The sequence below is a fragment of the Sylvia atricapilla genome, chromosome 2, assembly GCF_009819655.1.
Source record: "Sylvia atricapilla isolate bSylAtr1 chromosome 2, bSylAtr1.pri, whole genome shotgun sequence".
In the NCBI taxonomy this organism is placed as follows: domain Eukaryota; kingdom Metazoa; phylum Chordata; class Aves; order Passeriformes; family Sylviidae; genus Sylvia; species Sylvia atricapilla.
Window position 1 is genome coordinate 35,777,128 of NC_089141.1, and position 144,179 is coordinate 35,921,306.

At 38.5% G+C, this 144,179-nt stretch overlaps 1 protein-coding gene across 1 annotated transcript; it reads right to left on the reverse strand.

Annotated features, from left to right (window-relative positions):
- Positions 1–28,673: 28,673 nt before the first annotated feature.
- Positions 28,674–114,644, reverse strand: SLC36A4 (solute carrier family 36 member 4). The gene is made up of 11 exons (XM_066341307.1): positions 114,565–114,644; positions 106,363–106,486; positions 105,528–105,618; positions 104,440–104,528; positions 103,096–103,191; positions 101,833–101,917; positions 92,998–93,231; positions 92,208–92,306; positions 80,220–80,389; positions 74,788–74,957; positions 28,674–31,667 (listed from the first exon to the last, which is right to left on the reverse strand). Exons 1-11 carry the CDS (start codon positions 114,590–114,592, stop codon positions 31,360–31,362), a joined length of 1,494 nt encoding a protein of 497 aa, XP_066197404.1. The 5' UTR covers positions 114,593–114,644; the 3' UTR covers positions 28,674–31,359.
- Between the last annotated feature and the right edge of the window lie 29,535 nt (positions 114,645–144,179).

Below are 144,179 nucleotides of genomic sequence, written 5' to 3' on the forward strand. Positions count from 1 at the left end.
GTGACATACGTTGTACCCTTCTGTGTGGTTGGAGATTTTGGTTTATTCGTTTGTCCTGAAATCCCCCTTAAAATACTTCTCCTATTTATTCAGCAGTATACTATAGTTCAGGTTTACGTGGCAAATTGATTCGATAAGGTGTAAATAAATCATTATGTATATCATCATGTATAATTATGTGCATGCTATGTAAGGCAACAAGAATTTACCGGAGACTCTTGAGCTTTCATGGCTTGAGTGTCTCTTGGTAACTTCTGCAGTGGTAGCTGAACATAAGCTCTGCTGGAAAAAAAAAAAAAAAAAAAAAGAGAGAGAGAGAGGAAAAGGGGACAGAGCAGAAAAGGAAGCAGCAAAGTGGAGCAAATGCATAGCGAAAGCAGAATGCTGGTGACAGAATGGAGCAGTCAGCATTACATGCACTGGCACCAAAAGGCACAGCAGTGTGTCCCACCCACTGAAACCAGTGGGTTTCAGCACCTCCGGATGCCACTGCAAGCTGGGCTGGCAGCTACAGCCCTGGCTCTTCCACGGGCAAAACCTACAGTCTCAGTGTCCTACAAAAAGGACTCTGAGGCTCCAAGAGTGGGAAGAAACTCACCCAAACCACTTCTTGCAATTCCTAATTCACAGTACAGAACAATATCTCATGTCCACCTGTGCTTGTCCTCTGCAAGTGAGCTTGGTCCCTGCCCCAAGGACAGTCTGAGGATGCTCGAGATGGTGGAGATTCTCCAGGACACCATCTCAGCTAATCACAATGGAAAGACAGAGGAGCAGCTCATTTGTACAAACTTCCATAAAGACAGTAGTAGCATCTTCCCACTGGCAATTGCCCCAGTTATTTACTTCAAAAGAGAAAAATCTCTGAGAATGCACAAGTGAGATCTGAGATGTTTCAAGAAAGAGTGAAGATCATACATGACCAATGAGATATAAAACCAATACAGTTAAATGGAGATCTGCTGCTTTTTAAAAAATTATTATTATTCCACTTTTATTATTCCCTTTTGTTCAATTTTAGGTGCAGCTAAATTAATTTTTATTGTGCATTAATTTATTTGAAATTTAAGAATAATTTATCAGATGAATGTTTATTAGACTTAACATAAGATTATCATAACGGCATAAGATTTCATATCCAATGACAACTAAAAATACTGTGATTATCACTTTGCTATGAGTATAGAACCATTTAATTTGAAAGCTGGAATTGCCTAGAAGAAATGACTGCCACTTGAAGACATCAGTAAATTCCCAGAAATAAAACATAAGATTATAGAGGCAAATGAAATAATGATGTTCAAACTTTGCTTATTACTGACGGGGATGATGATGATGAAGGCTGTGCTGGCCATTGCAGGATGCCTTCATCAGAAAGAAAGTTGTCCACAAGGACATCTAAATTTTACATACCATGAGTTTGAATTAGCACACTCAGTTCAGTCAATCCTGTCGACCTACATAATTTAAAAATCCCAGTTCATGTTTGGCTGATGTCTTCAGATGAAATCATAATACATTTTGGCAGCAGTGGTAATATGAGACTGAGAATAAAAAAAGGGCTAAAGTCCAAAGGTGCAGAGAGGTTGTTTTGGAGCATGTACAATGCCTAACCTGGGATGGGAGCATGTGCAATATTTTGTTTTAAGGTTATAGGAGGCTGGGCAAGATTAGAAAAGTCTTGACTGCAAGCATTGGGTAATAAGAATGTTCCCCACACCAGAAAAAGATGTTTTAGAAGTTCATTACAAATTGTCAAGAAACTGTTTTGTCTACCGTGTGCTCAGCATATTTTCAAAATGTTGGATGCTTTTGGTGAAAGAAGGTGAAGGTCCTTCTTGTCTTCCTGCTTTGCCTTTAAGGAAAGTTCTTTTTCATTCTAATCTTCATGACAAAGGTATCCTATATTTATTTTTTATTCAGTTTTTTCTCTTTGTCATTTTCTTCTCTCAGCAAAATATGATATTTTGAAGTTTTCTGGGCTGCAGAAGTGAAACTGCTTTTTGCCAGTGAATCAAGTTTATTCTTTATCTAAAGAAATTTCTCAGTTTTTTGACAAACAACAAAACTATTGTGCACTATCCAGAACAAACCATATTCCCCAACGGAGGTAAACTAAAGCTGTAAGTTTAAGTAGTTTGGCATCTTGCTTTTGTTGAGGATATCACCTGTGTGCTTTCTGTGGCTTCCTGATGGATGCACAGAAACTCAAGCAAGGACACAGAAAACAACTTTAAAGTTCACATTGTGTTAATATGAATGGAAGTGGTTCACCACAACAGTGCTCTCATTGTGAGGGATTTTGCACTCTAAGGCACAGGATGACTTCCAATAATGATTATTTTTGAATCTTGTATACATTATACCTGAGATATTTGTGATGTATTTTGTGAGATATGGGGGAAACTGAGAATGGAAACTTTCCAATTGAAGATAATAAAAATTTTGACTGGGGCTTAGATTCAGCCCAGAGGATTTATAGGTTGGTATTTATCAGGAGTCAGAAAATCTTGATTCAGCGCCTCTATTGATTTCTGGATAGATGTTACTATGTTGCTTAACACTTAATTTTTAAGGTAGTTGGTTCTCAATAATTTTTAACAGCCCTGCCACTTCCTTCAGGTCCCAAAGAGAGAATTTACAGAGAATCTTAGCCATTAATCTCTGCCCTCCACCACTGTGTCTTTCTCAACTCTTCTGATTCTCACATTTTAAGTGGCCCATCTCTTCAAATTATAGTGGCTTTTTCGGTCTTGGACTTTTATTAGCATGCAAGAATAGTATTAAACATTTTTCTAGTGCCTGACTGTATCAGACCCAGGCTTGGTGTTATTAGGTCTAAAAGCAACACAGATAGAAAATAATGACGTAGCTTGTATTGAATTTTATTGAGGCCAGGGAACACAGCAGCTGTCACATACTTAAAGTAAGTGTAGAAGTGAGTGAACGTAAGTACTAAAAATGAAGATTCAATACCCAAAAGAGAGTCTTGGAGCAAATACAGAGGTGAGAACAAAGACAGTCCAAGGAACTTTCGCAGACACTAATCAAACAGACATGCGCATATGTGTATGTGTGTGGGTGTACTGGGTTTGCATGGCAAGCTTTTGGTAGCAGAGGATCTAGAGAGGTGGGATCTGTGAGAATCTGCCAGAAGCTTCCCCCATGTCCAACAGAGCCAATGCCAGCTGGCTTCAAGAGTGATCTGCCACTGAGCAAGCTGAGCAATGGTGGAGATAAAATGCCAGAGAAAAATGAATAAATGCTGGACAGGAGCCAGAGGAGAGGAGTGAGAATATGGGACAGGACCAGTCCTGCAGACCCAAGGTCAGTGCAGAAGGAGGGGCAGGAGGTGTTCCAGGCACCAGAACAGAGATTCCCCTGCAGCCCCTGGTGCAGCCCATGGTGAGGCAGCTGTGCCCCTGCAGCCCATGGAAGTCCATGGGGGAGCAGAGATCCACCTACAGCCCATGGAGCATCCCAGTCAGAGCAGTGGAATGCCTGAAGGAGGCTGTGACTCCATGTGAAGCCCACACTGAAACAGGGACCCGCACTGGAGAAGTTAATAAAGAACCATGTCCCCTGGGAAAGATTCAAGTTAGAGAAGGTCATGGATGACTGCCTCCCATGAGAAGTACCCCACACTGGAGCAGGGGAAGGGTGTGAGGAATCCTGTCCCTGAAGAGAAAGGAGTGGCAGAGACATGATGATAAAGAACAATGTGATGAACTGGCTGCAGCCCCCATTCCCCATCTCACTGTGCCACTCTGGAAGACAAGGTAAAAAAATCAGGAGTGAAGTTGAGCCTGGGAAGAAGGGAGAGATAGAGGGAAGGTTTTTAAAGTTCTTTTTTCTCATTATCCTTCTCTTTTACTAACTAGCAATTAATTAAACTTATTTTCCCATGTCCAGTCTATTTTGGAAACAATGCTAATTGAGGAGTCATCTCTCTGTCCATATTTTTAACAGTGACTCTATGAATGGACAGGATTTTAGAAGATGAGATCGAAGCATAGGACAGGGATTGTAACCAGTGGTAATCAGTCAAGTACTTAACCAGCTACTAAGACTGCCACTGCTTTGGCAGTGCTGATGCTTTGTTCCACAATGTGAACCTATGTTCTGATCATGGGAGGGTCAAGGCTGGGTGGGTTATGACCAGATAGTTCAGCTGATAGTAATTGTCCTTTTTACTCCAGGTGCACCTCTCTGCACTCTTCTATCAGCCCTTGTCAGCCATCCAGCTTTTCACACACTCCCAAGGCTGGTCTAAAGTGCCCTTTCCTTTGACTGAATCCTTTAAATGCTATTGCTGTATAAATGTCACCAGTTCCAGTGCTGCCCACAATACTACCCACTGCAGAGCCTCATGCTGCTTTTTCACTCTGGCTCTTTTCCTTTTTTCTGCTCTCCTTCTGGCTCTAGACCAATTCCTTCTTTAAAATTCCTTTTGAAAGGTTCAGCTTGAGAACACTGTTCATTTAAGTACTGACAGTAGGTTCATACTTTCAAAAGTATTGCTGCAGAGCACAGGAACTCACCAACTTCCCTTGATGAAATGCCTCATCGTTTTTTTTAATGACTCAAGGAAAAAAGAAAACTGTCTTGGCTCCTTTCCTCTCTCCTCAATGATTCAGCCAAACAAATATGTATCAAGATGTGTGAAAAGCCATTCTGTAAACGAAATTATTTAAGCAAAATTAATCCTATTGCACTGGTTTTGTACAAGTCCTGTGTCAATCCTATAGGACAGGTTGAATTTAACCCTGGCTTAATTTGCATAAATGAAGGCAACTCTTATTTGCTATCTGAGGTGCTGACACGAATTCTTCTTCCAATAAATGAACTTCCATTCTTCCAGAATGCTACCCCTGAATGTGCAATGTGGTCTGGCACACAGCATGTATCACCAGCAGAAAATCTTTCAGAGGAAGATGGACAGGAGCTGGAGGGAGGCAAGCATCTGTTCAAACTATCCAAGGATTAAATTGATTGCCTCAAAATTAATTGGGCCAGAGAAAGGAGATAACAGGTTGGCAACTGAACACTGCTCAGAGGGATGTAAATTTCATAAAAACGTTGGAGTGCAGTGCAAGATAATTTATAACAGTGAGGTACCCTATTCCACTGGGGTACAGAATTGAAAGAACTGAAGAAAAAAGTCTGCAAACCTAATGCAGGGAACTCTTGGTAGCTCAGAAAGTTTGATAATAAAAGAAAGGATCCAGCACCTGGTTTTGGTAAAGAAAACACATAGACTCTTATAACCTTCCCTCTAAAAAAAATCTTTATTTGCAAATATTACCAGCATGGGTCTAAGGAAGAGCTGTATGAGGAAGGGTGGGAAGGATTTTGGATGTGTTTTTTGACCTCTCTTTTCAGGGGATGATTGATTCATGTCTGGTCTCGTACCCAGTATTACTCAGCTGAAATGAGAAAAAAAACATTCTGTGATCATTTTCTTCAAGTTTTTCCTTCTCTTAACCCTTTAAGAAGCAGCATAAAGCAACTATATCTAAAATCAAAGCAAAGGTAGCACCTCCATTTTGCCGAGTATTTGTATTATATATGTTGTATTTAGGCTGGCAATTCTTGTTCCACTCTAACAGCAGGATCTCTCCTGTTTCACATCCCCATGTATAAAATTTAAAACTGGCCCCAGCATCTGGCTGACAGACTGCAATGTCATTTCCTCTGGGAGAAGGAGTTTTTCCTGGTGAAGAGGGGTATGGTGGGTTGACCTTGACTGGACACCATGTGCCCACCAAAGCCACTCTGTCACTGCCCTCCTCAGCTGGACAGGGGAGAGAAAATAAAGTGAAAGGTTCATAGGCTGAGATAAGGACAGACAAAAACAAATCTTGAAAACACCTTTCCCCCATCCCTTCCCCCTTCCCGTGCTTGACTTTAATCCCTATTCTCTACCTCTCCCCTGACAGCGGTGCAGGGGGACTGTAAATGGGGGCTCTAGTCAGGTTCATCACACATTGTTTCTGCCACTGCTTCCTCCTCAGGGGGAGAAGTCCTTCCCCTGCTCCATTGTGGGGCCCTCCCATGGGCAACAGTCCTCCACAAATTTCCCCAACATGAGTCTTTCCCAGGGGCTGCAGTTCTTCACAAACTGCTCCAGCGTGGGTCCCTTCATGGGCTGCAGTCCTTCAGGAGCAGGCTGCTCCAGTGTGGGCTCCCCATGGGATCACCAGTCCTGTCAGCAAACCTCATCCACTGTGAGCTCCTCTCTCCCAAGTCCCACAGGTCCTGCCAGGAGCCTGCTCCAGTGTGGGCTTCCCACAGGGCAGAGGCTTCCTTTGGGCATCCCCTGCTCTGGAATGGGATCCTCCAGGGGCTGCAGGCAGATCTGTGCTCCAGTCTTTGGCCCCTATGGGCTGCAGGGGCACAGCTGCCTCACCATGGGCTGCAGGGGAATCTCTGCTCCAGTGTCTGAAGCACCTCCTGCCCCTCCTTCTGCACTGAGCTGGGGTCTGTGGGGCTGTTCCTGTGACATGTTCTCACTCCTCTCCTTTGGATGTTTTTGCCTCTTCCCGCCTCTGACCACAATTACTTCTGCATGACATATTTTTTCCCCTGTTCTTGAATGCCATATTCCAGAGGCACTACTACTGTTGCTTCTGGGCTTGCCCTTGGCCAGCAGTGGGCCTCTCCTGGAGCCCGCTGACATTTGCTCTGTTGCACGTGGGGGAAGCTTCCAGCAGCCTCTCACAGAAGCCACCTCTGTAGATCCCTAGCTACCAAAAGCTTACCAAGCAAACCCACTGCATGGGAGTAATGTGAGAAAACTGATTTGGAATAATTCAGAGTTTCAGGAATGGAGACAGTGGCTGTTTCTGGAGGCTGTTCCTCTCTCAACAGGTAGGTAAGAGTACCAGAATACTTGGCATGAGTCAATGGCCTCTACACTGGATGGCTAGAGAAGCTCACACTGCTGACTGTTCATTAACAGTAAAGGAGAGCTCTTTCATCAGTGATTTCAGACTTTTTGCTAGAGGGAGAAGCAATTAAAGTTCTTTAAAATTGCCTATTCCTGAAGTATTTCTCATTATAAAGGACTGCAGAGGGAATTACAAATCTGTTCTTTTTTCACCATGCGAGCACAAAATGAAACTGTTCCTCAATGCATTAATGTGATACTTGCAAATAAATGTGAGATAAGTTTTGGGACAAAACCAATGTTGTTTGAAAATCTGTGGCACTCTAATGAGGAAATTGGGCAGATTAATAATAAAAAAGTAATTTGGTTCAAATACCAGGGCTAAGCCAACAAGATTTTCATTCCTATTTCTTTTTCCTTCTTCCACCCTCCAGGGAATAGTTTATGCATTATAAAATGGGGGTTTGCCAGGACCAGGTGTTATTAAGTAAAAATCCCTCATGTCTGGTTATGTTTTACACACTAAGATATTACATAAAAAGGTCGGTAGTGCAAATAATGCTCTCACCTCCCTGAAAGGAAGGAAATGGTGTACTATCCATAATTAAAATGTTGGTAGTTATTTAGACCTAGAGACATTACACAATATATTCAGTCTCCCTGAAATATATTGATATATTCAAGAAATCTAATGTTCAGGGTGTAAGTGGGATTGCAAACACATTTTTCTTCTCAGCATTGTACCTCCCTCAGCTCTGCAAATTCACCCCTGGGCTAGAAATTCTTAGTGGTTAGGACACACTGCAGATCAGACTCTGCAGGTCATAGAGATTTCAAAGCTACTTTTCTACCAGGGTAGGGAGCTGTTCAATGTAGGAGAGCATAGGCTAAACTACTTTCATTTTAGGGTAGTACAGATTGATTTTGCTTTAAATCTTCTCTGTTCTCTAGGTTAGAACACTGCTTCCCACCTGTGCTTGGGCACAGCCTGCTCTCAGAATGATCCAGGTTTGTCAGTTCCTCTTGAATTTAGCAATGGCTACTGGGGCACAGCTCTGGCTTCAGTCACATCTTAAATTCGGTCTTAGGAGGAAACTGCAAATAGCAGCAGCGTGCCTTCAGCTGGCTGTTCAAAAATCAGTGACCATTAACACTTCTGATTGCATGAGGTGTTTTTAAAAGGTTTGCTAATTGTCCCCTCCTCCTAAAACTCTGATCACTGCAGGTCCCCTCACTGATGCCACTTTGCCAGCAGCAGCAGCTGTTGACAGACATGAACTGCTAAAGAAGAGCTGAAAATACCTCATGCTTTTTCACAGTATTCCTTTCCCAGATATTTTTATTTATGTCCTCAGCAGTCTTCACTACCTGTCTGTGGTTTCTTTGTTTGAAGTCGGGTAATAAATTATTAATGCAACTTCAGATGCAAAATGCAGAGCCCACCCAACACAGTTTGACAGAGACTGAACACAGTTTGATGGTTGCCTCAAGTTATGCCTAAGGGTTTTGTCTGCCCTCTGAAAAGCAAAGTGATATGGATAGCTAACCTAGGAAAGCTGCAAGTCAGCAGGCACACAAGGCCATGAAAACACACAGCAAAGCAGAGCTAGCTAGCCCTGGGCTGTGCTAGAGTTAGCAACCCCTTGTTCTCTTCCACACATCCATTTATCATCCTTGTAAGTCAGAGTTTCAGTAACGCAGGCTTAACCACAACACCAGCATCATAGTCAGCATGGACCAACTGCGGGACTCTGCTTGCAGCCTCTGGCTTGCTGACACTTTGGAAGTGACCAAGGAGCTTTTGAACTTAACTGTTTTCAGAGGTCCATCTGCCTCCAGCAGATCTATCTCCAGATTTACAAGAAAGAACAAAGAAAAGAAGCCAACAACTTGATCTCACTAAAGAATTACAGAAAAGCAGAAATGGAAGAAAGAAACTCCCTCTTCCTCAACATTTGCCAATGCAGAATGTGCTTCTCCTAAGTGTTACCCAAAGTCTCCTATGAAGTGCCAGTGGTCATCTTAACTCGAGTCAGTGAAACAGAGCTTTGCACTTACGGGAAAGCCATTTTGACTGAACAAGTGCATTTCCATTAAAAAAAGACCTATTACAGAAATTGATTGCAATACTTGGGCATATGAGAAGAAAAGAGACAGAGAATGTCAGCCATTCATCATTTGTTTACAGATGTATGTTCCCCAAAGGCTTAATTGGGGTTTGATTATATGCAGCAGTAGCTCATTTACACTAGCCATAGCAGAAGGCAGTGGTGACTAACAATGTTTTAACAAAATGTCACACGTATTTAAACCATGCCAGGGCCTGCTGAAGTCAGGGTGGTGAAGTTAACCTTATCTATGTTTAGATTTCCTGCCAGATGTCTTTCATATCATGATTCCTTGAGCCTATTTTGGTCACCTGCTCTAGTTCAAGATGCATGGCTCCAACAGGCAGGACCCATTCCTGCCAAAGGCATATAGAGGCAGTGTCCTGTGACCAGCCAGATGTGGTCCAATATGTTCCACTCTTGGTCTTTGCATTGGCTCAGTGGGTCCTGGATGAAAGATCAGCAATGCATTCTGGTGAGGTTAACCAGTTTTGGAGACTTCAATCCTGAAAGTACACATTGCCTCACAGTATGTCATCCTTGAAATAAGCAGTGTCCTGTAGTCAAGCCACAAGCCATTCTGCTGGAAGACATTTCCTCCTTGTTATACTCCCTACAATAGTATAAAATACACTGCTATTTTCTACATGTTATATTTTTCCTGAACTTTCACTTTGCTTTTGTTTTTTCTCACTTCACCTCCTCATCATTTTTCTGTTTTCCTCTACATTTGTCAGTCTTATCTTCATTGCTATCCTGTATTATATTTCTCCTTTTTACTACTTTTATATAAAGTCATTATTTATTAGTTTTTATCAACAATCCGTCTCTTCAATACACTTCTCCACACTTACACTTTCCAAAAACTTTGGAATAGAAAATAAGTTCCATTCTGCTTCTTCTGCAAAACATCTATTAATTGTGTTAATACATGTTGTATTTCGAAACAGTGTAATACATGAATGCAAAAAGAAAATTTAAAAAATTATATTCAGAATATTTTCACCTAAATGTAAATTTTTTCTAAAGACTACACACATTTAAGGGATAATAAATTATTATTCTGCATCACTTTCATCACTTAACTTTTATTTCCTTAGTCATGTTCACACTTTCCTCAATTATTTTTGTAATACAGCTCAGCTCAGTCACTCAAAGCTCTTAGAAATCACGCCCACCTTGTTTAGTCTCTATCCTGCATCAGGAACAGGAATTTAACTGAAGAAGCAACCTGAGAAATTGCTCTTCAATCTTCAGAATCATTCATATCAGCCCTAAACACACCTAATACGAGTCCATCTGGCATGTTAATTGTTGCTTACCTCTTATCTATGTTTGCAAATGAGCTGCAAGACCATAATATAAAATTTGGAAATATGTTTCATTTCCAGCAGGGTTAAAAGCAATGCTTAGGTTTCTGTGTGCAGTATAGTGAGTTAAAAAATTAGAGAGTTAAGATTTTACCTAAGGGATAGAAGCAATTTATATTGATTAGGACTTAAGAGATGAAGTAGAAGAGTTAATAATTATTAGAGGCTTAAACTAGGGCGTAGGTAATTATGTAAACTTTGGTTTACTTGCTCATTTCTGTTGCGTTTGTAGAAGGAAATAAGATAGATGGACCATTGTGATAATAGGAGAAACCATGACTGCACCTGGACACAGAAGCTGATTGGAACCAAGCAGGAGAGCTTGCACTATGCCCAAGAGGTCACACTGCCTGCCAGCAAGATGAAGGCAGAAAGGTCACTGCAAAGAAGATGTCTCTGACTTCATCCTTCAAGACCACTAACCCATTTCAAAGACCACTGACCCAATCTGAGAGAAGAATTGCACAGGCATAGACTTTGGGCTCATTTTTAATACAAAGCAGGGATGGGCAGTGCTAGGATTATGCACATGTATGAGCACTTTTGAGCATGTCAGGCTTCTGTAAACAAAGCCAGAGCTTTGTGATGTGCACGCACGCCTTTAGGAGGCTACTGCCCTGCCACCCGACGTTGAAATAAAACATACAACTTTCAAACTTTAGTTACAGAGTCTTTTGTCCGTGATCCTATCGATTTGATGCAAATCAATAGGATGCAGGACAAGATTGCTCCTGGCTAATTAAAGCTAGGAACTGAGATATAAGGATGCTGGGGAGCTCTCCACATCCTATACTGTAGAACATCCCAAAGCTAATTTCAGGAAGGTGCATGAACAAGTCAGCAGAGCTCTTCTGCTTCTGGGAGAAATGCATCCACTGGGTTTTTCCATGAAGATACAGGAGCTCACTCAATGCCAGCTCAGCTCTCTCCAACCAGCCCTTTAGCTCTTTTCTTTGCACTAATGTGAAGACAGACTGAGAGAATTGGAGCTGTTAAACATGGAGATGAGAGAGCTCTGGGGAGGCATTCCAGGAGCCTTCCAGGCAGTACCTAAAGGGTCCTACAACCAAGCTGGAGAGGGACATTTTACAAGGGTGTGTAGTGATAGCACAATGGGGAATGGCTGTTAACTGAAAGAGGGCAGGGCTAGATTAGATTAGATTAGATTAGATTAGATTAGATGTGAGGAAGAAATTCTTTACCTGGAGGGCAGTGAGGCATAGGAACAGGTTTCCCAGAGAAGCTGTGAATGCTCCATCTCTGGAATTGTTCAAGGTCAAGTTGGACAGGGCTTGGAGCAACCTGCAGAAGGTGTCCCTGTCCATGGCAGGGGGTTGGAACTACATGATCTTTAAGGTCCTTTCCAATTCTAACAATTCTATGACTTTATATGTAGCAGAAGTAGCATAGTGGCACAGGGATGATTTCATACATCCCTTATTCAGTCTGGCAGCCACAACCTGGCTTCTTCTGAAAACTTTACAGAGCAATAAATAAAAGGATTTCTGGTTGCAAACTCTGCTGCTGCACTTTGGAAGGAGTATCTGAAACTTCCAGCAGCAGATGGCCCTTCCACATCTTCAGAGTTACTTGGTCAACCTTTGATCTTTCTGAAGTTATTTCAATAAACCAGCTGAGTCTGAATCAGAAAAAATCATGAAGAAGTTTAATCCATCCTAATAACCAATCTTATGACATTTTGAATCCTTCTGTTGTTTCTATATTCAATAGCAAGGTAGAAATCTTTTGCCATCCAAGTTCATTATTGCTTTCAAGGCTTTTCTAGAAGCAGCATAACCATTTTTCACGTGCTGCAAAGGACCTGAATTAGAAGTGTGCTGGAGCTGTTCTTCTCTCCCATGCCTGCAATGTGTGTTCTTGAGTGCTGGTGTGACTGGTGCAGTTCCACAATGGCATTGCTGACTTTTCTCAAAGACTGCTGCATCCAACTGTTCCAGAGAGGAAACATTGAGCTGTTTTTGTAGATGGTCAGTGAAAACAGCCTATAACATGCATGCAGTGCCTGTTTACCTCCCTTGCTTGCCAAATAAACAAGTGGTGGAAGACTTCTGGAGGGTATGCAGGAATGGCTTAGTACAAGGGCACAGCAATAACAGAGAATGGCAACTGTTGACTTACTCTTCTAATGTGACTGTCCTTCAACATTGTTATCTCAGTAGAAAAGTACTGGAATCACAAATTTAAATGCACTTAATTATTCATGTTTTATATAGAGTAATTAAATGTTCCCTTCCAACTCATCATGGAGGCCTTCAGTCCAAGGCATGTACATATGTATCACTATAAGCATTTGGCTATTGCATAAAAAGCTTTGCAATGTGAGTTACATATACTTCTCAGCTTTCCCTGTCTCACATTAGCGTTGGTTAAAGGGGAAACTTCAGGGGGATAGTGCTCACCTCAGAGCTGCTGAAGCACACAAATTCACCCAGTTAGTCAAGCAAAGTTTACATAAACTGTTTTACACAAACAGTTTACATTAACTGTCTACTTTCTGTCTGCACTGAGAGTCTAGATATTTACACAGATGTTTCTCACTTTAGTACAGTCCAAAGTAGAACTCCTTTTGTCTGACTTTGTGCATATTCCCACAGTTGTCCACCCTGAAGGGAGAGAAATGGTCACCTCCACAGGTGGTCTTACCCATGGGTTTCATGGTTTGCTTTGACAGCAAAGGGAGACCAATGATTTATTTTTGTATGTCTGCTATTAAATTAACTGAAAATACCCCATGAGTGGCTTCCATTTCTATCGCCACTGCTACCACGTTGCCAGCTTTCCTTGTGATCATCCCAGTCTGCTGCACCTCCTTGTTCCATGGAACATCTTCTACATGTACAGAACTGTGGAGAAAGCTGACAACATACATGCTGTGTCACCTGGTAGGTTTTCTCACACTGTTTATACTACATGGGCAACAATATCACTTAAGAGCAGGAATGATGTTTACCTTGAAAAGGGTGGGCACATGAAGTCTACCTTTACTAATGATGGACTAAAGGAAAGGGCCCATCTGAGATCCTGCTCAAGTTATGAGAAACTATTAATGTCTGATCTGTATATTTTTCCTTTATTTTACAAATCGAATGTTACATTTCCCAAGGAAAAAATCAGGATGCATTGATCAGAGAACTGTTAACACCAGAGACTTATTAATAGTAACTACAGTACAAAAGCAGCTGTTTCCAGCTTTTATACAGCATTACATTTGCTTGATGCAGATAAAGAAAAATTACTCATGAGGCAATGGAAGGAAAGGTGTAGGAGGGTGAATCATGTTGGAAGAATAGGAAAAAATGAAAGTGGGGGCAAAATTTTTTAAGCATGCTGTGTCATCCCCAGTAAAAAGTAATTTGCTATATCAGTGGAATGCTATTAACTCCTGCTTGGTTGGGCATAATGCATGGTGGAGGAGGGAATATTTCAGTCAAATTGAATGATGGTAATTTTGGGGAAAAGAGAATGACTCTCATTACTTTTTTTTTCTAGAAGGGAACTCATTGGCATCTTCACATTTAATTCTGATTTGAAGGCAATTAGTGCACAGTTGCACAACTGGAGCCAAACTCTTGCTATTAGCAGAGGACAGCACAATTGTCTAAGGCTGAAAATAAGTGAACCCAAGAAGACTGCATGCTTTCTTGAGAACAGGATGACAAACTTTTAGTGAAAACATCGTTTATCTGTTAAAATTGTAGTTATTTTAGGTGTGTTTCTTTTTTGTTCCCATGACTGCCATCATATTATCGAGATTACTCTTTGAAACAGGACTAAGGAATGCTCTGGAAGAATCTCTACTTGAGGGATAACAGGCTATGTCAAATTAGAACAAAGTAATCTACTATAATCTGCATATTACACAGGATTGACTGTCATGGCAGATTTTTATGCAAGTTTATAACAAGAAATATTGCATGTGTCACTCTGTCTGCTTTATTTCAGGATGACATCTTCCATTTCCACTGCCTAGGGAGACCTTTTATTCCATAAGAATAAACTTATTCTATGGGGGGGTGGGTTTGCTTTGTTTTGGTTTTAATAACTAGAAAATATTCCAAGATCAATCTATAACTATTTATTAAAGAGCTGTATTTAGGTCCAGTAGGATGGGAGGATCCAAATCTGTGTTATTTTTGAAATACTTTAAGGGGCACTTCAGTACATAAAGGCAGTGTAAACAGGTATCCAGCTGAATCAGAAAGTGATATAAGAATCAGGTCCACATAAAGCTAGGAAATTAGGAGCCCTTTCAAAAACATCTCTCTAAAAAATTGCCTTTTTCTTGAAGAATTTGAGCCTTGAAACTAAGAGAGAAAATTCTGACAGTGATAAACTTCAAATTTTAAGAGTCTAGAAAAATAAGAAGGAAAAAAAAAAAAAAGAGATAGGAAAAAGAAAGAAGGGATGCTCATAAAAGACTTTATGGGTTTTTAGGAGAACTCTGTTTTGCAAAATGGTAGGGCAGGCTGGGTAACATGTGCATGTGTACCAGGGCACTGCCCTGACTGCATGCCAGGTACCCACCTAAGATGCTCTTGTCCTTAGCTGGCCAGAGGAGACAAGATATAACAAAAGGTTCATGGGATGAGATAAGGTCAAGGAGAGATCACTCATGAGTTATCATCGTGGGCAAAACAGGCTTGCCTTGGGAAAAATAGTTTCATTTATTACAAATCAAATCATAATGGGATAAAGAGAAATAAGAAGAAAACTAAAAACACATGTTCCACTCACCCCTCCCTTCTCGGGCTCTACTTCACTGTTGATTTCTCTGCCTCATCTCCCACGGTGGCACAGGAGGACGGAGAATGGTGGCTGCAGTCAGTTCATCACAGTCTTTGCTGCTCCTTCTTCCTCACAGGCAGGACTCCTCACACCCTCCCCTACTCCAGCCTGAGGTCCCTCCCATGGGACTACATGAGCTGTTGCAGCGTGGGTTCATTCCACAGGGCACAGTCCTTCAGGGATGGCTGCTCCAGTCTGGGTCCCCTGTGGGATCACAAGTCCAGCCAAGAAACATTGCTCGAGTATGGGCTCCTCTCTTCCCGAGGCCATAGGTCCTGCCAGGAGCCTGCTTCAGTGTGGGCTTCCCATGGAGTCACAGCCTCCTTCAGATATCCCTCTGCTCTGGCTGGGATCCTCCAGGGGCTGCAGGTGGATCTCTGCTCCCTCATGGACTTCCATGGGCTGCAGGGGAAATCTCTGCTCTGGTGCCTGGAGCACCTCCTGCCCCTCCTTCTGCACTAAACTTGGGTCTGCAGGGCTGTTTAAGTCACATATTCTCAGTCGTCTCTTTTGGCTGCTGTTCCCCAGCAGTTTTCTTCCTATCTCTGTTATCCCAGAGTCACTACCATGTCACTTTTAGGCTTGGCTTTGACCAATGGCACATGTGTCTTGGAAGCTGCTGGCATTGGCTCTGTCAGACATGGGAGAAGCTTCTGGCAGCTTCTCAGAGATGCTACCTTTGTACCCCCACTATCAAAACCTTGCAATGCAAATACAATACACCATTACATCCAAAAGACAGAGAAAAAAACTGAACTTGAGACCAGCCTCACTGGTCATCTGTTGCCCCCCCAAATGTTCCCCATCTTCTAATGGGTGTAGTATTCTTCTAGCCCTAACACTGATTCTAGATTCAACAGCAGAATAAATACTCCTCCTGTGCTGTTCTGTTCACATACAGAAGAGTGGAGCTTAGGCAACCGTGCTGGGTTATGTCTTACTTGTATTTCAGTCTCTTCTTTTTTCAAATTATTCATGACAAGATTGAAAAAGGATCAAATGTATTTACTCTTCCAGACTGTGCACTCATTTCCAGTAAAATATTTCATGCCTCCAGAAGTTTTGGGAGTGGATATTTTATATTCCTTCTTAGGAACTTGGAGTGATTGGTACACATCATGGCACCGTTTCTTTTTCCATGTATTCAGATCACAGATCACTAGCACAATCAGAGATGACAGGTCAGAATTCATGCAGATAAGAGCTCATATTTAAAATTCCCTTATGTAAACATTAATTTTATTAAGATCTGTCAAAAAAAAAAAAAAAACCTCCCAACATTGAGATCAAATGGGAAAGATTCACAATTTACTAGATAATTCAGTTATAATTTGATTTGAGACTATATTTTTAAAAAAAAAATGTTCCTACTGTAAAATTGTCTGTGGATTATGAACAGCCTTTTAAAATTTTTATGTCATATCATTACACATCTTCACTAGAGTTCTCCTTTTGAGATACCTCCTGTTAATCCCTGGATTTTTACTGGATACTTCTCACCTATAAATTCCAGAGCAACTCCAGTATTCCTAAGTCCTTATTTTCCCAATGGATTTTCCCCAAACACCAAAACTTGCTACTTTGTGCCTCAAGGATAATCAAGAGCTTCTCCAGACTGGCAGATGGCCTTTGTAGCTAGCAAATTTAAGCCAAGTATTTGCTCTTTTAGTCTCTCTAGTTCCATTTTTTATGGAACAGTAGATTCAGCTGTTAGATTTGGATGTCAGGGACCCAAAACACTTCACACAGGATCTTTAACATTCAGTAGTTTTTATTTCCAGAGTTACTTTTTCTCCCTTTTCTCCTCCTCCAAAATATGTCCCTAGTTTTCCTTCTGCTCTACTCCCACCCCAATATTTCTGTCTTTGCCTGACTCCTCTCAGTGTAGGGCATTCAGCTGCATTAACACAAAATCTTCTTTTTCTTCTGCATCATTACTGAAGAAACTACTTGACATCAATAATTACAAAGATCCATGGTATGCCACCTCACTCTGCCAAAAATATTACCCTTAGTGCTAGCCTTATATGTTCTTAATTTCATTTTTAGTCCCAGGAGAGCTTGTATTTAGGCTCATCTGAATTCTTTCTGCATGTGAGTTTTTCAACCACTGCAGTTCCTGCTCACTGCTTAAGAAAATTATGTGATTTAATCCAAAAATGTGATAAACTAGATTAACTGCTTTCTTTTCAATGACTGTCTTAGCCATCCTATGAAAAAATACGGCAAGATTTTTTCTTTATAGACATAGTAATTTCTTTTCCTCATGCTTCTGAGGACCAAGTCTTTTTCACCAGTAGGTTGGTTATCTATTTCTCTGCTAAGCTGGAAAGTCTCCATAAAAGTAAATAACATTATACCAGCTTTGCATTAGGCATTTTATCGAAGTTTGTTCTTTAGAGGCAATAAGTTCTGGATACTGACATTAACTATTATTTTCAAAAAGATCATGTAGACTTTTTCTTGGTTTGGAGATGCCTGTTCATTTTGAGATCTCCTGGATCTCATTTGAAAGCATAGAGATACCCAGAAGTTTGTTTGTTAGACACTCAGAAATGCTAGCAAATTTAAAGTCACTAACATTCCTCCATTCCCACTGTCCATGAAATGCAAATACAGCTTTTCTATCTTGCAGGCATATTATGAGGAAAAATATGTCACTGTAACTTAAGATCTCAGATACTGTGCTAATGAAGGTAAACAGCTCCATAGACATGAACTAATTTTTTCTTCCTTCTCCTTACATTATTGAAAACCTCTACACTTCAGCTGTGGTTATATTACTTGTGCTAACACATAAAATAGCATTTTTTATCCTTCTGTACTTTGTCCTTCATAGACTCAGGATGAGTTGTTGTCCCAAGGGAAATCACTGAAATGAGGAACATGAGCAAGATCAGGTTTCTGCAATACAAACCTGACTCAAAACATGATCTACACTTTGGTGCCATGTAGGTAATGTAGGAGGGCAAATTGTACCCAGTAATAGCTGTGATTGTTAGTTTATACTCAATGGGATCAGAAGTTGATATCATATATTTTCTTCCATTTTTCTTCCACTTTTTCTTCCATTTTAACCAGACATCACAGGTCTTCTGAATCCTCCTCCTCCACAAATTGTGAATTGCTCTTACACTTCAAAACTACAAAGTCTTCCAAACTCAAAACAAAAAAAATATAGAGTGTCCACTGTGTAAACAGGTTCCTCCATGAAGAAGAAATCTAATGAAACCTGGTATCACACAGATCTGTGACCTGTGATATCTTCTCATCCATCTCCTTGGAACTGAAGGGGTAAATGCTGGTGCAAGCTGTGGTTGCTTGCCAGGTTGGGAGTGTTCCATGGGCAAGTGTGATAATCAGAGCAACTGACAGCCCTATAGGGTTCATTTAAATGCATTTCCTCAAGTCACAGTTTTGAGAACACTTTAAAGAATATCTTGGACAACATTTTCAAGGTGATAGCTATGCCCTCTGCCAGACTAGTGAATTGCCCTGAATGTGTCAAGGTCATTAAAGGGTGATATGACTGGCAAAGATCCTAATATGCAACTATGTAATTCATTGCCTTGGCATTTAAGGCTAGAAATCTCAAATTTCCCAGAATAAAATGTCACCAAGGAGAAAATAGTGAGATCCGTGCAATCTGCTTTGCAGGGAGAAAACAGAAACTTGACGTGCTTTTCTCCAAAGAGAAAACAAAGTGATAATTCAGTTGAGATTGTTTCACACCTCCCTGAGGAGTGGCTGAAAAGGATTCCCTCTGTAACAGATAAATGCCATAATAAGGCACAAAAATTGTAGACTAAATCTAGGTCTATAAGACTGGAAATAAAATGCAGTTTTTAATAAGCGAGAAGCAGCTTAAAACCAGCAACTGATGCAGCAATCAGAGTAGATGAAGGGCTAAGAAGGTGAAGTCCCTATATAAGCTTTTAAACAGTAGTAAGTACTGTTACAAAGATACTTTTCTGGTAGCAGTATTGCCAAGTAACACTGCCCCAGGTTGCCTCCCATCAGCATGTTCACATGCACCCCAAAAGTCTCCTGGCCTGAACTTTCAACCAAATCATTCAGAGCTCACTGCCTTGTCAGCTTAAAAATGTTTTAGCTGTTGGAGCTGAGATCAATGAGATCAGTGCAAGACCTGACACTGTCCAAAATCTTCATCAACAAACCTGGAGTAACTATAAAATCACTGCAGGTAAGTTTTGTAGAGCTGGTGATGTAAAAAAGGAGCAGAGAAAAAAACAGTAACAAAGATAGAACATTATTAGGAGCAAGCTGTTGTTGAGGAAATTATTTCATTAAAATAAGTGAAAATTCATATTCCTGGGAAAAAGAAATTCAATATTTATGCGCCAAGGGATTTTACCAACAGTAAAATAAGGGTTATATTGGGCAGTGAGCACACACTGCAGAGTCAGGGAAGATTAGAAAAAGATGACTAAAGATTATTTTTCAATGACAAAATTGAGTTAAATTAGTTTTCAAAGACAATAAATTATGTCATTCAAATGCTAGAATACTTTTATGGGAGAAAACACATTGTCCTATGTCTTGAATGGAGCTCTAATCTGGTGGAGAATAAAGCCAAAAAAATTTAAAAGACGTCTGGAGGCAAAAAGGAAATCTAAACTAGAAACTACAAACAAAATTTTGAGGGAGACCAAACTCCTGAGAACAAAACAGCAGAGAAATTGTTGGATTTTCAGCCTCTTGATGTTGTTACATAATGACCTGATGCCTTTTTGTTTCAGGGCTGAGATTCTGGATGCAAAGTAACCATCTGAAATGCATTTGGCTCAGGTCTGATCTCCTGATGCCCTTTTTCATTTTTAAGCTCTATGAATATATATGAATATTGTCTTTACACTTTCACAGCTGTTCCTTTTCTTGTTTCAGTTTCTAGCCTAATTGAGAAAGAATATAAAATCTTTTGCCTAGCCTAACTAGAATCAGTCCATGTTTTATTAATACATATTAATTTCTGTTCAAATATAGCTGGATGAGGAGAAGAAGTTGAAGAAGGTCTTAGTCCCTTACTTATATTCCTGGGCTATATATGTTTTCATATTTTTTCCAAATGCCAGTTTAGCAACTGAGAAGTATGAAATGAAACGAGCAATGTAGGGGGTTTTAATGTATTTATACAGCATTTTGCAAAATATATTCTGCTATTTTCTTCTTCTGTTGCCTGTGAGGCTTTTCATTATCCCAAATAATGAAACGTCATTATCCCAAACTGCATGATTTCTTGTAGATATTTATTATAGGTCCAATAAAAATCAATTTAATAGGAGAAAAAATTAAAAATTCTCAGATTTGTGAGCTGTAGTCAATGCAGTTATTACAGGAAAGTTTGCACTCCTTTACCTTCATCAGGCTCCAATTAAAAATACCATTTAAAAGGCATATGATAACTGGAGTGTTCAGCAAGATGAGTGGGGGCAAAGAAAGTTCAGCTCAAAAGAGAAATACATTCCCAATGAACAATTAACCAGCCTTAATGAGGATCTGCTGACAGAAAGAGGTTATTGAACTGGGTAACAACTTCAATGCCTGGAGAAGGCTCCAGGGAGACCTCATAGCACCTTCCAGTATTTAAAGGGGACTTATAGGATGGGGACAAACTTTTTAGCAGAGTGTCTACTGATAGAGCAAGGGGGAGTGGCTTTAAACAGAAACAGGGCACTGTTCAACACAAGGGTGGTGAGGCACTGGTGGCACAGGCTGCCCAGAGAGGCTGTGGGCCCAGTCTCTCAGGAGCAGAGCTGTGCAGATCTTCTTGGAGGCACTTGATGATGTAGGGAAAATATAAAGGTGTTTGTTGCTTGCCAGAAGCAACCTCATGGAAAGCCAGCCTTTGAGAACCTGGTGAGTGCATTTACACAGATATTACTCATAGATAACTGCAAAATAAATGAAAATTAAACTCACCCCGAGGTAATAAATTTACCTTTCTCAAAATTAATAGCTAAGAAGGCCATAAATATTTATGAGAAAGGAGAAAAAAATAGAGAAAATCAGGTAGAAGTCATTATTTGTTCCTTTGAGTGTTGAATAGATACTACAGCTGTCTATGAAATTTAGTCTTTTCTATCAATAGATCCCACCTTTCAGTTCCAGAGTCTCCTCTCCATGTCTCTCCAGAACAGAAAGACCAAGAAATGAGACATTACAAATTCTACATTTTTAAGTGTTTCAGCATTTGGCCAATACTTCAGAATCTGGAGTGTCCTGCAATGTGTGAACAGAGAAAATCTTTAAATTAAAATGTTTTGAAACACGTGTCATATAAAGTTGGTATTCGTATGTATTCCTGTATCCATAGCTAGAAACAAGTAAACACTTTCTTCTATAATCTCCATTCAGTGCAATAAAACAAGAATGAAAATTCTGAGACTCATAGCTGGGTTATAAAAAGCAAGAGAGCCATTGGAATGGGATGTTTGAGACAAATAAACATGAGGAGATGGCTCCTTGAGATGATCTGTCAGCAAGATCAGCTTCCTAATGCATATATGTGTGTGCCTGCCATGTCATTTTGGCAAGAAAGAAAGAGGAAATGACAGGACAAGAGCTGTAGGTGTTTGTCCAATACAGCTGAGGGGTATGCATGGAGCCCTTTTTGTTGCATGCCACTGGTTTTGCTGCATAAGTTGAAGCATTCATAGAAGTTTCAAATCAGCTAATCCCAGAGCTCCTCACATGGCGGCAGGGAGTAGGGATTCGTCATGAATTAAGCAAATGAAGAGTGAAGCTCTATTTGTAGATAGTATAGACAAAGAGACATGGAGGTTGAGATGCACACTGTTCTTTGCTAGTTGTAAGTCCTCCAGACTCCTAATGGCAGAATGACCCCATATCAGTAACAAAGTTTAGGAAAAAATTAAGAGAGTCTTACTAAAAGTTTCTATGATGTCATAATTTTCTATTAAAAGAACCCAACCAAACCAAACAAACAATTAAAAAAAAATTTAAAAAAAAATTCCGAACAGCTAAAGAGGAAGATAAGAATAAATGCTAGGGAGGTGTTTCATAAAGCAGAGAAATGACATTTGCTCATTACCTGGATCAATCAAACAGAAAATCCTGTTTTGTGCCAAACTTTGATGGAGGTAATTGAACATGAGATGACAATGCCCTCAAAACTTCTTGTACACCATTCTACAGAGGAGGATGTGTTGCATGGGTAAAGCAGCAGCTAATAAATACCTGAAACTTTCAGCAAACACTGCCCAAAGTGAGCCATATCCACATCTATGTGTGCAGAGCACTGAACATCTGCCATGACTCCCTGATGGATGCTCTCCCATGAAGTATGAATGTGCTGATATGAGCCAAGATTCTCCAAAGTAGCTATCAGACCTGGGGATCCCACTTGCATGCTTGAGATATTCCAAAAAAAAGAACTTATACTGCAGACAGTTTGGGGTAACTGCCCCTCCAGTTTTGTTCTTTTGATAGGAATACAATTGCATTATTGCTCTTGAAGTGACATCCTTCAGCAGCTAAGAAGGGAAAGAAGAAAGAAAACAGGAAAACAGGTATCAGTTATTCTCACCTGCTTAACTATAATGGTGAGCTGAACCTTTGCTGATGCTGATACAAATCTGAACCATCTTCTTGAAGCATAGCACACTGAAGATTATTTTACAGAGATGCTTCTGAGGCAATTCAGTGAGCTAGAGCTGTCTGTAAGTGAGAACACTGCAGACTTTATGGCAGGTACATTCTTAAGAGAAATGTAATTATTTGCTATGTTTGCTTGTCAAGCCCAGCACCTTGTCTTCTGTGCTAGTGAGAACTTTACTTTCTGTTTGATTTCAAAATACTGTGATTGCTTTATACATTTTTCTCTTTTGATTCATACTTTTTTATTGAACATCACTACTACTCTTGCCATATCACTTCAGCTAACTCTAAAATAACATGGAAAGGGAGAGATAAACCATACAGTCCCCCCCCAAAAAATTTAAAACCCCCTGTTTCTCTCACAAATACAGACATGTGAGAGAAAGGGCTGAAATAAGGCAATCAACAATGACTGCAAAGCCAGAAATTACAGTTTAAAGTCTCCAGGCAAGCCAGGGACTTGTTTGTAGCCACCGGGTAGTTGACCTCACTGCAGGACAAACTGCACATTTCTTCCCCTAAGTCCCAAAAGAAACAAACCACACTGGGAAAATACTGATGTTGCAGCAAATTTTGCTGGCATTGCAGGGTCTGTAAGGGATCATTTGTCATCAAATTGAACATGACTCTTGTAGGAGAATTGTGATGCCAGCCTCGCCTCTGGCAGTCACAAGATCCATAGCCCTGTTCTATAGAAAAAGCATGGTAATTTAGGACATTGAGAAGGGTCATTCTGATCCATTTTAATTAAGAACTGTAGCACTTACTATTTAACAAAGGAAAAAGTTCTGTAATAAAATGTTTGACAAGCTTCTTACAAACTATAGTTTGCCTCTAGAAGAACATGCCAGCATTCAAAAACAGGACAAAACCATAGAAACTATGTTAACAACTGGCACTGCATGTGACAGTGCCAGGCGAAGCATGTTACTGAAATAAAATATATCATGGCAGAAATGCAAATGCAAAGAAGAAAGATAATTAGCTGAGCTGGCTGAATCTGATGGAAATAGGAACTGTCTGCTGAATAGAGGGGGAACAAAATAGCTGGAAGAACAAGAGCTTGACTGGTGTGGATCTTTGTGCACAAAGCACACCTTTAGTGTGTAGTCTGAGGCTGTAGAAAATAGGTAGGACAGATAGGGAGTCCCAAGGAATCTGATAAAGGCCTCAGGAAAGAGCTGAGGCCACTGCTTGTTGCTGGTGATTTTCTCAACAGCAGATCAGGTCTTGTTAGCTACAATCTCCTCGGGTTGTCCCCATGCACTTGGACTATATCCAGAAGGATGTTCCACCTTCCGGCCTGGCTCTTCATCTCAGGTTTTTCAGCTGCATTTCTGTTCAGACATGGTCTACACCAGTGCTGCTCTCATCCCACCACCCCAGCCCAAATAGTGCATTTTCCAGAAGAGAGACATGGTCCACCTGGCCAGGTCTTTGAACTGAGTGACTGCAGACCAGAGGGCACCTCTAGATATTTGAGATACAGCCCGAGTACCCCCGTGAACAACCTTTGGAGCTTACCTGAGGGTCTGTGCTGCAGTCACAAGACCATGGCTATTTTAAGGAGATTTTATCTCCTGAGAGGCTTCTTTCATGGAGTTGAATTGAATTGCATATACCTCATTTTGTTTCTTGGATAACTCCACTGGACACAGGCACATTTGCTTATTAGAATCACTGTCAACAGAACCCTTGAACTTCCCCATATTCTCATCTTTTAAAATGAGCTGTGGCACCTGGCACCAATAAATACAATTCAGATACACATTTATTATACACAGGTGTTTTGAATGAACAGGCAGAGCATAAACAATAGCTCACAGCACGATGATGAGTACTAAAATTGAGAGCCAGGGTCAGATCTAGCCTTGCATTCTGAGCCAGGAAAGATCATTGGATGCAAGGCATAGCAGTGACTTCCAAGAAAATAGCTGAGGTAGGAAAAGAATGGGTAATTTTAATAAACATGTATATGAAATGTATTTATTTTTATATATAAAAAGATCCTTTCAACCAAGCTGACATGAGCTCAGCAATTAAAATAGAAATACAGAACTTTAAATGGCAGAGAATTCACTAAAAATAGAAAAGTAAGGAATCCCCCAGTGACAGATAGGGTGAAACATTAAGTTGGGAAGACACAAAATTATCCATGGACTGATCAGACTCAGGAGACAGAGGATTCAGATGCAATAATCCTGCAGAGGTATCACAGGCAGATGGGTTCTAACAGAAACTTGAAACAACAAAGAGTTGTCAAGTGAGGGGAAGGCAAGGACATGAATCTGAGCCAACTATCCATGCAAATAGTCTCAGCAAAGTTTTGGAGATTAAAGTAAAGTAGCACTTGTGTTGTAAAAGCTGTGTACTCTTTGAAGGGTGGCTTGCAAGGCTGAAGGGGTGAAAGAGGCTAAGTTCCCATTGACAGACTTATTTCTGTACATAGCTGGGTCGTATTTAGTAATAATAAGTTTGCTGAGCCTTAGGCTGACACTGTCTGGAGCCTACCCAGAAGCAGGAACAAATGGATTCTCTGTCTTGTGGGCCAGAATTGCTCCAATAATTTATTATTCAATATGAATCCATTAACAGTAACAATGTCATAGGCTTTGGAGGAGATGGTGTAGCACAAATGATGATGAAAGACTAACATATCCTCACAATTACTTTATTAACCCTGGGGAAGTATGAAAAAAGAGCACTGGGCTTGGTTTCCCAGGACTTTGGTCTCTCAGGGCTGGCAATAAACCAAGGAAAAAAAAAAAAAAAAAAAAAAAAAAAAAAAAAAAAAAAAAAAAAAAAAAAAAAAAAGAAGCTGTTCTGCAAAGAGATTATATTTGATATGAAGATGGTCCAAAAAAATCAATTAACTCTGAAATTTCCAACAGCATTTATATGTCAACATTTAGAGGGCTGGATACCTTAAAGATTATTTGAATTTTGGAAAGTTGCTGAAAACTAAAATAGAGAACAATCAATTCTCCCCCAGTATCTAAGATACAAATGGGAATGTTCCCAAAATAAAACTTGTTTCTGAGTGCATACATTAGAACAAAACTGAAAGAACTTCACTGGCTTCAGTAGTTTGAGCTCACTCATTCAAAGTCAAATAAATCCATCAGGTCAAGAGACAAATATTGTACAGCATAAATTATCCAGAGACATCATGAAAAACACCTCACAAAACGCCACATACACAAATTTTAAGAAACAATTGAGCTGTTTAAAAATCGCTAAAGAAACTATTACGTAAGGAAAAGGAGTGCTGGGGAGCACATGCACCTTTTACCTGCAAAATGACAAAAAGGCCAAAGCTCAGTAGTACAAGGCAGTGATGCTGAGCCCCAGAAAAACTAGTTTTCTCAGGAAATATGAGGGGGGTCTGCTAGGAGCTGCCAAAGCTGGTAGCAGGAATGAAATGAGGTTGCCACAGCTCCATGTCCAGCACACAGTGAGGCTGAGCACATACACATGACCCTGTGGGTGTACACATTCCAAGCTGGGGTTTGAGCCAGGAAAGGGAAGAGACCAATAAGAAATGGATCCTGCAAGGTGGGATGCTTTTTGTCATGCCAGTGTTCTTCCTTACACAACTGGCTCAGGTGTGGAAACTCCTCTCCAGGGGAGGTATTGGGACATTGTTGTGGGTGGGAGTGGAACCTTCGGACAAAGTTTACTAAAGAAGCCTTCCCACTGAGTCACAAGGTGAGAAAGGACCCCCTTGCTTTCTAAACCCCTTCTCAGAGAGAGGAGCCTAGGCACAGCTGGATTCAGTCCTAGTTTAGTGAGAAAGCAAGAGAGACTGCACTGGTCAGGCACAGGGCATGGAGACTGACAGGTGACAATTCCCAGCTCACAGGGGATTGACTGGACCCTTTTATCTCTACATTCACAGAATCATAAAATTTCACTCTACATTCACAGAATCATAAAATTCCATTTTCTCAATACACTTTGATTCATCTCTTCTCCCACTTTTGGTTGCTACTCCAAATTTCCATTACAAGTCCTGTACATACCCAAAATACACTTCCCATATGTTCTACAGGGTGCTCCCCTGCCCCTTTAAACAGTAACACTCTCAGTTGATGCAGTGATCCTGAGAGATGCTCCCCAATCAACCCTCTCTGGTGATTTTCTCACCTGGACCATGGACTGATTTCTGTGCTGTGAAAACCCGAGAAGAAACCAGGCTGGGACTCCATTTCTGTGATGAAGATATTTTAGTTCCCCCATTCCTTTGTGTTGATGAGACTGGTCTTTAGCCACACCAGTGGCCCCTGTTCCCTTTCCTTGCTATGCTATAAGACAGGTTCCTAATCATGTGGTGCAACCTGTGAAACTTGCCCCTTTGAAATTAACCCTTATCCTGTAAGAATGGAAAACAAGGTGAACTTATTTCATGTGGGGTTCATCGACTCCCAGTTGTGCTTCTGTGCTCCTTTGTGTCTGTGGAGATGAGTTCTTTGCCATATAACCTTGCAGATTCTTCTTCTGTAATTTGAGGCACCTACTTTTGCATGCAGAGAAACTCTGGCTGAACTCAAGTGAATATCTACTTACGATGCTGCTTTCTACACCCCAGCTACTGTCTGCTTAGAGCGAATCTACAGAACTGTAAACTGAGATCAATTCTTAATTGTTAATAAAACCATTTTAGGAAAAAAACAAATTACACCAAGAGTAAACAAATTACTGCTATCAGATGCTACTCATCCAAGCATTCTAGAACTTGGAGATGAAACCACTGCGTTTCAGACTAAGTAGAAACTAATATTTAGACCAGTCTCAGTACCTATGTCCAGGGCTGTAGTCAGCTCACAGACCTACATTACACTAATCAGAACCATGTGAGAGTCTGGAGGGTAACTCACCTACCCATCTGTGGGCAAGGTTCAGACTTCTTGTGTCACGTTAAGATGGTCCAGGATGACCCAAACATCTGCAGATAACACACAGAACCATAGAGAAGGTTCTCCTCCCTTCCTGAAACCCCACCAGGGTGTTGCAGTGGTTTCTCCCATGGACAGCATGTGAAAAATGAACTTCAACAGATGTTAGCTGTATTGCTTGTTTTCTACCAGAGAATACTTAGCCACTTGAGAAATCTGTAAGCAGTAGAAATACTGATTAAGCCATACAGAACCAAATAAATTAAAGTAGAAGAATGGTAGGTCTGACAAGGCTCATAATACATTCCAGCAATTATAGAATGGTAGTGAGTGATGTATACAGCTTCTCTAGTCCTTCATCTGGAAACATTTTAATATAGAATTAATAAAATAATCACTTTTCCATATTGTCCCTCTTACCTTTCACTCTCCCTGAGATGAACTGAGTGGAATCTCTTAGGCTGTCCATCAACTAATCTCATTCCTCACTTCTAGTCAAGAGTTTTCTAAGTTAACACTTTCCCTTCTCTGTCAACATGTTGAGAAAGCAATACATCCTTACAGATAAGGCCAAGTCCAGAGCAAATACCTAGAGGATTGTCCAATTTTAAAACATCTGGATTTTTTTTTGTGGTTTTCTATATAGGAACTGGAATTTCAGTGAGAAGACCTGCATCTCTTTTTACACTTATAAGTTAACTTATTTACTACAGCACCTCTAAAAAGGAGCAAAAGCCTAACTTTAACTGTGCCCTCATGAAAATCCTTGGAGTGAAGGTGGGATTTTTCAGGAGTGCCTGTGTGACTTCAACATGAGATTTATTATCAATTAAAAATGAGCTCTGGAGCTTGCCTGTGAGTCTCGTGTCAGCAACCATTCCTTGCACAAGTTCAAAGGTAAATTCTGCATTAGGACAGTTATTTCTTCCAGTGATGCAGTAGTGGTGACACGCAGGATAACACTGAATTTGCAGGGTAATCTGTAGTTTTATTGATACAGAAGATTAAAGTTTTACAGAACATCAGCCAAACCCATCCTCTTATTTCCCCAATAGTTGAGGATGAACAGTTACAGACAAGAAAATTATCCAGTTACCTGTAGTGCACCTAATGATTAAATTACATTAAAACTGTTAACAATATTATATTGTAAAATATAAGTTCATGTACAGTATATAAATACAATAGCTTTCTGCTCCTTGTCAGGAACATAAGCTAATCACACACATTTTGCAGTTTAATTTAGCTTGTGCTAAAGTACATTTCCATCTTAAATATACACCTTAATGTAAACCATACCTATGAAACCTTTCAGTTTCACTCCCTGCCTCTTAACTTGCAACTAATGTTACAGCACTTTAAAAGCTGAATGGACACTCTTATGCATAAGAGGTTTCTGTCAGAATTTCCTCTCTTTTAAATCTTTGGCAATGCTTTACAGGACACTCTCATTAGCCAGACGTAGTTTTTTACCACATGACATTTTAATCTTACCCAAAGCATGACACGCTGATTCTTGACTCTTTTCTGTCTGAAAGGGCAGGCCATGCAAATGTGCTGTATGAGTGTTAAAATTATAAAAATCCTACACTGTAGGAGAAAATTGACATTGTGCAAAATACATTAATAAACATTTTAAAGATTCAAAAGATACAACATTGTTAGACTTGGCAACACTGGCCAACTGCATAAAAACACTACTTCATACCTGGTCAGTTGGTGGCCACTCATTGCTCTGGACACCTGTGCCTTGACAGGTTGCACTGCAGTAAGACAGAGCAGGAAGATGTGCATGGCTTTGTATTCGGGCTAGCCTTTCCAAGGTCTGATGGCAAAGATTCGAACCCTCAAACCTATCAAGCTTCTGAACAAGTTATCTGGCTTTCACAAGGATATGTTACATTCACTGGGTACCAGGGCCACCTCTCTAGGCTGTAGGTACCCAGCTCAGCAAATATTCATTGACAGAACTGTGGCAGTACTCACCTGCACCTGACAAAACCCCCACCAAACTCTGAACTGGACAAGTCCCTCCGCACCCTGGTAGAAGCACCTTCTCAGAGCTCACCAGGACACAACCAAAGCAGAACAGATATGAATGGACTTCAAAGTCCTTTATTCTCCCACTATACAACTAGAAAGATGAAAAACCAAGAGGAAAAGTAGCTAGCATTTAAATCCTCTCAGTCCTACTAAAGATGTTTCTTGCAGAGGTATTTCATGTAAAGTAAAATATGCTGCACAGAAATATATTCTATTGGTGTGTAGTGTATGGGTTAGGTAAGCAACAGATTGACTATGAAACAATTGGAAACACTGAGATTTAGTGTCTTTTAAAACAGCTTAAGGACTAAGAAACCATCAAGATGAAAAGCTGAAGTTACCTTTTTCTTCTCTGCTAACTACCTGTGTTTGCTCCACTGTGGCACTTTCCATAAGAAAGGTTGATTCTGTGGTATCACACAGGCAGAGACTCATCCCCTTCCAAGTGCCTGCCAAGAATTTACCTTTGTCCATGCTAAAATCAAAATTAGAGCATTACTCAGAACTATTGCTTGAACAAATACATGCCATTTAAACTACATGCTGTAACAAATCCCTATCAGAAATGCCCTCATCAACATGGAGATAAAAGTGCTCATTACAGTCACCAGATGGTAGATGACATTGGAAATATTCTTAAGAGAAAATATAAATATAGATACATTTAGCAGTATATTACTCTAGCACTCTAATGCCAAATGGTGGATTTCCAAATGGTATATTTCTGAGGAATATACTGAAGGCAGGCAAAATGTTACATATATTTCTATCTTAATTTGTATGACTACAGTGGAGAGGTTTTGGCATAACATATTTCTTGGGGGAATGTTATGATTAAAAATTTCCCTTAGAAAAAATTGTTTCTTCATAACAGGAATGAGTATGATAAATAGTTATGTTATTGCACAAAATATAGGGTTTTTAGAAAAACAAGACCAAAAATAGTGCTTCAACATTTGGAGTGAAAGTCATCTATGAACTGTGAGACAGAAAGTCAAATACAAACCCTGAAAATCAGGACTGTACATGGGGACTCACCATGCAGGCTTGATAAACAAAACTAATTTCTAACCAGATACCAACCTGTGAACTTAGTATTTTTTTTTCTTCCAAAGAGACAAAAGAAGCAAAAATATGTAAACGGCATGTTAGGTACTACTTAAGGCAGAACATAAGAATGCAAAAATAATTATTATATATTCCAATAGAAATATAGATATGTAGTCTACAGACTTCTACCCACAGGTAATAAAAAATACAGTATTTCATACTTCTGTATAGTTGAAATCAAGGATAAAGAAATTGTGTAAAAAATGGGTCAGGGTAACAGTTACCAAAATGTACAAAAATAAACTGCTTATCATATGTGATGTTGAATGTTTTTGCATGAAAGTAATATTGCTTTGATAAACAAAACAAAATCTTGTAACTTTTCATTTCAAAGTCCAGAAGAGATATATAATTACTTTCTAAAAAAATAATGTATTTTCACATGTATATCCTACATCTCTTACAAACTGTACCTCTTTACACAGTACCAGTAGTTGAAAGCAGGTCCTGAGTCAAGAATTTCTTGTTAAGGAACGAAATAGTTCACAGTGCCTGGTTAATTACTTTAACCCAACCACCAAGTCTGTAGCATTTAAATCTGCAGGAAAGCTCCCTGTTGCATTAGCAAGAACTGTGGATGCAGGATAAATTATTTCTTCAACCGTCACATATGTCCCCGTTAAAAATCCAACAAATCCAACAACAGCTATAAAAACATCTTTAAATATTGTCCATAAACTTAGGTTTTCCTTGTAGAAAGTGAGGATTTCAACTAGAGGTGGCAGAATCAGTCCCAGAGTGCTGCTGCTGACGGCTCCCACAAAAGAAATCACCAGGTCTAGGCGAGGGATCAGAACTGCTACAGCACCTAAAGTACAACAGGAAAAACAGTGGCTTCAGATTCAACATCTCCATGGGAAACAAAACTGCAACAAACACATCAAGTGGTTCAGGCTTTTTACAAAGCTCCACCATTCAGTATTTTTCCAGCTCCATGTAGCGGGCATGAGATGAATATAGATTGATAGATGAATGAAACTATATAGATGAATGCACATATCTGTCAGTAACCCACATCATCGTACTCATCTGAGAGACCCAGTTTCAATTCTGAATTTCTGCATGAGCTGGCAGAGCATTAAGTTAAAGTGTTCTTGCACTTACAGGGTAAATAGACTTGGTCTGCAAATCACAGAGAAATGAAAGATATGAAACTGCAAGAAAATGTTTTACTTTTTTGGTTGTCAAGAGATTTTTTAGGATGAAACAATAAAAGCTGAGGAAGAATAGAAGGAGCTGTTGCATGCTGCCCAGGAGACAGTGGGTAAAACAAAATTACTGCCTATTAATTTCTATAACTAATCTAAAAATCACATAAAATTATTCAAAATTAACAAAGCCTGTTGATGGCTTAGCAGTCACACAGTAACTTAAGTGACTTTTACCTACGAACTTGAAAAATCTTGGTTTGTACAATTGCATTCAGATTGTAAAATGCTGCTGTAATAGGTGCTTAGTTAACTAATTAAGAACTCAGCCCTGCCAAAAGGGTCTGAACACAAGGCCCACTAAGCCTTTTATCCTTGGCCAGTCTCACCCCCTAAAATTACAACAGTTAGAGAAAAAGAATCCGTCATGTTGGATCAGAAACACTTCCAGTTTTAACCACTTTGGCTGGCAAGATCTCCTAGTATTAACTCAGATACACCAGTTACTGTGTCACATTTTCAGTCCTGGATTAGAAAACAGCTTTCAAAAACCTCTATAAGACCCTTGTATGTGGTGGAAATGTCTCTTTTCCCTTCCATGGATATACTGCCTTTTAACTATCAGACATTAGTGTAAACATTCTTTAACTATCAGACATTAGTGTAAACATGTTTGCACCCTTCCAGCACGTCAAGACAAGGAAGCAATCATAAAGAAAGAGAAAGGGGAAAAGAGGTGTAAAAACCATCAGCACACACAAAAAAACCCCCAAAAACAAAAAACACGTAATATGCTTTTGTTCTTCCATAACTCCCTTCTTCACTCTGAAGCCAAAATAAAAGCACGTCTGCTTTTTAAAGCAACTTCACTGACCATATGTTATCCAGAAAGTATTTATGGAACAAGGAGGAAAAGAGATCTCCCCGTAACATGTGAGGGTGAAAACCAAAAGGTGTGTATTAGCTTTATAATGTGTAACTATGAAGCTGTGCTTTCTATTTGCAGAGTGTCTTTGCTGTGGGCTGAATAGCACCAGCTGCATCAAATTCTGACACACTGTGATTATGAAAGGCAGCATACTCAAATGATGTTCCTGTTGATGTTCTCCATTGAGAATAACTTGGGGAAAACTGCATTGGAAAACACACTCAAAATTCACTTAAGAAACACAACAGTTGTCCACTGCTACCTGGCAACTGTTTGCTACACATCTTAATGAAACTTGCAACTACAGAGCTAAAGACATAAAGGAGCTAAGACTAAAAGGTATAAAACCTGCAGAGGGATAGACAGGATTCTCTAGCCCATCTGTATGAAAGGAACATATCATGCACAGATCGGCCAAAAAGAAATCCATTAACTTGTTCCTGCTTAAGATGACTATAGTTTATTAACATTTGGGGATTCTACAGAGATATGAGAGGCAACATTTGGCCAAAGAAAGACTGTGCAGAGACAGAAGTGGAAACCTAAGAAACATCCTGGCATTCAAAAATACATGACAAGTTTTTTTATCCCACTGTTAGGATGGACCTACTCAATGCAAACAGTTTCTTCCGTTATATGATGTGACATTTGAAGACTGGAAATGTCACATGTTTATGCATTATCCAGGACAATGCTGAATGACATGAGAAAAGAATTATGACAAAGTTAATAAAAGTCACCAAATACCCACCACTGTAACTTTTGCAGCCCTAACTGTTCAAGCCACAGGAGTAGGCACCATAAATGTACAAACAATACAAGGTGAGCTCTCAGACCAGATTGGCAAGTATGATACTTACACAGCAATACAGAGTCCAAAAGTAATTGAAAAGTGCAGCTGAAGTGTATTTACAATGTCTGGTAAAATTCTCAGCTAATGACTATGTTGAATGTGTTGTTCTGAAGTAAAAGAGAGGGCTGCACACTTATTATCTTGCCAATTTAATAGATGTAGTGGGTGTATTCATTAAATATAGATTTTCAACTTCTGCAACAGACCTCTTTCAGTTCCACATGCGTCCAGAGTTTAGAAGGCACTCATTAATTTTTAGTTCATAGTTTTGATTCAAACACTCTGCTTTATTAAAATAATAAGACTATGTTTCATAATTTTTAATTGGAAAAAAAAATCCAACTGTAGCTTGTAATTGCTTCAAGTTACAGAAAAACAAAATGCTGTGTGTTGATTTGAATCCCATCAAACGTTTGTCTGACTCATACAAATTTGTATGAATCTGGATATTGCTGTGGGAGGAGGTTTGGAAAAGTATTTCAAGGTTTTAATTAGTGTCTTATTTATTCCCTAACAAGCCAAGAGAAATACAATGCATGTTTATTACCTATCAAAGAATGTATTCAAGAGTTAAGAAAGGGCTTCTTTTTTCAGAAGCAAATAAGAGGCATTCCTACAGGTAGGGAGCCTGATTTTCCAAGCCATTTGTAGGTTTCAAAAATACAATACAGGAAGAAATTCTGATCCTTTATCAGCAGTCATGAAACTTTCTGGTTTGTAAGCTCTGGGAATCTCAGCTGAAGAAGTAAGTTCTATATTAGTAGTAAGTCACTTTTTTTTGGTCAACAGTTAAATTGTCTTCAGGATTGAATAAAAGAGTGGGGGCCATATATGAACAAAGCATTCTGCAGAGATAACAAGAGGTAGCATCATATTGCTTCTACCTTAAACTCTGCAGTCTAATCTCAAAAAACTACAACTCATGGTTTCTCCAGCCTCTCTCACCTATGTAGTCCCACATTTGTGTCAGCTGAGACGTTTTGAGGGGAGGAATGCTATAGTACAATGGTTAGATTTTCTTAAGGGACATAACACCCCAGTGGGAAGATACTTTCAATTTTATTCACTTTATTTTGTAGTGTTGCTTCTTTTACAACTTTTTCTCTTTGTTACGCAATCAGTGTATTTATTACTCACCAGACTTGCCTGTTGGGAGGTAATTCCAGTGAGATTGCTGGGGAAAAACAAAGTTTTGCCATTTCCACCCAACCTAAATGCATTAGATGATGAAGTCAAATACTTCCTCCAGTAATCAAATACTGAGCTACATTCTTTCTACGAGGAAGTAATGCACATGCCATGCTAAATCCTTGAGCAAGATGGGCACAACTGTAATTAGGATCTACGGATCTGAGTAAATATTGAATATAACTTTGGTCCTATCCATAGATAGTTCAAAAGCAAAGCATATTATGACTTTATCAGGACACTTTAAGGACAGAGCTCACTTAAAAAGCATTTTTTTCCATATTTCCAGCAGGACTTAATTTATCTTTAGGAGGCCAGAAAACAATTCTGAAATTTAAAATGCTAACAATATTGATAATTTCTGCTACATTTTCCTTTTGCTCAGTAATAAAGCTGTTTAATATTTTTCACTAAAATTATTACAAGAAATTGTTTTTCTAATAATAGCAGATTTTAGATTTTATCTAGATATTCGAACATAATTCTGACAAAAAATAAAACAAAACAGGTCAGTGGTATTCAAACATTGCATCAGAAAAGAAGTAGTACATGCATTACCTGATCCCTAGTATGGCCCAAGAAAATTGTCCTAACATCAGGTTTTATAAATAGGCATAGTCAAAAGACTGGGGGCTTCTTAGGTACAAAAAATGTTGGATATTACTAGGGAGTGGTAACTTCACACAGTTGAAAAGCAAAATAATTGTCTCAAGTGACATACATCCAGTTCTCTTCAAAGGCAGTGACAGTGCTGAGGAGGCCCCTGTTCTGCAGGAAGCCAGCACACCCCTAACTTTCTATTTGTACCACTTTTCCAGGACCAGATGGCAGACTACAACACTGGTGTTTTAGTTGTTGATCGAAGATGGGTGTCTGACATCCATGACTTTCTAAAAACACAAACCAAAATTGTATTCTTAGCATACAGATGTCTATGATATGGCAAAGAAAGAGCCCTTTCTGAGAGTTAAAAATGCATAAATTAAACGTTTGGCCTTAAATTAAAAGAATTCTGCCTGTAGGTAAAAAAGCAATTCAAAATATCAGCCTGAATCACCTTTCCCAAACTAATATCCCAGGCAATCGCTGCACTCTCTGTCCATCTTTCTTTACCACTGTCACACTCAGCCACTCAATCTGGCATCTTCTTCTTTCCTTGCCCCCTGCTGCAGGGTTTCCTGGAACCCCTTCCTTAATAATGCAGCACATTCATATTTTCTTACAACTACCTTCTCCTTTTCTGCAACACTCCCCTCCACACTGCCCAAGGTTTTCTTTCCTGCATCTCCTGTGAGGATGAAAAAACATTTCTCTGATGTGGACTGCCCCAGAAGACTCAGCCAGTTTGGCTGCAATGAGCTTACACGTGCAGGCTGGACAACTGGCAAGCCAGGATAACATGATCTTCTCAAGTCCTACATCACAATTAAAACTATTTCCTTTTCAAAATAAATGTCAAAATCTAACAAAATTTAATGTTTCCATGAAAAGTTGTTCATGTAAATTAATAAAAAATAATGCCTTTCCTGAGAGAATCCCTTCCACAGTGGACACTAAACTGTTTTGATACATATGTACAAAGGAATATGAGACCAAGTAGAAACTGTTACCTATCTGCAGATAAACCAATGCAAATAATAACTTAAGAACATTTGTGAGCAATTTACAAGTTGATGGTTAAAAAAGAATTTTAGTTAAAGATCCTGGTATTATATAACTGCAAATTAGAATTTTACTTTATTTTTGCTAAAATGGATAATTAACATAGGGGTTTTGGTGGTGTTTGTCTCAACTGCTGAGACATCAAAACTATAACATACGTACAGAAGATAATTTTTTAAAAATCAATTTAGATTGTCTTCATGACAAGTAGTTTTCTTTATCCAATTTTCTAAAAAGCACACTTTTAAATATACTAAATGTCAAAACCAAAACTAAATGGGAAAAGGAACAAAGCAGAAGACAGATTGCAGTTATACTATGAGTTGACAAATTCTACTTGCACATTGGAGAGAAAAAGAGGGACAGCTTGCACACAGGACAACCACACACATCATCTAGTTTGGCTTTGTTCCCTTTGCAATGACAAACTCCTTTATCATCATCTTCCTGCAACATACAGAATGAGACAGAAGCATAAAGTACTTCACATTACTTGCCCTCACACTACACCACCACATCTTTGATTGCTTTGTCCTGTAGGTAAGACCAGACTGTAAGTAGGTAAGCCATCTTCTCCTTCACACAGCAGAAGATGGCTTCAATATCCTTATCCTTCACAATGAGAGGTGACAAAGGACACTGCCCTGACACAGAGCAGGGCCCTCTTCAGGGATGGGCAGATCCATCCATTCCCTAGGGCCCTCCAGTTTTCTCAAACATGTAAATAACTTCTGTTTTTACAGCGCTTTGCATCCAAGATTTCAAAATTGTTATCAAAAGGATTTTTATTACTTTATTCCTTAAGCAGAAAGACATGAAGAATGACATCAGACCAAAGAGCAATTAAACAGCAGCATTGAGTCCAGTCTTCTTACCAGGCTACTTAAAATACCTACATCCAGGGCAAAGGACTCACACACACCACTGGTATGAGGCACCTGTTTCAAGGCAGCATTCCCCCCTTGCTCCACTAATAAAATCACTCCCCTCAAGCTGTCTGCATTCTGTATAACCCCAAAATTCAGGCAGTGCAGTTAGTTTAGATTTCAGCTTCCACAACCTGCACCCATTTTAAGCAAAATCCAGTGCCACAACAATCCAGTGCAGGAGGCGGCTGTGTGAGCAGGTGTAGCTTTACAGGGCCAGGGATGAAGCAGCAGTGACACCGCTATGAGGCAATTCTTCCCCTACTTTCCTCCTTGAGATCACCCAGACTGACTTCTCTCTCTAAGCCAAATGTCTAAGTGGTAGTTAATGAACTGCTTGGCTTCCTCATCCTGTTCTGCCTGCCCCCATCAGATCTTCAGAATTAATGGTTTTTCACTAAGCACCCCCCCCCTTGGATGGCAACACGCCAAGAAAACCAGGCTGTGAGAGGCCAAGGAAGGTCCTTGTGCTACAGTTTATCCAGAGCTGCAGTACCAAGAGATTTTCATAAAACCAGCAAGCACACATGCTTGGCGTAGCACATGCCAGTTTAGGTGAAAATGTATTTGACCATTTAGTTAACTACAATCCATATGGTCTGAAATGGCACCTGTTTCAGGCTAACAGATCTGAAGCATTTTATTTATTCATTTGTCTCAGCAGGAAATTTATTTGAGGTTTGTTGCTGATACTTTATCATACAAATCTTTTTAGACATTCTTCAGTGAAATAATGCAACCAGCTGTTACCATGCATTTCTGGATTCAAGAAATGAATGTAAAGCATACAGCAAAACTCAGTAATACTGAGCTCCAAATGGATGATCCTAGACCATAAGAGTACTGACACTTCCCACTGGCAGCCAGTCTCCTGATTCTACAGGCTCACCAGAAATTAGTCCACAACTGAACTTCTGTCCTCTTTGTCTTACTCTCTCAAAATAATCTGTGGCTCTGAGACAGCTGAAAGGTTTTGAACCATGCAAGCAAAAATTAATGTTTGCTTATTCAAGAACAAGACTGTTTTTGCTAGAGAGAGCAGAGGTGAATAAGAGAGGAGGAGTGGTTAAGCCTTGAAGAACCAGCCATGCTGCTTCCAATGGTGCTAAAGAGTTGTATTTTCCAGCATTCATCATCACTGCTCCCATTCTCCCCAATCTTTCTCTTGGATGCACTGCGTTTATCAAGCTATCCCACAGGAAAGTAAGCAGGGATACATGGCTGCTACTTTGCTGTCTCATACCAAAAGCAATAAAAAATTCAAATAATTTCGTATTAAAATTTTTATATTAAAGTTTGTCTTGTCATTACCCTTGAAAATAAATTTTTTATTTTATACCTTTTGATTACTACATAAGGCAAGAAATAATGTGGTGAAGATGAAATTGAACATACTTAGCTTTAATCTCAAGCTAATATAGTTTGCTCCATAAATACATAAATATGATGGAGAAACATCACCAAAGACACCTTTAGGAATAGTAAAAATTACTTATCTTTATCCTTCAGGCTTCTTTTCCTGTTTCATAATAAAATTTTACATTTCTTTAATAAAGATAATTGAAGAAAGAGAATATTAAGATGACAAAAAGTATCTATCATTTTGGAATCCTTTTGTAGTAATGGAATACATCAGGGTGCCATAAATTGTAACAGTCATGCTAGGTAAATTATTTTCTCTAATCACCATCTAAGGACTAAACAATATATTGAGTAATAGAGTAGGTTAGCTCTCCCTCCTCTCACCATGTATTAAGAAAATAACATAACAAGGAGATTTTGTTCTGAATAACCTAAAGAAACTTCTGAGTCTCTAACCCATGGGGTTGTTTTGTTTTGGGGTATTTTTTTTTGTTGGGGGGGGTGGGATTGTTTCTATGTGCTACAGCTTCCACAAGCAGGAACACAATAATTTGCAGAATTTCCAAACAAGAAGTGTACCAGTCCAGTTTGCTTAATGAAAGAATTCATGACAGATCTCTATACTAAGAAAAACCACAAAAAGGAGATTTAAATGAGGACATACTAAAAAAGAGAAATTTAGAAACATCACATGGACAAGCCTAGATGGTCTCAGGAAAGGCAAAATTCTACTAAACAGACACATTTAAGGAATGCTACAGGCAGTAAGAAAAGCTTTTACAACCATGCCAATAACAAAAAGCTGAAACAATGAAAGTGAGCCTGCTCCTGGATGGAGTGTGGGATTTAGTGACAGCACACCCAGCAAAGGCTGAGGTATCCAGTGCTGCCTTGGCTTCCCAGTCCCTGGTGTCAGTGAAAGACCTCAGTAAGAAGAATTTCCCTCAGGAGATGAAGATTGAATCAGGGATTATTTGAAACAACTCAAACCTAAAGGATTTACAGAACATGAAGGGTTGCATTCAAGAGTGTTGAAGAGAATTGGTCAATGTCCTTCTAACACCACTCCATTGTCTTTTAAAAGGCATGGAACTTGGGGGAAATCCCCGGGGACAACGAAAATTAAATGTTGTCAAGAAAGGCCAAAAGAGTAACACAGGGAAATACAGGCAAGTCATATTTACTTTGGTCCTTGGAAAAATCACGGAGCAAGTCATCTTGAAGCATGTTTCAGGGCACATGAAGGAGAAAAGGGTATCTGGGAACAGAAAATTAATGGACTTATGTAGGAGAAATTATGTCTGACCATCCTGATAGCCTTCTTTGATAAAATGTCTGGATTTATGGATGAGAGGAGAGCAGTAGATGACATTTACCTCAGTTTTAGAAAGGTATTTGACACTATCTGCCAAAATATTTTCATGTCTGAATGAAGGGAAAACAGGCAAGTAAACAATTGTTGTTAATGGGTTGTGCTCTACCTGGAGGCTGGTAAAAATCCTACAGCTAGTAGGGAAAGTAAAAGCTTCCTATAACCGATAAAACCACAAAATGATCACTTAAGATGACATGAATTATGTTCTTCAAACCTAGAAAATGATAATGCGCTCACTACAACACTAATATCTAAATATGTCCCTGTATCACAAAGTACCAGTGTTAAAAATGAGCCGACATCATTTAAGTAAACAGTAATTTACATCATTAATTTTTAATCCTGATTCAAGACTGGATTAAATTTTACATTTTAACAGTAACACTTCACAATACTTTCATGCAAAATGGCTTAAAAATATATCATTTCCTGCTTATTGATAACTTCAGATTACACATAATATTATTTAAGTAACAGCAGTGCTAAGTACATTACAAGACAAAATGCTTTATTCTACAGAGAAATTATAGCTAATTTTCAAATGGGAAGCCACACTGATTTCACACAATGTTAAAAGTTTTTCACAAAAAGCAAATACATGGATTCTCATGTTGCTTTTAAGTATCTGAACTGGCCTACTTATTTGGGGCTGTGAAAAGCAGAGGTTTTGGGTAGGATTATCAGCTATAGCATATGGCATGTGCTCTATTATTACTGACACAATAATAAACAACTTGTGAGCTTGCTGCAACGTTGCAGGAGTGAAGACAGAGTGAGCAATTCCAGACTGGGCCCACAGGGCCTGTTGGCCTTTGTGGCACAGGAAAAATTCCCAGTTGTGGCGCAGTAAAAATTCCCTTCTGACATTAAGGTGTTTTGGGCAATAATGAGGTTTGCTATGTAGAATTGTGGCTCTGATACTTCAACCACCTTAAGACCAAGACTGTTTACATAATTTGTGTGACCTGTAATGTCAACTAAGTTGTGAGTGTATAAAAAGTCATTGCTGAAAACCAATAAAGAGAGGACGACATTATAACCATATTGGCTCAACATGTCGTAGCTCCGTCCAGCCTCCTATTAATTTAGGGATCCCTCTTTGTTACACTGCAACGCATCGCAGTAAATTAAAAAATAATGCCCTTAAAAAGATAACAATCATTAACAATCACACTGCAGTGGGATGACCAATGCATTTCTAAAGTAATGCTTTGCAACAGCTGGTGTCACAGGCACAGGCTAGTTAAAGCCTGCTGTGGTGATTGATGATATAGGAACAAGAAGCTGCCAAGAGCCTTGGCTTCCTGGGGAGGATCACATGCAGTAGCTGGTTGAGGTTCAGCTCCCTGTGCTGACAGGCTTAGGCAGATTAAGTACTGAATTACGGCCTGCAGTCCAAATCCATCAAAAAATGCAGTCATCTGCAGATGTTTTTAGTCTTAATTTCTTGGTATTTCACCTCACAAAATGAAGTTCAAAGAGAGCAGCATGCTTCATCACACGGGTGAACTCGCCTCCAGCTCAGCACAGGGAAATTCAGGCACAGGTCCTGTCTGGAGCACTGTCCTCTCCCAGCATCCCACCAGCCGTGCTCACTGCAGGCTGGGGCATGCTTTGCCACGTGCCTGGGAACAATCACTGCATGCTAGGCATGCCTAAGGGAAGGGGCACCCTCCTGGGCATTCTTTCTTAGTTTTTTGTGACCCAAGTAAATCAATACTCAACAAAAATACGTGATTGCATATCAGATGCCTGTACCAACATATATTGTACCTTATCTGTAATTTTCTAAGAGATCACCATCATCTTTTCAGCTTGATGGGAGAGGGGAAATAATGACCTAGTGCTTATAGCAATTACACAGGAATAGGGGAATTAAGGCTGGACACGCTCCTTGAGGGACTGAGGTTTAAGTCCCAAATACTGAGTTTTCACCTAAAAAAATTACCTTTATTTTTTGCTAAATAAGGAACTGGGCTTGTGTTGTGTGAGCAGCAACTTTTTTTCTGGCTATCCTCAAATGCTCTGCATTCTGTTTTAGGGTGTTTTTTTTCCCACACCAACTTTATCTTAGGTATTGCTTTTTAGTGGACAGTGAAATGATTATGTGTAAATATACTTTATAAAGCAGTATGAACTGCTGCAGAATAAATGGCAATGCTAAATATCAAGCACAAGATATTACTTTGTTACAGTGCCATTTTTTAACTAGCAGACATTACAGCCACCATATCAACTAATAATGCCAACAAAACAAAATCTTTGAAGTGTGTAATACTACCTCCATATTTTGATACAAATGCTAGCCTTAATTAAAATTTATTGGAATATTCTTGTAGAAATTATTATGTACATTTGGTGTCTGAGGTCCTCCTATTACCAAAAAAATGATTCACAATTAGTTATAAACTAGTTTAAAAAATTACTTGTAAACTAGAAAAGAAAAAAGGTAAATTCCAGTATGAAATTCATCAAACCCCTAACTTTTTCCTGTCCAAAAAATTCCTCCAACGATTTCATTGTTAGCTCTGGATCACACTGTTATTTATAATGTAATATACAAATCTAGAGTAGTTTCATAAAACAAAATATAGGAAAACAAAAACAAAGTATAGGAGAGATCTTACATTACTTTGGTGCTCCCAGAACACTGATCTGAATGTTGGAGCACTGTTTTGCTCTCAACCTAAATGGGGGGAGCACTTATTCCTTGCCAAGAGCTTTATAAATATTGATTTAAGGATGTGATTATAACCATGGAGTTAGAATATTGATCTACCCATTGTCAGTGTAAGAATCAATTTCGAAAACAAGTGGAACACAAAATGGCCACAAATTTTTTTCAATTAGAAGAGCTAATACTGCTGTTTATAAATCAGATGAGCAAGAATTTAATTAGTTTCCCTCTGGGAAAAAAGTCATGAAAGAAACAAGAAAAAGGGAACAATAAAAAATACTCGCAGGAGAACAGTATTATCAAATGGTATCAAAATGGAGTAGGAGGATTTCCAACATAAATTAAAGGACAAAAAACTATAGCAGATCTGGATTTAAGAAAAAGGCGGATTATGATTAGGTAGATTAGTATTGACTATTGATTTCTGGGTATAAACAAAAACTGATGGTTGGATCATCTTGAATGTAAACATCGAGTCAAAGAAAGAAACCCTATTTTATAGTTTAGGCACAGCTGAACATCATGGAGAATTTCGAGAACTGTTAACATGGCCAGACAAGACAGCAGGTCAAAATTTTGCTCTCAGTGTCACAAGCAAATATCCATCCATACCTTGGTGGTAATGCTCTCTAGTTCTTTTAATTGAAGTTTAGTGTTTTACCCCATGGATGGAAACACTCAATATGTTTAGTGGGTAATTATACTTAATTAGCAAAATAATTTTTAATTCTTTCATTTTATAAAATGTGGTTATGTAATTTGCATGCATTATGTAATATTGATTACAGTTCACTACAAAAATAATACTTCAGACACTGTATGAAAAACAAAAATATGTAGGAAGAAATTCTCTATTTACCAACACAAATGTTGACAAATTAGGAACGGGTCTATGAGATTCTTTCACAAAGACCTTGAAGGATTTATTACAAATGGAATGAAGAACAGGGTTTTTTTTCTAAGGAACATTCTGATTTTATCCCTCTCTTTTGTTATCACAACATATTTCATACACTGTCAAGTATGGACACATTTTTGGATGAGACAAATCACTCAATAATTACAGTGTAAAAAGAAAGTCCTTCAATGTGGAGAAAGAGAAAATGACAAGATTTTATCCATCCCTCCTTCTCATGGCATAACTTTAGCAAGTATATCCATACAAGCAGGTCATACAGCCATTTTTAAGCATCTTCCTCCTCAGAGTCAGTTGCAATATTTCAGTAAGCCAGGAGAAGGAAAAACACAAAAAAAACCCCAAAGTAAAGCAATAATGCCAGAACTGTAACACCACAAGGATTTAATTAATTTAAATATACTATCAGTTTTTCCTAATTTTTGCTCTAACACTTTAAAGCTGCCTTTATTATGGCATAGTAATCTCTGAAGACCTAAATGCAGTCTGGTGCAGACATTATAATCAATCAACAGAAGACTTAATTCTCATACAGTTCCATCAGCGTCTCAAGACTAAGAGTCTTGGTGCTTATTACACATGGTAAGGATGGATGAAACAAAGATTAAAAATTTGCTAGTTTTTACCAAATGCAGTTCAGAAAGCACAACAAGCTGCTACCACTCAGCAACCTCTCTCCAATCCTTTAAAAGCAAGGCAGAAATTTGAAAGCTTTTGTGAAGATCAGCTTATCAAGCCACAAATCATGAGTAACACTCTGACATCATTAATATCCTAGCTTTTATGCTTATTTGAAGCACTAGCAAAGAAAATGCCTGGAGTGACTAATCCCAGTTATGAAGTAATTTTTTAAAAGACAATTGAAAACAAAGCAATGTTTCACCCTTATTGAAAAGAAAAAGAGGCACTAGGATGCAGGTACACAAACCAGAATGAAAGTTATACTTTGATGGGCCTGAGTATTTAATTTATTTCTGTTTTCAATATATAGTGAAAACCTCTCAAACATTTTCAAGGAATACTTTTTCTACCTTGCAATTTTCAAAACACTTACTTGCAACCTGCTTATCACTTGTGGTATCTTGAAAGAACTCTGTACATTTGGCTCTCTGCACAGCAATCTATCTACGCTTGAGGAAAAATGTTATTTCCTCATCAATTAATCAGGAAAGTGTTTTGAGAATAAGTTGCAACCCAACTTTGCAGCAGTGGGCCTCATTTTAAGAGACTGACAATCAATTTTTGTTGTAGTTTTTTTTTTTTTTTTTACTCAGTATACATTAAATATGGTATTTAGCTACTCATATTTTAAATGCTTTCTCATGCTAATCTAGAAATGCAGATGGGTAAGATCAGTTTTGACACATTTCTTACATGAGCTCATACCTATTGTGAGATGCTGACTGCACTTTCCCTGCCTCCCCTGAGGCAGAGCTTGCTCTGGGAAAAGCAGAGTTTGCTCTTCACCAAGTAGTGCTGCTACAGAAACATAATGAGACTTCTTGTCACTCTTAAATTAGAAAAAAATCCTACCTAAATGCCCACTGTCAGCTGAGTAATCTCCAGAGTGCCACAAACATAGCACACAGAAGTATGTGTCAGTTCTCCAGTGAATTCTCCACATGGACAGAGTCCACAGCAGGGAATTCATTGGACCACGGTTTGTTACTAGAGCCAGTTATCTTGCTGGTCTACTTACAGGCCTTAAAAATAATTGCCACCAGAAAATCAAAACCAAATGTCTGCAATGGGTAAATGTGAAATGTACCTAATAATAATAATTCAGATGTTCAGCTGAATTATTTCCTTCTTGCTCCATAGTCAAATTTTCCCATGTGCTGCATTTGTGGCTAAAACATGAAAGCGTGCACATCATTGCTGTAAACACTTCCCCAATAAGTTAGCTGAACTAGTTTCTTCTACCAGCTTATTGTGACAACAGCATATTCAAAGAGAAATTAAATCCCATAGGCCACAGCTGAGACAGGCTTCTCTTTTTGTCTTGTATCCTAGTTTGAGTTAGAAAGCCATACTCCAAGGGAGAAATGGCTTCTGTGTCTAAGTTGCAAGGACTAGTGATGATCTGGCTGGTCACAACATTTCTGAGCATTTTGCTCCATATTTTATGTACATTCCTGAAAGGGAATTTGACAGTAATTTTCAGCTTCCTTTTCTCACAGAATTACCTGGCTTGCCAATCAAATTCCGTCTCTTGCTCAGTAGGATGTTTGATAGGTCTTAATTATAGTATGTATCTGAAAATTACTTGGAATTGTATCTAAATGACTTTCAAAAGTATTTTAAGTAAGATCATAAGTCTCCCCATAAAGTACTCAAACATCGATGTGAATTAGTCAGAGGAATATCATTGAGCAAACAGTGCTTAGCTGGTTTTGCTCAACGTTTTTTTATCTAATTTTCCCCAAAGCTTCACCATTCCCTAACTAAAATGTTTACTGAGCTGGCTTCTCTGGAGAGGACAGTGTTCAGCATTTCCCAACTTACTAATTAGCCTGCTTATCTTTACTGGCAACATAAATATCCTGTCTGCAAAGAGCAAAATCAATAAAGGGATTAACTGGTTATCCCACTCTTCTTTTAAGCCACAGCCACAGGGAAGACCACTTGACCAAACACTCACATCACTCTGGGCTGATGTCACTGAAGATACAGGTAGAACTTTATAAGAAAGGAAAAACAATTTGAGCTAAACAAAATTAGGCAAACACAACCATGGGACAGAGTAAAGGTTACAAGATACAACAGCCTGAGGCAGAGTTCTAATGCCTAAAATTCCCAAGAATTTATTGAGTAAATTCTTCAGACTTCATTTTCTGCTATGCAGAGAAATACAGAGAAATAAATATAAACTTCAGAAATGTATGTTTTCTTTAATGAGATGGCTCACATAACTAGACTTCTTTATTCAGTGCTGCAAACCAGAAAAATCATCCCCTGGGTAATGGATCCATTTGTTCTTTTTCTGTAGAGTGGCTTCCACAAAAAGACAGGCACATTCTGTGAAAATCTGTTTTGAGTTACAGAATCACAAAATATGTCAAGTTGGAAAGAAACCATATGGATCATCGAGTCTCAACTCCCCGCTCTACACATAAACCATCTAATCTGATTTTCGAATGTTAGGGAGACTTCATTTCCCTAGGCCATCAGACACTGTCCGCACAACACTTTCAGAAGTTTGTTTTCTCTTTGCTGACTCACCCCTGCCCTGAAAGTAGTTCAGTTTCATTTTTATGTTACTAATTCATTGTTGATTAAAGCTTATCCTGGGCTGTGTAGGCTAGGATTTAGCTAGAAAAGCAAGAGATCAGGAAGAGTAAATGATTTTTAAAGAATTTCTGAAGTGCAAGCTGTAACCTACCACTGAAAGGACAATGGAATACCAATACATCAAGAATTAGTAACAATTAGCAAACCCAACCTACAGGTGGGTTTTGGCCATGACTAAAGCAATCACTTCAGTTGGCTGCTCCACTAAGAGGTAACTAGGAGTAAAAGACCACTATGTAAATTATAGTTCAACTGTGATAGTTTTATCTTTAGAAAACAGGTTTTTTTGTTCTTTTGTTGGTTTTACATCTGTTGTTATGGTGATTTTATACTTATTCATGCTAGTTCAATTTGCTTCAAAACCTCTCCATCAAAAAACTGAAGTTTTTTCATCTTTAACTTCCATACCAAAATCAGTTCAGCACAACTTTTTCCTTAGCTATGTCATTCAGCTCTACTAAACACCACAAAAAAGGTTTTGTCCCAGAATAGCTTTAATCTGTGCTACAATATTTAAGATGTTTTCTTTAATTGATGACAACGCTGACAAAGGGATTGAACGTATACTCAGGAAGTCTACAGATGACACCAAGCTGAGTGGTACAGCTGCCACTCCTGAAGGATGGGGTGCCATTCAGAGGGACCTGGACAAGCTCAAGGAACGGGCCCATGGGAACCATTGGCCCACTGTTAACCAGGTTTAACAAGACAAGGTGCCAGGTGCTGCACCTGGGTTGGAGCAAGCCCTGGTATCAGCACAAGCTGGGGGATGAACAGACCAGAGCAGCCCTGCCCATGAGGACTTGGGGGTGCTGGTGGGTGAGAGGCTGGACAGGACCCAGCCTGGGCACTCCCAGCCCAGGGAGTCAAATGTGTCCTGGGCTGCATCCAAAGCAGTGTGGGCAGCAGGGCAGGGAGGGGATTCTTCCCTCTGCTCTATTCTGGAGAGACCCCACCTGTAGTGCTGAGTCCAGTGCTGGGATCACAAACATAAGAAGGACATGGGCCTTCTTGATGATCAATTTGAACAAGTCCAAGGGAGGGGCATGAAGCTGATCAGGATGGAACAGCTCTCCTTAGAGGAAAGGCTGAGACACTGATGAGAGAGTTAGGGCTGTTCAGCCTGGAAAAGAGAAGGCTCTGAGGAGACCTTCTAGCACCTTCCAAAACCTAACGGGCTTAAAAAAGAGCTGGAGAGGTTCACAACAGCATGTAGTTGCCATAGACAGAAAGAAATAATGGTTCTAAATGGAATGAGGGTGGGTTTATCTTAGATACTAAGAATAAATTCTTTAATGTGAGGGTGGTGAGACATTGGCACACGTTGCCCAGAGAAGCTGTGGATATCCCATCCCTGGAAGTGTTCAAGGCAAGGTTGGATGGGGCTTTAAGCAACCTGCTCTAGTGGAAGGTGTCCCTGCCCATGGCAGGGGGTTGGAACTAGATGGTCTTTAAGGTCCCTTCAAACCCAAACCATTCTGTGATGCAAGTGTGTGTATCCAGATGGAGGCCATCAAGAGCACTGGATCATGTAGTCCTACTGCAGTTTAAATGGCTTCCTGAGAAACATAGCTCACTTTCTGATCTCAACAGACACCACTTTCATTACTGGCAGGCTTGTCACTTTCCATTGAATGTACTGAGTGTCAAACAGTTACAAAGCTGTATCAGGATGAGTCAATGAAAACAGCGCATCAACTGATTCAGTTGTTGCCACACTAATGCTCTTCTGAAAACCCTGAATTAGCGACACTAAAAAAATGGAGATGGAAAGAGGTGAAACAAAAGGAAAAGCAATGATTCTCAAGGAGTAATGACAAATGTAGTAAGGTAAGATAGTGTGATGATAAATATTTGAACATCTGTGGAAAGAGTTCATTGTGATAAAGGCCAAATAAAAATACTTTCAATCTTATTTTACACAGGTCTATTTCCTTCCAGAAATTTTTTCATGCCTTCAGAGTACATGAATTTCACTTTTGACTTCAGACAATTTTGTTGTAAACAGGTATCAACTGAGAAACATGGAAATACTGCTAAGAGGATATAACTTTTAATTCTATCATATAATAAAATTGTTGCAGAATTGTGCTATTTTGCACAGGTTCCTGCCTACCTAGAAGTCCCTGCCATGCAGAATTTATTATCAAACAAAAAGCTGCAGGTCACAGTTGCACATCAGCAGTTGTAAAAAATGGCTGCCTACTTCAACATGAACTGTGTTTATAGCACAAGTCTAACAAAATACAGTGTCAGAAATAAAAAGGTAGCTTACTCTACATTACTGCTTAACTGCCTGTAAAATTGTACACTAAAAATGAAGCCTTTCAGAAATGATATTGAAAAGGATCCAAAGTTATTTCACTTCTCCATTTGAGAAAACAAATTTCAATTTTGAAGAAAGGCTTTTCCTGTATAATAATACAGTTTAAAATTATGTAAAATAGAAACTTCTGAAATCTAGTGGTGTTGCTGGAAACCCATACTTTTAGAAAATATCTACTTCAATTAAGTATAGAGAAGTAGCCTACAATGCTTGACAAGCTGCAATCAACACCGTAGCACTGCTTAGTTGAGGCTTAACTATGCAATGTGTGATGCAGCAGCTGCAGAACACTCACACTCAAACACTCTCCAAATAAGCACACTTTTTCCATCCTAAGTGTCAACACAGCAACTCTTAGTAAAACGAGTGGAACAGATCTTGAAAGTTCTGGTCATCTTTTGAGCTTTTACTATGTTAAAAACAGGAAAAAAGAATAATTGCTCCATCAATGTAAAGCAAAATAAGCTTGTTTTATTTTCCTCCAAAATTCAATTCAATATTTAGTTATCAGCTTGAGAACTACTTTAGGGATGAGACTGCTCCTGCTTTTTGATATTCTCTCATAGATCAGATTGAATTTCAACTCAAGTAACTATCTAGCCTGTACCTTAAGTCTGCCTAAGCATAACTGCCAATACTCCTAACACTGCCACATATATCCAGTACAGAAATCTTTCTGCATATTAAGGGACACCACCTGGTCTTTTTCTCAACAGGTTCATATTCAAAAGTTTTAAAAGCTTTGTAGCTGTTTTATAAAAACAGTTGCACCTATTTCAAACAATCAAATAAAAGTCATGTAAATAAACTTAGAGGCCATGGCCCTCCATAATCATGTATATACATTATACTCTATGGATGTTCTGTTGCCCAAATTAACCAAATACTTTATGGTACTGGATATTAAATAGTCTAAACTTTACCTAGTTTCATGTTACCATGTTATTGTGCAGACTGGACTCTTTATGGTTGACCTGACTTAGTTTTGCTAACCAAAAACCCCAAAATGTGGGACAAAACCAAAAGCATTATTAGTATGGCCTTAGAACACAGCAGGTTGCACTGATAATTGTTTTAGTGGATCATTTAAATAAAAAAATTCGAATACTAGGAATTTTCAAAGAAATTGGTTGAAGTTAGTTCACAGTTGGCTCAGATGTGTACACAACTGCAGAAAGACTGAAACCAGTGCAACATAATTTTATCCAATGACTTGCTGTGGTCAAATTTTCCAACACAGGTCCTCAAAAATAGTCAGTATTAAACCGCCCCAGTACTCTATCTGTGTATTATGGCATCTAAATAATCTGCTTTCCTCACAGCCTGACCACCTGCAGTTGTGTAAGACAAACTAATGAAATAAACCTCATTGGCATGCTGCACAAAATTATCAGGCTGTGTAAATCTGAATATTGCTATGTTTTCATACAGTCAAAGCTAAATACCCCTTAGACACCTCATCAAGCCCTAAACTGCTTCCTATGGATAAACTGAAATTTAAGATGACTTACATGTATCAGCACAAGGATAATTCATTACAAGTGCCTGAATGACAGCATTTAATGTGTCAGACACAGAGCAGCATGACTTGAAGAACAAAAATAAATGCTCTGCAATATCCAAGGATAGCAAGAGAAAAGCACTAGGAAAAAAACCTGTCTCATATACATCTAGACTTCCTCAAATGTATGCTTAATATTTGAAATTTTTCTATTTGGCCCACTTACAGAGATCAAATTCTAAGGTATATTTTCCCAATTCTACAGGGTTGAATCTTTGGCTACGTAGTCAAATGAAGGAACTGCTACATTTCATTCAGCAGTAATGAAGTCAAAACTTGAAATGCTCAAGCAGAGACAGTGAATATTCAAACAACAGAGTTAATTACATGCAGATCAGACAGGTGATGAGAACATTATGAAAATTTATTAGCCTGCATTGGGAAAAAAGAAAATGTAGAAATATAGTTAGATTTTTTGGAGGATGATATTTCAAAAATTCAATGAATAAAATCCAGACAGAATTGGGCAGGAAATGAAAAATAAAGCTTGATAAGCCTATTTATTTTGGCTCATAAGCATCTGCTTAAAATGAAAGAAAATTGCTTCTTACTCCAATAGACTTCTGTGATTTTGATTTGGGTCAAAGTATTAATCCCATTCCATGAAAGGTATTTCAATAAAAGTGCAATACTTTTATAGGAAGACAAACCCCCTTCCTACGTTAGCTGTACCAGGGACAGATGAAGGGGCTCCAAACTGCAGAATTTCAAAATAAAGCAAGGAATGCATTCTGCATTCATGTTGTATAGGTGAATGTTTAAGGGCCTGGTCTTGAAATCATAATATGGACAAACTCATGCCGTTCACTGCCTTAGGGGTCTATTTGTGAGAGCGGGAGCTCTTACGTTAAATCTTTAATGTAAATGCTTTTCACAGATCTTTGACAACCAGAAGAACACATAGACAATGTATATATTTGTATATATAGAATATAATTTGCAGAAAGGATCAAGAATGTACAGATAATCTTGATTTCAATGATTTCATAACGTCAAAGCTTCATAGCAAAACTACAGAATACAAAATAACACAATTTGAGACCAGACTTGAATACAAAACTGAGTGCTGCATATTTAAAGTGCTTGACTGTTTAAAAATACCGAATCTTCCAGGTCAAAATCCATGCAATTTTTCAGCATTGACCCTATCATATTGACAAAAATGTATTTAATCAACAGGAAAAAAAAGACTGGGAAAAACACTAACAGCATTTATTTGACAGCATTTCGGTAAGTGTTCATTTTCTAGCTGCAGGATTTGATTAAAATGTAAAACACTGAATTTTAGCATATTTATCATTTTCCTTTCCCTTTGTTTCAATAAAATACCTAAAATCCCATGTCCTGTGTCCAACTAAAGTAAACATTTATACTGACAGCTCCTATCATCGCACTACTCACACTAGCTTAAAATAACTTCCGTATCAGCCTTAGAAAGTTTAGGCCTCCACAGGTATTTGCAGTAAGTTCTGCCTTCCATAGGTACCTTGAAAAACCAGTGCCAAGGGCAATCATGGATTTCCTTCTCATCTGAGTATTAGAATAACAAAGTTTCCACCACATTTTCCAATGTAAATGGAAGCCTCCCAAATAACTCAATTTAAATCAATGCAGTGATAATTAATATGCAAATGATACACAGCTGTTCTCTCAGGATGCCACAGTTCTGGGGTTTTCTCTCAACAAGAATGTGATGAATACAAAGCATACTAAATCTATTTCTGTTTATCATTAAGTTTTTCTACAAAAGCAACCCGTGAAGTTTCTCTGCTTTTAGAAGCATTATAGTTAGTAAGGACTGGGGTATATACATATCACCTGTTTCTCTCTCATTCCTTTATTTGCTCATTTCATCTACCAAGACACAGAACCTCAAGGAATCAGTTTTTTAGCTTATCTGGAATAGGATAAGGTAGGAAAATTATTTCATTTTGATTATATTTTATTTCTTTTTGTGCAGGAAAGATCATCTTCCATGATTACTTAAATGTCCAAGGTATCATTTATCAGCTAAAGTAGATATGCTTAAAATTATGATTGATTATGAGTAAGAAATCCCTGGGAAGATTTTCAGTTTAATTTATTGGTTTAAGAAGCCTGAATTAAAAAATGCAGCAATGATGCCACAGATCTTGCATACATAATATGTTCCTTGCAGCACAGTAATTCCTAACTTGAGTGCAATGAAAGATCTCACAAATAATCTCTAATAAGAAATGTCTTTTCTAACTTGTATATAGTGTAAGTGATGCCAATGAAGACTCTCATGACATTAAAAACAATCTCAATATGAAATCCTACAAAACCATTTAGAGAACAAGGGTTTGAAATGAACAGTTTCACAGAATTGCTGAAAATCTCTCCCCAGAGAACAACTAGTGATAATCCATTCTGCTCCTAAAACTCACAATACAGCTCTGCTTCAGCACACTAGGGGACACCTTGATTCTGTGGTTTTTCCTCCTCTTTGTGTTCCTAGAAACTGAGCAATCAGATGTAAATCATCACCACACTTAAGATTTTTGCATCAAGTTTTGTTCTCCTAACTACTAAACAATGTACTGCAAGTTATTTTGACGTAAAGAAAGTTATTGGTGCTATTTTCTGAGAGGAGGTTAATTTGCAAACCCAATAGTACTTTACAAATCCTTAATCTTCTGTAAAAGTCATGTTTACCTAACTCATGTTTGCAAGGTGCTTTACAATCATGATGCATGTGAAGCACCAGCATCAATTTTCCGCACTGGAATTGCCTTTGGAAAATTGCAATTGTAATGTAATTTCATTACACTATTGCAAAAGTAGAAAGAGCTCAGTAATCTGACAAAACCCAGTAATAGTAAAAAAAAAAAAAAAAAAAGGCAGACACTTTACCAGAAAAGCGAAAATGAAAATAGCAGAATTGACTCTTCATGCAATGAAAAGTAGACCACATTAAGATCTAGTTACACCACTAGAAAATGAAAGGAGTTTTCATATGCCTGAGAGTACATTCCTGTACCAAGTTTTAAGTGGGCTGAATTTGGAAGACTGATTCACTCACAAGAAGCACTCCTACATAACATTCGCTTCATCATCAGACATTTCATGAAACACGCTTATGTAAATAAAACAACCTTGAGAATGTTTTAGATGTATTGTCAAAATGAAATGTTTGAGAGTTTTTCTATCTCTAGTCAAGTATCTCACTTTGGTAATTATTACCTCATTTCTTCAACTTTCTGCTGCAACCACTGCTTTCCCTGTGTGAGAGGTCACATCCCTCATGGCAGAGTTGAGCTCCTCTATGATTTGAAATCGAATTTTTCCCCTCCAAAGGATGCTGATGGCAGAGATGGCTCCTAATTTTAGTGTAACAGGGAAGTATCTAATGTTGAACTGAATGAGTCTGGTCTTGTGATTTAAGATAGATGGGGTAATCTGTGTGACTCAGAAAAAACTAAGTCAAAATGTTATAGAGTTCTAATATATACCGAAACAGCAAATTTTAAAAGTTTTTATGTATGCAATTTTGAGTCTTTTCTGTGAGATAACAAGCAACTCATCAGGAAGCTGTAACTTTTTCTGGTAGCAAAATATTCCTAGTTCACTCCTGCAATGGCATCTCTACTGCCTACATAAATAGGAACTAATGGATTCAGCTCCAGAACTCATTTTTGCCTATGGAGGTTTCAAGACAACAGAAACCAGCAGTTAAAGGAAAAAAATGCTATGGAAAGGGGAAAGCATTACCCTCTTTAAGAGGCTGGGAGAAAGAGAAAGAGCAGCCTAGAGCAGACCAGTGCTATGGAGCTCCAGATCTAATGGCACAGGAATGAACAAACAGTGTGTATCCACTCTTCATTAGCAGGAACCACTCAGAAACTACAAGCACTTGTAAAGCCTGATAGACGTGAGTCCAACACCTGCAACCACTCTGTGAGAGCTAAATCCTTTTATTACCGCTGCTGTTCAGTGCATGTATTGATTTTGAAAACATTTCCAAATTACTGCAAAGCTGAAGGATCAAATCTATCTTGTTAGCTATGGGTGGATGCTTCAAATTTGCTGAATAACCTCACACTAGTAATGTTCCTCACTGACAGGTATCAGGAACTGAACTGTGAAAACAATATTCAAACATCTACTGGATGTCAGAAATGTCAATCACCAAGCAATCAACACTTTTCTTCAGTTACATTTGTTGCTTGGCTCAGCACTTCAGAAAATGAAATCATTGTCTAGATCTAGCCTGTATTAATTGCAGGCTTTCATTTCTTAAAATGCTGTCATCTTATAAACCTGGAAAATAAGTAAGATTTTATAATTTAGTTCCATTCTACCATATATATCTTACTATTTGGCTGGCCATAAATATAAAAACCTTTTATGTTTATATGAGGAGTTTTAAGGAACTAGCTATCTTGTGTCCTACACCTCTTTCACTAGTAAATATGCCTTAAGGGCTTTTATTTTGCTCTATCAATCAAACGTTCAGCTGGGTTGGGACTCATAATGTTATACAGGAAATACTGGGATTTAGAAATGTACTCCTTTTTCAACTAAATCTCATATTTACCCTTCTGAACCCATCCTCTTCTTTATTTCAAGTGTCTCCAAGAGTTAGGCTGAATTTTCAAACTATTGCATTAGCTTTAAGAACAAGGAGAACTGAGATCTAAAGAAAGTTTGCTCTTACAATGCTTAAATGCATTTTAAAATTCTATTTTTAGACTCAAAGGATGTACATCTGCATAGCCCATGAACATACTGGTGCACGTTTGACAAAGAGCCACAAAGATGACTCAAGGATTGAGCACTATTAATGAGATAGCTGAGAGAGCAGGGACTGTTCAGCCTGGGAAAGAGAGTCTCAAGAAGACCTTGTCAATGTGTACACTTACCTCATGGGAGGAAGCAAACAATACAGAGTCAGAATCTTCACAGCGCTGCCCAGTCAGAGGACAAGAGGCAGCAGGCACAAACTGAAATACAAGAATTTCTTCCTGAACATTAGAAAGAACATCTTCACCGTGACCGTGATCAACACCAGAGCTAATCACCCAGAGGGGCCGTGTAGTCTCCATCCTTGGAAACACTCAAAAACCACCCGAGCAGGACAACAGGGGTAACAAGCTCCTTTGGTGCCCTCCTTTCTGCCTCTACTGTCCTATGACTGTAGATTTGCTTTCATGCTTTCAAAGACTGTTTTGTTGTTTGTTTGCATAATGGAACTGCTTTTATACAGGTGCTATGTATCTGACTTTTTCCGGGTTTTGTTTTTTTTTGTTTGTTTGTTTGTTTTTGTTTTGGGTTTTTGTTTGTGTGGTTTTTTTGTGGGTTTTTTTGGTGTTTTTTTTTTCTTTCTTTCTTTCTTTTTTTGTTGTTACTGGAAGTAATGCCTGGAAAGGTGCACAAAGTAACACAGACACTGAATACACAAACAGATATATGAACAATTCAAAAGTTCAGTATTTTTCAAAAGTAAAAGAAGTCCCTATCAGCTTCAAATAAAAACAATTTGACCAGATAAAGGACATAAGAGCTGCACAGACAGATTAGAAGAACATGACTCATTTAAAGGGCATGTTTTTCAGTGTGACATAACAGCTAATGAAGGTTGAAGGCACAGCATGCTTTCACTGATCTGATTTTTGTATGCTTATAAAATAAACAGAATGAAACAATTTAACCTATTGATGTAATTGATTTTTCAGTACACAGGAAGAACTCAACAACTTTCCAAGCCTGTATGATTGTAAATTATGTGCAATTCTCAAACACAGGCATTGTGAATACCAACATTTTTAACAACATAAAAGTCTGTATTTTATACTGTCCTAGATATCCTGTGTCTAATTATCTTGATACTGAGATTCTTTGTAAATGACCAAAGAGTGTTTCTTTTTCTCTAGAGCCTGAACCTTCCATGGGGATTAACTGCACTGTGAGAACACCACGCAAAACCAAAGTATTTACAATGAGTCACATATGTGCTAAATGGCAGCAATTCTCCAGAACTCCAAAGTACCTAATGATTAGGACATCTCTTGAGAGCACTTGGACAAGCAAGTAGGTGGCAAGAACATAAGATGGTAACAAAGGAACATCTAATTATCCTAGTATGTATATGCATCACAAGGTCAGTGGCCATCCTCTACAGAGAAGGTAAGGCAGACAGCATAAGTACCATGTTTTGCAGTTCCACAAGACAAAAACATACACACTAGCATTGCTATTTCAGGAAGGAAATATGCTGTTGTTTTAGATCAAGGAAAACAGAAATAATTCTTTGTCCACATTAAAAGAAAAAAAAAAAGAAGAAAAAAAAAAAAAGAAAGAAAGAAAATGAGATTTAATGTTGATGAAGCCTCAAAACTAACATCTGGTTTCTAACAATGGAATGTAATATTCAGTTCTTCCATGAATACATCATATCTCAAGAGCACATTGTAATATGAGGACATGGAAGAACATTTTACAAGTTGGGTACTGACAGAACAAAGTTTTCTTATGCAAGCAAAGGGAAGATTCTGCTGCTACAAAAAGTTGGTACAGAATTGTGTTGTAAATAGTGTGTGTAGTATTTAAAATATCTGATAAATCTAAAGTAAATTTTTCCAACAGTTTTGCATGCAATTTGTCAGCATCCATAGTGATAGTTTAAAATGTAACTTAATTAAACATGTAAGCCATTAAATATTATTTTACAATCAGAGAAACTCCACAGGCTTTGTACACTCTCAGAGCACAAGGTCTCTGGATTTGTCAGGACCTGTATTAGCTTGAGCTGATTTTAGCTTGTCTTAACTGTGACAATTCTTTAGCTACCAAACAGTGAAACTGACTTTTGCTCAACTTGTTCTTGCTCCGTCCTGAGACTACAGTACATGTCAACAATCTATTTAGTTCATGTACCCATCGAGCAACCTTCCATTTTGTAAAGCAAATTCACATTGCATATAGCTTTTCTATCATAATTAAGTTGGGCTATGAGTTATGGGTTAGTGTCATTATAACCAGACTAGTAACAACTACATTGTACTTGAATTATATAACATTAAGCTTAATTAATAAAACCTTGCATTCTGTCTTAGCCCATAGCATAATTCTGTGTAAAAAAAAAACCAAAACCCAAACAACAAACTTAGGAAAAAGTTGTAATTGAGATTTTAGCCAAACATATGTATTCTTATGTGCTCTGTTATTGTGTCACAATAAAGAAGATGTTGATCATAGAACTTCAGTCTTAATACATTGTATGTTTCTTTAACAGTTACAATACAGCCGATTTCAGAAGAAACCATCAGATTATTTGATACTGATCAACAGCATTTTGTCATTTGTACTAATCCACTTCCCCACCTTCTCTTGTAGCTGTTGAACATTTTTCTTTCCGACACACCATCTCACAAACACTATGTTTCTTGTTCCTTCATAACCATGAATGTCTTTCACTTCTATAAAACAAGGATTCATCTTTTCCCATTCATTTGCAGGAAACTGCTACAGATCCTAAATCTGTTCGCCCATCTTATCCTTCAGGGTCTATAAAAACCACACACATGAAGGCTCAGTCCCAAACACTTCACTCAGTTCACTGGCTTGGGATCAGGTCAATGGCTAGAGAGATTTTTCTTTTTTTCTTACTAAACATCTAATTAAACTTTTCAGTTATTTAAGGGGTTTTTTAAACTACATATTGATAAGCATCAGCATTTATAGAACAGAAAATCCCTACAATTACATTATAGTTTTCAGTTTTCTCGCATGAAGGTCACTGGAATGAAATGGAAATGGAGAGAAAATTGCAATTTGATCCATAAGACAGAATTACTACCTGATTATATAGCAGGGTAATTAAACTAGACTTAATTGAGATGCTGCAGCATGTCTGCCACTGCCAGCAATATGCAGTGTTAGCCTAGTCTTGACTAGGGTCTCTGCCCTCATTTCTGTACTGTAAAGGCATTGTCCTTAACAGGACTCTGCATTTTATATTGAAATATACGTTTTACAAAAAAATTATCTTCTTATTTAAAAAAAAATAATTCTCCCATGTCCTGGATAATTCTCCCATGTCCTGCTCCATGGTAGGAGCACCACACCACTTACAGACAAACTTCAGGAGAGAGCAAATCCTTGCACTAAAAAGATGGCGATTCAAACAATACTGTGGAGGACCCTAAAAGTTGGGAGCCATTCCCTAGAAGCAGTGTCTTTAGTGACACTAGAGTGTCTTTAGTACAACACTACAGCAGTGCTTGACATTTCACAATCCAGGCTGAAAACCACCATACATACCCTATGAAAATCCTGGAATAGATGGGACTTGATGGCTCTGATAGCAGAAACACTCTCTTTTATAGGCTTTGGAAAGGAAATCAAATCACATTCCCAACATGAACAATTGAAAAATCAATTCAAATGCCTGTGAAAGAGAAAAGTTTTGCTTGGTTTTGAATTCACTGCTGCCTTTTAGAAGGATGAGAAGCTATTGCCTGTATCTGTAACCAAGTTATTAGAAAAGATCACAGAAGTTTAACTACCATTTACACTGCTGTAGAATATTTGTTTTCCACTTATGGAAATCTCAGATCCTGACTGCTACACTTCTAAATGAGATATCCAGTTGCAAAATTAAAGGTCTGAGTTAGTTTGTTCCCAAAAGCATAAGCACAACATTGAAACAGATTGTGCAATTTGTCTCTTAATTTCCAAATAAACATAGGAGACAATGCAATTAAAATTTGGAATGTAGAAGCACACACAAAAATCAATCTTTGTTCCGAACAGTGAAAGATTTGAACCTGTAAAGAAAGAAACTAAGTCCATCAGAGATAATCACTGCATATATTGATCAGCTTAGCACATAAACTACCAACAGCTATATCAAACTGCTCTAGTCTCTCCATCTGTGTGAATGTGGCTGATTGGAAACCTCCTTGGCATCAGAAAGAAACATTTCCAGCATCATCAACACTCTCTCATTCCTGGAGGTAACGGGTCTCCAGGAAAAAATAACGATGTCATCTTTCTCCTACCATTTGGCCCTACTTCTCCATGTGTAACCCTTCCTTGCAAAAAGATGCCTTTCCTACACGAGCTCCAGAAACTCCCAGATTCCCAGTGGATTGTTTTAAGCTCTGCCATCACCCCTCCTCACTGAATTAGAGGTCAGGCAGACACATCACCTACTCTGCAGCTCACTGCAGTGGTGCTGCAGCCAATACCAGCACTCACCACTGGAGAGCAAATAGTATCTCACTCCTTTGTGTCATAGTTTGCACCATTACAGTTCTACACTGATTAAAAAAGCTGTGATGAAAACCAAATTGGAACCTTCTGAAAAGGCTATGGAATTATGAAATTAAGGGAACTACAATTATATACTCAATTACCCAGTATTGTTATTTGAAAAAGCTGCCATTTAAGAAACTCATTTCTAAATCATGAGCTGTAGTAAATTACTTCACTGTACATACTAGATCAATTTAAGGTCAAACTAAATTACATTTTAAGTAACTCACTGGTCTTTAAACAAATTTCAAGATTCTAGTGCAACTTTAGGGTTCAAAAAGTAACTAACCAGATAATGAAATTATCAACCTCAAAAAATTCACATTCCTCTATAAACAAAAGCTAAAACATTCAAATAAATTCCTTTGCTCCAAAATTTAAACAGCATACCGTGCTCAAAAGTACTTCAATGCAGGAGTAAATCAGCACAGAAGAACTTCTATCAAAATGGAGAAAGGCACAAAAGAGTTAAGCTTTGTTTTGTAAACATGGTACTAAGGATGGAAGAACTGTTCAGATATAAAAGCTGGAAGTTATGTCCAGTTTTATAAATTCTATGCTCACAAAATGCGTTGTTATTATTACCAATAATTCAGTTAATATTCCTGCAAGTGAAATACTTATAAATATTAGAAGTCTTTCATCCTTCAAAATTACTTTTTCCTATGCTTTATTTTAACAGCATTTATGACAGAGTATTTTCAAAAACATTGAATTTCTATATTAGGAAACTGAAATTTTACCTTAGGAGAATAGTTCATTTCTGTGAAACTCTAATTTTCCATGGTTCTATGCACATGAAAGAAATTAAATATTTAATACCACTGCACAGTGTAGGGATTCCAAACAAATGAACTTTGTGATGAAAAAAATGGCAAAAGAAACTAGGAAGTTAGTAATAAAAGAGACCTTGAAAGGACATACAAGCACAATCTCTGTCAGGCCTTCTCAAAACATATAAGTAGCCAGTTGAAATTTTTAATAGCCCAGGCAATCTTGAGGATCACAGCATGAGTTCCAAATAGAGAACAACAAAAGTATAAAAACTTTTTTTAAAAGAGCAGGTGCTTTCACGCAGAAAAAGAACAGCAACAGATAATTCTTGTCTTTTAATTTCCTGTGGTCCAGTGAATTGCATCAAAATCCAGGTAATATTTTCCTAATGTTCAGTATCCCATGCAGGATTTATACTTTGACAAACAAAGAAGAGTGAAGTGATTCTTGAAGCAGTTACTGACACCTTGAGCATTATCCAACTCTTCAAAATATGCACTATCTCTCTTTGGTAATACTGTCAACCACTGGCTTTTATAAAGTCTCTTCAAGGTCCTCTTAATTTCATAGCTACCTGAAGTGCATCAGTGAGAAACACAGTACCATGACTTTCCTGATTCAGCCAAAGAATTGACACCAGCAATGGATGTATTCTATTGATTCTGCCTATAAGCATAAGTATTGGGACTCTGTTACTTGCAGATGTTTAAAGCAAATTTTAGAACTTCATTTTAACTTCATATATGACATTTGCATAAGCTCTGTCACCAGCCACTGGCTTGCAGCACAGCAGCACTCTGAACTGTGAAGCAGAACATAAACTTCTCAGCCGATTTTCCTCAAAATACTTCCTTCATCATCTACATGCCCAATAGATAAGAATTTCTCAATGAACTAAGCTACAACCCCCTCAGCTAGTAAAATACAGTATTAACTTATTTATGCCAGTATTTTACTATTTATGATTTTTTTCTTTAACTTACAATATCCAGTCCACTATCCACTGCCCCAGTATCCATTAATGCTGTACCATTTTCAAGTACAACAAATTTGTGGAAGGAGAGAGGTATGCTAAATTGCCTTTGGTTGAAAAAAAGAAAAGCTATGGGTCATTCCTTCAGATGACAGTGATGAAACAGAAATTACATGGGGTTTTGTTCATTGCTTCAGGTATGTTTAATGTCTTTACTCCCTATTATACAACTTCAGTTATTTTCTCTTTTATACATACACAGTATTAGTACATGCACAATCCAAATTCTCCAGTGTCAGATAAAAATATTCTTAGAGGCATCTAGCAAGTGGTTTTCTTGAAATTTATTGATATAAATACAATAGATATTTTAAACAGGCCACAGAAAAGTGGTCTGCAGGTAGAAGAAATACATTTACTGGAAGAGGAATGAAGAAAGTGCCTTGGTGCCTTAGTGCCTCAAAAGCTGCTGTGCAACTCACCACCAGTCAGGGAAAAAGGCTAACTAGGATTTTAGCAATAGCTAAATGCATGTCTTTTGAGCCCAGCTATTAGTTTGGAAATTTCTAGTTTTACTCCATACATTATTGCTTATAGTACAAGGAATGCTCTCTTCTGTTGTGTGAGACTCAATGAACCTGACTTAACACCAGAGTGGTTAGGGTCTGCTTCATAAATTTTCTCTCTCTCTTGTTTTGTGGTCTGCATTAGAAATACACAAGCATAAGAAATATATATCTGAATATACATAATAGTCCACTGCGTTGCACAATGCATTTTGCAATCTATTTCTATGATATTATTAGAGAAAATTATTTTGATTCTCAGCTTGTGGGATGACTTTATAGCTGTACATAAGCCAGCAGGCAGCTTTATGGAAATGCTAAGCCTTTCCAAAACACAGAAGAGCAAATATTAATGATATCCTACATCGAAACTCTTTCTCCAATTTTCTCTAAAGCTTCAAAGGAGGTTCAGCATGTCTAGTGTTTGCAAACACAACACATAGAAAACTAACCTTAGATGAACTATCCTGAAAACAGCCATACGAGTTTTTCTAGGATCTTTATTTGCAAAGTGTAGCTATTCCAAGCAACAGAGCTGAATAAATAAGTTACAAAAAAAGTTAGCCATAACTTCTCTTTGTTCTCTTTTATCTAAGAAAGAACCTTCAATAACAAGTAGAAATGAAACCTTGCCTGCCTAAGGATGTAACTTGTTATTATGTTCCATGTGCTGGCGAGTGAGATGGGCAATACTCAGTACTGAGAATCAATTTTGAACTTGCTCTAGGTTCATGGCTTTTAGATTTAAGCTGGAAAATCAAGAACCACAGGACCCAAAATCCTTTTGAGAAAACTTCTCATGCTTTTTGTAGTACACAGTCCTTTGCTGCAAACTAGTTGAAGACTGATTATCTTCAGTGAATTTAAAACGTTAACCCGCACTTCAGTAACCAAATCAGTAACACTGTATTCTTGCTTTATATTTTGCTATCAAGCACTTTGTTTGTATTTAATTATAGCAATTATTTCTATTGCGCTTACCCCCTGTAATTTTATGTTATATAGAATGACAGCTATTTGAGCTAAAACAATTGCTCACAATAATTTGTATGTTTATTTTTATTGTCATTATTGCCATTCCAGCTCTCTCACGGCAAGAGCAGAGCACTCTAAGTTATGCATATACACCATTTAATACCTAAGCTGTTCTTTTCCTTGGGGTTCAACCACCTACTGAATAAAAAACAAAACGCAACAACTATGCACAGAATGAAAAAATAAATTAAAATAGTAAGTTCTCTTCTTAGTCCTCTGATAATTGCCAATGAAAATTTTAAGACTGGCATGGGAAAATAGCTACTGTATTATTTATTTTTGTATTGAACTGTCAGATATATTATCTTTTTCTTTTGGCAAGGAATGCCTTTTAAAGACATATATATTTACCAGCATGTGTTAATAAGAAAGTGACTCCCCTAGTGCTGAATGTCGACTGAAGTCAGCGAACACTTCTTCATTTTCTCCCCATACTCCCCCCTCTCACCCCAGTATGTCCTTGTCAAAATACAAAGTCCAGAACTGTACTGACACTTAAAGCACAGAAAGCCAAGATTCATATGACAGGAAAACGATGCCCTTTGTCTTGCTTTCTGAAAATTTCGCTGCCCTTTTTGTTGCCAGTGGATACTGAGTTCATGGCTTCAGAAATCTCTGGATAATGACTCCAAGATCCCTTCCCAAATTTTCATGTGTACTTCTAAGCCCAGCACTACTGCAAGCACAATTTAAACTACTTTCCCCTTGATGGATAAGAGAAGCACCTTCCAGCACCTAAAAGGGGCTTACAAGAAAGCTGGACAGCTGGACACTTTGCTCAAGTGCCTGGAGTGATAGAACAAGTGGTAATGGTTTTCAACTAAAACAAGGTAGATTTAGATTAGATGTTAGGAAGAAAATTCTTCAAGTGGGTAGTTAAGCACTGGAAGAATTTGCCTAGACAAGCTGTGAATGTCCCACCTCTGAAGTGTTCAAGGTCAGGCTGGAGCAGGCTTTTAGCAACCTGGTCTAGTGTAAGGTGTCCCTGCTCATTGCAGTACAGCAGCACTTTGAACTGTGAAGCAGAACATAAACTTCTCATTGCAGGGAAGCTGAATGATCCTTAAGGTCCCTTCCAACCCAAACAGATGTGAAAGACATGGTATGAATGTTAGCATTCTTTTATACTGCATATTAAAAAAAAAAAAAATCTTAAAGATGAAGCATTGGAAAATGCCTCCTAACGTCAGTCTTTTTCGTTTATGAAAGAGTACACCAACTGCAAGTTCATTATGGCCTGCTTATATTAACATGTGGAACAAAACATGTAATAAAGGATTCTTTAAACTCACAGACAAAAGAATGGCACCTAAAAGCTGCAGCTTGATAAATGCAACACAGAAAAAGGAAAATTTTAAATACACAGATAAAAGGACAAGGATAGTAACTTACTGGATTCATCTTTACAATCAAAATGGATATGCCCAACACTTCAGGTACTTTTCTCTGCTTTAAAGCAGACATCACCAGAGTTACAAGGGACAGTAGTTCCTTTCAGCAATTAAAGATATAAAGAATCATTTCTAAAACAGTGACTCATGGAAATGTACCTGGGATAACCCAAAACATATAGGATTCTGGTTATTTTCTCCTACTGAATAAATGTTAACACTACCAAATAATTCATAGTTTCTCCTAATTCCACAAGCACACTCTTATATCCTCGGAAGGCAGGTAAATTTATCACTACTCCACAGTTTATTTGGCACAAAGATGAATAAGAATTATATCTTGGAAATCCAGCTCAATAGAGCCATGAAAATGAATAATTTTAGTTTTCATTCATGATACTTTAACCTTTCCTTAACCTCAGCTAGTTGCCTTGAAATTTCTTTCTAGCTCATTAAATAATATTTTGACTTGAATTTGGTAAAAATTAGCTAACTGTACAGACAGGACTTCAACACAGTGAAGTCCAAAATTACTACCCCTCTTTCCCAAAAGCAATACATCTAGAATCTGTGCTTCTGTAATCAAAAGGCGTTTGTATCTCTGAGCTGCATCCTAATTCTACTGAACACTTCCACAAAATAAGTAACTTCTAGATGGCCACTTTGAAACAGGATCTAAATGTTAGATCATACTCCATATACATTTAAAATGTACATTTAACTGAACAATAAATTCTTCTAGCCTAGTCTATCTTAAGTGCCAGGTCTTAAAATTAAACTCCTGCCAAATTCTCAGTGGTGCACTTTGCAGCAAGCATTTGCCATCATTTTGCCTTTCAGCAAGAAATATAGTGTGTAGCTATCAAATACGGATAATTAAAGTAAACATAAACCACATAATTGCAGCTTCCTTCACCACTTAGACTTTAGATCTGGAATACATCACGTCAAGTTGATTACTTGTCACATAACAATAATGGCTCATTTGATGCATTTATACTAATAATCCTCTGGCTTCTTGTCTGATATCACAGATGAATTATGTCCAAGAATTAAAGTATAAAATAAAGGGAAAGGCATAGAAATAAAAATAGAAAAATAAATGCAGCAAAGTTACAAAATATAAAGTCGTGGCTACTGAATATAGTGGATAAATACAGAACAGGAGAGTGAGTGGCTTTTCAAAAATGGGAAAATGGGAGGAAAAATGGGAGGTTGAAATCTGAAAGGTCAAAGAAGATGCAACAAGCAAGGTCACAGTCAGGTACCAGTCTGGGGAGCAAAAAAGCAAGAAGAACAAAAATATGGCATCTGATCTTTTTCCAGCAAAGACAGAGCCACTTGTGGGGGAAAATGTTGATGGAACAATTGTATACACCTAATTCCTCTGGAAACCTGACTTTGAACCAAGGGGACTTCAGTAAGGAGGTTCACATCAATTTAGTAGGACAGCAAGATGATTCCAGGTATCTTTTACTGAAGGAAGAACTATAGCTGAGATAACCTTACCACAACACCCCACATTAAATAAGAACATCATTCAACCTGAAAGAACAAGACACAGAATTTCTGACATCAAAACAACAAAAAATCAAAACAACATTATTGTGACAACAGAACAGCTTTATCAGTGAGCATTACTGCAAGTCAAAACACTGTTCCATTGCTTGCTGAATGAAAAAAGTACACAAAATAGTTGAACAGGGGGGTTGTGCTGATTAGTGAATCAAATTTGTTCTTTTCTGATTGAATGCTAGGACTAGCATGATAAAGAACATGGAATTATGTGTTGCGGTGGGATAAAGAAAACCAAAGACAAGAGAAAATATTCTACAATTCTAAGCAGTAAGATGTTAATTTGAATCACATATCAAAAAAATGTACTCTAAAGGTATTCCTCTTTCTCCTCCCATCCCCTTAAACTCTAGAAAACAGTGTTTCTGTTTGTGCCAGGACAAAGGTCTGGGACCACAGCGCAAGTCAGCTCTAGGAAAACGTCCAGGTTTAAAAAAAAAAACTAGATAGAATAAGATTTGCAGGATACAACAGGAAGGAACAAACTGTTGAACCTTTGAACATGATGTTGAAAACAGGAGGATTAAAAAATGAATGGGACGTCAAAGCCTGAGGTTCCTTAGGCTTTCTGTAGCAGTAAATTAATGTTGCTGATTATCACATCTACACTGAAGGACCTTATCAGATGAAAACGTACAGATTAATATTCAACACTACTCAACTCAGACTAACCAACTAAGTAAAGTGCAGCATGCTATTACTTTTGGTATGTCCATGAACTCAATATTCTTTTCAATTCTGCATTGTTGCACATCAATAGGGAGCAAGGAATACATATGCCAATGTTCTGGAAAAAATGGGGAGTTTTTTAAAATGCCAAGCATCGTTACCTGTTTCCTCTTAATTGTGCACTAAGAAACGGATGTTTTTCCATCTGCTGAATCCTTTACTTTCCCCTTAGGAAACTCTAGGATCTTAAAGGAAATTTCAAGTCTATGAAGCACTGAATAGATGTAAAATGCATAAGGGGTACATACAAAAATAGCTGCTCCACTCAGTAAGCATGACAGAAAATCACTGGCTCGTGTATGACATTTAAGAAGAAACCTGATAAATGACCTTCTCTTCTAAGTCAGTTCATGCATAGAAATATAATGGGCTAAAATAATGGAGAAACACAAATTCATGAATTATTGAAATATTACAAATAAAGTTCACTTTCTATGAGCTAGAGAATATATATATATATTCGCTACTTGGGCAAACAATTTTTACACCACCACTTTAGTATATTTTTAAGCACACAGATGGAAAATATAGAGTGGAATGGAACTAAAAAAATAAAAGCAGGCTTGGTTAGTTTAAAAATGATTCTTAGGAAGGGAAAATGGGATTTAACTGCAGGCAACTGAGCATGATAATCAGCACCACTTCTCACTCTTTCTGAGGATTCATCACACCAAATGCTGGATGTATTTCTCACCTATATTCCTTCAAACATGACAAAGAGGGAATAAGCACTTCTGTGGTCCAGTTCAACTTGTCCAAGCATGTAAACCATATCAGACAAATGGTGCCTTTCCAAGCACCTATTCTTCTCTCTTGCTTCCAAGGAGTCTAGCCCAGATAACCACTGCAGCTGTAGAGGTGCAGAGAATGGCGTTCTCCATGCTAAATTAAAGAAGTCTTAACACATGTAGCACTTTGCAATTGATACCAAGCATGACCTCAAATCTCTAGATCTGTGACTGACAGGTACCTTTACACTGTAAATAGTGTTTGGAATCTTCTACTTGGACTTCACCAAAAGTGAATACAATTTACTAAGGAGACTTCAAAAATGAATCATAAATTGTTTTTTAAAAAATACTAATAATTAAAAAGTTCATGCAAATAATTTAATAATTAAAATAATTATTGCCCCAGGATACGATCAACTGCTTCAAAACACATGAATGAATTGCTAAACTATTTTTTCTTCATTTGTTTTGTAAATTATGGAACAAATGTCTTAGAACAAAAATCAAGCAAATTTCATGACGAGCCCTAAATGAGTTTTTAATTTTTCTACTACAAATCTTTCAAAATTTTCTATTTTTCACTTTAATCACAAATCACAGAATCACAGAGTCACAGAATGGGTAAGGTTGGAAAGGACCACAGTGGGTCATCTGGTCCAAACTCCCTGCTCAAGGAGGGCCATCCCAGAGCACATGGCACAGGATTGTGTCCCGACATCTCTTGAATATATCCAGTGCCCGATATTCAAGCCCATAACTTTTCTTTCTTTTCCATAAAATTTTTTTGGAAAAGAACTGCACTCCAAATCAGAATCCTAACTAACACCTAAACAGAAGAAGTCCAACATACACCAAAGTAATTAAAAAAAAATCCCCAAAGATAAAGCAGGACTTGTTTTAGCTCTTCAGGAATTTACTTTACAACCTGAACTTTCTATATATGGCTTTTAAAATATAAAATTTTGCAATGATGAATACTAACCTTGTACCATTCTGCTAGTCCCTTAGGCTCTATTTGGGAAATGTATTTACACACTAATGTCTCTAGAACAATGAGCAATAAGAAACACTTCTAGCACCATTCAAATAAACCATAACATTTACCCATTACTCATAAACCACAGATATCTGGCATCCATATATTAAAACTGTGTAAAAAAAAGCAAAGTATTTGCACAGTTAAAAGGAATGCAAGTTACTGTATGTCCATAAATTGATGCCTACACCAAAGGCAACTCATAAGACAATTCATAAAGGCACATCAATAGAAAGGACTCAGGTTAAGGATATATTAACCCTGAAATTAAGAGATTTATTTTTCTTGCAAAGATATTCAAAAGGGTTGGAAAAATCTGATTTCACATATCTATTTCTCATGCCCAAGAATATCACAAAAAACCACACAATTATCATCTCTCAACTTCAAACCAAAGTACACGATCTTCTACCTTGAAGCAAGTATTACGCTCATCAGCTCCCGATATCCAAAAAAGCCCCAGATAAACCCCAAATATACAGTGGGGAAAAATTAACTGAGTTAATCAAATATTATTTTATTCCTTTGGCAATTCATAAACAATTATTTTGTATTAAAGCCCACTTTGATGGACCTGCTAGCAGTCCACACAAATATTTTATATACCATCTGAAATTTTCTTAAATCACTAATTTAACTATTCCATTTTTCTGTCATTAACATTACTCTCTGAAATGAACAATTCTTACTAAAAAAAATGTGTCTAATAACTGATACATAAGCCTCTTCTATATAAATGATCATCACTTTATCCTAAGAGTATGCATTAAGATCTATTAGAGCTAGAAACTCTTTCACGTTGTCTCTCCTGAAGCTACTCTAAGGAAGTATTTTATTGGCACAATGTCAAAAAAGTGTAAGACATCTGGCAAACATAATTTTATCTTGTGTCTAATTGTTCAGCATGAAGAACTGTTCCTTCCTAAAACCAGGTACAGTTAAAATAGGGAAATATTTAGAAAAAGTAACTGATAAGCTCAACTAAATAATGCATTTATTCTCCTCTTGGTAAAATTACACACTAAGCTCAGACTTAATGGCAAGCAGCTCAGTAACAGCTCTGTTCATGCTCAGTTGGATCAGCCCTTCAATTAAATTTCTTTCATTTCAAGGTAATAATCAAAACAGCTGACAATTCAAGTGATATCTCCACAACCACATGCAAATGCAGTATTTCTTAATTTTCCCTTTAACAGGAGAACCACGGCTGCAGAAACACAGCCCTAAATTAAACTATTAAAAAAATAATATTCTAAACTTCTTGTGTGGATGAAAGACACTATTAATGCTCAACTCCAGTTTTCTCTATTATATTTGCTGATATTCTTAAGCAGCTATTACCAATTCACAAAAAAATCCTTTCCTACTATCTTTAATAAATCAAACACAACTTATTCTTTAAAAATGAAAGCAATGCTAGAATTGTTCTTTTCTATTTTATTCCCTTACTTCTTCAAGGACTTGCTACCACCTTTTTGAGATAAAATATTTTCTCAACACTACCTTTTTCCCCATACTTCTTCCAACACATCCAGCAAGCAGATTTAAATTCAATGTCCTTCAGTCCGAAGACATGAAGAGGCCTTTGCTAGAGAGTGAGATATTTATATTTTCATTATAGTGGAAACTTACATTCTTACTCATCCTAAATTCTTTACCACAACTCCTACTGTGAGGCATCAGAAGTGAATATGTCTGATGCCATTTAGCAACAAAACTGACTAAGGCTTGGTAGATTTTTTCTCAATCTCCAACTTTTCAGCATATTTTGAAGCTGTTAATACAGGAGAACTAATTGTTTAAGCTGAACAAAACCTCTCCAAATTCTCTCATCCCAGAATTACCATGTTCTCAATACCAAGTAAGCAAGAGAGAGTAAAGAACACTCATGATGTAAGAGCAGTTTATTTCAAGCAATGGACATAAGAGAACTGATTTGAGTAAAAAGGGTTTTTTTTCTTGTTCTCCCAGACAAACGGAGCTCTGGAAAGACAAAACTTACAGCTTTCTATATAAGAATATTAAATGATCCTTTAAAAATTCATGCAGGATGGTCCAGTTTCTTCAGAAGTAAGCTAAAAGAGCTTCACATTTTTCCAGTAAATTCCAAAGTGCTAGACATACAATCCTAACATGTAACAGGGCTGGCTAAGCACTGCACCTTGGGCACGATGCCCAAACTTACCCAACTAGATGCAGCAAACACAGATCCAAACTATATTTGTGACATGTATTTTAAATATGTAAAATTGGGGTAAATTATTAAAATTCTATCCTGACCAATACTTCAAAGCACTGAGGTTATCTGACATTCAAACATCACAAACATAAAGACAGTATCCACAAGAAATTGCAGTGGCCTATCTCTTCTAGTGCTTTCCAAATCCCGTAGGGACTCTTGTCCTACTCCTTCTATTTTCATGTGTTCCTAATTTTACTTAGCCCACCACAGTGATGCTTAATCCAACTTTCAATCCTATTTCTGCCCAGTGAGCTGGACATCCAGCTCCCACCTGCTTTCAGCACCCACCAAACCCAGTCCTCAGCTCTAGGCTGGACTTCTAGCACAAGCTTAGCTCACCCCTCCACTCAGTGCACCAGGTGCTCATCTGAGATTGTAAAACAATGATTTAGGGCAGGATTTATGAAGTATGGTGGGATCTTCCAACTTGCTACACCACATACAGTGAAATCCAAGCAAAGATGAAGAGACCTTTGTCTCTTGCAAACAAAGTAGAAAAAAGCAGAGGAAGCAGAACATGGAAATCCAAAAATGCGAAAGATTCTTGTGATCATTCTCCTGCAATGCTAAGTGTCCAAAAGTGAGCAACTAAGTAATGAAAAGGCCTAAGCAACACAGATAGCTTTTGAGTGTGTGTTACATCCCCAGTCATTTGTCAAGTACTTACTTAAAACAAACCTTATCAGGCCAGAAAAAACTACAAAAAAAAAAAAAAGACTCCTGGGTCTGCTTCTTCCAAAAAATTTTTCTCATATACTAAAACAATAAAACAATTACATAATTTTTGAGTAATGCAAAAGCCACAAGAGTAAGTAATAAGTGATTTTTCCTGTCTTCTCTTAAAAAGCTAATGTGTTACTAGCAGCCCAGCTGAAGTTTCTCTTCTCAAAAAATTATTTTCAAGCAAGCAGATTCCCTCTAACCAGTGTATGACCTCTGAATGGTCCAGACATTACAACATACTCTGTCACTGATAGCAAAACCATTTAACTTCTAAAATTAAATTTAAAAGTTTTTGGATTTCTACTTTCTATCAAAGAAACACTTTCTGAATCACTTTAGGAATCATGTCCTGCAGTTAGACAAAGTACAGCTAAGTGAAAAGTGACACTGTTTAAATTAATTCTGTTTAAAACCAGTGCTTCAATGAATAATGATAAACAGAAGATGAATGTAAGCATGGGAGCATACACAATTGTTGGTGAAAAAGTATTACAGCTACTGCATGCATACAAGTTGCAGTAATCAGCTGGGAAAAACCTGAAAGGCCATTAGGATAATACAACATATCACTAAACAGTCTGGCAAATATCAGACCTTTAACTGCAAACTTTTAATGTTACTTTTTTGTGCCTTACAGCAAACAATTTAATATCCTCAAATATCCCAGTAACCTGTATCACTTATCAAAACTTAATATCACCTGTAACACTTCAGCAGCTCCATTTTAGAGATCCATATGACAGGTGAGTTGCAATGGCATACCCTAGGTACAATTTTACTATACATGTTTTTTTCAAAGACATAAAGATACAGCATTCTAATGTTACATCTTTTTATATAGTTATGTCTTTTGTATATATGTATCTTTACACATATATAGCTAATTTCCTTTCTTTTTCTACTTCCTTTTCCTGGAGACTGTTTCCCAGTTTTCTCTTTTCAGACTACCTAGAAATTACAAAGATTAATGATAAAATTAAGAAAAAGAGCTACTGCTGAATATTATGAAGTCATTTATAATTTTCCCGAGTCAATTAGGGAAATGTGCCTTTAAGCATATTCACCACTGCCTCTTCTCATGAGACACATACATAAAACTACCTATCACCTATAAATCCTTGAAGCCTTTGGCTGTAAGCAACAGTTTGGATCTACAAGACTTTTAACTTTTCAAATATATTGTGGTATTATTACCAGGGCAGGGGAACATAAAGGGCAACAGAGAGTGAGCAGAAGTCGAGAGCCTCAAGACAGCAAGGCGTGGTTAGGACTGTAGATCTTACTGGTGACCTTTTAGTGTCCTAGAGAGACACTAAGAAGTGTTTTGAACCTTGAATCTTTTTGATCTAGATGCCTCTCAAGTATTACAAGAGTGACTCATCTATCCTCAATCTTAAAATCTTAACACCTTGATTATACTTGAAATAGAACACAGGTTATATGATGCTTCAGGAGATATATACTTCATCATTCAAGAAAAATTTGGGGGTTCTTCTGATTTTTTTAATTTCACAAAGCAGATATATTTTCAGAGCAGCAAGTTATTAGATTGATGGTATTTCCCTTTGCTTACTGTAGTAATTAAATTGCACTGACATTAAACTGTTTTTCTCAACAGGCTTGACCTTAAGAAGGTCTCACTGGATGTTAAAGTTTTCTTTGGCAACGTTCCTTAGGTGTCATCCAGCACATTAGCTACTGCATTCATCAAGGGAATGGAGACAACAAACGAAATACCTCCTCTTTCATCAATACTTTCCCCTAAAACACAATGTTTAGGGTTTTTTTTCTTATTTATCAGTTTTGATTGTTTTTAAGGTATTAACAGCTCATTCCAATACAAATGGTGAAGCTAAGAAGCCAGCTTTGTACTAGAAACAATTTTTTAATAATGTCTTTGAGAAAAGGTTGCTGCATTATTGAGCACTTTGGCTGGGAGCTCTAAAGGCAAAGCTGAACTTCCCCCACAGTTCATTACCTTCAAGAGTATTGATTCCTACATGAGACCACACTCACCATTCAATTTCAGCTCTGCTGACTCCTAGATGTCAGCCAGCTGTGAGAAAGCAGGAACACAGTAGGAGGGATGGGAAGATTAAGGGACAAGCAAGAAAAACAACAGGAGTAACAGGCAGTGAAGGTAGAGATGCAAAACTACTTTGGAGTGTTTTCACCTAAAATAAGTGGCACTTCATGAACTCTGTGACCAGGCATCCATGTCTGCCAATGCTACTTTATGGATAAAGACCCAGCATACCTTTAGGCTTAATCCTCAGATCAAAAAAACTGAGAAATGATTTCTCCATGACAAGCATGTACCGAAGGTCACAGATAAATGCTGACAAATCTCAGCAATGTCTGTCTCAGTTAAAAAAATTATCCGAAGAGTGGTTATTTTTCAGTTGGCAGCTTTAGGGTATTACCAGCAAAAGATATTGTTGTCAAACAACTGGTCACACCTACTAAAACAAATGTGGTTAAAATAGAAATACAACATTACTTTCACTTTTTCATAAAAGTCAAAAATGCAGTGAAGTATTAAAACAAAACTTCAGGTTTGCTAGCCTCTGGAAAAACAAACAACAAAACATATATTTAAATAAGCAGGTCCCAACAAAATGTAATAGCAAGTTTTTTAATGGATGCTCTGCACATACTTACAGGTTGAGCAGACTAATAGTGCTCTGGCCACAAGCTCACTGAGTAACTTCCACTTCTGCCCCACTCTGGAGGTGACAACTGGAATGAGAATCTCTGCAGGAACGTAGAACTGAATCGAATATGTCACAAAAATCCCAAAGGAGTACAGAATTTTTACAGACTGATACAACCTGTTGAAAACATTTACAGTCATGTAAGTGTGTAAGCTGTAAACTCTTAACAAAAAATTAGCTTGATAATGGCCCTAAGGAGATACATATATATATGAAAACGTATTTCCCTCCAGCAAACATGAATATAATATCTTAACTGCCTAAGAAATTGCAGAAGATAAGCCACCTAGAGTAAATCTTCCAATAAAGTGCAGACAGCCTTACCAGTGTTACTTGCGGCTGAGTAAACAAATGACAAAGAGCTATCCATGCCTCCAACAGTTTTAAATGTAGATATATTTTTAATTCGTGCCACATTAACTACAAGCATTTGGCATTGCTTGCAGCAAACAGACAGGAATTATGAGTCTCTTTGTATGACTTTCTTTCTACGGACATTATAAAAATTTTGGGTGAGGGCTTGGTTCATTCCATGTTGTGAGTTCACAAATGGGAAAGAGAGTATTTCTCCTAAACAACGTGTTTTAACAGAAGATGATGCCAAGCAGACCAAGCACTGAAAACCCTGGGGTTTGCTTCAGTCCTTAAAAACATGTTCAACTGAAGCAAAGCCAACATGCATAAGTAAGAAAATAAAAAACAGCAGCAAGAGTAGGGAAAGAACAAATAGGACCTTGATCTCTGTATCTCTCAAAGCCTGGCAGGGGTCACTTAAAGCATCTCTCTTTGAGTATCACAGTCTGTATCTACACTAGTAAATAAAATTCAGCCAGGAGTGCTTTTGGCCCTTTACCCTGTAGCCAAATGGCATGGCATGGCATGGCAAAAGTTTTATCTGGACAGCTCAGCTCTTTTCCACCATACTTTCCATGATTCTATGATACAAGGAAGAAAAGAAAAATAAGCTTCAACTAAAAGTACATTTTGACTAATAGATCTTAAATTATCTGTATCAAAGGTTTGGTCATCACTGTACACAACCCAGGGAATTTCCAAAGGCACATTCAAGTGGACTATTGAAAACTATTGAAAACTATTGAAAACTATAAAAACTATTACATCAATTTACATGTTGACATAATGGTGTAGCTAGTCTAGAAGCTGCTGCTCTTGTGACACATCTTTTTGACTGCAGAGCAGCTTTTAAAATTTAGAGGGAACAAGAGCTCTGCAAGACTGTCCTTATTCCAGAAGCTTAGATTTCAGTTGGTTAAATTTTAGCTGACCAGAAATCCAGAATGCACCTCTATTCCTCAGGCTTTAGACTGCCCCAAGCCTTTACAAAAGTAATTTCTAAAAGATATTCAAAAACAGGATTCAAAACTTTAAACACACGGTAGTTCAAAGTAAGCATCTCCATTACCCTATTTTTCTACAGCTCTTTGAGGATTAAAACTTTACAAATTAAAAAAATACTTTTTATATTACTGAGGTAATTTTACTAGTAATTCAGTATCATATTCCAATCAGAAGAAGATGACTCCTTAGGCTACCTTTTAATAAAGATCTAAATAATTCATATGTGCTAAACCTCTTTTCAATTCTACATTGTAAATTTCATTACACCCATTTTAAGGGTAAAAACATTAGCAAGTAGTGCAACAAAACTTGCAGAACAACACAGCTAGACCAAACAGAGCAGTAATTATGTGAAGCTTTCACTTGAACTAGACCCATGTGAAGTCTTGTTGACCTTCAATACACTAATGTTTGTATGGTCATTAACCTTTGGGATTCACAGTAAGGAAACTGTTGTACAACGACTGTCACTCATATCTTAACAAAGAACAGATGGTTGATAGAACCTTCAGCCTCAAGGAGAAGACCCAAACGAGAACAATGAAGAAATTTTTTACACTGAGGGTAGTGAAACTGTGGATGCCCCACCCCTGGAAGTGTTCATGGCCAGCTTGGATGGAGATTGGAGCAATCTGGTCTTGTGAAAGATTTCTCTGCTCATGGCACAGGGATCAGAACAGGCAATCTTTAAAGGTCCTCTCCAACCCAAACCATTTTACAAATCTATGAGACCCAAACCAAGGACACTACCAAGTACTAAAGAAGAATTTTTTATAATTTACATCTGCAAATACTGAAAACTACTCTTTAAGTCCATTTTCAACATATTCTAAATAATGCATTATGCTGAGTGACAATTTGCACTTCCAAACACCATCTAAAATAGAACAGCACCAAGTCATTTATCCAAAAGCACTAATCTAGCAGGAACATTTTAGGAATACGAGCAGTCCTCTATTTAAATTCAGCTTAAGAACTTAACCAGTCTAGGGCCTGTGTATGCCTTCCAGTCAATTCAGCTGTGAGGACATCAAATAAAACTCAGAAAGCAGCAGAATTCTAATTTAATTTTCATTATCAGGAAAGGCTTATTTTTAAGAATGGAGTTTTCCAGCTGGAATTAAACACATAAGCCAAGTCTCACTGCTTAGATACATTCCAGGCTCTCTTGCCTGTCTGTCTTCGTCTAAAAAAATTCCTCGGCTCCTTGCAATTCCTCTAGTTCAAACTGGCGACTTACTGGCTTTTTACATGAGGACCCAATAGAAAAATACTGTCCTGCGGTTCACTGGGAATTTGTTTTGCCAGCCCAGTTAATTGCAATCATTTGTCCCCCAGTACTGTATCAGGTAGACCCAGTCCTGCACAGCAACAGCATCATACATCACAATCCCTGAGCGCACCACCGAGCTGCTTTTCCTAATTTTGTTTGGTGCTCTGGGGTACTCTCCAGGGTAACACAAAAACAGATGACTTTGTTAACTGTGGATATGTGCCCTGAGTAGCTTTGAGGTTATTACACTTATAATGCCAATTTCCAACCCTATAGAGCACCAGTTTCCATCTCTTTTATTATCTGTTTCCTTGCATTAGGCCTGCAAAGCCATCAAGACAAATATCATCATCATCACATCTGCACTGCAGCCAAGAGCTATTTGAAAACTCGTATGTGAACAGCTCTGTTAGACAGCAGGGATGCAGAATAAAGTTCACTCTGTTGCTTCCATGAGCACAATAAAATGCAACAGTGAGTAGCAACCTTAGCTTATTCCACACTCCTCTCACTCCTTGTTTATTAACAGCATCTCTTTTAAGCACAAACAAACCCAAAGCTACCATTTAAAACAAGCTTTTCACTAATCTTATAAACAAGGACTGCCATGTTTTATTAGAAATAGAAGTATTTTTCCTTTCAGCTCCATCACATAGAATAAACATTTGCAGATTTCTGGGGTTTTTTTGTTTTGTTTTGTTTTTTAATGGCAGAGAATTACAAAATGGTTTGGGTTGAAAGGAGACATGGGGAGTTACTCAGGATGAGGTTACTCAAAACCCCATTCAGCCTGGTCTTTAACACTTCCAGGGAAGGGGAGTCCTCTCTGGGCAACCTGTTCCAGTGCCTCACCACCCTCACAGTACAGATTTTTTCCTAATTTCTAATCTAAATCTGCTCTCCTTTAATTGAAGGGCATTCCCTCTTGTCCTATTATTACATGCCCTTGTGAAAAGTCCCTTTCCAGCTTTCTTGTAAGCCTTCTTTTAGTTACTGGAAGGTACTGCAAGGTCCTCCCAATGCCTTCTCTTTTCCAGGCTGAAACTCCCCCAGGTTCCTCAGCCCATCACAGGAGAGATGCTCCAGCTCTCTGATCATCTTAGGTTGTCCTTTGGACTTGTTCCAACAGGTGAACATCTTTCTTATGTTGGGGGTTCCAGCACTGGACACAGCACTGAAGGTGGGGTCTCTCCAGAGCAGAGCAGAGGGGCAGAATCCCCACCCTGGCCCTGCTTGCCCACACTGCTTTGGATGCAGCCCAGGACACGTTTGGCTTTCTGGGCTGCCCATGAGTGCCCGTGGCTGAGAGATGTTGAGTTTTTCATCCACCCCACGACTTTCCTCCCAAAGCTGCTCTCAATCCACTCTCTGCCCAGCCTGTACCTGTGCTTGGGATTGCCCTGCCTTGCACTTGGCCTTGCTAAACTTCTTGTGTATGTACGTACAATGAAAGGATATAAATATGTATGATGAGCAGTATCCCCAAAAATCAGAACCACAGGAAAAATAGGAAGAGAAGGGAAAGGGAGGGAGGGAGGAAGTCCCATAAAGTGAAAAAACATTAAGGCCCAAAATTCAGTTCTTACAATAGCAGTATAAAAACAAAGCAAGCAAACAAGCAGTAAGAAATAGATGAATGTTCTAGCAATGAAAATAAACATTCATCCTTCCAGACACATTTTTTATACTTTCATGTATTAAACATTGGAATCAGTCTGGCAATTAAATAAAACTTCTTAAGAATATTAAAAATGCATAGTTCACATTGACTCCAAGGAACAAAACGGAAGAAAAGAGAGTGAAAAAGTAACACGTAAAAATTAAGAACATTCTTTACATGTGTTCTCCTCTTATTCAAAGAATGAAGGGGTCGGCAATCAACTCATCAAAGCAGGGTTTTTTTCCCGTAATTTGAGATTTCACTACTTTACAAAGCTACTACAACAGACATTGAACAAGTAGATGCAAATCTATAACCAATAAGACATTATTTGATCAGAATGAAAACATTAAAATATTTTTCAGTTGTAGCACTTTTGCACTGGTGATATATCTGATTTTAGACCTATCAGATGAAAGTGCTAAAAAAATAAATTATATTAGAGGATAGTTACAGTATATCCATCCACAGGCAGGCACAAAACTAACAATACAGCAGTTGAAATCACCTCCAGTGCATCTTCAGTATGTGACACAGGCAACTTTCATAGCATTAAAAAAATAAATTAAAAAAAAAAAAAAAAAAAAAAAAAAAAAAGAAGCTAACTAAAAATTGTAGTATCCTTGAGACACTGGCAAACATAAGCTTCATTCTCCTGATAGGAAGTCATCATGTACAGTATCCATGGACTTGCACTTGAACCACAAACCTATTAATCTTCAATGTCTTCTACTCCATTTGCTCACCTGCTAAACTCAGTGATTACACTAAAAAAGAGCATTATTTACCAGGATATCCAAGGTAAAAGTAGCTCATTTCAGAACTGCTTGACAGCCTGTTGCAAACTGCATATTCCCTCCTTCAACAGGCCTGGAACTAGCTCCTTCTAGAGATGGAATGATTTACAATAGTGTTGATGAGTCTCCATATGCAAGTCCTTTTAATGTGAAGAAATTACTGCCTAGGACCACAGCTCTATTGCGGATACATTAAAAGTCTGAGCACCCTGATGGTAATGAGGCATGGAACAACCTTGGCAACATTTCTGCCTTCTAGGTTACTGCTTTTAAATCACAGAGGCACTTACCACTTATCCTGTGGCAGGTTTAAAGTTATGCTGCCTTTCACTTCATCCCCAAAGCGCAGATAGCCCAGGGTGGCCAGTGAAATGTACAATGCCATGACTATTGCCATCCCAATGTTCAATGCCTGGGGGAAACGTGTGGCGTCCTTCATTCTGTTTTCCAACGGCAGTACCTGGAAATTCAGGGACAATCAATCACATTTTATGCTCTCAGAGTAAAACTACTTGTCTCCCCTCTTTTAGGGCAAACTTAGGAAATTTAGGTGATTTTATAAATAAGTAAGATTATTCTACAATAATGTTTTACTACCTGGATGGTCACAATGTTTTATGTACCCAATAGAAATACTCCATTTTGAAAAGCACATTATTTTGGTTGGAAAAAAACATCAGTGTGGAATGATGAAGCAGTATTTAGAGGTTAAAAAACTTGTCAAGAAAAACTTACAGTGTCCAGATGAAAATACATAAGCAATGAAAGTAACATGAATTTTCTTTTTGTAACAAAGTTTTTCAGAATCTAAGGATATTTCTCCTATTCCTGTCAGGTATGCCTGCACTGTCAGCCTCCATCACAGACAAACCTGGAGTCCATGACAACCAGAATGCAGTCCCATGCTCTTTTCCATCTCTGACAGAAACAGGGCCAGGCAAACTAAGCACTGCTTTCCTAAACATAGTGCTTTGAGCCTCACATAGTCAAGCCATCTCACTGGGCCTACCATCACTTCAAAGTGAAGACACAAGCATTGCAACCATTACTGCATGAAGTTTTCTGGAGATTGCCTTTTACTTTTCCTCTACAGCATTCAGAAAAATACACTCATTAAGTTCCAACTTAAGGTTTTAGACATCTAGACAAAATTTCCAGGCAAGGCAGTAAAACCAAGTGACAAGCTCACATATTGCTCCTCCCACCTTCAATTTCAACAGGAAAACAGATCCTTTTACATTATTAAAATACCAGCTGAAGGTACATGGATACTCCTTTGCAGCACAATTTCCTCACCTTTTTCAGGAAAATTGTATAGTCATTTCAAATACTCAGTATGGGATATAGTCCAAGATTAAGACACCTAATACTGTCTGTCTACATCTAAGTGAAACATCTAAGCTTCTATTGATGCCTCAGGATTTTAGCTTTTTTAGTTTTCATATATTTGTAATCCTGCCATTCTTCAGTGTATAACTTTAAACTCCGTATAGAGTTTTAGCAACTCTTTTCCCATTTTGGTCAGACAAAACAATTCCTCTCTAGGCCTGGGAATGAAGGACACCTTGCTGTCATGGGCCTGAGAGATGTAAACAAAAGTGAGTTGCGGGGGAGCAAACTTGGGTTAAAATTACTTCATTACCTGAAGTTGTAATCGGAAGATTAACCCCAAATATGCAAATGGACCAAACTTAAAAAAGTATGGAAACCCATGAGCCGTTATCCATTTTTGGCTGTAGCCCCAGGGGGTGGTCTTTGTCTGCCCTAAATGTATCTGAAGGCCCTTTAATAAATATAACCACTTCTTATTCTCTTAATTTTGTCTGGCCTCTGTTTTTAGGTAGTCCGAAAAAGGCATCACTATAATGAAGCTAGGTAATGAAGATCTAGGCAATACAGACAGTGAAATAAAGTTCACAGTTCAGCTTATCTTTCAGTAGACATGCAGGTTATATTTGATGAACAATATGGCACTGTTAATTAAAAAAGCTTGTCGTCCCTGGTTAGCACTTATGTCATATCTAATACAGACAAACAGTCTCAGTGTAATAGGGTTGCCCTGTAAAAGTTACTGCTCATCATACAAAATTGCTTTTTAATTGACTGAATATTTACTATTTAAGCAATATGAGTTATGAAAAAAAACAGATTTCATCCTCTAATTAACTAACAAATTGATGTATCTGAATTGCTGGCATATTATTTTCTGTAGGGTAATTACTCCTTTCCTCCTAGTCATCCACTGACATTTATTTCCTGACTTGTAGTAGCATATAACCCCTGCCAATCTATCCCACATGGCCCTATTTCTCCTATATTTGAAATCCCAAAGAAGCAATTTTACACTTGGAACCAAGAGGTCCCCAAAAAGGTGCACATTTATAGGCAATTTTCATCCCTATTCAATTAAAATGCATTATACATGTTAACTTCTTCATATATTTCAGAGCCGCCACTGGCTGATGTTGTTCCTCAAGAAAAGAACTTGAGCTCGGACTGTAACTTGATCTGGTGTTAACACAAAATTAAAACAAAGAAGAGTTTCAAAAATTAAATCAATTTTTAAATGAGTGTTGAGCAGCAGGAAGAATACAAAACAAACTATAACAAACTGACCAGGATATCTGCCTTTTTAATCTTTTTACATTTTAACAGAGTTCTTTTCACAGGCAGGTAAGATTATCATAGAATTGTCTATCAGAAAATTAGTTCATAAATAAAGGACTAGTGGCATATACTATGTTCAATGTGCTTGAGTCCAAAAGAATCATTGAAATTTTCTTTTTAAATTTCTAACTATACTGAATTTTTTTTATCTTTAGCATTTAAACCCAACCCATTTAGCATTTAAACCCAGAAGACCTATGTTTCTCCAAGAAAATAGAAACTTTAAAAAAAACTAAAAGCTATTTAAAACCATTATAGGACAATACTCTAAAGCATACACACTCTGCTTTTTAACTACGACTAAACCAAGTTTACTCATTAAATACAATGATATCATTTCCTGTATACTTATGAGTAAATCAGAATAAACCACACCCATTTAAACTCATGTTCTCATATCATCATCCTCTCTTTAAGATTACAACTTTCATTTTTGCTGAGTTTAAGGAAACAAGACACTAAAAGAAACACAGGACAGGAAGACTGCTGGTGAGAGACACATTAACATACGTAGACCTCGAAATTATATTTAAAAATGCTAACTCCTCCCAGCTTATCCTTGAGTTAGTATCAGAACTACATGTACCTCCAGGCTGAAGAAATGAAAATGCTAATGCAGCCTTTCCTGCATCACTCAGTCCAGGTGAGAGTATCCCTTTCCAGCTCAGCAAGTGCCTCCCCAGGTTCAAATACGCTCTCTGAGCAGCAGCAGCAATCTCAAGACAGTCATCATCGCAGGAGATGCTTCCCTCAGGAAAACTGATCCCCAAAGAAATTACGCAAAGAACTTAAGGTTTCACAAGGTATCCAGTATCATCTACTCCAGACAAGCTAAAAAGCTGTGTAACTCAGGAGATTAACATGACACCAAATAACAAGCAATTACATTTATATTACACAAACACCCGGCTCCCTAAGCTGTTGAAGCCCATCAGGATCCAAAACATCAGTGGAGCATTCACAAGGAGGCAGAGGCTGCTGGGAGATATGATGTGAGCCAGTGTTTGTTCTGACACTGAGTCACTGGTGGGCAGCTACTGGATAGATCTCCTCTATAAAATTTCTTTCCAGCCCCTGCACAGTTCCTCTTGAAATGATTCAGAAAACCTAGCATTTCTCTGAATGCTAGAGACAAGGTTCTTTTCATAAATTATTCTTATTTCTGGTTTTGTTGCTTCCTTTCTGGAACCAGGAGGATGAGTTAAGATTCAGTTTAAAATATATATTTTTTAACCTTTTAATTTAATGACTTTCTTCTGTGCTTCTGATTTCCATGCTGTGCTTCCTTCAAGCTCCTTCTCCTTCACTTCACACTAGTCCCTGTCATACCTCTAAACACCTATAAAATCAGGTGTTTTAGACCAAGCTTATTCTTTTCAAAATTTCTCAACTTCTATCCTTTTTCCAAAACCTCCACACTGAAAAAACTGTCTATCATTTTCCTCTGTCACCTGCTTCACAGAGTTCTTCCTATAATTTTTGAGACGTTCGCACACATCACTACTATTATACTCCTAGAAACTTAATACCAGGTTCTTTTAGTTACAATCAACCTTTGGTTTCTTAAAACTGCAAAACAAACACAGCACATCTTGCTTTCATCCACCAAATAAATTCAAAAGTACCCATAATTAACTGGCAAAGAATCATAATGGAATGTTTGAAATAACCTGGCTAATCTGATATCATGCATTATGCAAAGTGCTTTCTCCTTCATTTCAAGCTGCTTGAAGTAGGTATAAACATCCCCAGTAATACCATTGCCTCCTCATCCTTTGCCTTGAATATCCTGCTACGCTCACTGTCTTCCTGCAAATAAGCTGCAGGGGACTGCCTAATTTTAATCAGAAATCTCTATTGTACTTTTAATATACTGCACAAAAAAACCCAAAAAAAAACAAAAAAAAAAAACAAGCACAAGATAATTTAACTTGCAGGCAGTCAGATAAACTTTTATTTAATTTTCATAGCCACTGAAAGCTAATCTTGTAATGGATAGCTTAAGAGCAGACATGCTTAATGTATAAATACATAGACTCATCTTTTCATTTCTCAGGAAATCCCACTGTAATGGCCATCCTTTATTCCCTGGGGTTTTAAAATAAGTATGTCAGGTATACTGCTATAGAGAAGTTTTGACTGGCTTAAGCCAGAGACAACTCAAGAATTTTTGAAAATTAAAACCAATATATTTATCAATTTACTCAGAGGAAAAATACTCCATTTCTAATCATGCCCTACAGCAGCAAAATACAGCTCTGTTCAGTTAAGGCAAAAAAAAAAAAAGGTATCAAAGATATTCAAGATATGCAAACTTGAATTCTACTGCTTAATCTCTAAAGACAAAGTATTCAATCCTCAGCAAACTAATGCAGTGCAGGCCTGGCCCATTCCTTCTTGTCTGCAGAAGGTACCAATGAATTCATCTGCTCACTGAAAGGTGGATTTACAACCACACAGCCCACAGGGGAACTGTCTGCAGAAAAAGTATAGTTACATCAAGTAAAAGAATAATAACAACATACATCATTATTACATTGCCATGTTTGCTTGCCTGTCCTAGTGCACCACCTCTTGCACTGCACAGAAAAGCCTCATGCAATATTCTGAGCAACAGACTTCTATTCCATCACTTTTAGGTACATTTTAAAAGCTCACTCTCTTTAGTAAGCTACAGAACATCACTATTTGCAACACATACAATAAACAATCCAATTTTCCTTAACAGATCCCTCATGACTGCAAACAAAAGGGCATCTTCTATTACCCAAGGAAAAATGCAAGCCAAATGGTGACTGTACATCAATTTTTATAGTAAAAGTTTTATATGAAATAAATAAACCCAGAAGAGAAGTTCTCACTACAAAACACACTACCTTCTGAAATCTGCTGAGCAATTCCAATCACTCCAAAAAACAATCTCCTCAGATTCCAGTAAAGCCCCTTTCCACTTGTTTCACCAGGAAAAAGAGTTACTCACCTACATAAAAAAGTCCCAAACCCAATCTACCACCCTATTCTGATGGCCTTGATTTAACAATGCTTGAAGGAATTGTGTAAATCTTATTTAGCTTGCCATCCAAACCTTGCATTTTCTCCAAGGGTTCTTTTTCTTTTATTATGTTCAAGAGTTTATTTATCACTTCATGATTACATTTATTTAATCTTTAGATAATTCCATACACTACAGGTAAGTACTCACCCAGAACATAACAGAAAGGAAATCTTATCCAACCATCACAACTACATTCAAAACAACTGCAGTTTAGAAGAATTCCAGAACAATGGGCATGGGGAACAAAAAATCTGGCTCCAAAAAAGCAAAATAAACTGGATAAATATTCCTGCCTGAAATTATTTAATTATTATTTAATTAATTATCTATGCTTCTTAATTATATGTAATATTAGAATAAGTAGTATGTACACCACTCTGCCTCTACTGCATGTATAATTAAGGCAGACAAGTCTTCCATCTAAGACAGAGTCACATGTAAAGGGAAAATTAGCTTCTGTACCTCATTGAAGCAGTATCTCAGACCCCAAAGCCCACCTGCCATAAGCTGGCAAAGCAGAACACGGCAGCTTGGCACTCTCTCACTCTTGCTCTTTGCCCCCTTCTCCAAAGTCACCAACCACACAATGATTAAGGAAAGTTTCAGGCAAGTAAGCAGGAAACTTAAAATGCCTTTGTTCTGCGATTGTGTAAACGCAGGTGTATCTTAGGTTTTCTAACAAAAAAGAAACATTTGAATGCTGCATGTGTGTGGGACACTGTCTGAAAGTTACCCTACGGGCCTCTGTGTTACTAAGAGTTGCCTTTAAAAGAAGAAGTAAAAGTACACTATGTACAAACAAATGGTTTGCCAGGGTGAAACAAAGTTTCTCCATTCATAGGAAGTGCAGATTACTGGTAAGGAATATTTAAGTTGATAAAGAGGTGATACCAAGTTGTCTGATATTTTATCAACATTCATCTGAACTGGGCAGATGTGTATTTTTTACCGTTTCTGATACAATATCTTTTTATCTGCTGTATCTAACAGCATTCTCTGTTTCTAACACATTTGCTCATATTTATTTCCTGATTTTGCACAGTAGCTACAACACAATTCTTGCTGACATAACATCTAAAGTCCAAATTTACTAAGAACATTTAGCAGTAGGTCATCTCCACAGTGATCAAATCCAGTCAGCTACACTTGCTTGTCCAAATACAAAAACATCCTCAGAGAAGTCCTACCTTTCATATTTTGAGGATATAAGCCTTTGCATCATCTCAAAAGAAGAACATTGGAATTTATATACCTTGGTCCAAAGAGCGGATGCCACAAGTAGATTTAGATGATGTCATGTCACCTGTTAAATGTCTGCTTCTGACAAATATAGTCTGGTCTTAAGGACAAGGGAAGCATGCCACTGGGTCTCTTTTTTTTTTTTTTTTAAGGGCAATACTAATCTGTCAAAAGAGTTTTTGACAATGAGAGGCTTTTATCTCAAAGCCACAGGCCTAACAAGCTCATCTGCATTACTTTCAAAATCCAAATAATAACATTTTAAAATGATAATCCACTTACTTTTCTCCCCTTAAATCTTCTGGAATTGGTTAGCTGCTGCCTAATGTGATTCCAGAGCCCGTCTTCTGGTATACAAATACCACCCTATCTTCAGCTGCAAAGCTGTGATATCCAAGTTCAAAAGCAGTTTGAATAGGCATCTTCAAGTAATAGGCAAAAATACAAGAAGTCTTATTTTCCAAACCTAAAATTAATGTTGGAAAGTAATGTTTATCTCTTCATTAAACTAATCTGTCTGCAGGACTCAACAGGAGGGGGAAAATCGTACTCAGTTGTAAAAACTGTAGTTAACTTAGCATATTTATATGCAATAGAGAAGGAAAATTATATTTCTTGTTTGAATGTTATGATTCTGTTGCTTGCTTCTTCCTCCTGAAGCTTATTATAAAATATAACTTCCACATTTGGATTTGGTTTTTTTATATCTAGAACAAGAAACCCAACGAGACTTTTGATGCAAAATATTCATTGAGTGTAACTGGTATTACATAAGCACAACATTATGCAAAGCTATTACCTGCACATGGCAACACTACAAACAGAGCCAAGCCTGAAGGTGTTGGTTTACACCCTTCAAAAGAAAGTATTCAAGACTCTTAACTTCATTTTGGGCAAACTTAGTCTGAAGTTACTTTTCTTTCAGTAACAAAATCTCACATTAATTTTAAAACCAGGCTTACTCACCTTTGGCATATGAAAAAGCCACTCAAACATGGTAATTACAAAATAATGTTACATGTTCTGTGAAAGACACCTTCACTCTACTACATCAGAATACAACAGCTCCTGTATTCAAGAAGTAGCATTGGTACTCTCTTCTGTACTGTGACCTCAACACCAGCCCTGTGATTTACCAGGCAGCATCATCTGGCACAGGGAACCCACAACCAGAGAGAACCAAACTACAGAGTGAAAGCAGCAGCTGCAGAATCTCCCAGCCCCAGCACAGTCCTGTATTCAAAAAGGTTCACTCAGGGCTGAATATGCATTTTCTCCACTTCTGAATCAACATTCTGCCCGCTGAAGAGAAATCTTCGCTTGAAAGCTTAAACAAAACCAAGTATCTTATATGGTTTGTTGCATCCACTCAAGAGTACTGCACTTCTCTTGCCACTGCTGTTCCACAAACTGAACTGATGTCAACTAGTCAGTAGGATTTTCACAAGGTCACCACGATGATCTTAAAATCTAAACTTACAAGTGTTGAAATCCCAAAGCAACTCTCAACACTATGAATGGTAACCCTGAGAGTGACAGTACTGACCTCTCAGCTGCTGTTTGCTAACTCGGGGTCACTGGGTGTCCCTGCTGCCAACTTCTCCTCTTCCCACACAGTAATGATCCCTACCCAGCTGTCAAGAGAGCCACCATTTGCAGCAGCAACCTTAGAGCAATCTGCAGTAACCCTGTTTCCACAGACATCTCTAAGAGGCAGCAACTAAATGAACAGCACACAAGCAACTGACTACAGCACTTCTTAATGCTGTTACAAGCATCACTCAGAGTGTAGCATGAATTAACATTAATCAGCTCTTCAATAGCACTAACCTTATTCCTGCTATAGCAGTTGTAGCAACAAACAACTTGCCTGGACTTTAGCAAAATGACAAAATTGTTCAAACCTGCCATCAAATAAGTGTCTAGACTGATCACACGGGCAGATATGAACAGCTCCATTCATCACATTAATATAATCAATTCATCATATTAATTGTTTTTATTTTTATGAAAAATATCTCAACATAGTTTTACAACACTGGCTGATGAAATCTTTAAACTAGCTCTTAAGTGTTACCCAAGTGCTACTTGCTAGGCACCAGCTTGGTTTCTTTCAGATTCTGTATTTCAATTATAATAGTCCATCTTTGAGTTATCACAGACTCAAGTCAGTAAAATTGAGGTTCTTCAAGTCTACTTATTTAGGGATCGACTATAGCCAAAGCAACAATATTCCAAATTCCATACTGCTGATTTTCTTATAACACTGTGACAAGCTAATCAGTCCTAAGCTAAGGATAGATTTTAACCAAAACCCATGTTCATACACTCATCAGCTGTAAGACAAACATGGTCTCTCAAGGTCAAGAAGAAAATTCTAGTAGGAATCTGCTGAATTATTGCAGCTCTATGAAACATGTTTAATTTAGTGAAAAAGTCCTGTTTTATTAGTGTTCCTAATTTTTATTAGTGACTAATGAACTATAGTCATATTTTACATGATGACAAGTGCTAAACCAAAAGAAAAATATATATACATTTTGGAACAATAGGGTGAAAAAACCCCAAACAAACACATTGAGGGCAGTTTTCCTCTCTTGTCAGGTTCTGCTTAAGATGACTGCACCAGCCCAAAACCTCAGAATTTCATGATCCCTTTTCATAACACCTAGAAATCCGGCAGCTCTCAAAATTAGAATTGGCATAACACACATTCAGGTTCAAGAAAAAGGAAAATGAGACCTCCTAACTGTCTCAGGCCAACTGATTGTATAAAACTAAGCAATCAAAATCAACTTTTCTGAAAATTAAGACCTTAAGGCTTCTGTTTATAATGCCATGTTCAGACAGTTTCACAGTAATATGAGATATTTGCAAGACATTCCAGAATAGAATCTAAAATCAAGTCTCTAAAATCAAGACCAAGATTACGTAAACTGCAGTCAGACAGTAGACTAAGGAGCCAATATAATTAAATGGAGCTTTTTTTTTCCTTACCAGAACAACTCAAGCACATGGATATAAGAACAACACTGAGACAGGGTAACAAGTTACCACACACCAGCTACACAACAGGTTCATGATGGTAACCTCCTGAGCTGTAATAACTAGTTATCAACTAAATCATTCAATAATAATTATATTAAATATTAATTATGTAAAGGGAAATGTCTTGCTTTGCTTCACTTATCGATTTTTTTTATTCATGCTTCAATAACTTTGTTTAGTTCTGATTACTCAAAGAGATGAAATATTTTTTTCTTCAAATCATCTCTATAGTGCATGCAAATACAGCATAAGTATGCACAGCAAACATTCTGCATGTCCAAAATATCCCTGAGAGGCAGGGACATCTTGATATCATTCTGCACATAAGGAACAGACACTAAGCTATAGATTTTCACTTTCATTTCAGTTTGTAAAGGCAGCCATGTTATATTAATGGTTTTGTGTAATGTAAGCACACACATAAAATGTACTGAACCATAATAAACATAAACATTTGATTAGTTTGTAAACATTAATAACAAGGTGCAAACTTAACTGTGCATTCCATTTGTTCTGAAGAGGGAGTAAATTATGACCAAGTCAAAAACAGAAGCAGCCTATGCAGAAATACACGCGATACCTGTACAACACTAATATCTAATAATATAAAGTAGTATTTTTACATTTGAAAGGTACAAATAGAATAAACTCTACATCAGTCAGCTCTTGAATAAAAGTGAGAAAAAAATCTGGACCTCTTAAAGATGTCCTCAGTAACAACCAGGGAGTCAAACAAGCAAATGCTCTGGGCAATTATTTAAAAGGATTTCATCAGAAGTCAAGACTGCAACTACTACTGATGTAAATTTAAGGAGCTGTTTAATTTGGGATCTAATATGATAGAAAATAATTACCATAAACCAATTCCCCACCTATTAATTTAATAAACTACTGCTACCAAATTATAAGCTTTCACCACCTTCCCGAGGCTTACTGGACTCCCACTTGGGATTCCCTGGCTACAAATACCTGTGTGCTATGCAGCACATGGGCAAACCTGACACAACTGGGACATGCATCAGATCTACTGTCAATGACAAACACAGCAAGTGCAGCCTGTCCCAGGCAGACTATATAACCTAAAAGTAATAAGCTTAGTGTAGTCCACTCTGATTCTCTGAGCCTGGGGAGGTTTCTTTGCCCAAGGCCTGTAGGCATCAAATAATCTCAGACAAACAGCTGATTTCCTATAATAAAACTTCCAGATGACAAAAGGAAAGATGTTCAGATACACTCAGATATCTGGTAGTTAAACCTCTGCATCCATCAGTTGAAAAAATACCAGTGGAAAATAGTTTAAAAACACACTTTTGTAACATAAGTTTAAAGATTTTCCTGTTTGGCTCTTCTGCCACTAGGTAAAATAATCTGGTTTAAGTTAGAGCTGACAAATCCAAAAAAGAAAACAGAACTGAAAATCTTCTGTATTATATGAGTGACAGACAATCATTTCAGAATAATTGCATGCTGCTTTGGAGTTGTTTTAGTTTGGGTTTGTTCAGGCTATTTTTAGGGGATGGGGTGGGGACAGAAGGAGGGGTTGGTTGTTGGTTTTTTTTTAATTTTAAGAAAACACTTCAAGCATAACACCTGTGTAAGTATGTAAATATATAACAAAGCATATACAGTAATTTCCCAACAATTTATGACCTACCATTCCCAGAAGCCTCTTTAGATACTTTTTAAAATCCATCATGTGGAATAAAAGTGGTTAACTAATGAGAGGAAAGCTAATGTCTTTGCAAATAATTTGATGGGTGAAAGTATGGGTGTTAACATCTTTGAAATGGATCTTAATGTCTCTACTAATTCTGGGCAGCCGGTTTGTTGCAGAGCCCAGACAGTTTGGCTCCTGAAACAACCAAATGAGACTGCACAAGCCTGAACTTCTGAACTTTGGGGTAAAATAGTAGGTTCAAGGGGGGAATATGTGGTAGGCAGTTCAGGAAGGCCGTATAAATAAGTAAATAAAGTTTCAGGACTCCTATGTCTCCCTTTTGGACATAAACCTCGGGTGTTTGTGGATTTTCCTGACACTAACTATCTGAGACTAAAGGCATTTTTGCAATTGGGGACAGGGTTAAGCATCCAAGGGTTGGGATGTTGTGTCCACAACTTTCACCTTATTTGACCAGACAAATTAATCCTTTCTGTACCAACACAGGACATTAGTGCTTCAACAAAATCAACAAAATAACAACAAGAGTAAAACTGCCTGTATCCCCAGCACAGAACCAATGATTTTGAAGACTCGGTAAAAAGCACTTACCACACCAATTCCTTCAAAAGCAAATACTGCAGTCCCAAAAAACAGTGGGTATTTCTTCCAGCCCACCACAGGAGGCAGTTTTCGAGGATCTGCTAGATCCTGAAGAAAACAAACCAAAACAGTGCATTAGCTCTTCGTACAATTTTGATTGCATCATTATGTTATATGAAAGAAAAGTCAGTACACGTTGAAAGTGGTGTATATACTGCTATTTACAATCCCTGGTTTTCCTTCCAAACTTAATCCTTTATTTATAGCCACCTTCCCACACAGAAACTTGCAGATGTATTCATTCTAGGTTCTGTCTCCAGAAATTTTTACATTTAAAGTATCATACTGGTGTATAAAGGAGAATCGATTAAAACAGATGGAAAAGTGCACATCTCACGTCTTATCTCCTGCAAACTTCTTAGTGTACTGCTCTTTCTAACCTGCTTTCATACTGCACAGATATTCTTCATAACTATGAGGGACACAAAAAGACCATCTCTTTAATACAAGCCAAAGTTCTGCAGAATGATTAATTACTACCTTACCAATTTTTCTTTTCATAACTTCTCCTGTCTCCTTGTCCAGCCTGTATCTCTCATTGCTCTTCTCCTCTTGCTCCACTTCCCACTCATCAAAATACACATTTTTATTATCTTAAATTAACATACCTTAAATACAAGATAATGCTGCATTTCAGAAACTGTCAGTCAGTATATATCTATCAGAAACCAACTGCCACATTCGACAAACATAACTTGCCACACTGATAAAAGCAGACAACAAACTTTTTTATACTCACTCTAACAATATACTGGTAAATAATCACCAGGCTGACAGCCATGGACAAATTGGCAAGCAGTGAAAGCAAGGACATGCTCTTAAGGTCACGAATGAAGACCAGGAGGACCAGGAATGGCAGGAAGCACAGCATGTATATTCGTAAATCAGTACTCCTTTTCTCAGAGGAACTGCTAGTGGCACTAACGTTCACGGGCATGGGAGCAAGCTTACTTTCCAAGAATCCTTCATGGACCTTTATTAAAACAAACAAACAAAACCAACACGTTAAACGGTGTGAGTATATCGTCACATTGCTGTTTTCCTATACGGAAGTTTGCCTCTCTGCTCCACCTGGTGAGTGGCAGGAATTTTGAGGTCCCTGTACGTGTACTCCCAGTGCAGAGGGGAAGACAAGGCACTTCAAGTGTTCCATACTCAAAGCAAATGATGAAATCAGGGCTTGAAAGCATCATTATCCCACCAATGAGTAAAGAGGAAATTCATGCATGCAGTTTAGATCAGAGTCTTTTCAGAAAGGGAGAGTTTCAGAAACTGGAAGGAAGCCAGACAGATCTGGGCCTAAATCTTAAGAGTTTGAATTTTCCTAGGGAGAGTAAGGGGGTAAGATGATAAAATGCTATTGCACCTGAGTTCAGTGCCTAACAACCTTATGCCTTCACCATGCACATCATAGCAGCATACACACAAGATAATGTTAGAATATGAACATGTCTGTCTTTCATTTAGTTCAAATGAATTCTTTCCACTCTTCACTTTTTTATCAATATACATTAACTCAATTTTAAAAACCATGAGCTCCAACAGAATTGAGAGTCCTTTATCTAATAAACTGATATAAAATAACACCTATAAATTAAAATTAGTACACAGTGTGAAGGTGCATTAGATTTTTGTACATATCATTACAATAGTTGCCTGTAGTGCAAATCAGAAGATTGAGTTTGGGACTATTCATGACTCTCATTGCTTCTTTTGGGAAAAAGTCAGCGTGGCTGCAACTGCCAAAAATTTGTTTTGTGGAAATGTACACAGCCATCTGTGCTGTGTGCACACCAGAATCAAAACATCCAGAGCTGGTGGTTATTCTGCTTGCTGCAAAATGAGAATAGTTCAATTTGTTTTAACTCTCATCATGCTGTTTCCCTTAGGTATCCCTTCCTTCTCTACCATTGCATTCACCATCTTACAAATTAGCCTATGACTGTACTTAATCTGCTTATGCTGCATAAAGCCTTTGGCTTGATTGCTACAAAAAGATACCTAGACATGAAAAAATGATTCCTTATAGCACAGAGACAAACAAAAATGCTAAATTGATATATAGCTGAAAAAGTTCGCTTAATTTTCATTGTTTCAAACAATCCACAAATTCCGGAAGAGAGAATTAACTTAAAGCTATTCTGGCTGTAACCAAAAGCACTGTGTTGTTTTGGTTTTTTTTTTTTTTCTCCCCACAATGAAAAAGGGAAAGCTAAATGGTGCAACTCTGCAGCCACGGGTTTTCCCAAAATCTCACTTTATATGAAAACATTGCTGGTCATTATGGAAACACCGATGGTTTTCTACCTTGCAAGAATCTAAAGTGTCACTTGCAAGACATTTAACATCTGTTAGCTTTCATTAAGATACCATTTTTAGAAAGCTACAAAAAAGTTCTAATTACATTTAGAATTGAATTCACACAGCTACGATAACTCGATTTTGCCAAGCAGTAAGTCAAACACTTAACCAAATTACTTCCCTAATGCCACATGAAGTAATGCTCTCTGTGGAAGTTTCCTGCTTTCCCACCATACTTAAAACAGAAACACAGAACAAGCACTTTAGGCCTGTCACTTTAAAAGGTCTTGTGTGTTTATCTGCTTGCATGCATTTGCAGGTAGCCAGAGCTGCTCTGCACACAAGGACATGTGAAAGAGCTTCTGAGAACCACAAAGTGATTTGAGCACATAAACTCTATGCTAAAATAAATATTTAGCCCAGCATATCTTCAATTTATACAAATACCTGTAGCCTGATGAGCTATTAAAAAAAAAATAAATAAAACATTTATTCCTTAAAAAACCCAAATCAAACAAGAAACTAGCAGGCAAGATACAGTTCAGGTTCTACAGTACATTTTTACAATACCACAGTATCAACCAGCTTCTACTCAAACAATTTCAAGCATTCAAACACTTCAATCTTTTCTTAAAAACAGAGGCATTCCCTTAGTACACATAAACCCCATTAGAAAGTGCCAAAAGTTAGAAATATTCTTTTCCTATTAACACCACCAAATTCCAACTAGGCATTCAACTGGAGTTTACTGGATAATACAGCTGGAAAATGCAATGTACAATACTCTATAAAATTCCATTCAAATTTTGGCCTACTGTAACCAGCTACCCTGATGATGGGTGTGATGAGATCACATCTCCACATTGTGTTAGGTAAGTGTGGTCATACAAAAGGTAAGTGTGGTCATAGCCTTTATAATTATCTGCCTTTTACTTTCACAAGAGTACTGAGGAAAGCACAGGGAAAGAACCCACCACAGCTAGACACAAACTCTCCACAACCTTCATCAGGTGAATGGATACTGATGCACAATCAGCAAAACACAGCTGACTAAAATTCTTAGACTGTGCCTCCCTGGCCCTACCTTCCCACCTCCCATTTGCACCTCTCAGTTACGAATTATATTCCTGCAATAAACCACAACACTATGACCTGCTTTACAATAGAATAAGCGTGCTAACCCTTCTCCCTACATTGTTCCCTGCTCCAGAATTCACTGGAGAAGGAAATGGAGGCCAAACAGATTCTCAAAAACTTCATGATTTGCAGGAGCCTATGGCAGGTCCTGTTCCTGAAACAGAGTTTAAAGAAACAAGTCAGGGCATCAAAGACATTCTAGCTGGGAGAGGAGAAAAAAAAAAAAAAAAAAAAAAAAAAAAAAAGATACAAATGATGAAATTCTGAGCCTGCTCAGTACAGATGACTATTCTGCATTAACCAGATCTGCAGTCACAGCTGTCTTTAGTCTGAGATAGGAAAGGCACCTACTTCTTGTATGTTTTTTTACAAGTTCCTCTTGTCCTTCCATTTGACCTCACCAAGTACTGAACTTGACTTCATTTTCTAGACAAGTCCTTTGCAGTCCTTGCTGCTTCTAAGTCCTCCAAAAGCCACTTCTCCAAGTTGAACAAGCCCAGTTTCCCCAGCCCTCACAGGACAAGTGCTTCAGCCCCAATCATTTCAGCAGGCTCCCCTAAACTCTGTTCAGTTCAATGACATTCCAGTACTGAGGATATCAAAATTCAGCAGAGTATGCTAGATACAGGCTAACAAACGGGAAGTGAAGGATGACAATCACTTCCCTCCATCTACCAGCAATTCTTCTGCTCATACAATCCAGGATGCTGTTGCATTCAGGGCAAATTGCCAGCTCTTAATCATGACCACTACCCTCTGAATCTGACCATACAAACAGCCCTTTTTCCCCCTCCAGCTAGTTGACCATCCGTCCATCCATCCATCCCATAACAACCTTACTTGGATACAAGTATATGGTCAGAGACAGCATGGAAAAACTTGCTAAATTCAAAGTGGCATCTAGTGCTTTCTCGCAAATTCAGACCCATGGACACAGTTATACTGATAAAAATGCACAGAATGACAGAGTTTATTCCCTTTTGTGGACATTTATTCTTTAATCAACTTTTGTATCAAGAGAGCAGCTTTAACAACACCAGTCAAAACAGTCCCACTTCAGGGCTTAGGCAAGACCAGAGAAAATATCCTGCAAAGGTGGATTTTGAGATGTGATAAAATAGGGATCCTATACATTAACTCAGAAGAGATAAGGCCAGGCAACATCCAGCAAGGGTTAATTGTATGGGAGAACTAAACCAACAGGCACAAGTCACTGAAGAGTTACTGAATCGGAAAGCAAATTGCAAAAGTTTTAGAAATTAAGGATCACAACTCTCCCTCTTAAAATAGAGCAACTGGCTGTGGGAGATCTGACAGCAGAGTAGCAAAGGAAAACTCTAATGAAGATAAGACTATATTGACTTTTTCAGGTGAGGCCTAACATTACCATGACTTTGAAAGTGTTTTCCTAAATTTTGCTTTTAAAAATTGATCAGACAACACTTAAAATTGTTCCAAAAGTACCAAAATACAAAACAACAGGAAGAATTTGGAGTTTTTAAACTTTTTCATGTGCTGTTGAGCTCCAGGCAAATCTGCTGTGGATTATGTTAGGATGGACTATGACACATTTTCTATCTAACACAATCTCCTAAATATTAGAAAACCTAGTCTCCTAAATATTAGAATTAATATTACCACAGATTCCTATTCAGGACAATAATCACTTTCAATCTCCTGCTGCTTTCTGCTAGTGCATTACTGCATATGGCAGTCATGCTGAGTCAAGAACAGCCAACACTGTATGTAATTGTCTTTGTCCCAAACAAAGTAACATGATCTGGTGTCAAACGTTTCGCCAAACCACACAAGGAAATACCACCATAGCTCTAGAAAGCAAGTAGCCACTGAAGTCACTAAGTATAGTGATGTCCCCACACACAAGATTTCATCAGAAGTTACTTCAGTTACTCAAGCATTAATTTATCATGCTAGTGTGATGTCTGAAATAGTTTTTTTCACTCATTTAGATAGCCCAAGCATAGCATTCATCAGCTTCAGCTGAATCCAGGAAGATCAAACATGTGCAAATCTAGATATCAAGTTCCTTGTCTACTCAGAAAACTAATGTACAATTAGAGGCTGCAAAAAATTCAGTTGAACCAATGAACACTCTTCCTTCTTCAAATCACTTACACGAACTGTCTCAGAAGCAAGAAATAATTCAATTTCCCTAGTCTCCTCAATTGAGACCAACACTTCCTTGCCTGTATCCCAAACCACAGTCTGTCAAGCAATTTTATGGACTTTTCAACATCTAGTGAGCTCAAAACAGCAGTCCTTGAACTCACTGGTTCCTCCTAATTTCTTCTTCTCTCAGCTCAAAGAAACAGCCAGTGCAATACATAAGGCTAGATCTGGGACATAATCAATATGTTATCAGAGAGACAAAGGCTATATTATAACCCTGTAATTTCGCATGAACAGGTCAAATAAATGTTTCACAGTTCATTTAGTTCTGGCACTTCATTACATACTGTACTTTGCAACATTTTTAACACACCCAGTTCTATGACTAAGCACAGTTTCCAAACTTTTGTGAGGTTCCCCCCCCCCACCAAAAAAAAAGGAAAAAAAAATCCGAATTCCACTACACAGTATGCTACTGATGGGTCATCCTCAGGATGCTAAAGATCTAAAAAAATGCTCACAAAAAGTAAGAACATGTTTTCATTTCTTAGCTTCATCAGCAAACAATGAAAGAGGACACTTTTCCAGAGAACTCAGCAAATATATATGAGACAGCTGATAAACTTTCCTTCACTAAAAAGGGTGAAGAGGGTGGTCAGGCATTGGAAAAAGCTGTCCAGGAAAGTCTTGGAATTACCACCTTTCTAAGTGCTCAAGGAGTGTATGGATGTGGCACTTAGGAACATGGTTTATTAATGAACATGGCAGTATTGGTTGATCTTGATAAAAATCTTTGCGAAGCCAACCTTCACAATTCCACGACTCTAAGAAATGCCAAGACTCTTGACACAGGACCTTCTGCTGTCCAAGCAGGAAATGCAAAGCAACTATGGCATGAAAGGGGACCATGTTCTTTTGAGCACAGTTTCTTCTTCCTCTCCCTGTGTGTTCCTTCCCCACCCTTGCTGCAGTCAGCCCTCAAGATTTTTGTTCCAGCTTTACTGTTCTTCTCCAGTCTGAAACACTTTCACCCATATGCCTCTTGCTACATCCTGACAAGAGTTAACCAGAACTTCTATCACCAGTCTAAGTTTCTTTGGTGCTCCTGAAAAATATTCCTTAGGAAAAGCTTGACTTGTTATTCAGTATAACTGAAAATAGGATCTTGGAGCACAGTGTCTGGGAAACACTAATGTTACACAAAAAAATCTCAGTGTAAGTTCCCATCAGTTTTGGTGGGTTTAATTTGCACACACCAACATCCAAATATGATCAGCAAAGTACAGATTATAATGCAGATGTACTGGTCAAGGTGTGCCATTAGTAAGATTTTTACTATGTTTTTCCTTTATCTTAGTTTTTCCATTACCATCCTCCCACTCCCTCTGTCCACCTTCCCCATCCTTTCACTACCTCAAATCATTAGATCTAGGCTACACCGATTTTTGTTCTTTGGTGCCCTCTACGGGACCGATTTCTGCAATAGAAAGTTGCCAGGAAAAAACTAGACTTTTCTCTCACAGAAAACCAAGCACAGGGCAGTCCAAATCAAGTACATTTGGAAGCGGAACTTTGGAATTGCTAATGACTTTAATCCACCCATCCATAGGGTCCATGTTACAGGTCCCTGCAGCTACTGTTTTTGCAGCAGTTGTCTTCCTGCAAGAGCTTTCACTTTTTCCACAAGAAAGCAAAAAGTTACCTGAAAAACATTTTAGGGTGTTTCTTTTTTCAAAATCTACAAAAGCCAAGGTCAGCAAGTATTCAGTCTCATGTTCTGCCAAAGGCCACAGCGCATACATAACCAGTTGATCAGGTAAGCATTTCATAAGAAAGGCTTTAATTTAAACTTATATTACAAGGCATGCATTAAAGAACTCATTTCAGAAGGCCAGCAAAATGACATCAGATGGTGCTTTTAACTTTAGAGACAGATTCTGACAGTAGAAGTGTAGTTTTAAAGGCTGGGACTTTTTTTTTTCCTTCATAACATAAAAATTACAGAGTACCCAGCTTCCAAATACACAAATTTGCTTCATTGTGACAGATCTTCATCCACAGAACTAGGAACACTTCCTAAACTAAACATAAATACTTATCTACAATGAGATGAAATAAACAAAACTATCTTCTATGTGCTAACTGCCCAAGGGGACATCCTTCTTCCTAATTAAATTAAGCTATGCAAAGACACCTGTTGCCTACATTATGGGAAGAGTAAAAATCCATATGGATGATTAATGCTCAGCAACCCTGCACACCTTATTCCTCACTTCACTAGTCACAGGAGCACACACAGAATCAGAGAGTCACAGAAACGTTTGGGTTGGAAAAGACCTCCAAGATCACTGAGTCCAACCTTTGACCAACCCTCACCTTGTCAACTAGACCATGACACTGTGTGCCACATCTAGTGGTTTCTTGAACACCTCCAGGAATAGTGACTTCACTACCTCCCCATGTAGTCTATTCCAATGCTTAACAACCCTTTCCATGAAGAAATTCTTCCTGACGCCCAGCCTAAACCTTCCCCAGCACAACTTCAGGCTATGTCCTTTCATCCGGTCACTGGTTGCCTGGGAGAAAACAACCCCCACCTGGCTACACCCTCCTGTCAGGCAGCTGCAGCAAGTGGTAAGGTCACTCCTGAGCTTCCTTTTCTCCATGTTTAACACCCTCAGCTCCCTCAAGCCACTCCTCATATGACTTACTCTCTAGACTCTTCCCCAGCTTCACTGCCCTTCTCTGGACTCACTACAGCATCTCAACGTCTTTCCTGAAGTGAGGGGCCCAGACCTGGACACAGAACTCAAGGTGCTGCCTCACCAGCACTTGTATGGATACCAGCCAAGATTCAGACTCATTAAGCTCTATGACAGCTCACTAACCAGTGTCCCGAGCAGAGGACACAGCCTAGAACATTGGTAGAGTCCTGGAATCCTAAAAAACCCATAGAAGGGAGAGCACCACAAACTCAACATGCCTGTGTTTGAACATCCATCCTGTGCTGCTGACCCACCGTGGGCCATGTGCTCAGACACACAAACTGCTGACTGCAACTGCCAAGTGTGCCCTGAGGAAGGACCAACACCTACCAGGACCCCATCAACAAAATCCCCCTCTGAGAAGGAGCTTAGAAGGACTGGAGAGCAAGAGACAAAGCAGGTGAATGAAAGCAGGAGCAGCTCTCACAAAAGTGATAGGCAAGGTTTTGTTTGCTTTCATCAGTGATGGATGGCTGTAGGGAAGAAAAGAGGTAGTTGGGTTTTACTGGGGTTGCTTGCAATGTGTAAAGGCATTTGTGGCTGTGGCGATTAATTCGCAATGCTTAGGTGACTTAAGAAACTTCAGAGATAAAACTTGAAAGAAAGAGATGTGACCAAATACAAAGCATTCACAGAAAAGCAAAAACAATTTTAAGATTGTATCATGTCTCTCCTCTATTAGATAAAGGGGAGACAGGATAAAAATATTCAAAAATATAAAATCCACAAATAGAAAAGAATAAATTACTTATAGCTAGAACATGAAATAAAGAACTTACAATATCAGTAAGAAATCTGAAGCTTCTACAAAGAAGCAGCTGTCTAACAGATAAAGAAAGCATTGGAACTGACTACTGAGGAAGCTTAGAAATGTCAATGTCAGGCATTTTTTGGAACAAAAATCAGGATTCATTTAGATACAGTGGATTCTGTGAATAGAAGGGACTAAACAAGAACAAAAAAAAAAAATTCTAGTTACATGAAAAAGATAAAATATGCCCAGGAGTTTGGGGAGAAAAAAAAGAAGTCAGCAGAAAGCATAGGGAGAAAAAAAAAAATCTAGGACGACTGGCTAATTTTTGAACTCAACAAACAAGTAAGAAGGAAATATACACTTTCACAAGACTTGAATTTAGTTCAGCTTGCCCACTGCCCCTTTTAACCAAAAGCTTTATAGGAAATAAAAGTGAGGGAAAATGCATCTGAACCCATAACTGCTTCCATATTGCAGCATTACTCACTTGTTTCACATTTTCTGCCAAGAACACAACATAAACGCCACAAAATCCTAGCTGTGTTATCACTAGGAAAAAGTCCACAATACACCTGAGGAAGAAAAAACAAACATACATTATACTTAAGATCCAAACAATCATCCCATTGCTACCTAATATGCAATTACTGCTCCTTTTTAGAGTAGTCCAAATGCTAGACTCAAATGCCACATTAATCTCACAAGCAGTGCAGAGCAGGTTCCTCCTACATCAAAACAGGATGGTGATCACTGAAAGACCACAGTGGCTCAGACTGTTTTGAAAAAAGTGATACACAATGATGGCCTGGAGACAGGCTCTAATGAAACTCTGCTAGAGTCAGGCACAGAGCAAAGATCTGCCCCAGAGAATGGATTTGCTGCAGCACAGAGTCTCTGGAGACCCAATCGCCCATTTGAGGCTTGTAACTCTTTGGTGCAATAGAAAATTGTCATTATATATCAGAACAAACCGATTTTCCCTCTAATTGAGCTCTACTTCACTCCTATGAAGTCATCACAACACATCTTAAAACACTAGCACACTACTAAGACGCTGCATCCTTGAAAGTAACATGAAAAGCATATAAAAAATTCTTCCACAAGTGAGGTAAAAACCATTTTAAACTAAGGCTGAGCAACATGTCTGTTTCAGATTCACAATTTCACTGCTGTGCAGTCATACCATAAACTCTACAAACAGCAACAGATGGTGAAGCAAAAATAATATGTCTTTTGTAAAAGAGGGATAAAATATATAACAGACACAACAAGCCATTTCTATTTTCACATCATAGTTGCAAAAATAGTAAATACTTCTCCATTATTTATAACGGAACCAAAGAATTGTTTTGCTTCCTCTCAGAATACATACATTAAAGTAATTAACATTTGCAGTGTCAACCTGCAATGCAGAGAAATGTTGGGAAAAGGGAATGAAAATTTTAACTACTTCACTGCATTAGAGAACACAGAATGCATTTCTAGTTATAACACATCACTTCCTATATTGCTAAACAGAATTCTTTTTCTTCAGAGGTCTTGTGAACTGAAAATTGAAATGCCTAATAGAGTCAGACATCCTCCAATCTCACTACTACCAGCTGGCAGCAGGAAATAACAAATCACACTGCATAAAAGCATTTTTAAGGAAGGTAAAATCTTAGTAAAATGGAAATCTCCTAATCATTCCAAGTGTAGCCATTAACTTTTAAAAATGAATTTCCTCAATTAAATTCTAGTTCACACTTACCGGCCCCAAGAAGCTCGTTTCTGCAGAGCAGGCAGGGGCCCCACTTCCATTGCACAGCTAACTGTATCACTATATCCCAGGGAGGACTTCTTCATCCTAAAATCAAATAGTGAAGAAAAAACAGTGTTACCAGAAACTATGAAGACCTAGGATCCTACTTTGAAAATACTGTTGGTCTTCCATGATTATAACAAGTTGTCACCTGTGGCAACACTCTGCTGCTGTTAAATTTCGGAGGTATGGTTTCGGCTTCTTTACCCCAGGAAGGGCTATTTAGCCCCCCAGTTCAACAGCATTAAATGAATTTCTTACAAAATAAGGGTTTTTTTGATAAACTACTCTAAGATCATATTCTTATTATATGAGCTTAAGAAATTAATCTCAAATCTAAAAGCCACGAAGAATCTAAATAGAATTCAACTGTTGTTGCACAAGCAGTTACTCACAATTGATCCAGAGATCTTATTTCAGTCATCAACTTTAAAGACCATTCAAAACTACAGAAGAAAAATTCAGGAATGACAGGGTCCATTCACAGTACACTATCATATTAATCTGGTAAAACAGATTTTCCAGCTACAGAAACATAAATAGCTTTGTGATTCTACTCAGTTCAAAAGTTCATTGCACTTTTAAACAAGACCATCACACTGCTTCTCTTTAACACTTGACAGTACAATAAAAATGTTTAATGAAAATGACTATTAATCAAAATACTCTGTCAGTCAAAACTGTGTAACTGCTTCCCCGCAGTACAGCATGTCTCACTTGGAGGAATATTTAATATTTACCTGCTCAATAACATCATTTGAACACATTCCTTCAGCACTACAACTTCAAAGAATCAAGTTGCCACAATTCAGAGACAGAGCTCACATATAATCATGAAAGCCATTAACAGCATTTCTTAGTTTATCTTTTACTCCTGTAAAGTACTTATAAATTGTATAATCATAAACTATTTACATTTTTCAAAGCTATGAAGACTCAGAAGCTCTACAAATATAAGAAGGACTGAAAATAAGCAATTAAAGCTGCAATGAGAAAGACCTGATTATCTTCTTACCTGTGGCCCAGCAGGTAAGAAGGTACTGGGCCACACAAATTAAACCAACCTCATTTTGTGTATGAGCAGAGAAACAAATAGGTTTTTTCAATGTGTTGCACAAAGCATAGCTATCATGATCAGGTGCACACTAAGAATTTGAGAAGATTCTAAACTGGTAGAAGAAACTGCTACAGCACCAGACTATTTTGTAGACCAAAAACCACAAGCAGAAATGAGGAATTAAAAGAAAAAAAAATACTTAAACTCAGCAACTGAATGAGTAGTTGCACATTTACCTCTGACATAGATAGTGGCTGCAACGTACCAAGATGTGCATACAGTGAACAGATATAAATCCTATGAACACAAGGCTGATTGGTCCAACCTGGTATTGGGAAAAAAAAGGGACAACACGGGAGATAGAGAAATTTTCATGAAAATACGCTGGGGAAAAATTTTTACATGAAAAAATTTCACATTGTAGCAAATAAAGTAATAATTAAAAACTTCTCCTCCTCAGTGGGGTGCTGATGATGATGTTTTATGTCATCCCTCAGTTTCAGTTTACTACTTAAAAGAAGGCTATTCAGGGATGATCAAGCCATAAGTACCAAATGAGTACTTCACTCCTCTAACTGTTTCACTTGCCAAAAGAGCTTGTCAAGAAGACTGCATAGACTGCACAATTCTGTGGTTTGAACCACTTGAAAGTGGCAATGACAGTAAAACTTACAAGTTACAGATAACCATCAAATTACATTATTTGTTTCAGAATAGATGCTTGACCAGAAGTTTTCACAGGAGGAACTTGCCTTACACACATGTAACTTTCACTCTCAAACTGAACAGCCCGTACTATGGAATTACAGGATTATTTAGTCTTAAAATGAAAATTTCATTTGATTAAATTTCCCTTGCCCTAGAAATGCATTGTTTGTAACCAGGCATAAACAACCTGGGCTATACACTATTTCTGCAGAAACACTAGATTTGATTTTACAAGCTGATGCTTCATCCTAAGACATACAATCTGTCTCTAGAGAAGTCTGTACAAAGATAAAATGACCCCATAGAAACAATTCCCATGAGATATCACAGAAGTCTGAGTAAATAAAAATATTTCTTTTTTTTGGAAGAACTTTTTGTTTGGACCAGAAAAATACTTTGGCCAAGCGAAAATGCAACTCATGCAATGAAGTCTTCAGGGTGAATTTTCTTTAAAACAATAAAATCTTAATCTTCAGTACTGATTTCTCCAAATTACAGAGCAGAAATGACAAAATTCTATTAAGATGGCAGTGACAAATAAGCATTGAGTTTTCAGGACATATATCTGTAAATCTTCCTAGATGATTTTTCTAGTCTATGAAAAAAAAATTCTTACCACAATGCCAGCATTTTTTATTGCAAGCGGAAGACCGAGAAGCCCAGTTCCGATGTTTCCCTTGAGGAGGTGAGTCAGTGTTTGTGTAAACCTGAGGATAAAATGTCACATTAGAAGTACACACAGATGGGGTAGGGGGCAAAAAAACCCCACATCCTTTGTCTATAATAAAGTGATAAATTTCAAGTTTCAACTTAAAATTTACAGTGGTCCAGCTATTTTAAAGGAAGTGCACCACTTCAAATAATGTTTTTATTCATCTTTACATATGAGCATCCTCAAGTACAGCACACAATGGAATACACAGTTCTTTACCCCAGCTTGTGAAATGTTACTTTCTCAACAATTTCACAGTTCTTTTGCCTCAGAGTCAAAATTACCAAGTTTTATCAATGTTATTTTAAAATTTATAACATTCAAAACTGCAAATTAAAACATTCATCAGCTGCAAATCACAATTCTGTCAGCCAAGCCTTATCCAAAGGACAAAAGACCCCAAAACATTGACAAGCTTTTCTAATCAACTTTCAAAATAGGTTGTCTCCAGAGTATCTCAAATTCTTTTTCAAATTGTGATTGGACTTTAAGTAACCTAATCCCTCTACAAATAAGAACCTTGAAGTATTTTACAGCCAGTAAATTGTGAGCTTCAAAAGAAGTGAGAACCTCCTCAAAATGGGCTGCTTTTTGGGAGAATTATGCAAAGTCCTTACGTATAACCACAAAACCATTATGCAGGTGCAAGAAGACCCCTTTGGAGTTCAGAAAACTGGTCATAAGAAACAAATCTGAGGCAAGAAATTTGCACAAGCTGATACTTAAAATTAACACATACGTAATGCCTTCTTTATTGTCAAGCTGGTAGTGTGTCTTAACCGGCAGGAAAGTATTTTCATGCTCTTCATCTGAGATACCATCTGAGTCATCTTCATCAATTAAAGGCTTCATTACTTCCATGCCTGTACAACAGATTTAACACTACATTAGCATTAGAAACCAGCTTACAGTTCAGAACTAAAACATGATTCAAACTTCCCACCCCATGAGGTTTTAACATGTTTCTAACTACAAAGATGATTTAAGCAGATACATAGAGCACAAGTTTGCACAGGATATCCTCTCTTTAAAGTGGCATACCATCTCATGATCATCATCATTATTATTATTATTACTATTATTACGGCCAAACACAACAGTTTTTCACTAAGAAAAGTAACTTTCTATCATGAACATGACGCTGGTTTAAATCACTTTGCAAGCTAATGCAACATAAAGCAAAACAGAAAAGTCATCCATCATTACAAAAGGGTGAGATTTGTCTAAACTACTGGTAGCTACTTCAGAATTAAACATTAAGTCTGCATTCAGAGAGGTAAGACAGATACCACAGAAAGTATCTCCATTCATGGAAGAACCAAAATACAGGAATCAGGTTGCATGCTTTGAAAGCTGCAATTTCATGAACCTTTTAAACCAGCATAAAATTCCAGCTAAATAACAGCACCAAGTAACAGCAAGCAGTCAGCAGTGAACAAAATTGCCTTTCAGGCAAAACTAACAACTTATGCCAGTTTAATGTTGAGGAAATTATAACCATTTTAAATTACTACAGTTAAGCAAAGCAAATCCTGCCAAGAGCAAAAAGATAATTTATCCTACACTTGCCTACCACAGTATCCATTCATAAAATATATTGAATAAGTCTCAAGTTCCAAAACTTTCAACAACAAAAAAGAGAAATCTCTGTGATCTTAATGTTTTGTATTAACAAACAAACAAACCCACCACACCACATTTACATTTACATTACAAAACAGCCATTTTGTGTCAGGGTTTTGGTGGTTATAGGGCTGCAGGAGTGACTTCAGTGAGAAGGTGCTGGAAGCTTCCCCCATTTTAACAGAGCCAATGTCAGCTGCTTCCAGGAGAGATCTGCTGCAGGACAAGTGCAAGCCCATCAGCAATAGTGGCAGCACCTCTGCAGTAACATAGTTAAGAAGGGAAAAAATACCTGCCGAGTAACTACAGCTGGAGAGTGGACTGAGAATATGTGACATCAACAGCCCTGCAGACACCAAGAGCAGTTCAGAAGGAGGGGCAGCTCCTGGAGGACCCCACATGGAGTAGGTGGATGCCCAAAGAAGGCTGTGACCTCAAGGGAGGCCCACACTGGAGCAGACCTCCTGCAGAGGGCCTGTGGCCCCAAGGAGAGAAGAGTCTAAATCTGGAGCAGCTTTACTGGCACATTTGTGACCCCACGGGGACCCATTGTGGAGCAGTTTCTGGAAGACTTTCTCCCATGGGAGTGGAATATGGAAAGAGTGTGAGGAGTCCTCTCACTGAGGAGAAAAGAACAGAAGAAACAACAACATGGTGAACTGACCACAGTCCCCATTCCTCATCTTCCTGCACCACTGAAGGAGAAGAAGTAGAGAAACTGCGAGCCGAACGCAGGAAAAATGGAGAGATGGGTAGAAGATTTTTTTTTTTTTTTTTAGATTTATTCTTATTTCTCATTAGCCTGCTCTGATTTGACTGATAAGAAATCAAACTCACTCACCCCAGTCAAGTCTGGTTTGCCCATGACAATAACTGGCAAGTGATCTCGCCCTGTCCTTTTGTCAACCCACACACAAGCATTTTGCTATATTTTCTCCAGCTAAGGAGGGGAGACTAGCTTTTGTGTACACCCAGAATCCAGCCAAGGTCAACCCACCACAACCATTAAACAAATCATTAAGGTTTTTATGAAGACTTGGAGATGTCTAACCACCAGCAGGGCACAGAAGCCAATGTTAAACAACTTCCAGAGTAAAACTAGAGAACAACTGCAAAAATCCCACAAAGCAGAAGGCACCTTATCCAAGTCATTAAAATTAAATCATATAGCTCAAACTCTTCTGAAAACACCAAAAGGTTGTCAAAATTACATGTCTGAAAAGTTGAAGGCAGTAGTGAAAGCACTTGACAGACGCAAAGATGCCAAGTCAAGAGCAAAAATCAGAGGTCAGAAACTCAACCAGAACGTACACTTTAAAGCAAATTTATACTCAGTGATATTCTAATTACACAAGTCAGGATGGACTTCACCACATTTCTCTACACAACACATAGTTTATGAATTGATCAAAAGAAGGATCACCAAAGTTCCTTCCCTCTGCTCCCACGGCATTGTGCTGACTAGTTCTGGAGGACGACACGACCATCCTCCCCCTCAGCTCTGAGTCCCTGCTGGGCTCATTTGATGCTCACAAAGCATACTCTAGACCTGGAGTGAAAATTTGCTTCCTCAGGGATCAGAGGGAGCAGGAAGTTTCACCCAGTGAGGAATTGATTAGGCACATTTTCATTCTTTGAAGTATTGATTCTAAACTAACAATCTGAAGGAACAAGCCAAACTACAAGCGTGCAAGTCTGTGATCACAGGAAATTCAACAACATATAAAAGAAATAATAATTAAATTAATTTTCCAATTTTGTGTCCATCACATTTTGTAGGATGCTCTTCATAATGCTAAATAATAATGACAACATACAGCAAGTAAGGCTCTGATTTAGCAGTAGCAGGGGACCAGCATGACCCTTAAGACCAACAGCTTTGGTGAGTACCGGCAACTGCTCAGCGAAGGGAGAAAAGTAAAATTTTCTTCTTTCACTGCAACTTGAGACTGGAACGTTTGGTATATACATACATCTACCCTGTTTCTCATGCAACCAGATGACACACAGAAGACTCTGAACTTTATTTAGACATCCCATTTTACCTTCTCTCCCAACTTCCTGACCCATCTTCTGATCACAAAGGTAGCCATTTAAGAACAGACTTAGACATATGAAAGCATTCCCCTCATCTTTCAAGTAATAAAATTTTCCTGACACAAGCTATTTTTCTTCTGAAAAGTCATCGCCCCATGCTTAAAGCCACGTAGTCATCTCAGGGTTATTGTTATCACTGTCCCACTGCCCCATTCACCCACTTCCTGAGAAATGGCTTAAATAGATCCAAGAATATCCATTTCCAATATGCACAATAAGGCTGGGAGTTTGCTGTTCCTATCCTAATGTAATAATGCACTTGAGAATAATTTCCATTGTAAGTTTTAAAACACAGGCTACAGCAATATAATCAACTCACATTGTCATAACTATACAGGTTATGACTTACTACAGGTTCCTCTGAAATACTGCATTATATAAAACATTCCAACAATGCTATCTGGTCTCTCTCCTAGCCATAAAATGCTCTTGAATTGCTTCTTTTCCTCACCATTCCTCCTTTATCCCATGATTGAACAGTAACCCATTAACAGTAATGGTACTGAGACATTAATGGGAGGTTTGGATCATGTGACTTTCTAAGCATGAGTTTTCATTTGATAATAGATCTCTACTGTTGGAATACTGTGGCTGTGTTCCAGTGACATCCACATTTACCCACAGTGACATCCAGGTAACATCCACATTTAATGGGTCCAAACTTGTAGTCTAGAGCACATGAGACAAAAAAGCTTGAGCTTTGCATACGTGGATCTAGCTTGAAATTAGTTATTCTGCAACATCTGCAGTCACTGACAGAAAACTGGCACTGAATACCCACATTCACTTTGTATTTCAATTGCACCTACTGGACCTTTGTAGGAAGGAATCAATCTCAAACTGCAGCACAAGAACAGCATATGCAGGTCATACCTGAATCAGAGCAAACCTCAGCCAACATTAGATCCATGCTCCACCAAAGTGTCCTGGCTGCATCCAAACACACCGTGAATAACCCAACCCAGTGCCCAGCCATGGAACTCACTGAAAATTTTGCATTATCATTATTCAGCACAAATAAGAATAAGGAAACTCATTTCTGTACACCCTTTTGTTTTCACTTAGACAAAGCACCAGCCAATTTTCGGCCCTGTCCTTCCATCAACCAATATGAATTTCTTTTCTCCTTGTTCCAATACAAAGATCTTTTCAGATCAAATGCTGTCTTCTGATTGTCTTTAACAGTTAATTAAACTGATATTGTTTCTGCTTTCTTCTATGTACACCCATACAAGCAGAGTGCCAAAAAGCTCTGCAAATACTCCTGCTATCAACCAAGCCAACAAAAAGTGCCTTTCAACTTCTCCCAACATTATCACTGCAATGTTGAAACTAATTCCCTAAGCCACTGGAGAGATAAATCTCTGATTTATTACTGCTACACATCACACTATAATCATGCGTAAATGTCAACACTGTATCCTCAAAGACCAAATTTTCAATCACTAATCAGCCCTCAGTTACATAGTGAGATTAAATCTGTAGTGTTAAAATTGTTACGATTACTATTTCCAAATTTGTACCTTCATGTGTACTTTTCTATCCCCTAAAATTTGCCAGCATTTCACCAACACTTATGGACATACTGCCAAAGAAACTTTTGAACTGTTACTAGATTTACTTAATTCTCAAGCTTTTGGAGCACACTGAAGAAATCATCTTGTTCAAAAGTTCAGCAAAGAACTAGATTTTCACTGAGAACTTTAGTTAATTTTTCTGTATTACTCAAGCAATTAACAGTTCCAAATTTAACTGAACCACTCAGCACCACAGGGGATAAAGATCTCCATCATTTTTATTTTATGGGGGAAACCGTGACAAAAGAATGAAGCAGTTTGCCAGGCGGGCATAGCAACCTAAAGGAGATATTAAAAATAAAAGCCAAGTACAGTCTTTTAATGTTCCTTGGGAGAAGGTCACACCCCAGATGAATTCATGTCTAAAACCCCTTTTCCAAATCCAATTTAACAATATGGTCTGTTTTTCATTCGCTTGGGGTATTTTTCCCTTCAGGTTTTTGAAGTCAGTGTCAGCAAAGGGAATGCACTGGACTTGAAATACAAGCATATAAAGATTGGGAGACAGGATATAGGATATAGCATACCATTGCTTGCATCAGCTGGTTTGACTTTTTTTAATTTAAGGGAGAGGAAATACGCAGTTTTTGTTGGAGCAGCATTTCACACGTATATTAAGTGCTCTGCAAAAAGCAGTAGGCAAAGGAGGTCTTGTACGTACTTCACTGCTCAGTCGGCTTCTACACAAGAACATGCCCACAGGGCCAGAAACACTGCCCAGGATTCACAAACTGTGAACCGTGTTTATTAAATAGAGGATGACCCAGTGCCTCTGTAATTGGGATAAAGATTCAATTTAGCAAGCAGCTGTTTTGACTGCTCCATGAAAAGAGAAAAATCAGCACCACATCATCACGGTCGCCTAAAATGCAAGTTTATGCTAATATTTTCCCACAGGCTACGGAAGTCATATTCAGGATCCTGAGGGCATACCCACAGCTTCTGTCACCAACCAGGGCTGGCTGCTTCTATGGGACAAAGTTAGCAACTGAATCTATGAACAAGCAGACACATTCAAGGAGTCTTCACTGCAGTGTTAACACAGAAGAAACATTTATATCTGGCAGCAACCACGTCTGTGACAACAGGAGAGGCTCGGTGTTCCCAGCAACTGCACTCAGTTCACAGATGATCAGTGTATTACCTCAACGCTGTGGAGAGGCTTTTCAATTCAGCATTCAGAACCAGGGCTCTCAAGATAAATTTAATTACAAAGAAAACACTGTCACTAATTATTTTCAAAGTAATGCTCGGTTACTCCCTCAACCACAGAAGGAAATACCTCCTTAGATATTTAGCTACTTTATCCTCCCAGCACTCCTCCAGAAGACAACCAACTGTACAGTACAGCTTTGTCCACAAAGCACATATGACCAGCTACGTTACTCAGTCACATGCTTCCACCGCCTCCAAAGACATTACAGAGCAAGACAAAGTGCCTGAGAATGGTACTGCTAGAGGCATGCTGGCCCAGATGGATAAGCCTTTGTAAATTTTCCCAGCTCAAGGGGGAAATAACAGGTAACTTCATTAAGTCATACACAAGCCAGCTCCCTTTTTATTTTCCACTACAGTTACTCCTGTTGAATATAAGAGATATACAAACAAACAAAATGCTCAAAATAAAATATATTATTGTTTGAAAATTTAAAAGGAAAATCTCATCTGGTTTTAAAATTCCTGTTAACACTAATAATCACTTTTTCCAAAATAGTCAAAGTGAGCATTAGCTTTTGTTGTGTTTATTTGTCAAGAACTCCAAGCTATGCATTGTGCAGTTATTTTAAACCTTTTTTATTTGTCTTAGAAAAATAAATCTTGGGTCATTTATTTCTCTCCATTAAAGACTATAACTTAATAAATTAGATTTATCCAGCTTTATGGTAGAATGTATTAATCTTGAGAATGGTTATTTCTAAGCAAATATTTAAAGTCAATAATGCCCCTGAATGAGGAGGAAGAACTGTTTGCTTTTACATCGTAACTGTAGGATCCAGAAGGCTCATAAAATGAGACACTTGAGTTATTAAACCAAAGTGCACACAGGTCTGTATAGCTATTACACCCTTTCAGAGGAGCAATTTTACCCCAAACCACAATGGATCACTTATTTGGACAGACACTAGCCTTAAATAAGCCACTATCCTGTCTAGACCAAGCCACACATTTCTACAATTAACACACTCTTAAGTGACAACACATTGGCAAAAACTTCAGTTTTATTAAGTATTCAATAGCAGTGAACCATGCAAAAGATTTTGGAATTCTTACCAGGTGTGGAATTGCATTTTTAAACAGTTAATCCCATAGAAAATCCCATTTCTATGGGTTCTGACAGAAAAACTGTGCAATGTGTGAACTTCTGTGGGGAAAAAAAGAAAAAAGCTCTAAAATTTATTTCAGCTTTCACTCCAAAGTGATAATCCCTCCATTCAAGATGGATCAGCCTTGGGGACAATAAAATTTGAAGCATGTCTTCCAAGTCCTATCATTGCCACTGGACAGGACAAAACCTGCAGATTTCCAGGAGAAGGAACAAAGATGACTGGGGGACTGGAGCCTCTCTCTTATGAAAATAGGCTGAGGGAGCTGGGCCTGTTCAGCCTCAAGAAGAGGCAGCTGAGAGGGGACCTCATCAACATAGATAAATATTTGAAGAGGGGTGCCAAGGGGATGGAGTCAGGCTCTACTCAGTGGTGCCAACCACTAGGACATGGGGCAACGGGCAGAAACTGATGCACAGGAAGCTCCACCTGAAGAAGAGTTTCTTTACAGTGTGGGAACAGGTAACCCAGAGAGGCTGTGGACTGTTCCGCTCTGGAGATACTCAAACCCCCCTTGGCTGCGATCCTGTGCCATGAGCTCTAGAAGGGCCCTGCTTGAGCAGGGAGGTTGGACCAGACAAACCCACGGTGGTCCCTTCCAACCTGACGCATCCCGTGATTCTGTGAACACAGCTCTGAGATGAGATTTCCATGAGGCCAGCCCAGCCCCAGCTATACTTTGTAACTAAACCTCCTACATGATACCTCGTCCATCCATGGGCAAAAAAACCCTTAAGAGATGAACAACTATGTGCCCTCCATCAATTAGATTTAATTGGAAAAACTGGAAAGACTCATATACAGTAAATAGAAAAAATACAACACCGTAAATATATAAACACACATACGCCCCGGGAAAACCCAACCCAGTCTTCCAGGGCAGATAAATGCATCACCTAACGATACAAAGAGAACGTATTTCCGTGAACTTCTCTGGAGGCCGTGAGTTCACCAGGACAGCGGGCGCCAGCCAGGTGCGAATGACGCCCCGGAGGAGAGGCCCCTGCCGCCCCGCAGAGCCCCGGCTGCGCTGCCCTCAGCCCGCCCGGCCCCGCCGACACGGCCCCAGCGCGGCGGAGACACCGCAGCGCCCACCCCCACCGCAGGTGGGATGGTTCATCCCGCCCGCCTCGGTGCGCTGAGCGCCGCAGCGCATCCCCGGTGGGCCGAACCATCTCTCCTGAAGCGGAGGGGAGGCACGGGCCGGCCGGCCGGTCCCGGCGCTCACGCCCCCTCCTCTCCGCCCCGCAGCTAGCCGCCATCCCGCCGCCTCTCGGCCGCTCCCACCGCCGCCGGGCTGCACGGCTCGGGTCGCCTCACCCAGCTCCTCCCTGCCCGCGCCGGCCATCGCCCCGCCGGGCTCGGCTCGCCCTTCCGCCGATGTGGAGCCGGCCGGCGCGGCGCATGCGCCCGGCGGGAGCGAACCACGGCGGGCAGGCGGGCCCTGCGCGGGCCGGCGGAGGCGGTGCCGGCTCCGGGGCTGCCGCCTTCCTCGCCGCCCTGCGCCGCGGGAGCGGCTGCCCAAAACACCGTGGAGTATCTCCACTTGGAAGGGACCTATAAGGATCTTCAACACCCTGCTCCACCTAAAACTAAACCCTGTGATTAAGAGCACTGTCCAGACACTCCTTGAACCATGACATCATCATCGTCCTTAGTGATGCTCCTTGGCTTGTGCTCCTCGGCAGGGCAGGGCAGCCCGCCTTTGGATGGGGCGCTCCAGGCTTTGAGCCCTAATTAACCAGCAAAGACTGAAACAAGGCTGGGTGTGAAAAGTTCAGCAGAGCTTGACAGCTCGAACGCTTGGAGATTAACCACTAATCTCACATCCCACCTTAACTTAATTTTTATGCTAGTTGCTCCCAGAATAACCTGCCAGTGTTTCTTCATCAGAGCTACCTATATCTATGGCTGATTTGACATAAGTAATAAAGTTTCCAGCTGCTGCCTTCCTAAAACAACTTTTTTTTTTTTTAATAGAGAATGTAGGGCAAAGTACTTTGAGTTTTTTTTTTACACAAGAGAAATGCAATCTTTTGAAGCTTCTCATAAACTTCAGTCATCTTTAGACATACATCATTAATTAGTTTATCTACGATGAAGAATTTCCAGTGGGTAAAGCATCCATTTTCAATTGTCAAATTTATGTGATTTCCAAATACGCCTCCAAACTTTCATTTATTTATTTTGGAAATTTATTTAAGAAAAGAGTTCTCAATGGGCAATACGTGACTGCAGGTTATTGATTTAAGGAACTGACTCACTAATTACAATATTTGTGTCAAGCATTTATGCAATATTCTACTTTGTTTCTAACAATGCCAAACTTTGTTCAAGAAAATATATAACTAAGAGATTTTCAAAAGGTGTATTAAGAGTATTCATTCCTTCTACCTTGTCATTGCATCTCAGGACTTGACTCACAGTAAGTCCTGTGTAGAAATTGAAGAGACATTAAGGACATGACACATCTTTATTTCACATCCTACCCAGTGGAAATCTCTTTGGTTCCACTACTTGCTGCTACTTGCATGAAAATTCTTTCTTCTGGGAGCAGGTTTGTTATGTGCTTGGAGAGATTTATCTAATGTGCTCCAAAAGTTTTGTCTAGCATGTGAGTAACCAGTGGTGATCAATGGATATTCAAAAACACATGGGAGATACTATAATGTGATAAAAAATAACAATTTTGTAATCTGCATTTTGTTTCTCTTTGGTAAGAATAGAAGGATTTGCTCTGATGTGCATATCTGGTTAAATTCTAGACATCCATCCATCAGAGTAAAATTACTTCAAATGATGTGAATATTTCAGACACCAAACACTTGTTTACCGTAAGTTTCAGGTTCTGAATAGCATACACAGCTTCTCTCTTAGAAATCTTCGATTCAATTCATGTTGTTTCTGTTGGTCCAGAACAAGTCTAGATGGATTACAATACCCAGCTTCTTCCATTTTTATTTTTTTTAAATCAAAAGCTAACCCTGAAATCTTTAAGGGCCATTTTCAGTAATTTTTTTTTCTGTCTGTTTAAACCCCCCTTGTTAGAATAGATGCTCTGCTAGGTCTATCTTAACACAAGTTATACTCTGGCTAAATATCCACTCTTTTTTAGGGAAAAAATGCTAGAACGAATTAAATATACAGAAATACTGTTTAAATATGCAATCTGTCCTCACAGATGCCAGCCGGCTTTAGCTTTGGAGCTGCCCAAGTCTTGAGGGACTTCCATTTCTTCAAGGAATCTTCATTTTGTGGTGCTTTATATTTGGCTACCAGACCATCCACTGGCAGTGAGTCCCATAATTTAATTATGCATTGCACAAAAAAACATGCCTTTTGAGCCTGCTACCTGATATTCATCTGATTACCTCTAGTCTTGCAATATAAAAATAATTACTGCATTTACCTTCTCTAAGTCATTCTTGACAGATCATTGTCATACTCTCTCTCATGTCTCTTTTCCAGGCTGAAGAGTCCTAATCCATTTAAATCTGCCCTCAGATGCCACTCCATCTTTTTGTAATTTCTGTTCCCGTCTATGAGTTCTAGATCTCCCATGTTCTATTGCATTTGAGGACACCAGAACTGCAGCCATACAAAGCCACTAAAACCCTCCATCTGAGGCGTTTTAACTCCTGCTTTTTGTAATAACTTATATTTTAACATCTACTCAGGTACTGCTTTGCAAGGTGATTACTTTGCATGATGTTTTAATGAGCCATTGGTAGGCCTCAATTATGTTGCCATCCATCTGTCTGTAGACTATAATTCTATCTGATTGGCAAATGATTGACATTCCTCTAAGATTTATATCACTGGTTTGTACCTAAGAGCACATTTCGAAGTCACCTTGAATATGAATATGGCATCTACATTTCATGAGATCCTGGATAGCAAATTGCTCATCTGTGTATCAAAAAGCAATACCTCCTGATAATTCATCACTGAATATTATGGGGTCAAACTGAAAGAGGGATAATTAGGCTAGGCATCTGTTTACTAGCAGGGTGATAAGGCACTGGAATAGACTGCCCAGAGAAACAGTGGATGCCCCATCCCTGGAAGTGTTCAGCGTGGGATGGGATTCTGAGCAATTTGGTCCAATGGATGACTTTGTGCACATGGCAGGGGGATTCATAGAATCATAGAATATTCTGAGTTGGAAGGGACCTGTAGGATCATTGAGTCCAACTCCTGACCCTGCACAGGACACCCCAAGAGTCACACCATGTGCCTGAGAGCATTGTCCAAATGCTTCTTCAACTCTGTGCGTCTGGTGCTGTGACCACTGCCCTGGGGAGCCTGTTCCAGCACCCAGCCACCCTCTGGGTGAAGAACTTTTTCCTAATGTCCAACCTAAACCTCTCCAACTCAGCTTCATGCCAGGCTGGAACTTTCCAACCCAAACTATTTTATGATTCTATGATTATACAATCTGAAAATATGCAAATATCTCTTTATCTCTTTTCATTTCCTTAGTTACAAATACGAGCGTCCTTTCACAGCAGTTCCTGTAGGCTGGTCTGTAACAGCCCATTTCCAAGGGTTCTTATTTTTCTTCTTTTCTTGGTACAAAAATTGAGCACTGAACATCTTAAACTGTGGTTAAAAACTCAGTGTCTTCATGCAGCTTTAAAATTTTGGAGTTGATAGAAGCTTTTAAGCTTCTTAAGCTTTTAGAAGGCCTTGGTTTGATGTATATCAAGTGGGGAGCTGTTTTGTTATATCTTGATATGAAGTTTCATGTGATGCCCACCTTTCTTTGCCGTGAAAAAGTTTTGGAAGGAGGTCCAGATGTTGATTTCCATTTTAATTTCTAGAATCACAGAATGGTTGAGGTTAGAAGGGATCTTTGAAAATTATCTTGTCCAACCACCCTGGCAAAGCATGGCCACATGGCATCTTTTAAATATTTTTGCAAAGGGAGATTCCACAGTGTTTCTGGAGAATCTGTGCCAGTGCCTGGTGACCCTCACATGAGAGAAGTGAATATCAGTTTCCTGATATTCAGAGAGAGCCTCCTGTGTTTATGCCCATTGCCTCTGGTTCTGGCACTGAATGTCACTTAAAAGAGTCTGGCTTCATCCTCTTTGCAGTTTCCCTTCAGTTATTTGTAGATACTGATGGGATCCCTCTGAGCCTTCTCTTCTCCCAGCTGAACAGTCCCAGCTCTTTCCGTCTTTTCTCATGGAAGAGGTGCTCCACTCTCTTCATTCTTGTGGCCCTTGGTTGGACTCCCTCCAGTCTGTTTACATCTCTCTTGCACTGAGGAGCCCAGCACTGAACACAGCACTGCAGGTGAGGCCACACTGGTGCTGAGCAGAGGGGAAAGACTGGTCATACCCCTTGCCATGGTGTCAGTACTTTGCCCAGTACAGCCCAGGATGTCACTGGCCATCAAGAATTCCCCACTGGCTCCCATTCATCTTGGTGTCCACCAGGGCCCCTGCTCCTTTCTTGCCAAGCTGCTTTCCAGTGGCCCCCAGCATCCACTGGTGCCTGTAGTTGTTCATGAGGTGTGTGGCTGAAGATGGCAGGCATGTTGTCAATGTCACCAGTTAAGAACACAGATCATAAAAGGCCCATTTTGTTCAACAAATATGCTTCAAACTCCAAAACTGCTGCTCATAAGTTTGATTGCTACTGCTGTAACACAGAAATGTTAGATGGCACCCACTGGAATCCATAAAACATAGCTGTTTAGTAACAAAATGTTAAAAGCCTGGGGTGTGTTTACTCTCCCTAAGCTTTGACGAAGAATAAATATGGTTACAGAAGATACTGCAGCTGTCAGAAGTGCTGGTGGTGGTTCATACTTTAAATAGAAATTATCAGCACATTTAAAATACCAGAAACATTTGAGAAAGCCGCCAGGATTTTTCCCAACATGAATCATTATCATGTCAGTAAAGTAAGATATTTTATCTGTCACTTAATGAAAATAAAATATCTTTATTTGCATATAGATCTGTATGTGCTTATCAGTCAAGCATTGCCAACATCAAGGTTTGCTTTTGTTGTTCAATTTGGTGGGCTGCCAGTGTCAACTTTCTTTCAGTACAGTTCAAAGCCAGAGTACAGTATTTCTTTAATAAGTAGGTCACTTGGGAAAATGTCACAAATGTTCATATACTTGTGAATCTTTGTCAGCTCTTATTTATCTTTAAACAAAAAACCAGATGAACTGCATGATAAACATACCAAGTTGCACTGAAGGAGATCTTATGATAATTTTGGGCAGTGCTTCAAATTCACAACCCTTTTTCATATTATACTGCTAACTTCACGAGTTCTACAATCTGAAAAATAGTGCTTGAATTCTGAGGGTGTCCAAGAAATACAACACTCCATGTATTCTTAAGCATCTGCATAGACCTACCTTGATGCTTGTGAAATTAGGTGGATGTCTGTAGTTCTGCACATGACCAGAAACACTGTCAAATCTTGACATCTGCCTCCAACTTATGGTCAGTTGTGTCTTGTCCTGGAGTATTCAGTAAAGGATCAGGGAGGTCTTTCTTAGTCATGGCCCTGTCCTGGACTTCTAACCAGATTTCTCAAGACTATGTCCCAGGGTTGTCAGGGAACAGTCCTCTTCATGTCAGCTCCCAAAAAGCACTGTGGACAAGAATGAACAAAATCCGTGTTACTCCATTTCCACAGTCCCCCACAGTATTCCAGCAGGCTTTACACCTTCAAACAGCTCACGTGTCCTCATGTAATATTTCTAGGGCATTTAGTATACCACAAGAACTGAAAACAGAGGACAAGAGAGGGGAGAAGAACTGGGGTGGTATAAGAGAAATCATTCCTGTTTTAAAAATTCTACCATTCATAGTTTTTCACAGCTAGATATAATCCATCAGCGTAGGTCTCTTGGTGCCCACAGCTCTAATATTGCAAAAAGTCATGGCCCACCAGCAGAGCCCTAAGGTAGCTGTGAGCCAGCCTCCCACTCCTATGATTCACATCAGCTTTGGGAACTAGTACAGCCCATGGCACAAAGCATTACTCCCAAGGCTGGTCTAATTCATGAGAAAACTCCAGAGAACTACAGCTCAGAGCAACTGAAAATCCACATTGCAGCATACACTGCAGGGACTTCTTTCATGTGTCTTGGGAGGATTCTCCTTCCACCAGCTGCAAGGCTTTTACAGCCCTTGTATTCCTGTGAAGCGGTGTTGAAAGAGGAGTGTGAAGAGGAGGATGATCATCTGCCTGCTTCAGCTTCCTGAGGTAAAAGTAGTCGTAGGACACTGTAAAACCATAGCCAGTTAGTGATTAAAAGGTGATACTGAAAATACTTCTTAAAGCTGAAGGAAATATTAATTATAGGAATTTAAAAATAGCTGCATAGATAATTTCCATTTACTTCAGAGGATGAATCAAATCCAGTTTAAAAAAAGAAAAGCCTCCTGAAAAGGGTTAGAAAGCATGAGATGTTAGGAAACCTATGATCATTCAGACAGCTGAGCACTGGAGTAAGGACATCTGTAGGATTTTCCTATTATCAGTTTCTTACTCTGAAATTTGCAACTGCTGCAAACATACAAGTACACTGGTGATGATTTATTCAATTAACTTGATAATCAAGCTCTTTCTCATCTGTTCTTAGTTTTATTTAATGTCTGGAAAACAGAAGTGTACCATATGGCATTTATCTTAGAAACTCAGGTCAGCCACACACATTCAGGAAGCATTCATCCACAGGAGCCACCCTATTGAACAGCATAAAAATCAATGACACACACCGTGTTTATAGCCAGACCCAGTGTGAGTAGTTTAGAAAATAACTGATGGCCCGTTTCTGTCTGCATAACATATTCAATGTGCAAGTGAGCAATCATCTGTCTGGACAGCGGCACTTTTGCTGTTGTGCTTGAGAACAGCCACCATTTCCATCCCCACTAGATCTGCATAAGCACAGTTTCAGGTTCTGCCCCTCTTCTGAGCTGCTGTGCTTCACACGTTGGGGGTAATGCTCAGCCCTCTGTGGTGGGCTGACCTTTGCTGTCTCCACCAGATACCCACCAAAGCCACTTTATCAATACCCTCCTCACCTGGACAGGGGAGAGAAAATATGATGAAAAGTCTGTGAATTGAGATAAGGACAGGAAGACATCACTCAACTTTTACTATCACATGTGAAACAGACTTGACTTGGGGAAATTAATTTAATTTATTGCCAGTGAAACAGAGAGGGATAATGAGAAATAAGAAAACAAATCTAGAAACACCTTTCTCTCACCCTTTCTTTCTTCCTGGATTCAATTCCCAGGGTGAGTGTAAATGAGAGGAATAAAAAATTCATTTCCATTCATGGAGTGTCAGTGTCACAAATTATCAGCCATTGTTTCATCTTTCTGTTTAAACACAATGAAAAGGTGTCTTCCATTCATGAAGAAGTTCTGTTACACTGTAATTAAAAGCCAATCTTACTACAACCTGACAAAAAACATTTTTCTCCTAAAGGTCTAACTCTTTGTTGTCTGCAGTGTTTCCTTTTGAATTGTCAGTTGCATAAAACTTCATTGCAAACCCCATAAATAAAGCATTTACCAGAACAAAAGGATGCACTGACAACGTTGTCTTTTTCTGGTGTACTGACTTTGAATGGTATTTATCAATACAGTGAACACCTCCCCTTCTATGTAGAAGTTCATTCTGCTCTTTATTTCACGAGGACATTTTCAAAATAATAAGCATATCCATCTTTTACAAGTGCTGCACATTTTAGACTGCAGTAAATAATGATTGGTATTAATTTAATGTTGAGCATTATACTTTACTGTGGACTTCTAACAATAGAATGGGTACTGGTATCCATTTACAGCTACAGTTCTGTATGTAGCATAAAAAGAAATTACACCATTGACTTCATCCCTTTTTTTCTTTTTGCTAACCCTCTTCATTATTCCTTCCTCCTCCTTTCTCAGCTGAAAAGTGTGAGATAAGCCTGATGTCAGCAGCAAAAATAGCAAAGCATTTAACAGTTAAAGGTGAGACTACAAAGAGGGACTGAGGCGACAAAGAGCTGCTTTATGGAAGCCATGGCTGCTCTTAGTAAGATCTCCACTTCTGGTAAGGTCTCTGCCTCTCTTGATTTGCATCAAAAGATTACATACAGTCTGGAAATAATTAATATATGTATCTGTATATATATGTGTGTATAGATACATAGATATATAGATATATAGATATATAGGTGTGTATTTTGAAATCCACCAATTTACATCACCAAATTATATTCTAAATAGGAAAATTTTGGTGGAGACTGCTGTTGATTAGCAAGGGACAGTCATGACTTTGAAATCCAAAAGGTGATATCGTCGTGCATGTGTGCTGGTCCTGGTTTGTGGGTAGACTGCATATCTCAAAAAATGGGTATACAGACTGAGTATACCAGTAAGCTTATTAGATGGTGAGTAAAATCAGTGTTCTGTGATAATCTGCATTAAATTCTAATCCAAAACCTGGCATAATTCAGAGCTGGGCTTGCACTTTCCCAGGCACAACCAGCACGTGAACTATTCCCAGCAAGGCTGGATGTGGCAATCTCATTTTGGAGGGTGGTAAACTTTAAGTATATGGGACTCTACCTCATGCTCAGAAAAAATGGATCATGCCCTGTCTTGATTACAAGTATAGAATTTGTTCTCTGGTATAGATGCATTGAAGAAGGAGTCAACAAGCATGTGGTTCTTGAAGGATCTCCTTTGTCTGTAGCTGTAACAAGAGCAGAGCATGGGCAAGGGGGAGAAAGCAGATGTTTGCTGTGCAAGGTGCTTCTTTCCTGTGTAAAGCAATGTTATGAATCAACCATGTCTGGTGTAGCCAATGGACACAGAAATGAATGCCAGCATCTTCTGAGTCCAGTTCTCCCTGCCACTCCAAGTAAAAATTCCTGCAATGTCCTTTTTCAGTTACAGCTTGCTCCACAGCACCAGACCCAGTGATAACCACTAATGAAAGTGGGACATAGTTATTTTTTCCTTGGCTTGTTCAGACAAATTAAGACAGTATGAAAACAGAAATATTAGCTGCTGACATTTACCAGCTGGTTCTGGTGGCACAGCAGTGGGAGGCTTGAAGGAAAGTGTGGATGTGATTTCTGCTCAGTTCACTCAGTCTGAGTCAACTTCCCCTCTGTACACTACAGCACTGTAATTAGTAGCAGTTCAATTGCATTTCACAAATTAAAGTGTTGTGTAAATTGTTCCCCTATTCAGCACAACACTTCTGCTCTTAAGGGATAATCCAGGCCAAGAAAGCATCCTGAGATTCCATGGAGAAAGACTATCACTCCTTGCAGAGGGGAGGGGAGAGAAGCAAATGAGCAATGTCTATGTATCTGTATTCTAGGTATGTTGTAGTGTGTCAGATTTTAGACAGAAATAGGATTGGAAGTAGATTATCTTTAAGGTCTCTTTCAGCCTAAACTAATCTATGATTCTAACATTTTGCTAATGAAAGGCTGTTAATGTAGGAAAGAAGAGGCAGAAGCAGAGGAGGAGACCAAATATTGCTGGGATAAGAAACTCTCCTGGACAAATCCTTCCTTCACTGTATAATAAAGCTTGGTTAAGAACCTAGGAGGAGAGAGGAAAGGTTATCTGAATGCCTAGTCAGAGTACATGGTCTCTAAATGCTATTTATTCCTCCATGGAGATTTTAAAACTCTGTACTGAGGACAGAGAAGGCTTTTTAACATGGGCTAATGCTGCTGTGTAGCAGCACAGTGGGTCATGTAACAGAAGTGGCTGCCTCATCCTTCCTAGATATCACAAGAAAAACAGGATAGCTGCTCTTTTGGGATATCTCCATGTATCCTTAATCAGGCTCTAACCTCTACAGCATTATTTGATGTTTGAGCTCCAGATAGATATATTATCTATCTGGCACTTACTTTTTTGTGGGGGGGTGCAGACACACCTGTCTGAATTTGGGCAGCAGCAAATAATGAACAGCACTAAACAGCAGGGTTGCCGTGGTGAGCTCAGGGATGCCAGCCCTTACTCCTAATACTGGACTGCACCTGGACAACTGTTAAAATATCTATATTTGTACATGTCAGGGGATTGAACTTCGGAAGCTCAAATTTATATCTGCCAGAATAAGCTCCTACTTCTCCAAAGCAAAGTCCACCTTCTCCATGTATCATATTTAAAGCACAATTTCAGCAACAGGTATGCAAGATCTATTACCAATCTTTTCAGTGTGACTAGTTAAAGTACCTTCTCAGACAGGGAAAAGTTCTTAGTGCTTGGGGCTTTTTTGATAAATAATCAGTTTTATGGTATTTTTGGTGGACCAAATGGGTACAGAAGTTAAAAGCATTGGTAAGACTCAGCCCGAGGCTAATATTAGAATATTAAATGATAGGAAGATCTGAGTCAAGATTTAAGATTTGGGCTTGTTTCATCTCATGATAAACATTATTAAAACTTCTTAAAGGAGAAATAGTGACAATATTGATTAGGTTTTAATTTTAACAACATGAGTTAATGTCTTTCTCTTTTGTAAAAGAGAACAAAACCTTCAACATTTGGCCATCATTTAGATTGTTCTGTGCAGGGAGATGAAAGAATTTCCCTGGGAGATGGTCTGATATTGTAAGTGTTGCTGTCCTGTTTTCTTGAGGGTAAACCGAGACAAATTTTCAAAAGAAGAAAGAAGTAGCAAGGAAAGCAGCAAGGATGGAAAATAGTGTCAGGGAGCAGCAGGAGCAGGTGAGACATAAGGCACAGGTGACAGAGAGGGACAAGACAGTGCCCCATTGACGTGGCCCATCTCACAGCACCCAGCTAGAAAAGCGGAGCAGGGTCAGCAAGTCAGCAAGACAGGATCCACAAAAAGCCAAGGGCAAGGCCCTGAGCCCGATGAGGCCACGTCAGAGCTGGCCTTGAGCACAGGCAGCCAGACTCCATCAAGGACTTGGTGTATAGGTTCTGCTTTGAGTGTTCTTATTTGTTCTTTTTTTGGAAGAATGTTAGTATTATTCAGTCAGCTGCTCTGTGCACAGGCCAACTCTGTCAGCAGCATTCCTAAACACACTTTCTTGGCTAAAGGAGAAAAACAAGTAAGAGATGATTAAAAGACACAAAGAAGTTACAAGTGGGGGGAAAAGGGCAAAAGAAGCTCCAGATTGAATATTGAGACATTGCCGAAGCTGGTAAACGTGGAGATGAGGGATCTTTTGCATCCCTCTGTCTGTCACAGGAAAGTCACTCTAACTCCCAAGAGGGGACATGCCAGCACACTCATACTGGATTGCACTTCCAGGTCCTACCAGGATGTTGCAGAAGTCATTTGTCACAGCTCCAAATTGTACTGTTTGTGTTGCTATATTAAAAGCTTCAGCAAAGGGTTGAACTGAGTTTTTTCCTTCTTTCTTCATCTAAAGCTCTTAATTTCTTACATTACCAGCTTAGTCCTCTGGTTACTCAAACCATGCCCTTTTTGGCTAATATTAATATGTCTCTTTGTTTCAAATTATTCAATTTTAAAATTTTTTGCTTGGTCAGTTTCTACAAATAGTTTTAGGTAACTGGCCTAGGATCAGATTCTTGTTATCTGGCTAGAGTTAAATATAAGAAGCCACAGAATGCTTTGAAGAATTGCAACTTTTTCATATTAAAAAGTGTATCCACAAATTGCTCGAAGACAATTCTGTATTGTGTAGTATTATGATAGTACAGTCTTAGTATTAACACAGTATTAATCTCCACTGGGAAAGACATGGAATTCCATTATATGCCAATTCAATAGGAAAAAAAAAAAAAAAAAAAAAAAAAAGCCGAGGAAGAACTGAAATACGGAGAAAAAAAATCAGTTTGCCTAAAGCTACGCAGAAAGACTGCGACATTATAAGGACTTGAATTCCATCCTCCTAACACATAGGCTAATACCACTCCTGAGCCCATAAAAGCCTTTTTTCAGTTTTATTTGTAACAGACCTCATGTAGATGAGTTAATGTGAACAGTGTTCATTTCCATCAGCACTGCAGATGAAAGAGAATTTCCTAAGGCAAAGCCATTTAGAGGCAAAGAATTAACACAGTTATTTTAAAAATATCCCACTCCTTCAACAGTTCATCACCATCACTATCAATTAATAAAAAAAATTGCAGTTCAGTGAATAACCTCCCTGTGTACACTGGTAAAAGTGGTCCCAGATGTGTTAGTGTGCAGCTTCGGGGTGGCATGTCACAGCCGGCAGTGGCAGCTGATAGGAGTTCCCTAAGTGCAGCCCCAACTCATGCTCCCAGTTCCTAACCAGCTCTTGCCTCCCATCTAGTGGCTACCTCCATGCACCGAATAGTTTATTCAGATTTTTTTTTAATTAAGGTACTGAACAAGTAAGAAGCTTGTCTGCAGTAGAATAATGTAAGAAATTACCCACATTTTCAGAATTTTCGAAATAATGTCACATAACTTGTCTGAGTAGCTTCAGTAAACTCAGTTCTCAAATACTTTTGGTTCTTTCAAAAGTCACTACAGGATCTTCAGAGGTAGAAGACTGAAAAAATAAATCCAAAAGTGGAATTCTTCTATTACCTCCATGAGTTTAAGCCATGTAAGGAAGCCGTGCTCACAAACCTTTCACTGCAAATGTTAAAAGAGAGAGCTTACTTCTCATCTCCACGGGCAAGATTAAAATCTTGTGTAGAAAACTCTCTCCAGAACAGCAGCCTGTAAGGAAAAAACTAGAGGACTGAAAGAAGAAAAATAAAATCGCAAAAGTGAGCACAGACTCTTGACTTTACATCCTGCAACAACCACAGGACCTGGAAGGGATCTCCAAAGATCATCGTGTCCAGCCTTTCATGGGACAGGGATACTCCATGGGATTAAGACCCTGTCCAGTCATGTCTTGAAAACCTCTGGTGGACAAGGAATTCCCTCCCTCCAGCCATGAGCTAACCCCTGTTGTACACAAGCCATCTCCAGAGGAGTCTGTAGCTACATCACCTGAACAAAGAGCGGCACCGGCTGAAGCCACACTTGTGGGACTCACACAACCAGAGCTGCAGCAAGGAGGTGGCAGGAAGGATGTCAAACAGCAGAGCCTGGCTCCTCACTGCTCCCAAAAAGCATATGTGGGTTCTCATGGAAGGCTGCAGCCAGAAATGCCATTCAGCACCTGTAGTGCACAGTGGGGTATGTGGGGAAGGGAGCTAAAAGCAGAGATGTTGCTAGGGGATAACAGGGCCCAGGACTAGCCTTGGTGCAGCTGGCATCTCATCCATTTGGGATTGCTAGTTTTATAGGACATCTATAAATATTAATCATCCATCTTGTTGGCGAGTACAGCAGGCAGACTACAAAGCAGGGAGTTATCCCATGTGAGAATATGCTGACATGTATTGCTAGTCAATAGATGTTCGTAGTACTTTAGTGGGAAATATCTGCTTTTGAGTTCATTTCAATATAGGACCTATTTCTGGATTCAGAATCTAAGCACAGCTCAGAATTGATAAAGCCTGAGATACTTTATATTACCAGCATGTACTCCTACTAGCAATAACAGTAAATTAAACAAAGCCTGGGCACAGTCTTTAGACACAGCAAATGATTGTTTAAACTGTTTAATTGTTAGGATAGAGCCTGGGGTATTTTTATGCTCAAAGTTTCCTAAACAACTCCCAGGCATAATTTAGGACTTGGCATATGCCATGCATCATTCTCAATTAAATTGTCTCCCTATTTTAAAGGGAAAAAGGGCTTGAAAGTTGGCCCCTGTGCAAAAGAAGTAATTTAACGTGGTACTACAGGCATTGCCTTTGGCTACATCCATGCTGCTGGGAAATAAAAGAAGCAGACTAAAATTTTAAATAATGTTCCCCTAAATATGTAAGCTCCAGCGTTTCAGGAACTTCATAAACAGCTTCCCATCATCATGGGCTGCAGAAATCATATTTGATTTTTTTTTTTTTTTTAATATGGAAGCAACTTGCAGAGTTCAAAAGTCCTACCAGTATTTGGAGCAGTTGTTTATAAAAATTTAAATGTAGAATTAATTTCTTATTTTCCTTGCTGTTCTTTAAATAAAGGACAAAAAATCCCTGGTGGTGTCTATTCTTGAGTAAAGAATTGTGTTCTGGATCTTTATGGAGTAGTAGTGGTATAGGGAAGTGCTTCCTTGGTAAAGTCAACAAATTATAGAATCACAGAATAGTTTGGCATGGAAGGGACCTTAAACATCACCCAGATCCAATCCCCCTCTCATTGGGTCACCTTGCAATAGACCAGGTTTCTCAGAGTCCCATCCAACCTGGGCATTAATTAGATCAAATAGTTAATTAGTTAATTAACTAACATGCACAATTATTTAACAAATATTAACTTAACAAATATTAACTAATAGGCTTAAATTAGTTAATTTCAGTTGCAAAGAGCTCTAACTAATAACTCTGAGAATGTGTCCAGCATTTTTAACCAGCCCTAATTAGGTTGTATACATCATGAAGACCATGCAGAAAGAAAAAAAATGTGCCTTACCTGGAGAATTACAGGATTTACCAGTGTGCCATTGGTATGTAAAGAATTTATGTTGAGTGATTATAAGTGAATGCACAAAAGGCTGGAAATTTGCAGAGTCCTCTAACTACTGGCCCTTAAATGCACCAGGTATCCTGATTTAAATGTACTACTTGAAGTACAAGCAGTCTGAAAGAAACAAAAGTACTACCTGAAAATGATGTGCTAAAATTTCTAAAACTTCCCAAGGAATTATCTAATTAAATTTAATTCCAAAAATCAGCCTTTTTTTCACTTTTCAAATCTCACTTGATCTATTTCTGCTTTACAAGTTAAATGGCAGCTTTGCAAATGGATTGGACTGATTCTCAGTCTCTTTTACAATCCTTATTCTCTTCTACATCCAATATGATAAAAAGGAGCTTCACCATAGGTAGTCTGATACAAAGCCTGACAAAGAAAATGATAACCTTCCCACAACTTAAATAACTTTAGTGTGAGGCCCTAAAGAGTTACAGGTATCAAAGCCTGAAGTACTAATATGGATGATGTATCAATTAATAAAGAATCTTATACTTATTTAGGCGCAGCCTTTTCTATAAATACTTCTATAAATAAATACATGCAGAAATAATACTTCAAGCCACTTAATTTAGCAATTATCTCCTGCATTGAAGCTAATAAGATCCCTTTGGAAGAAATATTATAGCCAATCCAAGGCAGAAGCATTATCAAGCAAGATTGGAGAAATAACACACTATCATCATAAATGCTAACCATATTTGTTTAATAAACCATGCTTCAGGCAGAGTCCCCAAGCAAAGTATCCTTAATGCCCAAAGATTCTTGAACCCTGTTTCCACTACTGAACAATGGATGTGCAGGTCTGTAAATCTGTGGTAGGCAGCAGTCAGAGCTAAGTCACATAAGATGTTTAAAAAAAATTAGAAGTGTGCTAAAAATCATCATGGTATGCTTCCCTTTTTCCACTGAAATCAGCTGTTTTTCTACAAACAGCGTTCTTCTAGACACCATACTGCAGTGATGGCTGTGGTGTGACTGGTGCTGTGCCTGAGACAGAGTTTGAAGTCTCTCTGGCAACAAAGTCTCGGCTGTGTCTTTGTCTCAGGTAGTAGTTTTGTGTTGAGATTGATTGCAAAATAAGAGATCCTTGTAGATTTCAGCCAATGAAGGTCTTTAGTGTGATGTCTGCACAAAGACAGCATATAGTTATCAAGCTGTTTTTGGCACATGTCAAGTCCATTGAGTTTGTATCTAAAACATATATCTTGCTAGGTTTTGAAGCCTGTCTAAAAGGTACCAAATTTTCTAGTGATGATCATGGTTTTGTGTTAATGTGTACTGTAGTGCAAATACAGATGAGCAGTGCTAATTTCACACAGGAGAAAATATATCACTATATTACACTCTAATAACCTTTATAACTGCCCCTAAACAATTAGTTCCAAAGTCTTTTTAGCTCATTTTATCACTATGGAAATATTGTGACCTTAGTCTTTGTCTTGGTTACATATTTAATTAATTCACATTACACTCCTGGGAATCACTGGTGGTATTGACACAGAAGATAATTTTATTTTTCTGGTGCAAACAGTGAGATGCTCATAGGTCCACTGAGGGTTATTTGGGAAGCAGATGTTAGAGATGGGGTGTTATTTGTTTGTATCAAAACACAATTCTCACCTGTGCTGCCTGCAGTGGTGTTGTGGCAGATACAGAGTTGATAAGCAGCGTGTGAAGAGGTGTACATGTCCTTCTCAATGCCTTTCTTCCACTTGAAAAAGTTAATAGCTACTTCAGTCATGCAAATATTCTGCAAAGAATGTCTCTATACAGGAACCATACATCTCTAAGTCTTGAGCTGCTTCTTTTCAAACTCAGGACAGCTGGAGAAGGAGAAATGGGTAGGCAAGTAACAGCACTAGTAGTGTAACCCTTCTAAGTATTCTGCACCATCATAAAGATCCCTTTGCAACATCCACACATAACCATCTAGATAATTTTAAGCAATCCTGAAAAAACCAAACTTTTCAGACCTTTCCTGATCTTGAAATTAGTTTCCATTCATCAATGAGTTGTCAGTAATAAATAGTATCCATTCTTGGGCTTGTAAAACTTGGTTGGTTTAGCATTTATTAATCAACAGAAGTGTCTTTATCTATTCCAGCTGGTCTCATAAGAGGAGGGAATTTGTAAGCAGGGAGAAAAAAGCCTAAATATTCCTAGGAAGAGAGCACATGCTTAAATGCTATTTAGATACAGCAGGACAGGCTGGTAACAGAACATGTTTTAATATAAGCCAATAGTACTTCCAAAGCATGTATTTGAATACTTTCCTGGAAGAAAACTAGTTAGAGGTTCCAATGGCATTTGTGTGGGTGGTGTTTGCTTAAATAAATGTTTGCCTTTATTTAAAGATGAAGAGTGGGTGGGGTTTTTTTTTTGTTTTTAATTGCTTGTATTAATGTTCAGCCATAGCTAGACCAGTTTGTTCAATAACATTCCAATGGATTTAATCCCTACAGGGTGAGGACATAACTAAACAGTAAATGGGACTCTTCACTCCTAGCTGCTATATGGGTGCTTTGTAAGGTCATGTTTCTTGAGGAGTTCCTGGTTAAGGAACAGTCCCAATGAAATACTGTCATGGCTGCCATTACAGTACTTAAATTCTGAAAATTACATCAAAATGGCAAATGTCAAATGTGGAAGATAACAGCTGCTAATTATATTGCCTCTGTGGTGCCATTTGGTGACAGCACTGAGGGCCCTGTTCCGTCATCAGTGGTCTGGTGTGATTGCAATGGGATCGTAAGCATCAAGGGAAGTTTATCCCAAAGTGCTAATGAACAATGTTGCTTTATTCTATCTCTGTTTTTTTTTTGTTTTTTTTTGTTTTTTTTGTTTTTTTTTTTTTTTACAAGGACAGGGGTTGGTCAGCCAGCTACTTGGGCCACCTGCAGTCAGGAAATGGACTTGTCGTTTAATGCCATTTGCAAACCTACTGAGCTCAGTCATATACTAGTGAGATTTCTTCCCCTGCTGTTTCCTCCTGCAAGATTGCTGAATGGGAAGAGTTAAATCTACATGCAAGATTGTATTTCTATGGTCAGCATTTTCCTGAATGCAGAGTGCAGGAAAATCAGCATTGCTACTCCTGAAACACAGAACTCAGGAAGAAGCAGGCAGGTGGGTAACACTTAGCAATGGCCCTAGGCCATTCGCACATGCTTCTTATTTTTAAAAAAAGTGCTTTAAAAAAACCTCATCAACCAAGATAATCATGCTCCATGTAGAGGGCATGAGAACATTGCACAGTGAAAGGATCTTCAGGTCCTTCAGGAATCGAAGAGGATCCTCACGTTTTTCAAGGATATGATCTCTTAAGTAAATCAATGAAAGGAACTGATCCCTTAACTCAGTAAAACCAGTGGAATTAGACAAAGTAACATTATCCACAGTAACAGAACAGCACCACTTCAATTTACAATCAAGCATGCTAAAAAAATGCCTTGTTTTTATTAAGAAAGAATAGGAGGTTTTAACAACAAAAAAAGATTGAGATATCTACGTTTAAATGAAAACATCTCCTCTACAAATGCAAAGACAGTGTGTTTAGCATGCAGTTTGGAAAATCTGGAAAAATATTACCCTGGTGTATCTGCTACACCCTTCTTAGAGATGAATGACAAAATGTCCAGTTCTACTCTAAACAGTGAGAACTGTCATTCCAAATTAAGTGGGCCAAGTAAATGGTGGATTTACGACAGATTATGTTATTTAATGCTTAGTGAACTGGTCTTTCACCAACAGAAGGTCTGCAGTAGATAGGTCACAATAGCCTGGGTTCTTGCCCCTGTTCGATGACAGCCTGGAGCTGAAGAGCACACAGGGGACAAGCTGGAGAGCATTGATGACAGAGGAGTCGTGCTGTTCACTCTCCTATTCAGTCCTCTCTATTGTGTTCTAAAACTCCTGCTAAGTTAGGTATAGTCCATATATTCATTAAAAATGAAGTGAGAAGCTATTTGGACAGAAATTATTTTTAAAATACAGTCTTCCAGGCTAGCATGGAATGGAAACCAAGTTCTTGCAGAGCTTTTGCATTTTAGCTCTGTTTGGTTCTGGCTTCATTTCTGGAAGCACATCTCTTACAACACTGGCCACAGAATCATTTGTCTCTTTATGTCCAGGGACAATGCAGTTTTCACTGATTATTTTTTAATTTCTGTTTATTTGCACAAAGTGTTTCCCCCTGTATGATAAGCTGTGTTATTTTGTTGCACAGTCCTAAACCTGAAACATATTCATTGGAGTTCCCTTGGGGACATAGGAATGGACCTTAGGGTCACTAATTATGTTTCTAAATATGTTTCACAGTAGCCTAGCAGGCTCTAAAGAATTCCAATATCTATAAGGAAGAACTGGACAAAAATAAAATCTTATTGACAAAAGCCAACACATGGCTAATATGAAAGAATGGTGGAGATCTGCCAATAATGGCAATGTCATTTCCTTCCCAGCTGTTCTGGGGGGCAATGCTCAAATTATTTTTCTTATTGAGCCCTTTCTGAAAAAAAATCCTTTCCTGCCCACTATTTGTTGACTATATTTAGAATGGGACAGAATGAAATTATATTGACACAGGTTAGCCCGTAGGGTTTAATTATCATCATTGAGAAGTCTGATGCCCAGAAGGCACAGCTGCTTTCATATGGCATGAGCTGGTGGTGCCAAAGCCAGGAGGAGAGCCTGCGTGCCAGTGATGAATTCTGCATCTGTCAGAGCAGGATTGCTGGAGACCTCCTGGAGTTAATCTGCAGGGTTAGCCTGTGCTCCTTGCCAGAATATACCATGTGGCCCATAGCTTTGTGGAGTAATACCTTGAGTTAGAAACAAAGTGAAAGTTACCAGGCAGGGAATATTGGTGAATGGGTCTTTTTTGTTCTACGGAGAACAAGGGAAGGGCTCCAGCCTTCTTCACTATGCATCAGATATGCAGATGCACACAAGAATCATCTGTCCTCATCCTTCCCTACTGCTTTTTTTTCCAAACCCTGACTACAGTTCAAGTAACCCACCCAAGTTGAGGGTTTGACTGCCAGCAAAAGATGCATGAACTGATAACTCTGTGATACAGAGAAGTGTGTGGTAGGTTATACTGTTCTCTTCTGCGGAACCCTGGTGGTCAGATCATAATTTGAAGAGCTTTTCAGGAGAAGTCCAGTGAGGACTGAGAAGTGCTTTTGGATATCAAAAAGAAGCGCTGCTTGCTCCCTGCCTTCCAGAGCTACCTCTTTACCCTTATATATTCTTTTGTCACTTTCTTTGTCCTCATTTTAGAGAATATGAGACAGATGTAACAGGACAGTCTTTCTCCAGAGAGGAGGTACTAGAATGGAAGTAATACAGCCAGGTGAAATTGCTTAAGCCTTTCCCATGGAGTTCACTGGTTCAGTCTCAAAAACATAATCCAGTGTCATGAGAGGTACCTAAGCCAGTTCTGAACAAGGCAGCTGAGGTACCAAAAGCTGCTTAACAGCCCTATTTGAGCATGCAGCAGACAAAGAAAGTGGAGCAGACTGTGAAGGGACAACAGTGTGAAAAGGAAAAGGGAAAAAGACTGGAGAAGCTTGGCCAGCAACCAGCATCCCTTGTAAGCTGTCTATAAAGTGTCTTCATGTACAAGCTAAATTGTTTGTCCAGAGTTTCATTTATGCGTGTGTACTAGTGTGCTATTGTGGGGGAGATTTTGAGGTATAAATGCACTTTCTGAAAGAGTAATTTGGCCACTAATAGTAAATTACAAATGACAGAAAAGAACTGGGGAAGTGGCCTTTAAATAAACTGTAAAAGCTATTTAATGCTCATACATGCAGCTGGCCTGTGCTGCTGCATGACCACCACAGCACACACAAAATCCATCACTTCTGACACTGCATAGGAAATATCCCCTCCCAATCATAACTGACAACAGAAGATGGTCCTATATGACCAATTCTCCTTCTGTAGGAAGGGTTCACATATTTGCAGGCATTTTTTCCATGTAGAGGTTGGTCAGTTTTGCAGTAGCCAACTTCCTGAAGGAGTTTCTGGACTGGCCAGATTGTGCACCCAGGATATTAGTCAACTCATTTTCATTTCTTGGTAATCATGACAGGACTTCAGCTGTATTATATATATATATATATATGTCATATGCTATATAGCACATAATATGTACTGTGTACCTTATATCTATGTATCTTAGCTTGCTGTTTGAAATTATCATGGCAATAAAAAGACATGGGGCATCTAAGAGTAGCTGAAGATCCAAATACTTATTTATGTTTTCAGGCCTGTAGGAATCCTTTAAAATAGGGGTTTAGATTTGAGCTTCATGGCAAGTGAAGCCTGTTTGAACCTGGAACAGTGAAGTTCTGCTTGGGAAATTTTGATACCATTTATTTTTTGAGTGGGACTAGGCTAGATGAGTCTTCTGCTGCTGCTTCAGCATCAGATCACACAGGAGTGGAGAGGCAGAAGCAGACAAGAATGATTTGACAGTGCTTAATGAGGGGACATTTCTCACTCAGCCATTGGGTTTATTTTGAAATCTTGCAGTGTTTGCATGAGGCAAACAACAAAGAGAATTCACAATTTAAGCTGACACTATCCATCCAAGTTATAAAATATGAAGAGCTTCAGTACCGGGGAAAGATTTTATTCTTTAGATCTTTTTACTTTAAAATTGTTAAACCTGTTTATTCCCCTAATTACCCTGGCAAATAGTCTGGGGTTTATATTTCCATTTCTGTTGAAAATCTTCTGATACTAGTTTTGTAACAGAACTTTCCACATACGTGGGGAAAGGCATGGCCCATCTGATTAACTGTGGAATTTGCAATGTGAAAGAAGAATTTTTCTGTGCAAATTTGCCTGAACGAGACTAAACTCAATGGCCTAAGTAATTATTAGAAGATAAATGCAACAAAGATAGCTGCAGTATTTCCGGATAATATCTTGTCAAGTTAGTGCTTGACTTGATGAGATTCCTCTGATATACAGTGATTGGTTCTTTTTTAATTATCACAGTTCTTTTTTACTCATTTATTGTTCCAACAAAACTGCTGAAGGGACTTCATTTTAAGTCTGGAGCCCACAGAATTAGAAATATCAATTTCAATCTTAAATTAAGTTAACATAATTAATTGGCAATTTTAAAATATGGTCGTACCTCACAGGATCAATAACTATTTTAGGTAACTATTGTCTGGGATAAAAATTGTAAAGGAAGTCAATAGATTTGATTTGAGAACTGGAGGTTTGGAATTCCCATAAAGCATGTGTAAGGTTGTCAGAGTGGTCACACTGGGTACATACACGCAACCGGTGTTCTTAAAGATTTGTACTTGCATGTGATCTTACCCAAGGACAGACTTTCAAAATAGCTTAGCTTCCATTTAGGCCCAAAAACTACACAGTCAAGTATATTTTGGTCCATTTCGAGTACTGAGGTAGTTTTGAAGCCTTATTTCCACAGCTTTCCTGAAGCTTGAAATGTGCAAGAGTGTGGTTGTGATTATGGTGCTAAGTCTGTCCTGCCAAAGATACTTGGAAAAATCCCAGCTAGCTCTCTGCCAGGCAATACTCAAGTGGATCTGGGAAAGATCTCTCAAAACACAGTGTGGGTGAGACTGAATCAATTTTTGCCTTATTCCTTCAGGGGAGAAAAGCTGAGATCTCCCAAGTGCCCTCAAGCCATGTGTCCAGCTGGCAACATGCAACAGTGCAGTTTCATGCGCTGAAGACACCACACCAATTGGCTCAGAATCAGCTCTTACACCATTACAGACACCCCAAAATGTGAATATGAAGAAGAGTAACATCATTGAGGGCTACAGGGGCACCAAACACCACCTAGAGGAGACCCACATCCGAGTCTAAAGTAGTGTGGATGCCAATGGACAACTTGCCTTCAGCTGGTTGGACTTGGCCAAGGGCACCAAGAACCACCCTCATTTAATTGTGTGAATTTGCCCTCAACCTACAGTCTGGATGCTAATGAGCTCTGAGGACTGCAGCCCTCTTCATGGCCTGAGGACATATTTAAGTGTACTTTCAAGTTACTACCAAAATTTGTAGACCACTTGCAGGAGATCTACAGCAGTTGAATCAGAAAGTATGATAAAACTGCTAAGTTAAGGTTGCATCTTCAGTTTTGGAGTTTCGTACAGTTTAGCTATTTTTATTTTCAAACTGTTTCCCCATTTAGATGGTGAAGCTTTCTAGAGCAAAGAGAATTGTTGTAGTTGTTTGGAAGACAACCTCCCTACCAGGCTGTAAGCCCAGGAGTAGAAATTCATAATATAAACCATTACCAGTAGCCCATTGACACCTTGTTTAAAGGATAAGATTCTGCACTAGTGTGAACTTTCATTCTGCTGAAGTAACTGGGCCTGTACTGATTTTACACCAGCCACTGCTTTGGTCTCTTTGTAAAAGCACAGCAATTCTTTAGACATGGTTGATGGTACAGGTCTTTCATGAGTTAGCCCAGGTGGTATTAATTTTTCCTCGAGATTTCTTATTTTTAGATCTATACATTAAGTACCATTAAGCAGTCTTTAATTTTAAACTTTTATGTCCCATTATATTACTTTTAAATTGTCAGCCAGATGATATAACAGGTAACATGATGGACACATCCGGCATCAATTAAGACTTTAAAGCTAATAATGGTCTAAAAATATAGATGATTAGAATTGCGTTAGAACAATTTTGTCATCTTTAGACATGTGTAGGTCTATTATTCTAATGGTAAATGATATTATCCTATGGCTGTCTTGCTCTTCCCAAGTACAGCTGAAGGTCAGACAGATTTTCCAGCCGTGAAAGTGTAAGAGACCAGCAGAGGGATTCTTGTTCTCTAACTAAAAGTAGAACAAAACTTCCTTCTCAGTTACATTTGTTGCACATTGATTGGAGGCACTTTACATCACTCCTGCATGAAAAACATAGAGAAGTTAGAGCAGGTAGAAAGGATACAGAGAGATGCACACTGAGACTTGCAGCTTTTACATCTGGCAGATTCTCCATAGGAGTGGAAGAAAAGAGAAGATTTTTGGTTTGTTGACTAAAAACTTTCAGTGGAATAAAGTTTCAGAGGAAGTTTTTATCGTTTTTCTATCTTTTTTCTTTTTGTTTTCTCAAACTTTATCTTCTCTGTACTCAGAAGAGTTTCGTTTCCCTCTTCCCAAAGCCAGACTGCTTTGCTATTTTTCAATGTAAAAAATGCAAAAAACCCCACTGAAAACTGTTAGGATTGTTCATTCTATCGTATTTAATGCCAGAGGATGAAAAGAGGAGAAAGAAAATATTATCAAAACTATGAAAACTTCTAACATATTTTAATTCTAGAAGTTGAAAGAACAAGAGTTTTTTGTTTAATTTTTGAGATCAATAGATGCCTAAATGATGAGAGATAACCCACCCCCAGTTGAAGGAATCCAGCTGAGAAGTTAATTTCCATAGGAAATTAGGCTGATATAGAGATTCTTTGCAGTATTTTTTTAGTCTAACCAGAATGACTTCTATATTTTCTATTCCTCCTGTTGCTCTGTTCAGGACTTTGCATAAGCATAAGGTAGTCTCCATTTTGTTTAATTGGAACTTGTTTACCTAGTCTACACAGAAATGATTGAAAGCATTGGACATAGAAGACCTATAATGGCTGAATAAAGAAATTTAGTCTCCAAAACTTCTTTGCTGTAACTTAGTTGTTTCTCATATCTCTGTCACTATACAGCAAATTAAAAACATTTCACTCCTAAAACTGAAATCAGTAGATATTTAATACCTCCCACATAGGAGTAAGTGACAAAATAAGTGCTTGGGCTATTTAGACTATTCCTAAAAAGAAAATAAAAATAATTCTTTCCAGAAAAAAAAATGTTTACAAGAAGAGGTTTCTATGTTTATATCTGTGCATGCATGTGTATGAAGAAGATTCCTGTCTGACAGGAAAATTACATACTTGACAAAGAAAAGCTTCCAAATATAAGGGCTTGCCTTTCTGGGTGGTTCTGAATGGCTGACTGTCACATGCAATGTTATGAAAGGCTTGAAATATGTAATTTTGTAAAACAGCAGGGCCCAGATCCTGCCCATCTCTGAGAAAATGGCCTAAGAAAAAGCCCTGGGTAAGAACTTGTAGTTGCCATTATTTGGAATAACCCTCAATTTGCCTTGTTCTATGCAGCAGTTGTCCCCTGGGATACCAGGGATCCATAGTCTGAAACCCGTTATGCATTAAGCAGTGTTGTTTCTATTACTCTCTGTACAAGGCCACACTGTGCAATGGAGGTAGAAAGTCTACTGGCATTTTATTTAAGAGATGTTCCAGCAGCAAAGCTTAGAGCCCACATCTGACTGATAGTCAAAGATCACACCTTTTCATCCACCATTAAGTACTTCTAACTCCTCATGCACAGTGCCTTCAAACCCTTTGTAATTAAGTGACCAAAGCACAGCAAGCATGCGATTACACATTTTTATGCTGTTTCATACAAATGTTAGGTAGTGTGTGGAGCCATAAACATCAGGTTTTGTAGGAATACCACAGTTTGTAGGAATGGTAGCACTGAGTTGTAAGAGCAGCTCTGCTTGCTCACCAACAAGTACCTGGAAATTTAATTTCTGCATGTGGCACAAAGAGACAAGAGAAGATGCTGAGAAGTTGTGCTAAAGTACTGTTATTTTCCACTTCCACTCAGCCTCATGCTTCTCCATGGGCAAGGCCGTGTCATTCTCTGAGGAATACCTGGGACACCTCCTACCAAGAGTTAAAGCAAAATGCAGGTGGCCCAGTCTCCATAGCATACCCCAAAATAAGCTGACCATTAGTATCTGAAACTCATTTCCCAGGTAAAATGTCTCAATTGTGGCACTCAAAAAAAAGGTCAAACAAAATCTCCAAAAGGTGACTTAACAGTAGGAAAGGTCTCAGTGAGCAGAATTAGTCTTCTCTCCAGTGAAGGCACCCACATCCATCTCATGTGGATTCATTAAGAAGCTCCTGTCAAGATTCCTTGCCTTCAAATTGTCACAGGCCAAATGCAGCGTGTCAGGTTTTGCTCTCACAGTGTCATTCAGCTTCAGCATTGGATGAATCAGGCAACAAGGAAAGAAAGGTGGTAATGGCACTGCAGAAATCACAGTGAACTGTCATCTAAACCCCTGTATACTACAGGCCAAGAAGGATAAATTCAGCAGAAACAGGTGTTTTGAAGGATGGTCATTTCAGTCAGAGGAGGAGAAAATCTGAGGAGAAAGCACAGATATGGGCTTATTTAGTCTAACAAAACAAGAGCTGAGCTGACTGAGAAGATAAACACTGAGCAGAAAATATATGTAAAGTAAAGCAAGAACGTGTATTTATAACAGGTTATGAATAAGTTTTAATCTTCAAATTGGAGGAATGTCTTTGAACTCTGCTTGAATTAAAACTACTTTTCAATTTTCTGGTTTAAAAAGAGGATGATACATGATGGCTTTCTGTACCCTGAGAACCTGGACCGACTGATCCAGAAAAGCTTTTCACAGTTCCTGAACCTCTACTTCTGTGCTGAATTTAAAAAAAAAAAAAACTCTCTATTGACAAATTTTCACAAATATCGAAAATATTAAGAGCTACACAGAGTTCAAAGACCTGAACATGATAATTTAATGTGGAAAAGAAGCTGTTTGTTTGATTTTTATTATTCGATTTCCTTATCTATTTGAAAAGTGACAATTAACCTAAATGCCTTTGCAAATCACTTTCCAATTCATGCCACAATTTCAAAGCTTTGTGAATAAGAGTAATTGAAATCTGTCCACACCACGGATTGTAACCTTCTAAATAAAATGAAAGACCAAATAGATGCATCAATGAACATGCAGGTCTAATTAAATTCAGTATTAAAATGTTATAAAAGGAGCAATAATTTTGTTTAAAGCAGATTATAATACAGAGGAAAGGAAAATTTTATTATATCATTCTTTTAATATGAACGAGAATCAAATGATATCTATGAAAATGCTGAATGCCTTAATGCATAGTTAAATGTACAACAATAGCTGGATATTCACCAAGAAGCAGTAAGTATTCAGGTGGAAGCAAGATCTTGATTTAGCTAGGAGCATTAAGCAATTATTTATAGGTAACAAACTAATCTGTCCATAGAGCAAAGGAGAAAAAATGTCTTTTCTGGTTGTTATTGTTTGGAGTCTGTCACCAGCTCTCCCTTTGATCTGACCTTGTCTCACTGGCAATAGTGTGGAGTGTTTGCTCAGAAACTCGGCAGCTGTAGAAGCAGTGCAGCTGCCTGGTGACCACTCCATTCCGGGGTCTACTGCTAACACTGGAGATTGCTTCATGAGAAATTTCATAGAAATTGTCACCAAGAAAGTTCAAATGTTTCAGAAAAATAAATCTAAAGGAAAGTTGCCTGCAAGGGTGCCTGCAAACATTACTGCATATGTAATATATGTCCTAATAAATGGTTATTTCAAGAAATGTAGCATTCTTTTGTGACTCCAATAGGTGAATGCTTATCCATGACCACATAACCAAAGGTTAGAAACACTTTGGATGTGCTTGTGCTTGATTTACAACTGCAATATATTTGTAATGATTAATAATGTAATAATTGTTTAATAAACCTTCAAGAATCTAAAGACCTAAACAAGTTTAAAATGTTGACATTCCTGGCAGTGATGGTTGTATCAGGTTGTAACATATTTCCCACATTCCCCAAAGATGATAATAAATTATGATTCTTGGAATTGTAAAAATGTGTCATGTACTGCAGCCATAGACTAATTTTGGTCAAAAACCAGTGCATTTCAATGTAGATGATGAACAGATTTTCTCACAGAGTCCTATCTCAAACTAGTGAATTAGCAAATCAGAGTTAACAATGACTAGTGTGACAGGTATCTGTAGTGTACAGAAGTTACTGAACCATGAAGATATGCTTCAGTAAATTAAAAATAATAGAGTGGAAAAACACATTTGGAAACAGTATTTTTTTAAAAAGTTCAGAAAAAGAAAGTGAGCATCATTCTCTGTTGTCTCTGGCAGCACCCTTGATCATCATCCCACCTCACATGCTATAACCTCTCACAGTCTCTGTGAGGTTAGTCCTGTGGAGTATCTGAAGCAGGGGAAAAAAAAATGAAAGCAGAAGCTGGATTGACATGTCGACTCTATAAGGCCTTACTTCATTTCCCTGAGCCTTTCTCATGATAAACAGAGGAAGAACTTGAAAGTAACTCAGTCTTGAATATCACTGCTATTCCTCCTAACTCCTTCTACAGCTCCTGCAGTATGTGAAACACCAGAATTCCAGTTGAAAGATAAACAGATATAAGATGAGACAAGGCATTATATACCCACCTGTTTACCTCTTCGATTTTTGTAACAAAGTGCTTTTTATCATGGCTTTGGTTTTGTAGGGTTTATGTTCTTTCGAAGGGACACAAGGTGGTGGGGTGATATATTATATTTAGTTTCAAAAAGAACAAACATTTTCAGGAATGGACTTGTCAGGGAAAGTTCTAGATGGGCTTTCTGAGAACTTCTGATTTCCTCCATTAAGTTTTTCTGCCCTGCTTTCCAAGCAACAGATATAACATGGCATTTGCAATTCCACCAGAATCCAAGAAACAGAGATGTCCAATGGAGTTCACATTTTGGCTCTTTCCTTCAGCTTACAGAGTATATAACCTTACAATGAGAAACTAAGTCTTTTTATAAACTATTATTTATCCTTGCAGGAAAATGGAGAGCCATTAAATACATTGGCAAATACTTCCAATATGAGAATAATAATTAATTCATTTTTATATTGGTGTCTGATGTGATTTGAAAAATACATATACTGTTTCTGTTAATGTAACCTTGGAACAAAGACAAGGATGAAAAAAAGCAGCCTCTGTTTCAGACCTTTCAGTATGCCAAAAGAGTTCAAAAAACACAGTAAATTATGCAGCTGTCAGGTGACATGTGGGAGATAGGACTCAGAAAAGTTCAAGCTCCTCTAGTTTACTCCAAATGATGCTTTTCTCCAAAGATGATTAGGCTCTTAGGAAACACCTGCAAATGCAGACCTAATTAAAACCCTGACTTGCCTACAGAGCAGCTGACTACCTTGCAAAAAATGCTCTTTCTGCAAATCTCTGTCCTTATTGTGCTTCTCTGTTTATTCTCAGAAATTATTTTCATTCCACTTCTTCTGTGGACACTTGCCTGAAAAGAATTGTAAAGTCCATGCTAGAAACTGGCTCAGCCTCATAAATTATAAACTTCTGGCTGCCTTCTAATTGCAGAGCACACCAAAATTCAGAACAACCCTTTTCTACTGAAACAGACAAAACTAACATGAAATATGAAATATTTTCACTGAATTTTCTAAGAAATTTTGACAGCACCTGGTCTTATACATAGTTACGGTGAGGGAGATTTCATCTTCTGCAAAAGACTCCGTATGGATGCCTCACAGCTTAGGAAACAGGCAGGAGGACACCTGTTCTCAGAACTCGTCTCACTGCCACTCTACATTCCTAATCCATATTATTATCATCCATACATCCAAATGATACAAACCCATATTATCCAAATCTGCTGAATATTCTTCTCAGGAGCCACCTTTTTGCTGCGAAGGCTCATCATCTGCCATTCGCCATCAGCAATAACCAGACCTGCTCTCAGACCTGCCCGCTCCCGTTGCAGTGGGCTCTGCTGCCATCAAGTGGAAACCAGCATGAACTCTAAGGACCTCGCCTCAAAAACCGGGCTGTGCTGGTCTATCAACGCCCTGAGGCTGCGGGGATGGATGGATAACCCGCAGCAGAGCGTGGCTGATAGCAAAGCTGGCTACTCCAAAATATTCTGCTGGAGACTGTGCCATAGGGCAACCAGTGAGGAGTCGTGCAAGTCTGCTCTGTGCCGAAGGAGTACCTACTCATCCTCATTGAAGTGTTCAAGTCAGCAGGGCAATTTCTAATGCACATACACATACCCAAAATCTTGCCTAGACTGAGATGTCCCTCAGAGTGTCAGGCAGGGGTGCAGCAAGGGCGGGAGAGATGGGGACTGACAGTGAGAGTGAGGGCAAGGGCAGTGCCATTCCTGACCACAGAATCCTAGAATCACAGAACGGTTTGGGTTGGAATGGACCTTGAAGATCACCTCATTCCAGCCCCCTGCTGAGCACTCTCCATTAGACCAGGGTGCCCACCTGGCCGTGAAGACTTCCAGGGATGGGACATCCACAGCTCCTCATGTCCCACAGCACCCAGTCAGAAAAGCACAGTCGGTAAGGGATAGGGACTGGGCTCAGCCATAGCCTAGCCAATGGTGACAGCAGGTCACAGTCTGTCAAGTCCGTCCCCCAGCTAGAGCAAAC

What these genes read in the sequence shown, in the direction of transcription:
- SLC36A4 (XM_066341307.1), bottom strand. Translation starts at nt 114,592, where the DNA reads ATGGCCGGCGCGGGCAGGGAGGAGCTGG. An exon ending in TAAAAAATGCTGGCATTGTG is followed by an intron (nt 104,529 to 105,527) that starts GTAAGAATTTTT and finishes TCCCAATACCAG; the next exon opens with GTTGGACCAATCAGCCTTGT. An exon ending in ACTATTAGTCTGCTCAACCT is followed by an intron (nt 31,668 to 74,787) that starts GTAAGTATGTGC and finishes GTTGTACTTTAG; the next exon opens with GTGCTGTAGCAGTTCTGATC.